The 144,179-nt window shown below is 42.8% G+C and overlaps 2 protein-coding genes and 1 long non-coding RNA gene across 4 annotated transcripts; 1 reads left to right on the top strand and 2 right to left on the bottom strand.

Annotated features, from left to right (window-relative positions):
- Positions 1–52,518: 52,518 nt before the first annotated feature.
- DPH3 (diphthamide biosynthesis 3) lies at positions 52,519–56,214 on the bottom strand. The gene is made up of 3 exons (XM_088454059.1): positions 55,967–56,214; positions 55,484–55,558; positions 52,519–53,098 (listed from the first exon to the last, which is right to left on the bottom strand). Exons 1-3 carry the CDS (start codon positions 56,072–56,074, stop codon positions 53,030–53,032), a joined length of 252 nt encoding a protein of 83 aa, XP_088310185.1. The 5' UTR covers positions 56,075–56,214; the 3' UTR covers positions 52,519–53,029.
- A 5,827-nt stretch (positions 56,215–62,041) lies between these two features.
- On the top strand, positions 62,042–72,899 carry LOC148480624 (uncharacterized). Its single transcript, XR_015871962.1, has 3 exons — positions 62,042–62,140; positions 71,661–71,760; positions 72,171–72,899. It is a non-coding gene; the product is annotated as an uncharacterized LOC148480624 (long non-coding RNA).
- Positions 67,804–138,552, bottom strand: LOC148480623 (septin-10-like). Of its 2 annotated transcripts, XM_088454156.1 has the most exons (12): positions 138,400–138,535; positions 125,539–125,627; positions 100,544–100,615; positions 99,817–99,931; positions 95,620–95,815; positions 95,069–95,255; positions 92,153–92,314; positions 91,609–91,705; positions 89,706–89,874; positions 71,574–71,706; positions 68,529–68,713; positions 67,804–68,136 (listed from the first exon to the last, which is right to left on the bottom strand). In XM_088454156.1, the coding sequence occupies exons 3-12, from the start codon at positions 100,592–100,594 to the stop codon at positions 68,127–68,129; spliced, it is 1,305 nt and encodes a 434-aa protein (XP_088310282.1). In that variant the 5' UTR covers positions 100,595–100,615; positions 125,539–125,627; positions 138,400–138,535; the 3' UTR covers positions 67,804–68,126. The 2 variants fall into 2 exon arrangements, with proteins under 2 accessions (XP_088310282.1, XP_088310281.1); XM_088454155.1 differs by lacking the exon at positions 125,539–125,627 and having other exon boundaries at positions 138,400–138,552.
- Positions 138,553–144,179: the final 5,627 nt, after the last annotated feature.

Here is a 144,179-nt window from a genome sequence, read left to right as displayed (position 1 = left end):
CTATAAATGCAAACTGTCCATTACTCGCTACGGCCACATTTGTAGTACAAAAACATTGTCCAACTGCGCAAACTTCGGCAGAGTAGAGTAGAGTTACAGGGCTACAACTAGCTAACACATTAGCTAATTACATTTTGGGCCTGATTCAGAGGTGCTATTGCAGCCGTAACAGCGTCTCTATCTTACTGAGATGCCCACGGGTCCAGCTAGCCCGTCTATGTGCAATTTAATTTATAAAGGATATGGACACTATACCTTAGGATAACATAGCAAAGCTCCAGAGTTGGGGCTAATCATTTCCAGTAAGTAGCTCCCACGGTATTCCACAGTGAGAGAATGGACGGAGGACTTGATAGGTTGATTGGCCATACCCGAAATTGTCACTTCTCATATCAGACCTCAGCCCGCAACCACTTATACTACTTGAGCATAGAAAGGTGTTAATAGCGAGAACACTCCATGTCACAGTGACATCTGTGGTGAAATGCTGATATTTACACTTCAGTAAAATCTATTTTTAGCCGCACAGGCCCTAATGTTCGCATGTTAGGATACTACCTATTTAGGACGAAGAACACATTCATCACTATCGTTGCTGCTTAGTTGGCATCAAATTCTGTTTATGCTTTTTTTTTTTAACACATAAATATTTAACAGTACATGTATGAGTAATGTGCATGCTAACCTCCAAACCATGCATGTATAATGTGCATGCTAGCCTCCAAACCATGCATGTATAATGTGCATGCTAACCTCCAAACCATGCATGTATAATATGCATGCTACATTCCAAACCATGCATGTATAATGTGCACGCTAACCAACAAACTACATCTGTATAATGTGCACGCTAACCACCAAACCACGTCTGTATAATGTGCATGCTAGCCTCCAAACCATGCATGTATAATGTGCATGCTAACCTCCAAACCACGTCTGTATAATGTGCATGCTAACCTCCAAACCATGCATGTATAATGTGCATGCTAACCACCAAACTACGTCTGTATAATGTGCATGCTAACCTCCAAACCATGCATGTATAATGTGCATGCCAGCCTCCAAACCACACCTGTATAATGTGCATGCTAACCACCAAACTACATCTGTATAATGTGCACGCTAACCACCAAACTACATCTGTATAATGTGCATGCTAACCTCCAAACTACATCTGTATAATGTGCATGCTAACCTCCAAACCACGTCTGTATAATGTGCATGCTAGCCTCCAAACCACACCTGTATAATGTACATTCTAACCACCAAACTATGGGGGTCATTCAGACCCGCACGCGAGCGGCAGTACGCTTGCAAGCGGGTCGATGTTCCCCACTGCGCATGCGCGAGACCCGGGGAGCGACGGGCTTTCCATCACTCCAGGTCTCGCACCAAAGGGGGCGTGCTGTCGATGTTGATTGACAGCACGCCCCCTTCGGTGGGCGTGCCTGCCAGACGGAGGCGTTCTCATGGGGACGCCTACCGTCTCAAGCTGGCCCCACTGACATCACTAGTGATGTCAGTGGGAGTGATTTTGGCTCTGATAGAGCCAAAATCACTCCAGGGCTTGCGGCAGCGAGACAATACCGCAGGGTCTCCGTCGCAAACCCGATGGTCGCGATGGTCAAGACCATCACGACCATCATCATGGACGCTCGCTATAGCTGTGGGTGGTAACCCACAGCTATGCGAGCGTCCATGAGGACGCTCCAAAAAAAAGGTAGGAGGGCCCTGAATCAGAGCGAGCGCTCTGGTCAGAGCGTTCAGCTCTGAATCAGGCCCTATGTCTGTATAATGTGCATGATAATCACCAAACTACGTCTGTATAATGTGCATGCTAACCACCAAACTACGTCTGTATAATGTGCATGCTAACCTCCAAACAACGTCTGTAGAATGTGCATGCTAACCTCCAAACTATGCATGTATAATGTGCATGCTAACCTAAAACCATGCATGTATAATGTGCATGCTAACCTCCAAACCATGCATGTAAAATGTGCATGCTAACCTCCAAACCACATCTGTATAATGTGCATGCTAACCTCCAAACCATACATGTATAATGTGCATGCTAACCTCCAAACCATGCATGTATAATGTGCATGCTAAACCAAACTACGTCTGCATACCTCCCAACATGACCCTCTCCAGGAGGGACACAATGCTCTGGTCCTGGACTTCCCCGGTAATTTATGATTGGTGGCGGCTCCAGAGGTGGGGCTGCAGCACAGTCCAAAATTCAAATAGGGGAGTCGCACCAGCTGCCAGTGTGTCCCAGCCAGTGATGTTTGGCAGCGTGTGACATGACAGCTGATGTGGCTCCACTATTTGAATTTTGAACTGCGCTGCAGCCCCACCTCTTATCAGGGATGTCCAGGACCAGAGCATTGTGTCCCTCCTGGAGAGGGTCATGTTGGGAGGTATGCGTCTGTATAATGTGCATGCTAACCTCCAAAACATGCATGTATAATGTGCATGCTAACCTCCAAACTATGCATATATAATGTAAATGCTAACCTCCAAACCATGCATGTAAAATGTGCATGCTAACCTCCAAACCACGTATGTATAATCCATACCTCCCAACTGTCCCGCATTCAGTGGGACAGTCCCGTTTTAAAGGACTGTCCCGCTGTCCCACCTGCTGGCAGCGGTGTCCCGCGGTGGGGGGGGGGCAGTTGGGGAAAGCATACACCGCTGCTCTGCATATTCTAGCTCTGCAGAGCAGCGTGTATGCAGAGCTAGAAAAGATGCTGTGCGCATGCGCACACCATCTATTCAGAGTACAGGGGGGAAGCCCGGGCTCGATATGCTGGGCTCGCCCCATAGTGATGTAAACGGGGCGTGCCACTAGGCCATGCCCCCTTCACGTGTAGGCTGCACCCCTTTTCGGGAGCGCGCGTGCCTTAGGCGCGCACATGTCCCGACTACACATTGACAAATGTTGGGAGGTATGATAATGTGCATGCTAACCTCCAAACCACGTCTGTATAATGTACATCCTAACCTTCACACCATGCATGTATAATGTGCATGCTAACCTCCAAACCATCTCTGTATAATGTGCATGCTAACCTCCAAACCACGCATGTATAATGTGCATGCTAACCTCCAAACCATGCATGTATAATGTGCATGCTAACCTCCAAACCACGCATGTATAATGTGCATGCTAACCTCCAAACCATGCATGTATAATGTGCATGCTAACCTCCAATCCACGTCTGTATAATGTGCATGCTAACCTCCAAACCACACCGGTGTAATGTGCATGCTAACCTCCAAACCTCACCTGTATAACTTGCATGCTAACCCCCAAACCATGCATGTATAATATGCATGCTAACCACCAAACTACGTCTGTATAATGTGCATGCTAACCTCCAAACCATGCATGTATAATGTGCATGCTAATCTCCAAACCATGCATGTATAATGTGCATGCTAACCTCCAAACCATGCATGTATAATGTGCATGCTAATCTCCAAACCATCCATGTATAATGTGCATGCTAGCCTCCAAACCAAGTCAGTATAATGTGCATGCTAAGCTCCAAACCACACTTGTAGCTTGTGCATGCTAACCTCCAAACTATGCATGTATAATGTGCATGCTAACCTCCAAACCACGTTTGTATAACGTGCATGCTAACCTCCAAACCATGCATTTAAAATATGCATGCTAACTCCAAACCACAACTGTTTAATGTGCAGGCTAACCTCCAAACCACATCTGTATAATATGTATGCTAATCTCCAAATCATGCATGTATAATGTGCATGCTAACCTCCAAACCACGTTTGTATAACGTGCATGCTAACCTCCAAACCATGCATTTAAAATATGCATGCTAACTCCAAACCACAACTGTTTAATGTGCAGGCTAACCTCCAAACCACATCTGTATAATATGTATGCTAATCTCCAAATCATGCATGTATAATGTGCATGCTAACCTCCAAACCACTTCTGTATAATGTGCATGCTAACCTCCAAACCACACCTGTATAATGTGCATGCTAACCTCCAAACCACACCTGTATAATGTGCATGCTAACCTCCAAACCACACCTGTATAATGTGCATGCTAACCTCCAAACCATGCATGTATAATGTGCATGCTAACCTCCAAACCACATCAGTATAATGTGCATGCTAACCTCCAAACCACACCTGTATAAAGTGCATGCTAACCACCAAACTATGCATGTATAATGTGCATGCTAACCTCCAAACCATGCATGTATAATGTGCATGCTAATCTCCAAACCATGCATGTATAATGTGCATGCTAAACCAAACTACGTCTGCATACCTCCCAACATGACCCTCTCCAGGAGGGACACAATGCTCTGGTCCTGGACTTCCCTGGTAATTTATGATTGGTGGCGGCTCCAGAGGTGGGGCTGCAGCACAGTCCAAAATTCAAATAGGGGAGTCACACCAACTGCCAGTGTGTCCCAGCCAGTGATGTTTGGCAGAGTGTGACATGACAGTTGATGTGGCTCCACTATTTGAATTTTGAACTGCGCTGCAGCCCCACCTCTTACCAGGGATGTCCAGGACCAGAGCATTGTGTCCCTCCTGGAGAGGGTCATGTTGGGAGGTATGCGTCTGTATAATGTGCATGCTAACCTCCAAACCATGCATGTATAATGTGCATGCTAACCTCCAAACTATGCATGTATAATGTGCATGCTAACCTCCAAACTATGCATGTATAATGTAAATGCTAACCTCCAAACCATGCATGTAAATTGTGCATGCTAACCTCCAAACCACGTATGTATAATCCATACCTCCCAACTGTCCCGCATTCAGTGGGACAGTCCCGTTTTAAAGGACTGTCCCGCTGTCCCACCTGCGGGCAGTGGTGTCCCGCGGTGGGGGGGGGGGGCAGTTGGGGAAAGCATACACCGCTGCTCTGCATATTCTAGCTCTGCAGAGCAGCGTGTATGCAGAGCTAAAATAGATGCTGTGCGCATGCGCACACCATCTATTCAGAGTACAGGGGGAAGCCCGGGGGCATCCCTGCATCTCGGAGATGCTGGGCTCGCCCCATAGTGATGTAGACGGGGCGTGCCGCTAGGCCATGCCCCCTTTACGTGTAGGCCGCACACCTTTTCGGGAGCGCGCGTGCCTTAGGCGCGCGCATGTCCCGACTACACATTGACAAATGTTGGGAGGTATGATAATGTGCATGCTAACCTCCAAACCACGTCTGTATAATGTGCATACTAACCTTCACACCATGCATGTATAATGTGCATGCTAACCTCCAAACCATGTCTGTATAATGTGCATGCTAACCTCCAAACAATGCGTGTATAATGTGCATGCTAACCTCCAAACCATGCATGTATAATGTGCATGCTAACCTCCAAACCATGCAAGTATAATTTGCATGCTAACCTCCAAACCACGCATGTAAAATGTGCATGCTAACCTCCAAACCTCACCTGTATAACTTGCATGCTAACCCCCAAACCATGCATGTATAATGTGCATGCTAACCACCAAACTACGTCTGTATAATGTGCATGCTAACCTCCAAACCATGCATGTATAATGTGCATGCTAGCCTCCAAACCAAGTCAGTATAATGTGCATGCTAAGCTCCAAACCACACTTGTAGCTTGTGCATGCTAACCTCCAAACTATGCATGTATAATGTGCATGCTAACCTCCAAACCACGTTTGTATAACGTGCATGCTAACCTCCAAACCATGCATTTAAAATATGCATGCTAACTCCAAACCACAACTGTTTAATGTGCAGGCTAACCTCCAAACCACATCTGTATAATATGTATGCTAATCTCCAAATCATGCATGTATAATGTGCATGCTAACCTCCAAACCACGTTTGTATAACGTGCATGCTAACCTCCAAACCATGCATTTAAAATATGCATGCTAACTCCAAACCACAACTGTTTAATGTGCAGGCTAACCTCCAAACCACATCTGTATAATATGTATGCTAATCTCCAAATCATGCATGTATAATGTGCATGCTAACCTCCAAACCACTTCTGTATAATGTGCATGCTAACCTCCAAACCACACCTGTATAATGTGCATGCTAACCTCCAAACCACACCTGTATAATGTGCATGCTAACCTCCAAACCACACCTGTATAATGTGCATGCTAACCTCCAAACCATGCATGTATAATGTGCATGCTAACCTCCAAACCACATCAGTATAATGTGCATGCTAACCTCCAAACCACACCTGTATAAAGTGCATGCTAACCACCAAACTATGCATGTATAATGTGCATGCTAACCTCCAAACCATGCATGTATAATGTGCATGCTAATCTCCAAACCATGCATGTGTAATGTGCATGCTAAACCAAACTACGTCTGCATACCTCCCAACATGACCCTCTCCAGGAGGGACACAATGCTCTGGTCCTGGACTTCCCCGGTAATTTATGATTGGTGGCGGCTCCAGAGGTGGGGCTGCAGCACAGTCCAAAATTCAAATAGGGGAGTCACACCAACTGCCAGTGTGTCCCAGCCAGTGATGTTTGGCAGAGTGTGACATGACAGTTGATGTGGCTCCACTATTTGAATTTTGAACTGCGCTGCAGCCCCACCTCTTACCAGGGATGTCCAGGACCAGAGCATTGTGTCCCTCCTGGAGAGGGTCATGTTGGGAGGTATGCGTCCGTATAATGTGCATGCTAACCTCCAAACCATGCATGTATAATGTGCATGCTAACCTCCAAACTATGCATGTATAATGTGCATGCTAGCCTCCAAGCCACGTCAGTATATTGTGTATGCTAACCTCCAAACTACGTCTGTATAATGTGCATGCTAACCAACAAACTACTTCTGCATAATGTGCATGCTAACCTCCAAACTATGCATGTATACTGTGCATGCTAACCTCCAAACCATGCATGTATAATGTGGATGCTAACCTCCAAACCATGCATGTAAAATGTGCATGCTAACCTCCAAACCACGTCTGTATAATGTGCATGCTAACCTCCAAACCACGTCTGTATAATGTGCATGCTAACCTCCAAACCACATCTGTATAATGTGCATGCTAACCTCCAAACCATGCATGTATAATGTGCATGCTAACATCCAAACCAAACAAGTATAATGTGGTTTGGAGGTTAGCATGCACATTATACAGGCATGGTTTGAAGGTTAGCATGCACATTATACAGGCGTTAGTTAGCATGACCATTTTCAGGGAGTGTTTTTGCTTGCGTCTGCGATCTTGGATGCAGGAAACATAGCTCCGGTGTCTCACTTCAAACTGCAAATTCTGTGGGACTATAGACTTACTCAGGACTGCAACAATCGTACAATCTGCGGCTGTGTACGCAGATGCTGCAACATTTTATGCAGATGCGACATTTGCATATTTTTGTACACAGACGTAGCTGCAATGCCATTAGCGTACTTCTCTGAATCAGACCCAATGTGCACGCTAATCCCAGACCCAAATATGTATAGTGTGCACGCTAATCCCAAAAACAAATACTACCAGAAAAAAACAAACGCAGTGACAATGTTATTTATATAACTCATACAGTTCAAGGGCTCTATGCATTGTTAATAAATGAGGTCCGAAAGGACCCCGATAATTAACATACTAACTCGACGCGAGCAGTGGAGCAATTCATCATTGCTCCGGCACGGAGACAGATGATCCGAAAATCTGCTGTCTCCCCGAAGAGCTGCACTGCTCCTTTCGGAGCAGTGACACTAGTGCACCTGCGTGACCTACAGGTCACACATGCACACCAAAGCCCTGGCTTCCGGCGGAAGGAGCCAGACAGGGACAGAGGAATCCAATAGGATCCCTCTTCGCAACCCGGGACTCCTGTAAGGGGCGAGTGCGGGAGCAAACGCCATCAGAAGATACTGTATTTTCGAAGCTTGATTAATTCTGTCCCCATACTAGTGTATGGGGGCAGCGGGCCATTCTGGGAAAGTAATGTAAGTAGGAGATATCTGTGATATCGCCTGCATTACTTTTCGGATGAATGGCCCAAAAACGTAATTTCTACAAAAGAAGGTGAAAATGTCTATTTTCACCTACTTTTGTAGAAATTAAGTGATGATGAATGAATCACTATGGGCTCTATTTATTTCACACCCTTTTCACATTATTTTAGTTTCACCTGTATTTATTACAGGGCAATTGGAGTAGAATTAGTGAAATTCTACTCCAACCCCCAGTATCACTTATTTTTAGTAAAGCAGATCGCATTTCCCATAATTGTAATGGGAAATGTGATCTGTGTGCAAGTTACTAAAAATAAATTGTAAAAAAATACCGGGGGAAGCCCTGTGATAATAACGCCACCTGGAGGTGGCGTTATCCAGGGTCTCCCCCGGTTACCGGGCTCCCACTCTGCTCTAACGGGGAGAGCAGAGGCGGGAGCCGGTACCAGTAATCAGCTATGTGGTCTAAAGAGATCGCAAGCTGATTGCTGTAAAAAAAAGAAAAAGAAAATTAAACATTTTTTTTTTCACTTACCTGAATCCAGGGACCGGTGATCGGGCCTCCGGTGATGGCTCCTCTCCGGTCAGCTGGTCTCCCACAGTGCACTGGGGCCCGGTCATCAGGTGATCGGGCCCCAGTGCAGTATGGGAGATCACCTGATCGGGAAGCCGGGAGAAGACCACCGGAGGCCAGGAGGATGCAGGTAAGTGTAATGAAGGGAGGGGGGGTCGCGGGGGGGGAGGGGGGGTCGCGGGGGTCCGCGATCGCGGGGGGCGGGCTTAGCGCCGGGGGGCGGGGCTTAGCATCGGTGGGGGGTAGTAGCGGTGGTCGGTCGGCGCATGCGCGTGCTCTTAGTCGCGGTATTTTTTCCGAAAATACCGCGACTAGATTGCGGATGGGATCCGCAGGGACAGAGCTTTATCGCAAGCTCTGACCCTGCAAGGGATTTATAGTAAATCCCTGTGATATTACCTGAATTCGCAATGCGAATTCACTCGGTAATATCACACTACAATCCGCATTCAATATGCGGATTGTAGTAAATAGAGCCCTAAGTCACTTTCTTTTCAAAGCATATCACTGAATTTGGCTGATTTTTCTGCCTACTTCTAGCCATTCTTAAACTGGACATACACCAGACCAACTTCCTCCAACCATCCAACTATTTGGTTGGTTGGAATGAAAATCCGATTCAGAGTTGGGATTAGAGTAAGATAGAGCAAATAACTGTGCACCTTGGTAACACCATGCTGCACTGCAGGTGGGGCATCTGTAAAATGTGCAGAGAGATTTAGATTTAGAAGGGTGTGTTTAAAAGTGAAATGTAATGTAAAAATAAAGCTGTCCAGCATTTGTAGGCAACATGCAGAAGCAGCCGGGATCGCTACATGGTTTGTCCAGGTACATAGTTACTTGCTATATCTTAATTACTTACTTTCAAGCCTGAATCAGGCCCCTGGTGCAGTTATTTATGTTTATTCTCTTTAACAGGCATATTTATCACAATTCGCAATTATATTGCAGTTGTGATGCGAAATTATTAAATATATTAACAATGCAATATTTTATATATTCGCAGAAATGTACTAAAAATTACATCATGGGACAGAGGAGCTCATTCAGACCAGGACGCTAAGCTACGCTCACTCGCTGCTGTCAGGGGCCGGGTTGGCAAATTCCAGGATCGCACTATGTCTTAGAGAGTGACGGCAGAGCGAATGCACGCCTGTATAAAGACGCCCACTTTTCTCTCATAGCACACTTCATCTCCAGGAAGTGTGTGATTAATCGGTGACATCGAGAGCCATTGGAGAGCCGCAGGGTAACTAAAGTTTATACTGCGGTTCCCATCATTGAGTTCAATGAAGGGAGCCATTCATTGGCTGAGAGGCGGGGGCTGACCTCTCTCAGCCAATGAACGCTCAGACACAGACCTTCAAAGGAGGAAGCCGCGTCTGAGCGCTTCATTCAGGAAGTAATAATCATCCCGGTTAGGATGGTTATTGCTTAGTGCGAGGGTCGCGTTTTTCGTTTTGTTATTTTAAGAAGACCATGGATGCCTACTGGACAAGGGGACCACTCGAGGTAATATAGGTGAGTATGTGTGAGCGTGTATGTATGTATGCGTGTATGTATGTATGTATGTATGTCTGGAGTTTGACTGGGGCGGTACACCTGTCAAACTGTAACGCAGGTATCCGAAGGCGAGCTCAGGGAGGACAGAAACCTCTCGTGGAGCAGAAGAGAAAACTTATACTGTGTGTGTGTTAATTTCAATATTTCTTTACAGGTGGACTACAGGTCCCAGTGGGCCCTTAATGCCCCGCATGCTGGTACTTGTGGTTCGCCAAGTACCAGCATGCAGGGAAGGCTTGCTGAGACCTGCAGTTCTACTGTAAAGACAATGTTTAACATATACATTTTTTACACTACATTTACGCAATCAACCCGCCACCCACCACCCAGGGGTGGTGGGGATAGCCCCGGGCTAAGCCTAGGCTAGGGGTGCCCTGGAGAGGGAGACCCCTTTATTGGAGGGGTCTCCAACTCCCCAGGGATCCCTGGCCTGGGCTGACTAGCGGTCAGGCCTGATGCTGCGGCTGGGGGGCCCGGTGATAGGGCTCCCCTGGCTGTAGCATCAGTCCCCTGCTTGAAAGGGTCCAGGGCTGGGTCTGTGAATTACAGGGAGACCATACACAAATTTTTCCCTGTAATTCCAGAGCCAGGACTGGTTTCCATAGCCCAGTGCTGGTTGAACTAAGGGCCTCATTCAGAGCCGGACGCAAATAGCGCTCGCTCGTCCAGAAAATAGGGGTGGCTATTCAAATCAACCGTTCGCTCTTTGCGGTCTGTTCACGCCTCTAGGTCTGAACGAGTGAACAAAACTTGCTGTAGTTTTTTTAAAAAATACGCCCCCTGGCCGCTCGCATCCTACGTCATGTCCGCTATTTATTAGATTAATCGAGTACATCGACCAGGGTATGAACTGCTCGCTATTCTTGGGGTTGGTTTTTGCTACCACAATTTTGCAAGCAGTTCTGGCTATAAAATAACCCAGTGACGTGGTCAATGACGCTGCTGTTTTAATTATGCACACCCATAAAACGCCCGTTTTGACCTTTAAGCACGCCTGCGTTCGGATCTCCACTCCCCGTTTTCAAGCACCTTCCCCCGTTACCACCCACATACGCCTACTCCTGTCACTCAAATTATCAGGCATTCGCTATTTTGCGAGCACATGAATTTCGACCGCACTGACTGGTTCGCGCATGCGTATAACGATCCATACGCATGCGCAGTTGGGCAAACATCGCTCGGAGCGAACGAGCGGCCGCTTACGAGCGGCTCTGAATCAGGCCCTAAGTATAGGAAGACCCTACGCAATTTTTTCCCTGTACTTAGTCAACCAGGACTGGGTTTGAACAGTTCGGGGCTGGTTGTGTTTTGGGGGTGGACCTCACGTCATTTTTTTTTTAACATTTAACTCTTTATTTGCATTTTACAGTTAGATACATACTGATGTCTGCCTGTATCTGTGTCAATCCGACCTGCTCATGCTGAAATCGAAAGCATGAAGCAGGTCTATTCATTTGGTGATTTGAAGTTCGATTTGAAGTCCGATTTTGAGGTCGATTTCAAATCGAATGATAGTAAATAAGGGTTTGTGTGTTGGGCTGTGCAAAAGTACCAATGTTTTCCCGATGTTAGATTTGAGGTTGATTTGACTAAAATTCGATTTGAAAGTCGATTTTACATTCCATTTGGCCTTTAGTAAATACCCAAATGAAAATCTACCTTTAGTAAATTTACCCCTATGCGTTAGAGGAAAGTGTAACTTTGTTATTCTTGAACACAGTAATGTATATTGGTATATACGCAAGTTCCCTAATGTATGCTGAAAACTATAATGTGTTGTTAATGTGTTTGCTCTCATTCTTTCACATCTGTTAACATAAAATAACAAAAGTCTATACTAATCTGTGTTTACTTACCTGGAATTGCATTAAGAAGGTCCCATTTCATCTGTACCTACAGGATAACAAAAGGGAGAAAGAAGTAGGTGATTTATTGTGATAATTATTGTTTGCACCACATTGCAAAATACACTTAAGTTTAATCAGGCTTACCCAAGCGAGCCTAGGTGTTATACACGCATATAACTAAGCTTGGGTGGAGGCACATTTTATTTACCCAGTAAGAAAAAGGGTTACAATGACGCATCTTTGCTAATTATGCACACCCATAAAACGCTGCCCAGACACGCCTGTGTTCGCATATACACTCCCCCGTTCACAAGGACCTTCCCCTGTTACCACCCACAAACAGCGCTATCTTGCACTCAAATTACTGTCCAGTATTTGTGTTAAGAGCGCACTATTCCTGAATGCAATGACTGATTCGTTCACGCACACTGCGATGCGTACGCATGCGCACCAGGGCGAAAATCGCCCATAGCGTGCTTCTGCGGCTTAACGACCGGGTCTGAATCAGGCCCAGAGTTTGCGAGAAAGCTCCGTCTAGGCGAATCCCCTCCTGGCCTCAAAGCTTCTGCACCCAGAGCCGGCTTCTGTAATAAGTCTGTGCAGCTCTGCATTTAGGAACAGAGCCTCATTTACTGATGCAACCGTATCACTCCCACAGCATACCCTGGCCACCTCCCAGGAGTGCCCATGCCATCCATTGCCAGCTCAAATGAGGACGATCGCGTATGCAACAGCAGTCTCTGTGTATACTCAATGGTGCGCATGCGATATAGGGGTTTCCAGGACTTTTCGCACATGTCAGTAGCAATTAATTGTTCAACTGCGAAAACATCATCACTATGTCACCTACTGTCTTTCAACCATCTCCTCCTGGTGGCAGAACAATTACTGAAACTCAATAGGGCTTATCCAAAGGTGGGAGCACTGCCAATGTCAGACATAGTGAACCAAGTTTTTGCTATTGTGCATGCACTGTCCATGTGTCCTGATTGTGTCTGTGCAGAATCACGGTTCTAATTTCAGGCACATGCAGGGAGAATTGTATTGTAGATGTAGCGGGCGCTCCTAGATGGTGACAGGAATCGCTCACATAGGAGACCATACACACACAGTTGGAGACACTGACCTGCCATAGTTCTGGTGCAAGTTTCGATGGTTCGACCAATGTTGGTATTTAAGGACGAACCAATCGGTATTCCTGCGTGTACTGATGCTGAAAGTGGGCTTCTCAGTCCTTACACTTTCGGACAAATGGATGTACACAAGGGAAGGACTTTGCATAAAGCCGCAGATTGGCGGCCAGCGATCAATGCAGCTGCTGTGTCCACCTCTGAATCAGGCTTCAAAAAGGATTTCATTGTCTTTCCCTCTCCCACCCTTTCCTTCTCTTTGACAATGTCTAACTCTCTGCCGTTTCCCAAGTACGATGTCTATGTGTCACCCTTGTCTCTGCCCTTTCCTTCTCCCCCCATATACTATAATGTCACTTTCACAATACTGCCATTTCCATCTCTGCAATATTTCCCGAATCAGGCCCCTCCTCTTCCTGGATGCTACTGAAACTCTCATTCATGCAGCTAGGGCCGTTTCTAGAGAGGAGGGGGCCCGTGTGCAGTCTCCGACACGGACCCCCTCCTCTCTGTCCGGCGGCCGGCAGCGCACTGAGCTGTGCGCGGCCAGCGCCGGAGTTATAGAATCTGAGCACTAGAGTGTGCGCCTAGAGTCTATAGAGTATGCGCTGTCACCGGGAAAATGGTGGCGGCGGCCATTTTCCCAGTACTGTGCATGCGCAAACGACAAGAAAATGGCTGCGGCGGCCATTTTCCAGTCGTTTTTACAGTGCCGGACCCCCACACTGATGTGGGACTCTGGAGAGGTAAGTATACTATGGGTGCAGGGTGTGCGGTGCGGGGCCCCCCTTGACCCATTATAGATACGCCCCTGTGTGCACCATAATGAAACATTGTAGGGCTGGAACTAGGGATGTGCGACCTCTGCTACTGACAAAAGTGCAGGGCTCTGTGGGCGGCACCTTCGCCTCCACATGGCTTATGCTTCTGACTAGCAGGGTGCCTGGAACGCCACCATGCAGCCAGAATCACTGCTGCTGCGCCGGAGTGCCCTTTAGACACTCCAGAAGGCACCCTGCAGTGTGTGCAGCTGATCTGGAGCATCCTCAGGACACTCCAAGTCAGTGATGCACTCACTGGTGCTGCCGGCCCCACACCCCATGACACTCAATGACGTCATGCAACCAACGCCCTATTACGGCTCTGATTGTTTCTTTTATTTTTAACTTGATACATCAAGGAATTAACTGAAACAACATATTTTGCTTTGGAACTTTATATTTAGTTTCAACTAAATAATTAACTTCCATTATTTAACCTCGTAGTGCTTTAGGATATCTATGCTATTCTTGTGGTTCAATTTCTGATCATTTATGTCTTAATGCTATGTATTTTTTTTAAATATATATTTAGAATTGAAATTTTTTTTAATAACTAATGTGGTTCAAGTTGATTTTTTTTACGCGACTACACCAGCGTGCACTTTTCTGGGTTAGGTTTCTTTCTTTTGGGAAGTTACATTAGCACTTTCCTCTCTGTTGAGGTAACTGTGTAATTCACAGGTAGCAATTACATGCGTGTCAGCGCCAAACATTTCTCTTTTATTTACGTTAATATAAATGCATTAACAGAGTGGATACTGGGCCTGATTCAGACCTGCTCGCGAGCGCATAGCGCTCGCAAGCGAGTTGATGGTGGGATACTGCGCACGTGCGGCACGCACATGTGCAAGCCCTGGAGCGAGAGAGAAATTCTCTCGCTCCGGGACTCACTACAAAAGGGGCGGCTTTCGATGTTGATCGACAGCTCGCCCCGTTTTGTAGGCGGGGAGGGGGGGGGTGGCTACACAAACAGAGGCGTTCCCGAAGGAATGCCTGCCATTTGTGGGCGGCACCAGTGATGTCAGTGAAGAGCTTCCTGCTCTGTTAGAGCAGGAAGCTCTCTGGGGCTTGCGACGGACGAGCCCTACCACAAGGATCTCGTCGCAAGCCCCGATGGTCGCGACCATCACCTGGCTGCTCGCAAAAGCTGTGGGTGGTCACCCACAGCATAGCGAGTGGCCAGGAGGCTGCGACAGAAAAAAAAAAAACGCATTGATTCAGAGAGAGCGCTCTTAAAGAGCTTCCGGCTCTGAATCAGGCCCTCTGTATCATGTATAGTTACTAGACATGATTGGAGGCCAGTGCAAAATGTGTTTAGAACGTTTATTTCACTATTTAATATAAATAATACATTATGATAAAACAAATAAAAAAGACATGCATGTTTGTTATTCTCCTTGATTAAAACTAGGATAGAGCCATTAATGTGTGATGCCTCATTCAAATGTAGTGAGCAACTTTGTTGTACTTATTCTTAATTCAACTTTAGTTTAACGGTGTTATGTCTTCTGTATGTCTATGTAGATTTAACCCAAAACTGAAGTCAGCAGTGTGTGGCTAATATTATGCATGTTCCTGCTCTGCAATCAGTCACCACACACTTCAAAGACATCACGCTGGCGTTGAAGTGACGCTGAAGAATTCCCTGAACAGTCGCACTACCATCTTCCACGTACTTCATAAAATATCACTCGATGATAATAATGTGTTCAGTGCTGATACCATACAAAAAATAACTTTTAAGGTTACAATTTAAGAGAATATCAATCATAGATGCGCTTGTCTAAAACTGTCAGCAGTGACCTTTTATGCTCTTTCTATGCTGATGGGATTTACAAGCAGACACTAAATAACCTTGCTTACAAGGGCAAACAGCTGCAAAGATACTTTATAATCCTCAATAACAAAAAGCATTTTCCTAAACTGCAGTGACTATTTTCAGGGTATGCAGTTGCTGGTCATCATTCAAAGAAAAAGGTGTACAGAGCAAACATGTTTTCTATAAAGGGGTGTGGGGAGGGGTCTGAATATTTGATTTTGGAAAAAAGCTAAAATTCTGCAATAAGCCTGTAAAATATATATACACAAATATGTTTGCATTGCTCAAGATGTTATCTTATAACAAGATTTTTAATAACACATATCAAACTATTTAAAAATAATTTGGTAAAGTAAAAGCAAGGTTCACTGAAGCAATGTCTGTAATTATATCCTATCCATACTTGTCATGATCAGTAGTATGACAGATTTTCAGTGAACCTTTATTTTACTATCACAATACAACTTTATTTTCTTGTTCACAGTACTTTATCTATTTAAAAAAAAAATAAACATGTCACTGTTATTCATTGGTTAATTGACACTTAGGGGTATATTTACTAAGGTGGTTTTGTTGCCCATAGCAACCAATCAGATTCTAGCTATTACCTTCTAGAAGGTGCTAGATAAATGTTAAGTAGAATCTGATTGGTTGCTATGGGCAACAAAACCACTTCTAAAAACCCGCACCTTATTAAATATACCCCTTAGTTTGCAATGAGTAAAACTTAATAAAAGCTATGTTTTAAAATAGCGGGCATTCTTTCCATTGCTGCTACACAACCTACAGTATACAGATTACTACTAAAAGGAATATAACTGATCCTATAAGCATACCTGGCTTTATAGGAAAGGCGGCTGTTATAGATGAAATATATGGTTCTGTTCTAAAGGCATTTCACAAGCTAATTAATGTGATTCATAACAGTGACAAGCAAAGACCTGATAGGCCTGATTCACTGTTGTTTGCAAACCCAAGAGTACATTTATATGAGAATTGTATGAAGGCAGGGACGGACTGGAGCTCCAGATCAGCCATGGCAGTACCCCTGTGCTCACGCCATAAATGCATGTACTTGCAAAGGGGCGTGGCCTGCCCACAAAAGGGGTGTGGTTATGTCTCATGGGAGCGTGTCGTGAGTCACGGGGGCTTGGCCTCGCAGCACGCCCCCCTCTTTTAGTATCCCGGCCAAGCAGAGCGCCGGGAGGCAGAGATGCTCGCCCAGGTTTTAAGTGCCAGATGGCCAGTCCAGCCCTGTATGAAGGATTGGGGTTATTGAGGGATTTGTTCATATAAATAAGTAAGAATTGGAGCAATGGAAGAGAACTCTTCTGTGCAGGGCCGGCCCTAGCCCAAATTTTATGGTAAGCGAATATATTTTTTGGTGCCCCCAGGCATATTGTTGCCCGCGCCAGAAAAAATTAAGGGGCTGTGGTCTCATGGAAAAAGCCATACCCATGAGCCAAACCCCATTTTGTCACACTGGATGCATGCCCAGCACTCCGGGAGCTACTGGGCATGCCCCCAGACCCCCTCTCCAGTGTATAGATACGGCGAGCATGCGCACGGCAATTATTACAAAAAGCAGCTACCCCCCTTTTGTTTGTTTTTTTACTGAGGATAGATATGGCTACTATGAAGGTGTATAGAATTCACCCATTGTCACACACACCAGTCATCCATTGTCTCATATGCACACCAAAACACACAGTCACCCATTCTCTCTCTCTCTCTCTCTCTCTCTCTCTCTGTCTCTCTATCTCTCACACACACACACACACACACACACACAGTCACCCATTCTCTCTCAATGTAGTGTAGCATTGAGCAATACTAGACTATACATTACTGTGCATTACGCTATACACATACAATGTACAACATGCAGAGATCACATATACACAGCACTGTGCATTACACTACATACTATACACATACAGTGCAAATTACCCACCAATCCACAGCCACAGTAGACTGTGCCAGAAGAATATAATAGTAGGACTACATGAATCTTGTGCATGGGGGTATATATATATATGTATATATATATATATATAATGCTACATGATATATTTAAACATTTTAGACACAGGCAATAATAAGTTATGAGATCTGTCGAAACTGGATTATTGGCTGAGACAAGATCAGTTTAAAATTGAATCGCAGCGACAACATCTTGCGACTGGCTGCAAGACGCCATTTTGCGAAATGGCCGCCTAAGCGCCATTTTAGATAAACTCACACTTTAGTACATGTGGCGATAATACTATTAGCATCATGCGAATGCATCTGTGACCATCGCCATAAGTTACGGCGGTTCACCAGAAGCCTATTTCATGACTTTACGTATTATAAAGGATATATTTCAGAAATGGCTACGTGACAACTAGCTTGTGTAGATAAGCTTCCTGGACAGTGTCTGCCCTCACTAAAGGTGGTCTGGCTCGAATACACACCTATATTAGCAGGCTTCCTGCAAGGACATGATTTCAAAGACAAGAGTGTCATCTTAGGTCTGTCTCTTGTAGCTGGGCTATTTGCATTTCACACAAGAGACTGGGAGAATAAAGAGTTTTTCTTCTGAAGCCTGGGACAGGTGGGGGGACTGCTGACAGAGTGGGCATGGGGAACTATCTGGCTCAGCATGTCACACTGCTAAGATGTTCACTTAGTGAGAGTTAAGTGCACCCTTCCTCATACACGCATTAATACGTCTTTATATCAAACCCCGAATACTCACACATTACATATTCACACATAAGGTTTAATAAGCTTTAAAGTATATGATTTAAGTTGGTTCAGTTAGTTTAAATGCTGAGAAATAAAGATATTTGATAACTAAGGTTCTATACATGTTAAGACAGCCATGTTTGGTTTCGAACTGATGCGTACTCTTTCAAGAGAATTCCGGTACTATCGGTGTGGAGATCGCATCATGCATTCCCAACTTATGGACCGCAGAGACTACAAACAACAAAATTTATATTTTAGGAACAACTGTTAGCATGCAGCATGGGGAGGCGGGAGGGAAAAGACCCTCAGTTGTTAGAGGCTGGGGGAGTCTATTTGAACCAGCCTGTTAAATGCACTGTAACATATGCTTCTCCCCTTGGAACCAATGGCATAAGCAAGAAACTTCTCTATTGTCCTGTCTATTCTGGGGGGGTATAAACATGTGTGCTCAAACACTGGGTCTTTAGTCTTCTTGCTGAATGCTGATTGACGGAGGTTTTCTTTCTGAAGGCCGGGATCTGGTCCAGAGGCGCTGCGTATGTATACTGTACTTGGGTCTGTATAATTCCTTTGCGCTATATTGTACACAGATCATAGTGTGTAACTGACTGTACTTTTACTTGAATAATACTTTGTGCTTCGGAACCACATGTTCTGAGTCTGGAGTCTCTATTTATTGTATGACTGCGTACGCAAATTAGCGTCATCCTTAGAGGTTTATAGGAAGGATTTTAGAAGGTACGTCATGTCGCCGCATAAAAGCCAACTGACGGCCGCCCTTTAGAACCGCGGTGCAGCTGTGTCACAGTGACACAGTCTGCCCGCGGTCAGCCTGTCCGCTGCTGGGTGCTGGCTAGTGGTAAATTAATGAATCGCATGGTCGCGGCCACGGCGCCCTTCATTATGTGGCGCCATACGCAGCCGCGTACCTTGCGTAACCATAGAACCGGCCCTGCTTCTGTGAGTAATGGTGGCAGTCATAGTGGGAGATGTATCAAACCTTGGAGAGAGATAAAGTGGAGAAAGATAAACCAATCAATCAGCTCCTGTCTTTTAACAAACACAGACTGTAAACTGACAGACGCTGATTGGTTGGTACTTTATCTCCCCCACAGTCTGTAAATTGACAGATAGAAGCCGATTAGTTGGTACTTTATCTCTCTCCTCTTTAACTCTCACCAAGCTTTGATTAATCTCCCCCATAGACTGCACAATTGTGCAGATGATCTGATAGAATGTACAAGGGATGGAGCGATGAGCTGATACTCGCAATGCCTCAAACACTGCACAATGTATTGGCATGACCTGCACTTCACAGCATGGAATTGGTTGAACAATGGACATTTTTGATAATCAAATCACATGTCCCAGACCATTTCTCAGCCACTCTCAGCTGTTTTCATGTTGCAAATGTTTATTGTTTATGACCATACGCTGAACGATAATCATTTACTGTAGTATGGTAGTTCCATCGCCTGGTCTTAATGATTATCGTGTATGGACAGCTCTAGAGTAGAAATTGGTTGAATGATTTTAATTTTTAATGCAATTGTTATAGTAATTGGTGAGCTATAAAAGCCTTCAGGTCTTTAGACTCAAAGCAGCTTTCAATAGCTTCAGTGTTTACAGGGTCCATTTCATTGCTCTAACTTAATGATATGTGCCACAGAAACTCTGTAGCTTCTGCTTTAAAAATCCATTTTCCTGGGTTAGGTTCTAAGGTGCTTCAAATCTGCCCACACATGGCATCTATGTCCTGACAAGATTTGTCCAAAATATCCCTACCACTGAAGAAACGTGGCTGGAGTAATTAGCTTAGTATCCATAGCAGGGTTGTCTTAACTGCAGTGTGGGCACTGGGCAAAGCAGTGCACTGGGGCCCCTACCCACCAATTCATGGGAAAAAAATGCAAATGGTTAATAAAATTATCCCTCCTGCATGCCCATCAGACCTCCCACACATGCAGAGAGACTCTGTCTGACTGGTCTGAAGCCGGCGGATGAAGTGAAACTGGGACCGAGGTGAGTACTCGTCACCCCGGAGGATAGATCAGAATACAATGCACCAGCAGCCGGCATATAAAAATATCACAAATTTACCAAATGGCCGCAGCTGCGGGGAGGGGGGGGGGGGCGGCTTGGCGGGCCCCTACAAGCTTTGGGTCCTTGCCCAACAAGCCCAATGGAAGAGATGGCCCTGATCCATAGGTGCATCCTTTGTTGAGGTAGAAGATGTAATGAAACCTCTTTGGAGATTACACGTTGAGGCACAGCCTAGATATACACAAAGGAAATCAAAGCCACAGTTACAAGCACTGTTGGGCAATCAGAAGGATGATGGGATGGCAAAATCTCTGCATGTCTCTTGTTATACGACACAGGATTTCAAGTGGACACTTGTCCCAATCTGCCCTGACTAGGGGGCCCATTTATTAATGATCGAATTTTACAATGCGATCAGGGCATGCAGTACCGTCCCTGATCGCATTGCAAAATGCGATCCTATCTGCCGGATGTATTATCCGGGACATGCAGGGAGAAGGGCTCCGAAAAGAGCCCGTCCCTGCGATGTCTCCGGAGGGCAGTCGGGGCTTCTGCGCATGCGCAGTCCCGCGGACTGCACATGAGCGGCGCCCATTGCCGGCGGAGGGATCTGGCAGATCCCTCCGCCGGCTGATATGCGGTAAATCCCCATAGACGACAGCGGCTAACGCTATCTTTAGTTAGCGTTAGCTGCTGGGGCCAATATCGTGAATGCTTCGCATTCCCGATATTGATACATTTTGCAGCATCGCTTCCCCCATAGAAACCTATGGGGGAGGCGGCTGCGGGGAGGCAATGGAGGGATCGCAGCAGGTATCGGAGATAGCTGCTGCGGTCCCTCCTTCATACATCCGGGGGATACTTAGTATTTGAGGTAAACCCCCGAAAACAGTTGTTTTCGGGGAATTTACCTCAAATTCACTTTGATAAATGGGACCCTAGAACTGCTAGTTTGGAAGAGCAGAGTCTAATAATCTCCCTGGTGTTCACCAAGAATGGCTGCAAGGTGGGATGGTCTTTTTCATAGGAGATCCTGCAGGTCCTGGCTGCCCAGACTAGCCGAGGATGAGATTGGTGAGAGAAATAGAACACTTGTACTCTTGTGAGAGCCACTGAAGGTATACTAGTGTTGGAGAGGCACAGTAGAGCAGAGTGAGGGTTACAGCCCCTACATATCTGCAGGAGCAATGAGAGACTGTGCACTGTATATGTGAGGGTTAAAGCACAGATGTACAGGTAGCTGCTGGACAACAGGCGCAGTGAAAGAAGCTGTATACTGTGGATGCTGCTGCAGCACTGTGAGGGTTAATGGCTGGACTGCAGGAGCAGTGAGAGAGAGTGTGCACTGTGACTGCTGCTAGAACAGACACTGGAAGATTAAGAAGGAGATTCTCAGGAGACACAATGAATCTTGAAACACAGGGAACCAGGAATAGAATACTGCTTCTAAACTCTGAGAATTTTCCAGAGGGATCCACAAGAAAAGACAGGAACCTTTACCCAAAACAGAGAAGTGTTGTAGTTTGTGGGAGTGCAGAGGACAGTGACAGTGAGACAGCTTTACTGGCCTCGGCAGCGGAGATAAGTCGGCCATTCTGTGTAGCCTTAGGCTCCCTCAATTGGCCGATGCTGCAATTTATGGTCGCAATGTAGATCCAATGCTGCATCTTCGGATATAGCCCCTGGATCTGAGATGCTGGCAGTAGGTGTCTTTTTATACTGGACACCTTCTGTGGCATTAACAAAATTTTCTACAGTCGCTGGGTTCAAAGATGGAGCTACTGTGCTATCTGCACCCATCTCTGAATCCAAACACTATTACACTTTCATACAGCACAGCACTGATTTGTTCACTAATTCCATATACCATGGTCATTTTTGACATGGGCAAAATTCAGGTTATGCAATGCCTTCCGGGAATTAACCACTTAACAGATTTTTTTATTTTTTTTCAAACAGGTCATCAAAAATTTAAAATATTTAGTGAATATGTAAATATGCCTAGGGGTGCCTTGCGACCTCCGTTTTTTATATGTCCCCATTGTAACATTACACCCAAGAGGAAATGGATCACCCAATTTCAAATGATCTCCTATGATATTATCCTCTTCCTCGAGTGGAAATAATTTCCAGTGGCATAACCTATCACCCACCAGTGTCCGTAGGTCCCCCCTTGTATTGTACCTCAATCCTCCAGTGGCAATGCACCTCTATGGAGTATTAGCCACCGACTGCTTTCAGTGTCAATAGATCCCTCCAAGTAGCATTACCCCCCCTTTAACAGGCATAACCACACCAGCCCCTATCATGCAGAGGGCAGCACATGGTGTCTCAGGTAGCCTGGTCATCAGTCCCTCTGTTACAGCCAATCTCTGTATCACAAAGATCAGAATAATAGTGCTCTGAGGCAGGGCCCATCTGATAAGGAGAGATGTGCATGGCCACACTCCCTCCTGCACTGCACGCTGATGTATGTTGCGCTATACTCTGCTGATTAAAGTGGTTGTGTCCAGACTCACAAGTGGCTGTGCTGTTAAGTGACTGTGTATAGGTGAGCACACTGCACATCATGCTGATGTATACTGCGCTACTCTGCTGATTAAAGTGATTGTGTCCAGACTCACAAGTGGCTGTGTTTATAAGGCATGCTGATGTATGCTGCGCTGTACGCATGCCCATCTGCTCCATTGTAAAAACATTAAAAAAAATAAAAAGTATAAATAAAAGTTAAAAAAAAAATTATTTTGTGCTGTATACAAGCACTGTGACTCCTTGGGCCTTAGCCCTCTGTGTATACCGTATACAAGCACTGTGACTCCTTGGGCCTCAGCCCTTTGCGTATACAAGCACTGTGACTCCTTGCGCCGTACCCCTCTATGCATATTTGCCTACTTTTGAAAATGCATTTCAGGGAGATTGTGAAAGCAGCACCTATGAGCGTGGCGGTAAAGTAGGCGTGTACTGCTACATCTGAGAGGTGTGCTATAAAATTGATTTAAATCCAAATTTAAATGAGCCCCAAAGCAGTTAGTAAGATCTACTTGTTGATGAAACACACTGATACTTTTCAGAAAATGCATGTAGCCATAGGGATCATTGTGCCTTATAGCCAATGCAGGGAAATTATACTAATTATTCCATTTGAATAAATAATAACAGATACATAATGAGAGTATGGTGCAATCAGGGAGATTGCTACTATTTCAGGGAGTCTCCCTGACAATCAGGGAGAGTTGTCAAGTATGCCTCTGTATACAAGCACAGTGAATCCTTGGGCTGGAGCCCTCTGTGTATACAAGCACTGTGACTCCTTGGGCGGTAGCCCACTGTGTATACAAGTACTGTGACTGTGTATACAAGTACTGTGAATCTGCTGGCCATACCACACTTCCCAAGGAAAATTCCATCTTGCACCAGCTTTCATTTCTACCACTGCTGTGTGGCAATGTTTCATAGATGTGCTTTAAACTGCGGTGTCTGTGCCACTGCTCTGTCGCTTAGTAACCAGCCAGCTCACTACAGCCTTTGGCCAATAATGGTGAAAACAATATTGTGAGCTGTGAGGTGGTCTAAATTGACTGTAAATGACTGGAAATTAATGTTATTGAGGTTAATAATACTCTAAGAACAAAACAAAGCCCAAATTATGTGATCTTAACTTTTTTTGCCAATTTTTGTAAAAAATCCAAATCCAGTCACAGTGGTTTGGCAAATCTAAATCCAAAGCCGGACATCAAATCAGAGCCAAATCCAAATAAAATGATCTAGCGGGGCGATATAGCAGGCAATCCGACTGATTGGTGCAATTTGCCTGCTATATCGCACCGTGTATGGCCCTGATATTGGTCCGAGCGCGCTCCCGCGAGGTCATAGATGACACCCCTGATCTCTCTGCAGGACCATATGATCAGGGGATGCGATGTGCGATCCCATTCATTGCTATGCAGGTGCAACAGGGGGGAACCGGCATATCGGGCGGTGGCCACCTGATCGCACTGTGGACCTCATTCGGAGTCGGTCGTTGCGGCCGCACGGTCGTACGCCACCGATGTTCGCTATACTGCGCATGCGTAAAGTTCACAATGCGCGTGCGCAAACTAGCCGCTACGATCAGAAATTTCTCTCTCCTTGAACACAGCCAGGTCGGTAGTTTGAGTGACAGAATGAGGCGTTTGTGGGTGGTAACAGGGGAAGGTGCTTGAAAACGGGGGAGTGGAGATCCGAACGCAGGCGTGCCTAATTATGCGAACGCCGTTTTATGGGAGTGCATACGGTTTATGGAAGTGCATAATTAACAAAGTAGCGTCATGGCACATGTGACATGGGAGGTTTTTACACTGACATGATCGTAGAGCTTAAGAGAGGGTATGGTCAACCTTAAGCTCTACGACCAGTTTCGATGGTTCCCGATGGTCTCGATTAATCCTTATATGCCCGGAGATGACGTGCAATGCGTACGAGAAGGGGGCATATTTTTTTGAATTCCGACCGCTTCCTCCCCTTGGTCGGCCAGCTACCGATCCGAACTTAGGGACGCAACTTGCGAGGGAATCATTTGAATATCCGTCCCCTTTTCCCGTACGACCGCTTCGACCGACTCTGAATGAGGTCCTGTGTGTGCGGACCGCCCAATATGTCGGACGACGGATCCCCTGTCGCCTCGCATTGTGCCACCGCACAGTGTATGGAGACCTTAAGAGCTACATTATACTGTATGTACTTGGATTTCCTTTCACATGGATCTATGTTCACTATTCAATTTTAAAGTCTTTACTAAAAACGCTATAAAATATTGTCATACAAGCTTTTACAGGTGAATTTGAACAACATGAGCAAATTTGAGCTTGAGGTTTGAACACCAGCTATGAAATGCAAACATAAGTTTTGAGGTTCAGGGTTATGAGGCAGCCAAACTAGACCAAACTGGCAGATTGTATTGCAAACAAATTGAAGTATCTGTAACTATGGGGCAGCACAAATATGGCCCTGAGGAGTGGAAAATTAAATTCTAATGCTAAATTCTAAGTAGATTTTCTTTTAGTAACTGACAGGGAAAAGAGTTGTAAGGAGATGGGCAATACATTAACCAGATATGACACTGGTATAACTAATGATCCCCGGACCCTGGTGTAGATTCATACAGCTGCACCATATTACCACTCACTAGCAGATTATACAGACACAGCATGTGATATAATTATAATTTGGTCATGGTAGATTTAATTAAATGAAATAAGTAAATTGAATTCCAGACACTTATTGAGCATGACAAATAGCTGGATCCAGCTCACACTGAACTGAAGAGCGCAGGGTGATTGGAGGTGAATGACAAGACCTCTCCCACTGTTCCACCCAGAGAGGAGCTCATATATTGTGGCCCATACACTGTGAGTTATATCACAGTGTATGGCCATGACATCAGGCTGTCAGATAGAATGCCTGTTGGATTGACAGGCATTTTATCTGTATGTGTATGCTCAGCATTACAAATTTGCAGTTGAGTGCTATGATAATTGGAAATCTGCAGGCTCAGATTAGGTTGGATTTTCCCGCCAAATTCAGATTTTCCCACCAAATTTTGGGTCTCAGAAAGAGGCAAAACACCATCTTTCATGGTCAAACATTATCTTTCATTGCCTCTTTATGAGACCTGAAATTCGGCGGGAAAAATCTGAATTTGTTGGGAAAGTCCAAAACTAATTCGAGCCTGAACATCTCTAATGATAATGCTCTTTTGGGAGATGTATCAAGCCTTGAAGAGATAAACTGGAGGGAGATGAAGTGACAACCAATCAGCTTCTAACTGTCATTTAGCACAGCCTGTAATATGAAAGTTAGCTGATTGGTTTGTACTTTGGGGAAGATAAATTAAGCTTTGGAGAGAGATAAAGGTCCAATCAATCGGCTCTTGTCATTTTACAGGCGGTGTTTGAAATTATTAGGAGCTGATTGGTTGGTACTTTTTCTCTCTCCAACAGGCATATTTATCAATATAATTTTTCCTAAAATAATGTGAAAACGGGTGTTTTCACACCCTTTTCACATTATTTTAGTTTTACTTAAATGTATTAAAGGACTTTTGGATCAGTTTTTGTAAAATACTACTTCAGGCCCTTAAATTCGCATTCCTTTAGTAAACAGATCGAATTTCCCATACTTGTAATTACAACTGCGATCTGTATCAGATTTACTAAAAGAACTTGTGAAAAAATACTGATTCCCCTACTCCAGCTCAGCCTTCCCTGCCTGCTGACAGAGAAAGCAGAGCCCGGAGCAGGCTTCTGTAATCAGCCATGTGTATCTCATAGACCATGGCTACAAATAAATAAATATATAATAAAAAATTAATAATAATGACACTTACCTGCACCAGGGCCTGGTGATTGGTGAGCTCCTCCGTGACTCCGATCAGCTGTTCACTGGGCTCCTGCTCCATGATCCCTGGTCAGCTGCTCTGTGCTGTAAACCGAGATAAAAGTTTACAGCAGAGAGCAACTGACTGGGGTCATGCAGCAGGAGCCTGGCGTTCAGTTGACCGGACCCATGGAGAAGATGACTGCATCACCGATCATCGTGCATGTGTTAGCTAAAGGGAAGGGGGAACTTGGTGGTGTTACTGTACGCCATCCTCAGATGGCGTACAGCCCCCGATAATCTTCACAGGCTGACGTTTTCACAGCAACCTGTGAAGATTTACATGGCAGGCAGCAGAGGGATCAATTCAGACCCCTCTCTGCTGTAACTGCACTGCAGAGTTCCGGGGTACCGCAGCCCTGAGTACAGCCCACTGTTTCTGCTTGGACTCACCGGCAGAAGACAGTCAGAAGGCTCCCGTCCAGGCTCCTGGTGGTGGAGACAGGTGAGAGGAAGCGTGGGGGGAGGGTTGAGAGAGAGAATGCAGGGATGGGGCTTTGGTAGGTGCCGGGTGGATGGGAGACAGCAGCAGGGGGTAGGAGAGAGGGGGGACAGAGTGGACACCAGGGAAAGGATGGGGGGATAAACACAGCAGCAGGGTAATCCATAGGAACACTCTGAGGGGTAAGGGGAAATGGATCACTTATTCGAAAAGCTGATACTATTGTTAATGAGGCATGATGAAAGTCTACAAATTTTTTTTAAAACTGGCAGCAAGTTTAAAACATAATTATCACAAGTGATTATTATGTAATGATAAATAGACCCCTATGACACTGTAATTCTTTTATTTATTAATTGTTTTTATTGAAGCATTAGCAACAAAAAACAATGCAGTAATAGAAGACCATACATTAACATCAAAAGGTATACAGTATAGGTGTCGAACAAATAAACAATCAAAAAAGCAAAAACATTTTCAGGCAGAATTTTGTATAGTGTATCAAATCATAATACAGAAATACAAATACAAGAGAAATTCTCGCCATTCATCTCCTCTCCCGCCCACCCCAGGGAAATCCCCCCGCCATGTAATAACCAGCCACATTCCTACAACAGAATAGGAGAATCACCAGCCGCTTCACGGTGTAGTTACCATGAAGTATAATGCAAACTGCAAATGTAAAGTGTCAATATAGAGCTACAACATATAAAAAAATGTGCTGTTTTGGACTCTTTATCAAGAAACACTTCCTCCCAGTTCATGTGAAAAAGACAAAAAAGTTTGACCTTAAAAAGCAGTAGGGCAGAGAAGGTAGGATGGTTCCACATTTGGAGAATGGCCTTGCGAGCTATGGTGCCATCAGCCATAATCAAGCGTCTGCTTCCAGGGGTGATACGGGGATGAGTAAGAAGGATACCAAAGGTGGCCCACTTGGGCCCATAGCCAGAAATTCCTAAAACACTGCAAATTTATTTGGGGTAATACGCTTGTTCCTATGAATGTGAGTCATCTAAGAGAATTGTGACTGTGACACTATGACACTCAAAAGGACAAATAGCTTACGAAGCTTTACCCACAGGACATAAATATTAAGCTCCCAAAAAGAGGGAGCCATAGAGAGGGCAGGAAGGTAGTGATTCCAGTAATCACATTGCCTTCCCTTTTACCAACCGAATTGGAAAAAAAACAATGAAATAAGTGACAAAAACGCTCCAATCACAAAGACTACTAAGCATCCATTCAATAACCACAGCACTGAGTAAATCACCAACATCTTCCCAAGGTGATAAACGCCATTACTATTAAGATCCTGCTTATTCCAGTGCCCCTGCATATCTGTGTTCTTGCACCCAACAGATTAAAGGACACACTTGAATCCATCTTCCAGCTGTCCTCCATTGAGCCCAGCATTCCTGGATCAGCACTTCAGCAGTTTCCTTAATCAATCCTGATCCATAGTAACTGACCAATAAGTCTTAGCCAGTGCAGCAAACATACTGTAGAAGTTTTGAACCAGGTATGTATTGTCCAAGAATGAGCAGTTCCTGGTGCCAGTGAAGGAGCCTGTTAGTGGTAGCGATTACCTTCCTACAAACAGGGGATGTCGCTAAGTGTCTCACTTGGCTAAGTGGCGGCATTAGGAACAGCATATGGGAGCAGCACTATTGCCACTCCACTGTTACCTTTCTGCATGTCAGTTCTTCTCTTACTAAGAAGTGGAGAGACTCAACCACTCAACTAGCATACTATCAAGTTGAAGGGACAGAGGGCCTGATTCAGAGCCGGACGCTCTGACCAGAGCGCTCGCTCTGAATCAGGGCCCTCCTACATGAAAATGGAGCGGCCTCTTGGACGTTCGCATAGCTGTGGGTGGTCACAGCGAGGGTGGCGAGCTGTGGGTGGTCTTATAGCGAGCGTCTATGATGATGGTCGCAATGGTCAAGACCATCGTGACCATCGGGCTTGCGACGGAGACCCTGCGGTAGGGTCTCGCTGCCGCAAGCCCTGGAGTGATTTTGGCACTATCAGAGCCAAAATCACTCCCACTGACATCACTACTGATGTCAGTGGGGCCGGCTTCAGACGGTAGGCGTTCCCATGGGAACGCCTCCGTCTGGCAGCCACGCTTCCGGCATGCCCACCAAAGGGGGCGTGCTGGCAATCAACTTCGACAGCACGCCCCCTTTGGTGCTTGGCCATCGTTATTCGGGTCTCGCGCATGCGCACGATGGAGCTCCCTCCGTCGTGCGCATACGCAATTCGGCACCATTGGCCCGCTTGCGAGCGTCCTGCGCTCGCGAGCGGGTCTGAATGACCCCCAGAGTCATGTCTTTCGAACCTCATCCTCACTACTGTACAGTATATAGGCTCCTAGTAGCTTTACTATAGTGAATACACGCATAGGCTGTTAGTGCTGGTTGATAAATTTAAGACGGGTCACAATTATATGCTTTTAAACAGTAATTTATTTTTTAAAAGATTGGCCTGGTGGTCTGGCAGGTGCCCTCTCGTCATGCAGTGCAAACCACGCACTAAAACTGGAAGTTTCATTCACACACAGTTTGACGATGGGTTTGTGGTTCAGCAGAGTTATACTCAACCCCCCACCCCCTTCCCCTGAAAACAGCAGCAGCTCCAGGAGGGTAAGCACTATAAATACTGTAGAAGAAAGAATATTTAGGAAGTGGATATAGGTAGGATAGGGGTGACAGGTTTATTACTGTACTATAAACAGCATAAAATCATGCTTAAACTGTTGCCAAAGGGGTAAAGGAATACAATAATTGTTCCTGATGGTTTGAAAGTCACTGTTACAGATTGTAAACATTTCATACATTTTGGTCTCCTGGTATATGACTCATAATGCTATCCTTCCCGGCCTTGCTTAACTATTTATCCTCTGTACCCACTATTCTCACCACATTTCCTTACCGCTGACTTTTAGCCCCCTCCTTCTGGTTCCTATTCCGCTTTCTCCCCCGTCCCTTCCATCCTCTCCCTAACCCCGCTAACCTCCTTCTTTTCCTCCTCTCCAGCCCTAAGGATTGTAGAACATATGCGTATAAGACTTTTTGGCTCCAATATCTGAATTCTTATCAGCATTCCTTTTCATACCCCTTAATTTCTACCGTACCCATTTAGGGACCTCGTCCTCCTCGTTCAGTCTTCCCCCTTTCTTTTTTACTGTTTGCCCCTATATTGGGCTTTCTCCCACTTTCTCATTTTCCCATAATATACGAGATGAATCTCTTGAACTCCCCTCTCGCTACTTATTATCTCCCTCACTATGTTTTTTGTATCTCACCCATGTTTCTATTGTATTGAATATTTTTATTCTCATGTTATCATTCCCATTTGACTTTCTGTACCCTTCTTTGTAATATCAATAACATTTTATGATTCATAAAAATTTATTTTATACATATAATATTGCTGTCCAGACGTTGGAGAAGATCCATTTGTGTATTTTCAGTGTACAATTAGGCTATTTATTTATGCTAATAAAATAATGTCACTAAATCTTCATGAGAATAATACTACATTTCAGTTACACTGCAACATCCCATTAATCAGCATATTCAGGGAATTATTCATCATTAATACTTATTTCCCCTTCAGTTACTGTAACAAGAATATATAACATTTCAAGTATAAAATACTATTATCACGGCATATATGGCTCTTTATCATACACACATTAAATTACCTTAGGAACCTGGCAAACTCCCAGGGAAACTTCTGCTTGTGGATCCTTTGAGGAGGTTTTCCATATTAAATATTTATAGGCAGCTCAGAAACACACATCATGGTAATATACTGATTAATGTGTGTTACTTTGGGGCCTATTTAACAAGCCAACCTGCCACTTAAATCATGCGGAAACTAAACGTTTTGCATGTTTTAAGTATCACAGCCATGTAGGAAAGCGTTAATGGAGAAGATAACACAATTATTTTCTCTGTTAATGCCCAACTCCTACAACATCGCATTGTAAAGAGCAAGCCCTTGCTCTCTACAGTGCTTAACGATTTCTACTATGCAGCAAGCATAATAGAAGCAAATACTTAAATACTTACCTTATATAACGCCATCTGAAAGTGGTGCTATATGAGGAAAATCCTAATCAAAAACTGCAGGTACAGATGGCTCTCGTCCTATCAGTCCCAGCAGGCGGCTGCTGCTACTCCCGCTCTCCTCCCCTCATTCAGCAGTAGGTGCAGTGTCAATTTCAGAATTAATTGTTCATTCTCAATTGTTATTAAAAGGCTGTGTGTGTGTGTGTGTGTGTGTGTGTGTGTGTGTGTGTGTGTGTGTGTGTGTGTATGTGATTATAATATATATATATATATATATATATTATAAACAATTCACTCTAGCAGCACTCCTCTCCAATCCTATTGAAAGCGCAGGTGCCTTCCTCACATAAGCCTACAAATAGGTGGATTACGATGTACAGCAAAAAGATCAGGGGGCACTCATTGCAATAATATTACAGGAGACCAGGTTATATCGGTGTTTCAATGTTTTATATAAACATTTTCCTGAGGAGAAATGATTATATAAAAACATTGAAACGTTGGTACAACCTGGTCTCCTGTAATATTATTGCATTGAGTGCCGCCTGATCATATATATATTAGGGATGTGCAGGCTCGGATAGGTTCGGGTTTGCACGTGGAGTTCGGATTTTTCCCTCCAAAAAAACGGAACTCAGAAAGAGGCAAAACGTCATCTTACATGGACGAACATCATCATTCCTGGACAAGCAGGAATGATGATGTTCGTCCATGTAAGATGACGTTTTGCCTCTTTCTGAGTTCCGTTTTTTTGGAGGGAAAAGTCCGAACTCCACGTGCAAACTCGAACCTATCCGAGCCTGCACATCCCTAATATATATATATATATATATATATATATATATATATATATATAACACTCACCACTCACCATTGTTAAATCACTCACAATAATATATAAATAATGGGGTTTTGGTTCATGGATTGATCAGTGCATTTAAGCCTGCAGCCCACATCACAGGGCCCCACTTCTCTGCAGGTCCTGCACTATCTGTCACATACCTATGGAGACCTGGTAGCTGCTATCACAGAGTTTAAACTGAAAAAATGTTAACTGGTTTAAAGCTCACCTGCCAACTGATTGCTATTGATAATACAATATGAGTGTCACCTACTGAAGGTTATATAGAATGTGAAGTATTCTGCCACTTAATGAGTATAATATTCTCCTATAGAGGGTCCTCTAATCAGGATTCAATCAATCTCGAGTGGCAGTGAATATTGTGACACTATTATCTATTTCCTAATGTAATCATTCATTATTTTATCCATGACTGACAGTATCGTGACATCTGATTTTTGACTGAACTACATCGGTGTCACTTAAATGTTGTTATCCTTATAGTGTGTAATAATGTCTTATAACGTTTGTTAGATAACACGTGATCGTAAGGATTACATCACTATAGTGTTGTATGACATAAGTTTCATTCTTTTATATCCAGCCCTAATATGGAAAAATACACATTTGTACCAAGTTGGTATTATTCGGCATAAAAAAAGGAATTTAGGATATCTAGTTTATGTAGTAAAGGTTAGTGCATTAGATAAAGAACAGAAATTAATTTAATTACTCAGAGACACACTTGTCTCATACAGATAATATTGTGAATGTAACGATTACAATATATCTACAATGTTGCGCTACTGCTAAGTTGTACTAAGTGACTTTGACTACTCAATATGCAGCCCTAATATACAGTGTATCCTTGTGCCAATTGGTGGTGTTTAACATAATATAATGGGCTTTAAATACTACGTTGCAATAGCGGTTGATACATGTAGTCTAAAGTAAAAGTTCATTCTGTTAGTAACAACACTTATTCAATAACTCTTGAATCTCTCATGCAACTACTGACAGTATTGTTAATGTAACGATCACAATATTCTGTCTAAACTATTATCATGCATACATGTCAGTCATGTCCATTCACTCTTTTTAATAATGGGCAGTCATTATCGGCATAATGCCACAATTTGTCATTATGATGTTAATACATATATAGAAAATCTTGAGTATTCGTATTAAAAAGTACACGCTGATTACATGTACAGCGTGCAACTAGGCAGCAAGTTCTGCGTGTCTCCCGACGCGTGTTTCGCTTGGTCAGCTTTATCAAAGGATCTACTGTCAGTAGTTGCATGAGAGATTCAAGAGTTATTGAATAAGTGTTGTTACTAACAGAATGAACTTATTTTAGACTACATGTATCAATCGCTATTGCAACATAGTATTTAAAGCCCATTATATTATGTTAAACACCGCCAATTGGCACAAGGATACACTGTATATTAGGGCTGCATATTGAGTAGTCAAAGTCACTTAGTACAACTTAGCAGTAGCGCAACATTGTAGCTATATTGTGATCGTTACATTCACAATATTATCTGTATGAGACAAGTGTGTCTCTGAGTAACTAAATTAATTTCTGCTCTTTATCTAATGCACTAATCTTTACTACATAAACTAGATATCCTAAATTCCTCCATTTATGCCGAGTAATACCAACTTGGTACAAATGTGTATTTTTCCATATTAGGGCTGGATATAAAAGAATGAAACTTATGTCATACAACACTATAGTGGTGTAATCCTTACGATCACGTGTTATCTAACTAAAGTTATAAGACATTATTACACACTATAAGGATAACAACATTTAAGTGACACCTGTGTAGTTCAGTCAAAAATCAGACGTCACGATACTGTCAGTCATGGATAAAATAATGAATGATTACATTAGGAAATAGATACTAGTGTCACAATATTCACTGCCATTCTTTGAGGTCCAATGAGTGCCCCATAGAGGAATACTTTGTCTTTTTTGTCTTCATGTTAAACTTTATTCCTGGGTTCACCTCCCACCACAGTAATTTTGATACAATATTTAAACAAATCAATATGGTAGGGATGGACCGGTGAGATTTTGCGAGTGTTTTTGTTTATTTATAGTGTACATACACAGCCAATCAGAGCAACTAATATATTATTGGGATCAGCATTTAGTATGACTCAATTGCATTTATTTTGTTTTAAATACACTGCAAATAAATCAAGTTGTTCATATATGAAAGGGAACTTGGTGCAGCTGTGCATTTGTATAAATCCAATCCATACTGACTTCAAGTCATTTATTAGACATATATTGGAAAATACTTTCTCCATGAAACCACGGTTATTTCATGTAGCTTCAGTTATGCCAAGCCATGAAACTATTACACATATCTTTGTAAAATGTATAGAAAGCTTTTTGGTATATTCTAATATTGTGTGATATGTAACAATGTATGTTGTTATGACTAATAAAAGTCAAATACAAAATATATCAATAAATTGCAACCAGCAAATGTATTTTCATTATTTTACATATTTGAACACCTATTAAGTTGAATGGGGCCGTTATACTGTACATGCAGAAACACTTTTAATTGTAAGCACTCGGAGTTGGACTGCGGTAACTAATGCCATCTTCAGATGAGGTTGGTCCACTAAGCCCCACTTGTTCCTCTGGCCCTTGCTGTGCACATGTGTGAACTAAGGTAACACTGCCCAGTAGTGTAAACGGGATGTAACAAGTGTCGGTATGTTAACCCTGTTGGGATCCTGGCGTCGGGATTCTGATCGTCGAGATCCCGACTGCCGGCAACAGATACCCAACCCGTGTAAACTTCTAAACTAATAACTCGTAGCGAGGAAATTAGGAGTGGTAGGGCTTGTGGGACAACTGCTGTCAGGGAGCAGTATCCCGGCACCTATGCAGTACTGAATTGCTTTGGTGCATTGGTGTCCACAGCAGGGGCGGAACTAGCGGCGGTGCAGCCAGTTCATTGCACCGGGGCACGCTGTGGTGCAGGGGCCCACAGCCACTCCTGCACAGCCGCTAGTCCCCCGGGCCCCACAAGTGTAGGGCAGACTGCAGTGAGAGCGGTCTGCCCTACACAGTTTACAACACACAGCTCCCAGCGGCGGCTGTGTGTTTGTAATAGCAGCCGACGAGAGTAAGACAGACTCTCATTGGCTGCTACGTCGTTCACGGAGGGAGCCGGCTGGAGGTCTTCCAGCTCCCTCTGCAGCGGGTGATGGGAGAGACGTCACTTCATGACGTCTCTCTCATCCCATGGTGCAGAGCGAGAGTGGGCCGGGAGGATTGTCCGGACACCGGCGGTCATCGGCAGGAGCGGGGATTCAGGTAAGTTGTGTGTTTTTTTTGTTTGTTTGTGTAAGGGGGCACTTGCACAGCATAAGGGAAGGGGGTGCTACTATGGGGGCATTGGCACAGCATATGAGCTACTGGGGGCACTTTAAAGGGTGGGGGGCACTACTATGGCCACTGCATAGGGGGGCTGCTATTGGGGGCATTGTATGGGGGGGCTTGCCACTACTGGGGTCACTGTATAGGGCGGACTACTACTGGGACCACTGCATAGGGGGCTACTACTGGAGGCACTGCATAGGAGGCTACTACTGGGGGCACTGCATAGGGCGGACTACAACTAGGGATAATGCATAGGGGGGACTACAACTGGGGGAACTGTATAGGGGATTACTACTGGGGGAGCTGCATAGGGGGATTACTACTGGGGGAGCTGCATAGGGGGGATTACAACTGGGTGAACTGCATAGGGGGGCTACTACTGGGGGCATTGCATAGGGGGGGTTACAAATGGGGGGACTACTACTGGGGGAACTGCATAGGAGGGACCACTACTGGGGGCACTGCATAAGGGGGACCACTTCTGGGGGCACTGCATAAGGGGGCCACTACTGGGGGCACTGCATGGGTGGGCCCAAAGCATGTACTTGCACTTGGGCCCACCACTCTCTAGGTCCACCACTGGTCCACAGCCACAACTCACAGTGAGTTGGATACATAAGTTACATGGGGCCATTGGGCCCTAATAATAAATAGGCCTCTGTATACATTCTAATGCCCACTCATGTAGCACCCTTCCAATGTGACACCCATTGTTAAATAACAGGCTTTCAGATCTATGACATTTGCCTTGGAGAACATTCAAAACATTCCATGTGTAGGGCTGAGGAACTAATGTATAAAGATCCCTTCACAACCAGTGTAACGCCACAATAATTGATGCATTAGCTGCCACTTGTATCAGTGTCAGAAAGAACATTTTAGGGATGGCCATCAACCATCAATGATTACAAACCATTGATGGTTAACGTCCGATGGTCTATGGTTTTGCATAATGGTTCTCCGCCATTGATGGCACAGAGCCCTGCAATTTATTCTTTCACTACCTGGCGCTGGAACACTTAGCTACGCCCCCGGCACTACCCCCGAAGCCCCACCCCCAAATATTATTGGCTCGCTGTCCAATAGAACAGGGGTAACCATAGGTGGGGGAAACCATTGATGGTTTCATATCAATGGTTATACACCATTGATGTTAACCACTGATGGCACCATCAATGGTTAACCCAGTGATGGCCATCCCGAGAACATTTACTTATTAGAGTGCTTTGGGCTCGATGGTGGCCCAGAGCGCATGCGCACGACGGAGCCGGCTCCGTCGTGCGCATGCGCGAGACCCGGATAGCGACAGGCAATCCGTCGCTTCGGGTCTCGCACCAAAGGGGGCATGCTGTCGATGTTGAGTGACAGCACTCCCCCTTTGGTGGGCGGGTCGGGGGGGTGGCTGCCCAGACGGAGGCGTTCCCATGGGAACGCCTACCGTTTGGGGGCGGCCTCACTGACATCACAAGTGATGTCAGTGGGAGAGCTTTCGGCTATGTTTGAGCCGAAAGCTCTCTGGGGCTTGCGGCCACGAGACCCTACCACAAGGTAAAAAAAAAAACGCCCTGATTCTGAGCGAGCGCTCTGTCAGAGCGTCCGGCTCTGAATCAGGGCCTCTGTACACAATGCTTGTAAGGACCTGGCAACAACTCTTAAAACGCCAACAGTTCAACAGTAAGTACCACATTTATTGACTGAGGGGCTGATTCAGTAGAGGATGCAATGCCGATATTTTCGCAGAACAAGCAACTGTTTGCTACAGCGCATGCGAGAACCCCGCACGCACAACAATTGCCTTGCGATTACTCTCATAGTTAGGCAAACGCAGGTGTGTATGACTGTTTATACGCAGTTTCAGGTGCGTACATAAATTAGCATGATATAAGAAGGCAGCAGTGTGGATCCCTATGCTCGGTTAAGCTTTGGAAGGCATTAGTATACTATAGCAACTGCGATCTGTAAGAGATCGCAGTTACGAATGCATTAGTGTCCACTGCTGAATCAGGGAGAGGGAGAGAGAGAGACTAGTACGTAGCTTATATATATGGGACCTGCATTGTAAATATACAAGAGTTTGGTATCTGCAGAGATTGGAGTATGCATTGTACTGTACAATGGTTACTAGAATAGACTTTGCATTGTATATAAATCTATTTGATACAGAAATTATTTATACATTTATTGCAATATCATGCCCATATTAGACAATCCATGATACAGGGTTTGCTTGTCAGCACAGAATTATTGCTATGAAATGCTTTGTACACTGTAAGATATCTACATTGAAATTTGTCACTATCAGTTGACATACGAAAATTTGAATATTGGCTGCAGGTTCCTGATTTTACAATACCCTTGTTCATAGAGTGGCAGTCTTATTTTCCTTCTTCTGTTATTGGCAGTGGATACATGTAGTTGTCTGGCTAACTGCATTATGTAAAAGAGAAAAATATAAAATATGAAATACACTTTGCTGCCACCTTGTGGTCAACTTGGTATCTGCATTTTTTGTTAGCTGTAACTATCATCGAAAATTTAATAAAAAAAGCTAAATTTTTGACGGTTCGTCGAGTTTGACTTAAGAGGAATTCAACTAGTTATATCATTATTAATAAAAAGGTGTATAAAAAAGCCATCACTTTTCAAGTCTTTATACAATGCCTGCACAACACTATAACGGGCTAAACATTCTAGGGTTAACGGGTGGAACAGAGATCACAGGCTTCTGTAACTCTGGACTCTAACGATAATGTCTTTGTGACCTTTAGTCTGTATATATGATGGTATCCCAGCAATGCCAGAACATTTTGCGCTTCAGATCAACATACCATAGTAAATGTAAACAGCAGAGAAAGCTGTAGCAACTCCAGTGCCCCTCTGACTGCATATATAGTAACATTGCAGAATAAGTAAAGGTATATACACCTAGCTACACATCATTTTCACCAAAAAGAGATGTATTTGTTAAAGTACATCATAAAAGATGTCATGGGGTTCCTGGCACATTGTAGCCTGGAGTGCAAATACACCACTGGCCCATAAGTAGCCCGCCCCTTAATAGGTAGTTGTAGATATAGAACAGAGGAGCTGATATAACAAATACCAAAAACAAATAAACTTTAAGTTCCATGCACTAAAAATCCACTTACCGTCAATTTTTTTTTTTTTTTTTTTTAGACAGGTCTAGGCCAAAATCAAACACCTTAAGATTGCCATTAAATACACAAGCAGTGCTGCGTGAACTACTGTTAAGTACACACCACTCTACTTTACTAGCATAGTAATGTGAAGCAGCACATACCTAACTATCCCAAAGGGTATGCGGTCAAAATGCCGACGGCCGGGAAGCCGTCTGACTAAATCTTGGTGTCTAAATCCCGACACGGGGCTAAAGATAGGTGCCGAAATCCAAACGCTGGTCTAGATCCCGACGCCGGAATCTAGACAGACGTCTTCCCGAACTAAGGTAAGCCGGGCACTGCACCCCGGGGGGGCTTAGGCAACTCCCTGGGAGGGCTAGGTTTAGGGTGTGGGGAGGGGGGGTTAAGCACCACCAGGGGGGGGAGGCTAGGGTTAGGCACCACCTCGGGAGGATTAGGATGCAGGGGTTAGGTTTAGGCACCACCAGGGGTGGGTTAGGGTTAGGCACCACTAAGGGAGGGTTAGGGGGGAGGGGAGGTTAGGGTACTTACTAGCCCCAGTTGGGATCTTTAGCATTCGGGCTTGCGGCGTTAGTATTTAGTTAGATGGCTTCCTGGTCATCGGTATTTCATACCCAACCCACCCCAAAGTTATGACTGAGTGGGACAGTCAACTTAAATCTGCCCCACCAGAATTAGGACAGTTGGAAAACCTGCTCTCTCTTACCTGTTATTGTTGCCTTCACTACTGTGCCTGATGCTGCTTTAGTCTTAAATTCAGTTGTTGCTTGTATGCATCCTGCAATGTTGCTGCCTTGTTTGGTAAAAAAGGTAAGTGCATGAAATATGGAAAGCCAAGCAATGAGTGATTCCCTTAGGCTTATCTCCCACTAACTAGCCCAACATTAATTCAATAGCACTCATATTTAATGTAGCCTTTCTCCCTGCAAACAACATTAAATTAATATCATTCACATTTAAAAGACCAATTTCTCTTCAACTGGCCCCAACCTGAAATGACTAGCATACACATTCAATAAGAAAAACCTTTTTCTATCCTAAACAGCCCTGACATTATATAATTAGTATTTATGTTAATAAAAAGCCCTCCTTCTTCCCAAACTACGCCCCACATTCAAATAATAGGCCTCAAATCACCCTTTTTGCATTTATAGTTCCATTACTGTGCCTTAAATGAACAGGCATAAACGAGATGATACTATTATAGTAAACAGCCCAGACCAATAAATAGTTCACACCCACAGTTAAATGACTAAAGCCCCACCACACCAATAAATAAATTGCTAATCCCAGACCCCCATCACAGCAATAAATAGCCTAGTCCTCACCCATGACGTATAATGTTTAACCCCCACCACACCAATAAATTAATAACCCAGAACTTATCACCATTACATGAAATTAATAACCAACACAACAATAAAATAATAGCACAGATCGCCACCCCAATTACATTAAATGATTAACCACCACCATACTAAAATTAATAGCACAGCTCTTAGACCCTATTACATTAAGAGGCTCCCTCTCCATCTCCCCTCTGCACTTACCTTCTCTCATCCAGCATTACAGAAGTTGCAGGGGTTCCTGAGTGGTCTATCAGGCCACAATTTAGTTCCTGTGGTGGTCTGTGTGTCTTTGAAGGGTGCCACGTCCAGTGTCAGACAGGAGCATGAAGGGCCCTCCAGGGGGAATGTAGTAGTAGAAGCCCATGCTTTAGGGATGTGGTCAGCCACTAGAGGGGATGTGGCCAGCCACCACAAAGGCTTGGCTAACCATTAGTGAGTGCCCTGGTCTGCTGCCCTTTATGGTAAATACTGCTAGTGCAAACATGATAATGTACCAGATTGATAAGAGCAATGCATTGTAGTTAATACATTACAGTCATGGGAATGCAGTACAATGCAATATATGTATAATAATTAAGTACATGTTGGGGGTTCTGTCTATACATGTCACATTAATGCACTTTACATGTGATATTCCCGCTACTGACTCACACAGAACTGCATTAGGTCTTGTAAAAGGTGACATTGTAAAAATACAAAAATCAACTTTCTAAGCCAGAGGTTCCCAAATGCGGTCCTCAAGGCTCCCCAACAGTTCAGGTATTAGAGATATCCATAGTTGAACACAGGTGACTTAATTAGTACCTCAGTCAGTTTGATGAAACCAGCTGTGCTGAACCATGGATATCTCTGAAACCCGAGCTGTTGGGGAGTCTTGAGGACCGCGTTTTGAACCTCTGATCTAAGCTTTTACCACTAGGATGACATAATTGTAGGTTAGTGAATGATTGCAGAGCTATAATTCTATTCCAGTCACTGGTAGGTACGGTGTTCATTATGCTAAAGCCCACAGCCAAACAGAGGAAGGGACGGGGGTGACCACCTACTTTAACAGTGAATCTTGGTGTACCTTCTATAGAAGCAAAACCAAACGCACATGTTCATCTGATCCTCTAATACAGTGGTTCTCAACCTCGGTCCTCAGGACAGGTGCAGGTGTGCAGTTTGACTGGTGCGGTACACCTGTCAAACCGTAACGCAGGTGTCCTAAGGCGAGCTCAGGGAGGAAAAAACCTCCCGTGGAGCAGAAGGGCACGTTTTCCAGGTCACCCAGCAGGTACAAGGTGTATTCATTACTCACTGACACATTTTAAAAGATCCACAGGTGGAGCTAATTATTTCACTCGTGATTCTTCAGGAGAACTGAAAAACATGCACTATTTGGGGTTCCGAGGACCAAGTTTGAGAACCTGTGCTCTAATAGAATAACAATGTATAAATCAAGTTCACAGACTGGAACCTGACTCTTAGAGGAGGGTTCGGCCCTCAGGCAGCAGGGCTTAATAGGGATTTCACCACTACCTATGTGGGCCATACGACCATAGCCATGTCCTACTGCTAGATGAAAGCTCAGGACAGCTAGTTAACTTTTAAGCTGTGCTGCAAGGTGGCTTTTGAAGTTACTGTTTCCAAAGTCTGCAGCCACCACCATAATTAAATATGATAAAGTTTTATTTATACTGTGCCTGGCATTGTAAGTGAGTGATGCAGCTGCACAGACACACGAAATCTACACAGCTAGCTCAATACACTCAATAAGGTTGGTCTGGAGGGTACAAGCCGCCCAGCCCAGCCCGGTTCTGCATGTTATCATGTTCTGCAACCTGAATTAGAAAAATGGAAAAATTAATCCCAGATGGAATTTAAAAGGACATATATGGAGAAAATGTAAATGGGGAATTGCTATAAACATCTGGAACATATAAAAAAAAATTTAGAAAAGAAAGGAGAGGAGATCTTGTCTGTGCATACCAGACTTTGGTCCAGATGTTTAAAGCTCTCTTATTTAAGGTGACCTTTAACAGGTTGTTTATACCATTAGGGCTATTTCTCACACAACGGATTTGTCCGTCCGGCAAAAAAAAAAACTTATTTTTTTCCGTTGTTTAATTTCAGTGGAAGTTACAAATACATTAGTGCTGTCACACTGCACGAACCCGGCACGGTCGCCATGTCAGGGCCGAAACTAGGATATCTGTCACCCGGTGCAAGGCAGTAATTTTGCGCCCCCTCCCTTCCCGTACCTGGATTTTGTCCTTGCTCCTCCATAAGGCAGTGCACTAGTCAGACGTATTTACAGTGTATATACAAGGCGCTAAAAGAGTCACTCTGGATGTCTCTCACCAATCACATAAAAGAACCGTAATTTATATTAAATACGTTTAACATTCAAAAATAAATAATATCACACTTAATAATTGCTGCCGTAAGCCAGAGTAGTCTCCCTGGGAGAAAAAAAACGAAACCAAGAATATATATAGATATATAAACACTACGGCGCACGTGTGAATGATGTATATAATAAATATCAGATAATTAAATTGTGCATATATATAAAAATGCAATTGTATAAAAACAGAGTCGTGTGGAAATCTTCAGAAGTTACACATTTAATTGACACATTAAGTCTAAAACAATAACTGAAATAATCTGAAATGTATATACACAAATGGGTATCAATGCATATATATAAACAAATGGAGTATGGTATAAGTTCTTAGTCTGAGGTATATCTCCCACATAGGTTAATACTCGTAATGCTGAAGACATTAGGATCCCATATATAGTTACCGATGCCGCTCTCAACTGCAAACACTGCAAGTAGTGTCCCAAAGGTATGTGATGTCCTGCAATACCTGCAGACCTTTTAAATGGTTATCCTGTAACACAAGGGTTCCGGATGGTACAGTTGCTCTCTAGTGCAGACAGTGTGGATATGTCCAAGGTGGGTTAAGAATATCCTGCAGCCCGTGCAGTCCCTGTTATCTTGGTCTCCAATATCCTGCACAGACAGGGAGATGTCCAAATGGCACTGTCCGTGATCTGTATTATTCCATACCTCGTGGATGCAGATGGCATAAACTTCTTTAATCCGGTAACAATGTGGATGTTCAGCAGAAAGAGATTCAATATATCCAATGTGTAGTGTGGGGAAACCTCTGCTCTCAGCCTAACGCGTTTCTCTGTACCTGACAGCTTTATCAAAGGCAATAAAAAGTCCACACTCAGCTTGTGTTAATAAATACCCTTTTCAATTATATAAAAGTGTTTCCACCTGAAGTGGTAATTCAATACAATATTATAAAATTCAAAATAAGGTAAGAAAGAAGAAGGTCCACACGACTCTAATATATCCTATTTTAATCGAAGGCAAAATTATATCAATATAAATCTGTTATTATGTTGTTTTAATAATTTTTAAACATTCTCATTTCCTTATCGGAGGTCACGTGAACGGGGATCCTAAGCGTCATCCCCTCACGTGATGTTACCTCAATGCAAGACCACGTTAGTAGAGATCCCAGTATCGCCGGGCGTCATATTCTCACATGACTTTCTCTCTGATAGAAACCACGTGATCGGAGGTCTCAATGAGTCTAGACGTCACAAACCCACGTGATCTCTTCTAAGAAAAAAGTAGCAGTCTCCCCCAAGGGGTCACGTGAACGGACTTTCCGGACTTCATTCTTTCACGTGATATTATCTCAATGTGGGGCTACGTAGATGGAAATCCCAAGGTATCTTAACGTCATACTCCCACGTGGTAATCCCTCCGAGAGGGACCACATAAATGAAGTTACAATCAAATTGCAATACTTCAAAAAGACATAATAGTATAACATATTTATATATATCTCGTTAAGGATCTTATTCAAAGGTACTGTTTATTATAAAAAAATCATAATAATAAGTAATAGTTAATAAATAAATGCAAAATAATTAATAAATAATAAATACTAAACATGAAATCTATACTCTTATACTTAAACTCAAATTTGTAAACTTGGCATCTGTTGCAACATTATTTAATAAAAATAGTATAATTGATTAGCGATCTACATATCTTATATAGATTTATTATAAACTATTTGACAGAACCTATATCCACCGGACATATATCTTAAAACCAAAAACTGGTTTACATTAATCTGCATCTATTCTCATTATATGAGGTCTTTTTTTGAGACACTTAAACAGATATTATTGTGTTGTATGTATAGCTTTTCTTTCATATAAAATAAATTTCCCTTCTATATCATCAACCATTCTCTTACTACTAGTATCTTATATATATAATGAGTCAAAAAACCATTTAAATGACTAATATTTTACCATCCTTTTTTAAAAATAATTACATCCCAATGTATGGTATTTACTTTTGGGTGTGGTATCATAGAAACCTATTGAGGAAAATGTGACCGTAAAGTCACTAAAATTCCTACTTAGGAAAAAACATACCATACCCCATATATAGTTCAAAGAATGCAATTTAATTCAATTGCCTCATTAAGGCCCTCTGGGATTATTGTATTACATTTGTAGATCCAAAAAAGCTCCTGCTGACATAATTTCTGATACCTATCTCCTCCTCTAAATGTAGTGGGGATATGTTCTATCCCAACTAATTTTAAATCATCCTTTTTCCCCTCATGGCATTCCCAGAAAGGTCTAGGTACACTGTGATTTAGTAGTTTATTTATTATGTTTCTCCTGTGTTCTAAAAACCTTTTCTTCAAAGGACGTGTAGTTCTGCCCACATAGTACTGGGGGCAAAAACATATAAGAACGTATACCACGTATCTTGTGTCACAATTAATGAACTGTTTAATATCTATCTTTAATTGTGTTTTTTCAATTGTCAGAGATTTAGTTCTATTCAACGCATGTTCACAAGTAATACATTTCCCTTTTCCACATTTAAAGAAGCCCACTGGTTTCTGTGGTAACCATTCTTTCTTAGTGCGTTCTTCTCGTGATATAGGTCTAAGGTAACTGGGTGCCAAGATGTTTTTAAGATTTGTATTCTTTTTAAACACCACTTTTGGTTTAAAGGGGATCAGATCTCTAAGTTGAGAATCATATGTAAGCATACGATAATTTTGATCAATGATCTTTTTGATTTGTTTTGAACATTTATTATATTTAGAGATAAATGTTATGGAATCATCTTGTATGGGATCCTGTATCATTTTAGTATTTTTGCTAGAACCCTTGAGGAGCTCTATCTGATTGAGTTTCCTTGTATCTTCTAGAGCTTTCCTTAGAATCGTCTCGGGATATTGTTTATCTCTAAAATTAGACAGCATATTTTCTGCTTGTTTGTTAAATAGCTCAATAGAGGAACAATTCCTTCTTATCTTACAAAGTTGGCCTTTTGGAATGTTTACCTTCCATGGTTTATAATGGCCACTATGGAAGTGTAAATAGTTATTTGAATCAACCAATTTACAAAAATTTGTAGTAGTTATTTTATCTTCATATACACATAGGGTCACATCCAAAAAATCAATAGTGGATTTATGAAATGTGTGAGTGAAAGGCAGGTGATACGAGTTTGTGTTAAGATAATTAACAAATGCAAGTGCTGATTCGTGATCCCCATCCCAAATAATAAAATCATCAATATAGCGTCCATAGAGCACCAGGTTCACTGCAAAGGGCCCCCCCTCCACATGGCGTGACTCAAAGTCACCCATGTAGAGGTTGGCATAACTCGGGGCGAACCTGGTGCCCATCGCTGTGCCCGTGGTTTGTAAATAATGTGTCTTCAAATAAAAAATAATTATGTGTCAAAATAAATTTAGTGCAATCCAAAATAAATTCTTGATGGATCATCTTCAGATCTCCATCTTTTTCTAATTTAGATTTAATAACAGACAACCCTAAAGTGTGTGGAATATTGGTATATAAAGCAGAAACATCTAAAGTGAGGAACGCATAAGAATCTTTCCAATTTATACCATGAATTTTATTTAAAAAGTGAGTGGTATCCTTAATATGTGAAGTTAATCCCAACACCCGTGTTTGCAAAAAGTGATCTACATAAAAGGAAATATTATAGGATAGTGAATTAATGCCCGAAATAATAGGTCGACCAGGGGGTGTGCTAAGTGATTTGTGTAATTTAGGCAAATAATAAAATATAGGAGTGACAGGATAAGGGTTAAACAAAAATCTCCTCTCTTCTTTGTATATGACCCCACGTTCAAAAGCTATATTCAAGACACCCAGCAGTTCATCAAGATACTCTCTAGTAGGGTCACCCTTCAATTCCATATAGAAGTTTTTGTCTTTTAATTGTCTCAGACTCCTTTATATAGTCCGTTCTATCTAGCAGCACAAGGCCCCCTCCCTTGTCTGCCTCTTTTATAATGATGGAGGTATCTTTTGTGAGATCCTTCAAAGCTTTCTTTTCCCTTTTAGTTAAATTTGATCTGTGATCTTCCCCTTTAGAACTGCAAAGTGTTCAGAAATCTTCCATCGTGGCTTTATAAAACTGGTTGATACTTTGTGTTCTAACAGACATAGGAAACAATTCAGATTTGTTTCTGAATCTTTCTTTATTTGCTATATTGTAAATAGGGATAGATTTTATATCAACTTGTAATTTGTCTGGCTCTGTATGTTCAGATTCTTTTATGAGACTCTCCAAGATCTCCAAAATTTGAGAATCTTGTTGGTCTAACACTATCGGTATTACTACTTCTTTGGTTTTCTTTATATCTTTAGTAGCGAAGTACTTTTTACGGCATAAGGTCCGCACAAAACGATTAAGCTCTACGAATAGATCAAATAGATTTGGGTCAGCCGTAGGTGAAATTTTTAAACCTTTATTAAGTAATGATATCTCCTGGCATTGTAAGTGAGTGATGCAGCTGCACAGACACATGAAATACTACACAGCTAGCTCAATAAGGTTGGTCTGGAGGGTACAAGCCGCCTAGCCCCAGCCCGGTTCTGCATGTTATCGTGTTCTGCAACCTGAATTAGAAAAATGGAAAAATTAATCCCAGATGGAAATTAAAAGGACATGTATGGATAAAATGTAAATGGGGAATTGCTATAAACATCTGGAACATATAAAAAAAAATTTAGAATAGAAAGGAGAGGAGATCTTGTCTGTGCATACCAGACTTTGGTCCAGATGTTTAAAGCTCTCTTATTTAAGGTGACCTTTAACAGGTTGTTTATACCATTAGGGCTATTTCTCACACAGCGGATTTGTCCGTCCGGCAAAAAAAAAAAAAAACATATTTTTTTCCGTTTTTTAATTTCAGTGGAAGTTACAAATACATTAGTGCTGTCACACTGCACGAACCCGGCACGGTCACCATGTCAGGGCCGAAACTAGGATATCTGTCACCCGGTGCAAGGCAGTAATTTTGCGCCCCCTCCCTTCCCGTACCTGGATTTTGTCCTTGCTTGTCCATATGGCAGTGCACTAGTCAGACGTCCCTTGTATAGTGACTTACATTATTCCACACACCATAATGCCCATTACACATTATGCCACACACTGTAATGCCTATTACCAAAGTGCCACTTACATATTTGCCCGACACCATTTTATGCCCCACAGTAAGGCTTCTAATTACTTTAAAATTACCTGCTCGTTGTCAGGGGTTTTATGCTCATTACCAGGGGTTCCATGCTCATTGTCTGGGATTTCATGGTCGTTGCCAGAGGGTTTCATGCTCGTTGCCAGGGGGTTTATGCTCCTTGCCATGGAGTTTATGCTCATTGCCAGGGGGTTTATGCTCCTTGCCATGGGGATTTCATGGGAGAAGATGCAGCTTTCTGCATCTTCTCCCGGCAGCGCCAGCGTTCCCAGCACTTCCGGGAACGCTATGTGCATTGCGCTGGCCTAACAAACACTAGAGGTCTAGTAGGACATCTAGCATCTGTTTCCTCCTTGGCAACGGCCAATTTTTGGATGGCCACTTTCAGCAGAGCCCATGTGGACTACCTGCCTGCATGGAATCTGCAGCCCCCTATACATCCCTCACTACAAGACTGTGCGGAGTGTGCAGGGGCTGAGTCAGCCCTTTTTCACTCCCTGCATTCTGGCACCCGGTGCACGTGCACCTCTAGCCCCCCCTAGTTGCGGCCCTGGCCATGTTACAGCCATGATAACCACTGACTAGGACAGCTGCCGTCCACGGTTTTCAGCTCGACAGATTGAAGAGAGATTCAAAACACACGGCAATAACATTACACATGGCACAAAACCATTGCTTGTGAAAGGGATGGATCCACAGGAAAAAAAAAAGGACTTTTTACCTTAAGGTTTTTAACTTAAAAGGACTTTAACTAGCCTGAAAGTTTCCTTAGCACCTAACAAATGTAATTCTAAAATAAGTAAGGTCCCCTTAACTGCTGTTTAGGTAGCTCTTCAGTGTTGCTTAAAACTTGAGACCTTAAGAATTAAGGGCTCTATTTACTACAATCTACATATTGAATGCAGATTGTAGTGCGATATTAACGACTGAATTCGCATTGCGAATTCAGGCAATATCACAGAGATTTATTATAAATCCCTTGCAGGGACAGAGCTTGCGATAAAGCATGTCCCTGCGAATCCCCTTCAGAGCCTTATCACGGTATTTTCGCAAAAAATACTGTGACAAGTGCTCCGCGCATGCGCTGCCCGACCTCCGCTGCTACCCCCCCGGCGCTAAGCCCCCCTCCCTTAATTACACTTACCTGCATGATCCGGGCCTCCGGTGAAGTTCTCCATGCCTCCGGTCAGGTGGTCTCCCATACTGCACTGGGATCCGATCACCTGATGACCGGGCAGCAGTGCACTATGGGAGACCAGCTGAGTCATCACCGGAGGCCCGATCACCGGTCCCTGGAGTCAGGTAAGCAAAATTTTTTTTTTTACAGTAATCAGCTTGCGGTCTGTTTAGACCACACAGCTGATTACTGGGACCGACTCCCGCCTCTGCTCTCCCCGTTAGAGCAGGGCAGGAGTCCGGTAACCGGAGGAGACCCTGGATAACGCCACCTCCAGGTGGCGTTATTATCACAGGGCTTTCCCTGATATTTTTTTACAATTTATTTTTAGTAACTTTGGCCAGATCACATTTCCCATTACATCATGGGAAATGCGATCTGCTTACTTGATACTTAGGGGTTGGAGTAGAATTTTACGAATTCTACTCCAATTGCCCTGTAATAACTATAGGTGATACTAAAATAATGTGAAAAGGGTGTGAAAACACCCTTTTTCACTTTATTTTAGTCAAAATAATGTTAATAGAGCCCTAAGAATGTAGCTATTCTATAAACTCACTTACACAAGATCACAAAGATCATAACTGTAAGTAACCTAAACCAATCATTAATGCTCATTAAATTCTTAGTAACACAGTAATGGGTCTAGTTTTTGTCAGAGATTTGGCTTATTTCTGTTCTCTCGATTAGGAAGAGAGAAGCGCCCTTTACCGAGTGTCTATGGCAGGGGTGGGGAACCTTTTTTCTGCCGAGGGCCATTTTGGCATATATAACAAAATTTGCGGGCCCGGTGCAGACCACGCCCCTCCGTGTGATGTCACATGGGACGGGGCCACAATCGCTAGCAATTACAGGATGCTGCGGGGAGCTGTAAGGGCAGTGGTGTGACCATCAGATGCGTCCTAAGGACCCATCAGGCGTCACTGCTGCATAGATTCTGGCTGCAGGGTGACATTCTAGGCAGCCTGATAGCCAGATGAGGCCAGCAGAAAAAAGCTCAGAGGGCCAGACCAAATGATTCTGCAGGCCTTATACGGCCCCTGGGTGTAGGTAACCCATCCCTGGTCTAAAGGGGTGGTGGCCACAGTCAATGTAACAATAGGAGTGGCAGGACGTTATTATCTATTCAAAGCAATGCTGACAGCAAAGCCAGCTTTATTTCTGCTGGGTCACATAATATTACTGTTACCCTTCACCGACAACATTAGGCTACCATCCACCTGGAGGAAACCCTTCCAGATAAGCTATGGAATGTTAAATAGAGGTGAAGCAGCATTACTTCTGTGACATGCAGCAATACATAATACAGCCAATGACCTACCTATGATACAAGACCTTTTAAAAACTTATATCACATAAACACTAAGAAAAAGTTAAGTAGTTTCGAAGGTGCATAGGCGACCAAATAATAGAATTTAAAAGATATAAACTTTATTGGTATGTATTAAATGTATTAATCTTATCAATTGAAATAGGTGAAATATAAAACAAAAGAATGTGAATAAAGGAATAAAAATAGTAGAGAGTATTAAAATATATGTTCAACAAAACAACCGTTGTCTGTGTCGTTACGTTTCCGTATATCACAGCTATTTGCTTAGTGGTGTCACACACTGTTATGTCTTCGCGTCATATGTTATAGCCAGAGAGTTTAAAAGAACATAATTCCCTCACACAGGGAGAGATAGGTGTTGTGTAGTCTCAGCCATTTTTCCAGACAACCAGTCAGTGCTGCCAAAGATACTCTATTTCATTATTACACATTCTCTAATCATCAGTAATGGGCTGATCATAATGGTCCTGCTATAATTCTATATATAGCCTCTCTCTGCTAATACAGTATTATATTCCCACTGATAACAGCTGTACTTTATGCGTCACTTTTATCTCCCGATTAAATGTATCCAATCAGATCACCCTTGGTAACTGTATAAATGGGCACTATGGTCTTAGTGATTATGTCATTCGTATAATATTCTTTATTAACCACACAGATTTTTACTGTGCTAATAAAATGTATTTATGTCCTACTACTGAGGATTCACATCATATCCCGCACAGGTACAACTCAGTATGGATTCATTTTTATTTTTAAAATCTATTCACATTAATCACCAATAAAGTTATGGCAGGTTAGGGCTCATCTGCGGTATCAATTAGCTGCTGCTGCTGCTCAATCCTAGAATATTTGTAATCAGTGCTTCTATGACAGGCTGCTCCTTCTGTGGATCCCTTGCCGCTATCGGCACTATTAATCCCCCCGTAAGCCTCTTATATCATCACCAATAATATCTACTAGCGGCTGCTGCAGTGTAAGCACCGGCGTAACTTGTATGCTCTTATATTACCCTGCCCTCTGCCTAGGCTGTCAGTGCCTCCTCACCGCTCTGTAAGGTGGTGGTTAAAAAGTCACCAGGAATAGTGGGACACAATTCAATCTCACTTTAACAGCATTAACAATAACAGTGTGTTTCAATATATTCAGAACATAGACAACGGCTGCAGAGAGCCTATGGCCGTTCACCATTCAGGCTGACAAGGCATTCCTTTTATAAACCTGGATGCCCCTACTTTAGAGAATTTTTACGGTTAGTAATAATGGGATACATATGATATGTCAGCAGTAATGTTACTGTCGGCAGTAGTATGTTGGCACAACAATGCAAACAAGGTTAAAATGCTACTTAAAGCATTTTAACAGTGTCGGCAGTATAACACGAAACATGCCATTAAAGCAGAATGTTTAAAGTTATACTGCAAATGACCAGAATTCCTTACACTTGCACTGAATAACTTTTTTAACCAAGTTATCTGCAAACTTCTAATGATTTCACTGTCGCCATACAATTCTTTGGTGACAGAAAATCATTCAGATGTTATTAAAAACTAAAAGCCCACTTTGTGGTATATCATTTTTTTACATATCGGCAGGATTACCTGCCGGTACAGTATGTGTATTAACCTGCGGCAGCCACAGACTGCACAGTGGGGTCATCCAGGAGGTAAGACACAGCACATCAGCGCTAGGCTGATGCACTGGGGGTGTTTTATCTCCCCCACTCCAGCGGCCGAGATGTTGACACATCTAGGTGTCATTGCTTCCTGCTTCGTTGCTATAGTACATCTGCCCCTAATTGCCTAAACTGCCTATGCAGATCCAGATGGACTGCGATATGTGTGCACACTCCATATGGTTGGACAAACATAATTTTTGCATGCATTAGTTTATTAAACTACTGTAAGCCTATGGAAGCTCCTGGAACAGGACAGAGATATTTCAATCTCTCTCTTGCAATCTCCATCTGGTTCTGGAAGCTGACGCTGTGCGCATATGAAATGTCAGTTTCCCCCGGATAAGTATTTTACGTCTGTGAAGGACCTCCAATTAGCCGGGGATATAACTCGCAGGGGCAGCTGCGAGTTCCCCTTTGTACATAGCAGGGATATTTTCTTAAAAAATTTAAATATCCCTGAGTAGAAGGATAGTTAATTCCACAATTATTAGTACACAGTCCCCTAAGTGTTTTATTAAGAAGAACATTAAATTACAAAAGAGCACTGAAAACATAAAAGCATGTTTTTATTAAAATACATATATACACTATTCATTAAATATTTTTGTTTGGCATAGCTTCTACCGTGTTGCTGCCCACAAATATTTGTGTAAAGCACAAGCACCACAAAACTGATATCAAGCCTTTGTAAAGAAAATAATACAACCACCTGATTTTGGCTATAGCTCTTCCCACGTCCTGCACAAGAGTATAAGCTATCCTCAGCCAAGTTAAAACGTATTAATGTGGTGCACAACTACCCAAATTGAAAGCATTTCAATGCATGGAGACGAGAAGAAATGTGCTAGTTATTTCTGAAACTTCAACTCAAGTGTTAAGTAAGTCTGATTGTAATGCTCCAGCCTTAAGAAACAAACCAGGTATTTAATAAGATCCGTAAAAGTATCTCTCTGAAGTTCTTTGCAATTGTTGTCCGATATAAATTTGCATGTTTCTTATTGACAGTCTAATAGCCATAATGGAAGATTCAACCACTGATCTTTTTCCCACTAAATGATCATCAGCATTTTAACATTTCACTTTTGTTGGAGACTGGTTCAGGGATAACTTCACCTGTCATGAATTCATCCTACAAATAAAAAAACAAAGCTAATTATTTAAAGGTCCATCATGTGTTTTAAGCAAGCTCTGCAATACTATGGACTATTTCACACATACGCCGATTTTCACCATTTTTGCCGTGTAGTAAATTTAATTTACTATGTAAACGGATGGGTCCTTTCAGACAGCACGGTCACCCTGTTACAGCCAGGAATATCCATTGACAAGGATGTCCACACTAACCGTCCACAATCTACTCAAGTTGGCATACGATATGGTACAGTGTATATATTTCTAGTTACTGACACATTTTGGACTGTCAAAAATAAAACCAAAAGGTCCAAGTAATACCCCTTTTACACCTAAATTCCGGGTCTGATCCGGAGTTGGAACAAAGTTCCTATCCGGATCAGACCCGGAATTTTGCCGGCGCTGACTCGGGATATTCCCGAGTCAGCGCCGCATAGACCCGGCTTTTGCGGAGTGAAAGTGGACGCTTGGAGATTACGTCATCTCCAAGCGCCACTGAAGCCGGACCAATCGGCCGGCTAGCAGCTCACTCCAGGTCTTCGTGACCCGGAGTGCGCTGTTCCCATAGCAGGGTTTCACGGGCTACGCCCGTGTTAAACCCTGCTAGTTACCTGGGTTGGTTTGCCGGGTCACTCGACCCGACGATCCAACCCTCTCCCCTTTTACACCAGGGAGCTGCCCGGGTTAACCCTTCAAAAACCCGGGTTTTAGCTCCGGTGTAAAAGGGGTATAAGTGGCACCCCTAAGCACATGCCTAATGGGAAATGCACCACTGGATCTACCGAAGATACTCAGATGTTCAAAAAAATGAGTAATATAAAAAAAACACAGTGGGTGTATCGCTTCACACATTTAAATATATGAAGGGTTACTTAACAAATATTAATAAACCTTTTGGAATACCTGGAATAAGGCATAATACTCTTCATAAAAGCTCAATCACAGGACTAGCATTGCACAGGCAACATTTATAAAATTTGCTGTAGATTTGATACACAATATATGGGAAGACATTAATGAAAACTCTTATACAGGCAACTATGCAAACAAAAATAAAAAACCTGCTAATCCTAAACAACCAATCTAATTCTGACTTTTGCTTGCTATAGGTTACTGACCTATTGTCTGTGCACCAGTTTTCAAAAATAGGCAGCATAGCTCATAAATGCCATATTTTGATCTAGTTTACATTTATTCAAAGGCCTATACAGACAATAAAATCTACACGTGAAGTAAAGTTCTTTTTTTTTTCTCGGACCCCAGTATACATTTCAACTAGGTGTGGATTAACAGATAGACAGTAAAAAGGTCAACAGTGTCTAGATTTGACACCAGATGTTAGACAGTCAATAGATCGACTGGGACAAAAGGTCAACATGTAAGAAAGTTGAGTTATAAATGGTCGACAGGGTCAAAAGGTCAACATGAAAATGGTTGACATGATTTTTTTTTTTAGCCCTAATCTTCACCCTGACCCTAACCCTCCCCTTGGTGCCTAACCCTAACCGTCAGGGTAGGTGGCTAACCCAGGGCCGCAACTAGGGGGGGGCTAGAGGTGCATGTGCACCGGGTGCCGGAATGCAGGGGGTGAAAAAGGGCTGACTCACGGTGGCTTGGGGGCTGCAGATTCAGACAACGGCCATCCAAAAATGTCCTTACTGGACCTCTAGTGTCTGTCTCCTCCTTGGCGGCGGCCATTTTTGGTTGCCCATTTTCAGCAGACTGCTGAAAACGGTCATCCAAAAATGTCTGCCGCCAAGGAGGAGACAGAAACTATAGTGGCCGTTAGGCCAGCGCAAGTGCCGGGAGAAGATGGTGAAAGCTGCATCTTCTCCCGTGAAACCCCCTGGCAACGAGCATGTAACCCCATAGCAACGAGCATGTAACCCCCATAGCAACGAGCATGTAACCCCCATAGCAACGAGCATGTAACCCCCATAGCAACGAGCATGAAACCCCCATAGCAACGAGCATGAAACCCCCTGGCAACGAGCAGGTAATTTTAAAGTAATTAGAAGCCTTACTGTGGGGCAAATATGTAAGTGGCAGTTTTGTAATAGGCATTACAGTGTGTGGAATAATGTAAGTCGCTATACCTGCGACATCTGACTAGTGCAATGCCTAATGGAGGAGCAAGGACAAAATCCAGGTACGGGAAGGGAGGGGGCGCAAAATTGCTGCCTTGCACCGAGTGACAGATATCCTAGTTTCGGCCCTGCCTAACCCTAACCCTCCGGTAAGTGCTTAGCACTAAAAACACTTCTTTCATGTCGACCTATTGACTGTCTAACATCTGGTGTCTATCTAGACATAGACAGTAAACGTTGACAATCTATAGTCCGGAACCCATTTCAACTAACTGGGGTGTCTGAGAAGTACCCACCTTATCATAGATAACTTTCACAAGTAATGAGCAACTGGGACAAGTTGCAACTTCTTCTCCATTTTCCAAATCTTCCTAAAATGCACATTGCAGATGAAATAAACATTAATGTGTTGTCTTAAAATGTGGTAGTTAACATTTAGATTCAGTAGAAAACACAGCAATTATTTTGAAGACAGGTTAACTAGTTTCCAGGTACATGGTGGTACAGATCTGGTCCTTAAGCCCTGTCCAGGAAACATGTAACAGTAATGTGACAGCTGGGGCCAGTAACATGGTACAATGGTGTGGCAGAACAATGTTGTTCACGTATGATCACTGCCCGAGCCCTGTTTAAGGATCATGGTGCAATGATGTGACGACAGGTGTGGTCCCTGAACCCTGTCCCATAACATGATGAGTGATCCCGTACACTGATGTGGCACATAAATCACGTCCCGAGTGCATTAGGCAGGGCAGTGCCGGTGTCACACAAACTAGTACCTTGGTGATGGCGAACCTGTCCCCACACGGGCAGGGATAGTAATAGGTCTCTGTGTCCTCGTCATACTCGAAGTCCTCGATCTCCACCTCATCGTGATAGACTGCCATCCCGGTGCCCGCCCAGGCAGCAGCGGTCACAGACTAACAAGCAGTACCGGCAGCGTGCCCACCTTGTCCCCCGCACATCCCTGCAGTGTCTCTCGCTGATTGCGTCATTCCTCATCTATCAACGTAAGGAGCCAGCGACAGCCATCTTTGATTCTGGCACTATTATGCATAACACTACTGAAGGGGATCTATACACTACTACCGTACTACTAGGCTCTGTTACAAATAGCTGCCCATCTGACAGCGTTTAGGTGGCATTGGAATATGGGGATCTTTGTGGTATTAGATGAAATATACCATCAAAGTATTTTTTGTTAACCTCACTATTGTAAATACAACTATTTCCTTCTAAAATGAGTACATGCACTGCCTTGCTTTAATGGGGATACTTGTTGCCAGCTTTGCTATACTGTATGTGACAATGGGGTCTATTCAGCAATGATTTTCTTACATAAAAAATGCGGAAATCATCATTTCCGCAGTTTTTTGTGTGTAAATCCCCTATTCAGCAATGGGATAATGGAGAAGATAACGCAATCATCTTCTCCATTAATTCCCATCTCGCACTGTAGGGATCAGCCATTGATCTCCACAGTGCTTTAACGCTCTTTTCTATTCAGCATAGCAAAAAGTGTTAAATTGCACGAAAAATCACTACTTTATATAATACCATCTCAGAATAGCATTATATGAAGAAAATGACTTAAATTGCCCGAAAACTGCAGGGACAGAGGGAAATTTTCCCATAAGTCCCTGCAGCAACCTGTAACTCCGCCCAGTCTCCGTGCCTGGTTTGTGGTAACCGCCGGCAGGTAAGTCCAATTAGAGCATGTTAAACCTGCCGAAAGTGATTGACATGTGTACATTGGCTTTATACTAGCCTGTATACATGTATATTTATGCATACCTCCCAACTGTCCTGCTTCCAGCGAAACATTCCCATTTTTCAGGGACTGTTCTGTTGTCCCACCCGCGGGCCGCAGTGTCCCGCGGTGGGGGGAGGAGTTGGGGAGAGCACAAACCGCAGAGCAGCGGGTGTGCAGGAGAACAGATGCCGTGAGCATGCGGAGACTGCTGGGCACGCCCCAAAGTGACGAAAACGGGGGAAGCCGCAAGGCTCCGCCCCATTTTTGATAGACCCAGCCCCTTTTTACTCAAGCCATGTCCCCTTTTCGGGCGTGCGACCTGTCCCTCCTTAATAAGTTTAAATGTTGTGAGGTATGATTTATGTGCTATTATATTTAAAATGTATATATACATTTTAAATATAAAAGCACATAAATATACATGTATACAGGCTAATATAAAGCCTGTATACACGTCAATCACTTTGGAAAGGCTGTAATTGAACTTAACCCTCCGCGGTCACCTCAAAGCCGGGACGGAGACTGTTCGGAAGCGCATTACTGAGCATGTGCAGTAGCAGAAAGAGAGGGTATTGTTTTCGGAAACCGATAACAATACCTCCTGTAACATCGCAGGGACAGCATGTTACCGCAACCGCTGTCCCTACACAAAATATTGCTGAATAGCTTACTTAATAATTCATAAAAAATTGTGACGATGTTGCCCGATAAAATTCTGGGCAACATCGTCACTTTGCTAAATAGACCCCTAATGTCACAATCAAACTACCTAAACTACAAACTACAGCTAGTGTCCTAAATAATACAGAACTAAACATTTCTGTACCTCCTACCATATCTAACAAATTTTAGTTTTCCATTATCGCTGCTTTGTGGTTATGTGCACAGGAGGTCATTTGTGCACACCTTCAGTACCCCACACACCCTGCTACTGGTTGGTACATGCAGCCTGGAAATGGCCTACGTCTGCCAACAGTTCAGAACAAAAGTCCGCCCATCTCAAATTGTGGTCAGTGGCTGCTGCTATCTCCATAGAATGTGTCACTAACCACGACGCAGGGAGAGACCAGACCAATGTTTCTAATTTCAAATTTTCAGATTTCCGGGTAAAGATTACATGCAAATTCCCTGTCAAAATTTGCACTTAAAACGCTGTGTACATAACATGAAGTCTAACAAAACTAAGGGCCCGATTCAGCAAGGGACGCAAGTGAGATCGCACGGAGCCAGCCGATGTTGCGTCTCTGCGCGTGCGCTACAATGCTCGTGCGCGAACCAGTCACTGCGGCCGGGTAAAGGTTTGCACAGCTTACGCAGACCCTTCTGACAATGATTGACAGGAAGTGCCGTTTGTGGTGGTGACGGAGGGTGGTAGGGCGAACGCAGGCGTGCATGTGCTTTGAGACACCGTTATAGGGGCGTGCATAATTAAAGCACTGTGACGGCATAGGCAGCCAGATGGCTCAATGTACACAGGGAGTGGCCAAAGTCCTGCGCCAGGTCAGGTCATTCTCTATTGTGGGTCTGGGTGCGATTGTTCTCGATGTTTGCGATATCCTGCGTACTGATTGCGTATTGAGTAAAGGGAGATGGGCAGCATTATGTATTGCTTGGCATCTGCATCCTTGTGCTGCAGATGCCGTGCGTATGCATTGATTAGCATATACTCGCAGCGGCCGGTCCATGTGTTCTCTCCCTTGCTGAATCAGGCCCTAAGTACAGGGGAAAAAACAAAGCTGAAAGGACAAAATTTACCATGAATCTGGTAAAATGGCCCTGATCACTATCAAATTTCCCTTTAATCAGAAAAAAAATCCAGTAAGAGAAAATAGTCCTGATCATGGTACAAATGGGAATAATACCTGTAAGTGGATAAACTGGACAAGACCGCAACCAGAAGATGACCCCAGACATACAGGACACACTTGAAGAATTACTTTTATTAAATGGTTAAAGGGAGAGAAGTTTGGAAGGGAAAATGTTGGGAAAGGTGCACAGCAATGTAATATAAAGCTTAAATATAATAAATTATTAGATTCAATACTTGAACATTAATTCTGTTCTAAAGCTGGCCACACACTAGACCACAGGTTCTCAAACTTGGACCTCAGGACCCCAAACAGTGCATGTTTACTAGGTCTCCCCACATTATCACAAGTGAGATAACTGGCTCCACCTGTCGATCTTTTAAAATGTGTCAGCGAGTAATGAATAGACCTGTGCTCCTGCTGGGTGGCTTGGAAAACGTGATCTGTGTGGGGTCCTGAGGACTGAGTTTGAGAACCACTCCACTCCACTCCACTAGACCAACTTACATCCAACTAGTTGATTGGTTGGAATGAAAACCTGGTAAGGTATGAAAGCAAATGACAATCAGCAATTTGCTCCCAAATGCCAGAAAATGGACAAAAACTGTTTGAACAATGTTTAGATCAGAGGTTCTCAAACTCGGTCCTCAGGACCCCATACAGTTCACGTTTTCCAGGTCACCCAGCAGGGGCACAGGTGTACCCACTGTCACATTTTAAAAGTTCCACTGGTGGAACTAATTATTTCACTTGTGATAATGTGGGGAGACCTAGAAAACACTGTTTGGGATCCTGAGGACCGAGTTTGAGAACATGTGTAAAGTTTAGATCAAACATTTAACAAACTTGTCTGAACAACCATTTTCATCTGTTTTCTGACATTTAGGAGCAAATTGCTGATCATCACTTACTCCCATATGTTACCAGATTTTCATTCCAACCAATCAACTAGTTAGATGAAAGTTGGTCTAGAGTGAGGCCATCTTAAATCTCTACAGGTGCATACACACGTAACGATTTTGTAACCAACGATTATCGGTCAGATTATCTTTCAGTTTTCCCTTGAAAAGTGAACTATTTTTTGTAGTGTAATGAACGATTTTTACAACGATGAACGAAAATAGTCCCTTCCCTTAAGGAAAATAGTTATGTTGGTCAGTCTGAAATGAACTACAAACTACAAATGGGAGCACCCTTGAACGATTTTTGTTCATTGTTATAACTCATGAACCGAACGATTTTTTGAACGATAACGACATCGTTAAAGTTAAATCGTTCAAAAAATCATTACGTGTGTACGCACCTTTAGAATTATCTTCAAATGACAATAAATACACATTGTTATACAATTTACATAATGTAAATGTTTTGTTTAAATTGATTTTTAATGTATTTTCTTTTTTGCAGAACTAGTTCCGATTGTTATCATTTTTGTTTAGTCTCCTCTCCTTTAACTAGTACCTAAAAGTCTATAGACAGTTGTGTTCATAAATATTCAACCTGGCCGAAATGTGTTATGATTTTCATAGTTGTGTATAGTTGCTACTTCCCTGTTTTGTTGAATTCAGAACTAATAGGATGACGTTGCACTCTGGTATCCTCCTTATCCTAGTGGAAACATTTCCTATGCTGGGTACAGCAGAAGAACGATAAGCAATATATTGCGAGTGCTTTGGTGGTTGTGTACACCCGCCATGTCTGTGAGTGGCGTTGTTCACAGATACATCAGATCGATCCTGCAACACAGCCAATGCCGATATATTTGAAAAATATACCGATGCATCTGCATGTGTGTACGAACGACCTGCCGGCCACCCAAACACTGGCTGCAGTGTTTGGGTAGCAAAATTAAATGCCCACCCAGTTGTGATGTCGACCCAGACATATCGAGCAGATTATTGGTAAGTGTGCATATCTTACCAATCGGTTCTTCTGAAGGCGGATCAGTCTGCTGACCGATCCAATCTTTACAAAAGTGAAAAAGCATGTAGGGCTAGTCCAGACAAGCATTTTGGTAGAAATTGTGCAGAAATGCAGCAGTAGAAAACTGATTTAAGGGTTATTCAGCATGGCAATTTTGCAGAAGTTCTTCATGTTGTAGTCCATGCATTGGAAGCAAACTGCTCTATAAATGGTGCAGACATCAGGATTTGTGATCCAGTTGACAGCATGTCTACTGCTCACAATGTAAATCATTTGTTAGAGAAGTATCCGAAAAGCGTTTATGCGATGCATGGTATGTGCTGCCATAGTATACTCTTAGATAAAAGAATTGTAGGCTTCTCTCTATTCCACAGGTTCTTAAACTCGGTCCTCAGGACCCCCAACAGTGCATGTTTTCCAGGTCTCTTCACAGAATCACAAGTGAGATAATTGCATCCACCTGTGGATCTTTTAAAATCAGTGAGTAATGAATGCACCTGCTGGGTGCCCTGGAAAACGTGAGCTGTGTGGGGTCCTGAGGACAGAGTTTGAGAACTACTGTTCTATTCCTTGAACTTAAGCATATGTGAATGTGATGAAGCTATGTGTATTTCTTAAAACAATTTTGTTAAAGGGTCCACCTTTGTTTTAAACAACCTAACCCCCCCCCCTTTCACTAGCCTAACTCTATGTCCCCCAGGGAGTCCTGAAACCTAATCCTCCCCCACCCCACAGGATTTTGACGCCTGTCATTAGTACCCTGCCGGGATTTCACAGTCGGGAAGCCGTCGGTCAGCATTTCGACCGTTGGCTTCCTGACTGCATCCCGTTTTACCCTGTAGTGTATTGGTGTTGTGTGACCTCCCTGCTTTGTGCAGAGACTGTTACATGATGAAGAAGTTGGGTGCTCTGTGCGTAGAATAAGACCAAGTTCACCCAATTTTCTGCTTTATGACCCACTGAGATTCACCCAATTCTCTGCTTTATGACCCACTGAGATTCACCCAATTCTCTGCTTTATGACCCACTGAGATTCACCCAATTCTCTGCTTTATGACCCACTGAGATTCACCCATGGCTTCTTCCAGAACACTCTCCGTTCATTATAGACTGTTAACTGCACTGGCCTATGCTTACAGTTTCATCAGCTGCTGCTGTCCTCACAAACTTCAGAAATGTGACGTGTGAACCCTTGTAATGAGTCTACTGCGCAGCCAAATTCAAATTATACAGCAAGCATCATCTAGTACACAGGTTCTCAAACGTGGTCCTCAGGACCCCAAACAGTTCATGTTTTCCAGGTCTCCTCACAGAATCACAAGTGAAATAATTAGCTCCACCTGTAGATCTTTTAAAATGTGTCAGTGGAAAACTGTTTAAGGTCCTGAGGACAGAGTTTGAGAACCACTGGTCTAGTACTATGGAACATGGAGACACAGGACAATGGTGCATTTCAGGGACCTGATGCAGTAAGCACATGTAGAGTATATCTATTATATTATACAAACAAAACTGTTGGAATTGTATTTTAAAATGTACCATAATTTAGGAACTGTACTCTGACATTTAGGGGCCTATGTATCAAGCTGTTTTTTACCTAAAATTATGTAGAAACTGCAGTTTCTGCATAATTGTATGTAGTGTACTGTACCTATGTACTAATGGCACAATGCAGGATATTTCACAGAAATCTCCAGCAAGGTGCTAATTAGATAGTAGTCCCCATTGATGATAATGGGGACTACTATCTGTACGAAGACCTGGTAGTTTACTCCATCTTCAGATGGTGTAAACTACCGTAAGCCTATGTAGACTCCAGGTGCAGGAGAGAGATCTTTCGCTCTCGCAAGTGGACACTGAGCATGCGCAGTGTCAGCTTCCCCAAAAACAGTCTTTCACTTCTGTGAAAGACTTCTACAATTTGCCGGGGATATAACTCACAGGGACATCGGTTACCATAACCGTAGTGCCCCTGCAAGTTCCCCTTTGTACATAGCAGGAAAAAACGAAAATATCCAGGACAATATGGATAGATAATAATCGTGGACCAGCAGCGATTATTAGTACATAGACCCCTTAGTTCAGAAATAAGATAAGTCCACTTTACAAAAATTTGCCTCCTCTTATCCTGGGACACACTTCCTCCACAGATACCTGATTACAGTACATTTGGCCTCCACAAAGAAGCACCTAATTTGCTGATTACACCTTTGTGGAGAACAATGTCAGGACCGTCACCCACTACAATATTATCATTACTAATAGTTTTCTGCCTGGGAACCTGTAATATAATTATACAGGTGCAGCTGCTCTTGAGAATACACAACTACCAGATCAGTGCTTGAATCAGTTTTCTGAGGTATTTAGCACATACATGGTAAATGAAGGTAGGTTTAAAGCCTGTCATGTAGCAGAGACACCAGTCATCATCAGGAAAAATACCAATAAGGTGATTTACAGGCGATTGAAATGATCTGTTAAACCAACAGCTACTAAAATAGGGGTAACCAAGCCCTTTTAATTATAAACACATAAAACAGGTGATTTGCCTCCTACCTCCACAAGTCTTTCATTTTGGATCATTTCTAAAGACGCCTGGATCAACTTACCGGATATACTAACAAGCATTTCCACCACTTTGGAATTATCTCCATTCCGGGACTGAGCATTACGCATACACCGTGAATATGTGAGGACTCCTAACCCTATGTGTGGGATCTATTTATCAAACAGGATTATTTATCTATCGGTGAGAAGCTTGGTAATTCTACCCAAAGGGCAGTCCTATTCTCCCATGGTTGAGATTGAAACACTGTTTCTATTGCTTGATCTATACCGTAAGTGTTTATAGGAACAGGCTCCATATACTGTGGATAAATATAGGGGTGAGGCAATCTGCTCATGTATTTTATTATATATGCTTAATAGATTATCTTTTCTCATTAAAGTGACAATACATTTTAATCAGTAATTTACTGCATTTGTTTACTGTTTTATGCAATGTTTACACGTTTGATTATAGCACTACTACCTTTTATTTTTATATCATCACATCATCAAACTGATGGTGATAACTGGCGTTTTAATGTGGAAATAAAAAAAAATGCAAACAAAAGACCCAACCATCCCCTTATCCCTAATAATGCTCCCAGCACAATTGTAGGATATCCTTTCCTTAATTGGATACCAACATAAGGCTGTAACTAAATGAGCTGATGACTCTATAAAAGGAAAAACTGCCTCATTCTTTAGATCAGTGGTTCTCAAACTCTGTCCTCACGACCACACAGGTCATGTTTTCCATGTCACCCAGCAGGTGCACAGGTGTAGTCATTACTCACTGACACATTTTAAAAGATCCACAGGTGGAGCTAATTATTTCCCTTGCAATTCTGCAAGGAGACCTGGAAAACATGCACTTTGTGAGGTGCTGAGGACAGAGTTTGAGAACCTGTGCTCTAGATCAGTGGTTCTCAAACTCTGTCCTCAGGACTTCACAATGTGCATGTTTTCCAGGTCCCCTCACAGAATCACAAGTGAGATAATTAGCTCCACCTGTGGATCTTTTAAAATCAGTGAGTAATGAATGCACCTGCTGGGTGCCCTGGAAAACGTGAACTGTGTGGGGTCCTGAGGACAGAGTTTGAGAGACCCCTGGACCCTGCAAGGTCTTCAATTTTTTTGCGGGCAAAATCTCGCACCCAATTGAATATACCCCACAGAGTTCCAAATATCATGTTCTGTATGAGGATCTTTACATATATATTTGTAAAAAATTATTTTTTTTTCTTTTGTAAAGTATAATATTAAAGTTATTTAGATAGCATTTTTCCCCAGTAGGACTTACATCAGTGTTGGCTAACCTTGACACTCCAGCTGTTGTGGAACTATATATCCCAGCATGCCCTGCCACAGTTTTAGCATTCCCTAATAGCAAAACTGTAGCAGTGCATGCTGGGTTATGAAGTTCCATAACAGCTGGAGTGTCAAGGTTAGCCAACACTGACTTACATCTTCATTTGAAAAACTGTTTTTGAAGTATTCTAGAGAGGCGGCCTCTGGAACTGTGCGATGAAGCGAGTCGTTACTGCTAAATCTTACTGTGTGATTTTTAAAAAAAATTTACTTAAAGGGGGTAAGTCAATGAGTTGCAAATTGCCATCTCATATAACTTTGTCATGTGAAATTTGGTAGAGTGCAATTCAATTTAAAGTACTGCAGTTGATTGCGTCTGAAAGTTATAGATTTAGGCAGTAATTTTTGCTCAGGAGATGGGGGAGAGGTGTACAGCGAGAGTGGATTAAACCATATTTTCATGCATACAATTATATCGCTTTCACGCATACATCAAAATTTCAGGGTTTTGCATGTGAACGTGCATTGACCTAGAATATTGGTATGTCCACAACCCTGCGCTAATTACCAGGGTCGGGCTGAGACTCGGGAATTTGCCTGGTTGATAGACCTGTCAATTTCCCGGCTCTTAATTCTGAAAGGGGTAGTAAACATACCACCCCAGGAGGGAAAATATGCTGTTCCTGGACTTCCTCCTTAATTTATGATTGCCGTCACCTGTGATGAACTAGTTAATTGATAAGGTGTTTCACCAAAGGTGATGGCAATCAGAAATTAAGAGGGAAGTCCAGGAAAATAGCATTTGGTCCATCCTGGAATGGGTCATTTTGGGAGGTATGGTTTGGACACACCCCTCCCAAATCTAAATCTCTCTCTGCACCTTTTAAATCTGCCCCCACCTGCAGCCAAGCATGATTTAGCCAAATTGCAAAGTTACTTGCTTTTTTTTTTTCCTTTGCCCCCAGCACAAAATCAGCCCCATAGTGATCACAGGTCAATATCTGGGACAACTCTGCATACTTAAAAGTGTGTTTTTAGAACCATTGCCAGTTCTCACCTACCTAGTGGAATACACAAAGCAGGTAATGTCAGTATAGGCCCCAATACAGCAGCGACTGACTGCCGCAATGTTGCGATCCCCAGATGTCTGATCAGAGGATTGGTGAAATCCAACATGTTGGATTTCAGAGATTTTCTGGTCACAATCAAAATATGATCGTGATTTGCAAATCTGTTAAATTTAACATTGAGAATTTCACCTATCCTACGACGGATCGGAGAACATCGATGGCTGCTGGCAGATCGGCGTTTCTAATCCTATTGCAAGATCGGACAATACGTCGCCTGGTGTGCCCCTGCCTTATGATACCTATATGGAATCTCTTAATTCCTGGGGAAACAGATGCAGTGCAGGTGTAAATCTCCTGAAATCTTGAATGTTTAAAGGGAAACTTCATTTGACTTTCAAAAATACTTGAAACTGTTATACATTCCTTCAGTGTGGCATTACCCAGATCTGACAGGTCCCCTGAAGACATCGAGATCCAGTTCACAGGAAAGGGCCCAGAACATTCCTGCCTCTATGGGCCCAATTCAGAATTGGGAATACAGTAAGAAAGATTAAGTTATACCACTAACCTCAAAATCCCGGGTTATTGCATGTGAGCGCGCATCAACCCGAGAATTCAGTGAGTGGAAACGGCTCCACCTAGGTCATGTCACCCGGGAAGCTAGCGAGCAGTGTTATTCCCGGGACGGACCTGGATAACGTTCAGTGTAAACTGGTAACCTGGGTCATATGACCCGGGACCCGTTTACAGCACTGCGAGAGCCGCATTCTGGCAGAAGACGATGTCAGCACTGCAGTGTGAACAGCACCAATCCGGGAACAACCTGGATCGGCGCCGCAGTGGAAAAGGAGTCTCACCTGGTTTGGAGCTATGTTCCAAATCTCGGGTCAGACCCGGGACTTAAGTAGAAAAGAGGTATATCTGTGCATCTTGGTAAAGCCATGTTGCACTGCAGGTGGGGCAGATGTAAAATTAAGAGATTCAGATTCGGGAGGGCTGTCCAAACTGAAATCTAAATTGCAGTGTAAAAATAAAGCTGTCCAGCATTTGTAGACTACATGCAAAAGCAGCCAGTATTTACCCTGCATGCAAAAATAATGTATGTATTTACACCCCTTGCATTGCACATGGTTTGTCCAGGTACACAGTTACTTGTTCTGTCTTACTCTATTCCATACTTAACTACCCTCCGGATTCGGCCAGGATCCTCCCGAAAATCGGGTGCCGCTCCCGCCCCCCCGGAAAGGCAGGCAAGCCTCCCGGCACTGTCGACCCGTCTGTATAAACCCCGGCAGTGGAGGCCAGTGACGCAATTTGCGTCATTGTGGCCCCGCCCCCTGCTCAACAATGCCATTAATCCTGGCATTGTGAAGAGGGGGTGGGGCCACAATTGCGTTGTCACGCCCCATATGTGACATTTGCCTGGCCACGCCCCTTTTTCACGCATCACGCCCCGTGTGGAAGCCAGACAGCTCCCTCCCGGAAGGAGGGAGCTAAATGTCGGCAACCTTGCTCTATTCCCAAATCTGAATAAGGCCCTCTGATCAGCAAAGTGGAGGTAGGCGAAAGAGAAGAGCAGAGTGTGGGAACCTTCTTGATGAGACGGCAAGTATACCAGTACCCTCTTAATAGACTTTTCAAAATGTTTGCATTTTCAGTGGAGTTCTCGATTGGTATTATTTGCATAAATGGCACCTAAGGACAAAAAAGCTGTAAGTTGCATACTCAAGCAACATTGAGCATGAAGGAAAATATGCTAATAAAGATGATAAAACTAATCTTAAAAATTAAGTGTGCAGTATCCTGATAAAACAAATGTTTTCTTCCTACAGGTAAGCTTCCCATGGAAATGAACATTAAAAGTAAACATGAGGAAATTATGTTTATACATGTCTGCAGATGACATAACATATCAAATGTTAAAATAATAAAATCCAAAATGTATAAATTCATACAAAACAGATCAAATTATCACCAGCAAATATTGCAACAATGAATGAATATGAAATACTCATGTGACAAAAAATATATATTTACTGTAAAATCTGTCATTGCAGGTTAAACAGTAACATGTGCACTCTCTCTGTGGGCAATAAAGCCACAAAGCAGAGTAGATGGAGACAATAATTGTTAGAAGGGCACATTTAGATTTTTGCATTTTGTACTTTTTCCTTCTCACATCCAACAAAAGTAATGTTATACACATGTAACAGAATAGATTCCTTTTATTAAGAATAAAGAATCCCTTAAAATACTTTGACACCACTGCAAACCTCTTCCCTTGTATTTGTCACGGTCCTAGGAGCCCTACAAACAAGTATAAAGTCTACACAGCATGTAGCCAGATGGCAAGGTTACCAGTAATCATGGAGAGCGACACATGAATGGCATGAAGTCTTTTTGTCCTTGGCAGAGTTTCATTGCTTCCTGTTCTTTGTGGTTGTTGGCATCAAAAACACATTTTATCTTATACAAAAGTAAAAAAACAAACAAATGTTCCTTGATGTAATATAATCGCAGAGTCGTCCAATCACATGAAACTGTAAAGCACAAAGCAAAGAAGAAAGCTGTAACAATGAAGATGGACATAACATTTATCATGCTTCATTCCTAGTGAACGTCTCTATGTTCTCAGGACACTGATATACCATAGATATCCTGGAATCAGCATATTAGCTTGTATTTATGTACAATACTGCTAGGCATATGACACAGAGAGGGAAATTCAATTCCATGCAATGGCAGGAGAGGGGCCTCCTGAATAGCTAGGTGAAGGCACCGTATGACCAGTATGTTAGCTAATTTATAATTGCACCCCATAGAGGTGCAAAGATTTTGTTGTGTACTATAATTATTATTAGCATTTTTTTATATAGTGCCACCATATTCCACAGTACTATTATTTATTCAGCACATAGGATCAGGCACTTACGTTTTGCGATCCTTTTTTAAGCTGGTGTTGGCGACACTTCCAAAAGCCTGCCCTTGTAGGAGCTCTGCAGCAGCCTTCCGCTTACTGAACGCATTCACCTCCTCCATCAGGTCTTTCCGTTTCTCATCCAGGCTAACTCTCTCATCCTGATGAAGCCTCTTCAGTTGCTCAAATCTATTCTGAAGCTGTATATACAGTATAGGCATTTCTGGTCAGTTAGGAAACATTTCACACTCCAATACGGGGTCTCAGCAAAATGAAATAGTCTTTTACGATACAATTCTGCTTATTAGTAATTAACACATGATCTGTAGAATGGTAATATATATTTACAGCTTTGTGACTTCATATTATTATAATAACACAAGAAAGTAATATACATGTGCTACATGGTAGCTGGATGGAATAAGGCCAGAACAGGAATTGCTAGGAAACAAAACAGGGTATGATATTTATAGAAGGAATATATCAGCAATTATGTAAGGAAGAAAATGCATTCAAATGTCGTGTCTCAGGAGTCTGCAGTATTTTACATGCATCCCATTATGGAATACTAGGCCATACTGGGCTCGCTAGATCTGCGGCTGCGGTATGTTAAGTAGTAGAACATTCACAGATAACGGGTTAGCCATCTACAAAATATATTATAAATGCAAAACGTAAAGGGCCTGATTCTGGGTCAAATTCATTGCCGATATTTGCGCAAATGGTTCATATTTTTCAACTGCACATGCGACTAAGTAGCTAAAAAGTCGTACAGCATGCGCCCCACGGTGTGTACGCACAGAGGCGCAGCAGCGACTGAGATGCACGGTCTCAGAAATGTACTTGGAGTTCCTGGTTGGCAAATGGGCGATGGCTATTCAGATACACAGAGAAGTACCGTCTTATGGGCATGTCGCATAACTGATTGTAAACTCAGGCCCCCACTAATCAATGAAGCATATGCCCTTTAGCGCTCACTAAAGGGGTTATGCCACCCTTTCTGGATTTAACAGACAGCGGTAGTCTAAGATTACCGATGTTTGTCAAGCATCGCTCTCGCCATCTTTTACATGGCAAGAGTGATGCGGTCCCCATTGCCGGCAATGGAGACCCGGCGGTGCCTTTCCGGCTTCAGCGAAGCCTTCAAGGCACTGCCAAGACCCCGTATCATGCACATACATGCGCATAACACAGGAGCCCCGTTGCTGGCAGCGTTAGGCTGCCAGCAGCCCAGCGGAGGACTTTGCAAGACCTCGCCGGAGGTACATTTTTCGTTTGTATCACAGTGCTACTAAACGAAAAATTGCGCTGGTGTTTACCATCGTTGATAAATGGGGGCCTCTTAAATGCTTACTTTGGAGGCCATACTCTGATGGAAAATCTGCACCTAGCCAGGGGAAGGTGCACGTTTTGATGGCAGTGTCTACAGAGACACAGTCAGACACACCACTTGTACACCTGGGGAAGCGCTGATACTAGCATTAGCATAAAGTCACAGATGCAACTATGGCAACAGACACTGAATCAGCTCTGAATCAGCCCAAAATTTCAGTGATTACTTGATACTTCTGTGTTATTTGAATTATTTGTCTACCAGCGGCTCAAATATTTTTTAATAACTCAGTTGGGTTCAAGTCAGAGCATGGTTGAATGAAGGTGTTATTGAGTCAAATGTACATGTGTTCAGAGTTGGATTGATGAGAAGTCAATATAGAAATATATTTAAATTTATTGATGCAGATGTGTGCAAATAATAAATACAGATATATAGGATTATGGAGTGTTGGTACAAGAAGCCATGAACTGTTCATGACTGTCACTCTTACTGGGTTTCCTCATTAGCATTAGAGAACAGTTCGTTAAAAAAAATGTAGAGTGCAGGTGCTAAATTCTGATAGCTGACCTGACAAAATGTAGTTAGTATACTATGGTTACTATCCATTACATAATACTGGCTTAGATAACAGAAGTAAAGAACTCGTTGGACAGCTTCAATATCTGAGTAGGGTAAATCAGCCACTAAAATTAACATTATCAGGTTTAATATTGTAATCTTAAATTTGAGTGCATATAATCTTCGATTCGATCTGTTAACTGTTTTATTGATGCAAGTCATATTATGCATTACTGGACTTGTCAGTTCATTTGCTAGCATTGTGCATTCATTCACTGGTCATTTCTACATCTCTCCTATTTTCTGGGTGTAAAATTCTAACTAATCCTTCAGTCTAAATCAAAAATGTATTTTAAAAGTATACATAGTAATAATGATGCCACATGTCTGAAAATAGTTTTCATGTTGTAACTTCTACATACACCATCCCCTTATATATGAGAATTCCCTTAACCGTTAATCACTGGACGATTCACCCTACTACAGATGGGTCCACATACATCTAGCCTCCTGGCGTGTTCAACATCCCTTCTAATCACCCCATGCCGTGGCATGACTCAGAAGAGCAGAGCGTCTTTTCGTGCATTTTTTTTACCTTCAAATGAGTCTTATTCGCACAATGATGCGAATACATAGCATAAGCTTCAGCTGATTAAAATATGCAGCATTGCCTATGTTCTGTGAGCGAGTGTGGGTTGTAACACTAACGTAGTGTTTAGCATGCGGATACACCCGCAGTCACACACAGAACATAGACATGCTGCATATCATTTTAATCAGCTGAAGCTGCTTGAGCTATGTATTCACATCATTGAATCTCAGCTCTACCGAGTCACACTGAGCTTCCGCATTGTGTGGCACGACTTGTAGCGCACGGAGGATAGATGTATGTGGGCACGTGTATCATGACTTTACATAACACCTTTATATAACACTTGAACAAGCATAAAAATGTGTATTTAACGTGGGAGAAGTCCATAGTTGCAGTTCTGTCACCGTACTCTCATCTTTACACCCAAGCATCTAGGTAAATTGCTTGTACAGCACTATTACAGCAAACGAAGGGTAGAATGTAAAGCAACATACACGTTCACATAATAATTTCCGGGTGTACACAGTCTAATTTCGGAAGGATTAATAGGAGCAAAATTAAATGGACATAGTACCTCTCGTTCTGCTTCTTTCAAAACGGTCTCTTTCTCCCTCACTCTCTGCACAAAGGTCTGTCTCATCTCTTCCTCCTTCCTCTGCAGCTCCTCGAAGAACTCCTGCCGCTTTGCTTCATAGGTTTCCTGCAGACTGGAGTACAAGCAGAACACTGTGAGCCAACAATGTGAACACTATTAAACCTGAGTAAGTAGATGTAGATGGCATATACTGTATATGAAGAGGCTCACACCACCCATTTCTCATTTTAAAGTCTTGCAATATCTAAATTAGTCTAGGCACGCAATGTCAGAACATATTTTATGTAGAGCTTGTGGATACTGAATGATAGTAAATATAATATTCCCAAATATCCCCATTCCTCCCCTTCCTTCAGGAGTAGGACCCTCCTTCCTCTGTCGTTATCCCTCCCCTTAGGTCCACTATCTCAGACAATTCATATATGATATTATTATGCCTATTTGTAATTTATAACTTAATCTGTTTCATTTCTTTACCCAGTTTTGTATTTTGACCTGTACAGCACTGCAGAGATTTGTGGTGTCTCATGAAAAATGTGTTAATAATAATATATCTGGGTATGTTTTCTTTGGAAGGTATTGCTGGTAGGAAGCATTTCACCACTGCTGTTCTATTGGTGCATCAATGAAGTGGCCAAGCAATAAGTGCTAGTGATGCACATGTGAAGAAACAGAAGGCTCTCGTGCTCAGTGTAATGCATGCCCGCATGTTTACTCAACAATTATCTATGTATAAAATCGTTTGTATGTATGTTTCGGATAAACTCGAGAACTGCTGAACCAGTTATGATTGGGTTTTCACTGAAATTAGATCCTCTGAGTAACATAGGCTACAAATCATCTCGCTATCATGTTAATTGGCAACACACACCACACCACACATATGCAGCTTCCGGTTAGTTTTGGTGGAGATTTCACAATGCCTAGTAGAAAATCTTCACTCGGTCGTGACAGTGCTGCGGAGAAAAAGGCATACCCGACTTCCGTGATCACCGACATCCACCCAAGCGGAGTCGGGTGCAGGACTTTTGCTTTATGGGTGTATGTACAGGTTTATATAAATATATAAAATTGTTTGTATGTATGTTTGCAATAAACTCAAGGATTAATGAATCGGCAAGAAAATAAATGTATAATATTATGAATAGTTGGCTTCAAGAGTCAGTGCTACAAGGCAAACACTAGGTGGCAGCAGATATGCACGCAGCAGAATTACATCTTGGCAACAAAGCAGTAATCATTCTATAGACATACACTAACTAAATAAAAAAAAAATATTGTACATTTCAAACAAGGCTAAGTCAACTGGTAGTGTTCAATTAAATAACTTTTGCCAACAATTATTTTTCCCTTTAACAGAAACCAAGATTTTACACGTCTAGAGCTCATGCTATAGCCAAATAAAATATTCCAAGTATATTAGAACAGAAAGTGTGAATCTGCCCATACTAACTTGCCATATAAACGCACCTTAGCATTTCCAAATGCTAAACTTCACTGTGTATAAAGCCACAAAATCACCATTGAACATCACAGAGAGATGTTTTATTTTAACGTAATTGTTTTCTAGTGAAGTGATGGTGGCCCAGAGCGCATGTTCACGACAGAGTGCGCGTCCGGCGCTGTAAAACGACTGGAAAATGGCCGCGGCGGCCATTTTCCCATCATTTGCGCATGCGCAGTACAGGGAAAATGGCCGCCGCGGCCATTTTTCCGGTGACCTGTGCAGAAACTATAGACTCTGGGCACACTCTAGTGCCCAAAGTCTATAACTCCAGCGCTGGCCTCGCACAGCTCAGTGCGCTGCCGGGTGGAGAGGAGGGGCCCCCTCCTCTCTAGAAACACCCGTGGCCTGCATGCACAGGCGATGGTCGATATCGTTATTGTCCATACGTGCCCGCACATCGCTGGTCGTTTGAGGGTTGGCAGGCACTTAAAAATAAACAATTTTGTTCATATCGTGCATTTTTATCCTACCATTTGTACGCACCATTTCCCTATTCTTAGTGGACATTCTGTGTGTGTTTGGCATTCTATGTGCTAATTTAATCCAGCAGCTCTAGAAATATTTGCATGTCTCCATGTAAAAATCCTTAAATAGGAATTAAATCCCTAATTTAGTTTTTGGGCTATATGAGGCAATACAATTTTATATTAGAGATATGCAAATACCATAGCAAAAGGCCAATAGATGGGGACTGTGCATCCATGTTCTACAGCTTTTAGTTTGTATTACTGAATAACATTAGCATGTTGGGCACTGTAAAATACATTTATTTGTACAATGTAATAAACTATACAATTACAACTTCCCCATTAATATTTCAGGTGTAGTTTGAATTGCCAATGGCAGAGATTGAGCTCCCTATATTCTTTTATAACCCGCTTTACTGATATGTAGCAGAAATAGAATATTATGTATCTTTACAGAGTAAATGTAAATCTCTCTCTGCCAGCTGGAAACAGTGACCAGCACACAGAGCTCTCATAGCTACAGTATTACATAAATATGCTAACGGTGGTGCTGGCCACCAATGCAGCCGGAGGAAGACTGCATACACTGCTTCATTTGTATTGTACAGAAAAGACACGCTACATCTTATGAGCTGCTCAACACAGCATTCATCCTATACATCCATTGTTTTGTTGGTGGAGATGGGAAAAACTGACTATTCCTTAACCCTACAGTACTGGATGTCTCCAAGAGGCATGTGCCAGTTTTCTATCTCAGGTAGCCAAATTTAAAAAAAATAATAATAATAACTGCACAATTTTTACGGAGAATAACTTTTTTAGTTTAGTCATTACCTAAGTGATTTTACTACAAGCTAATGTGGGAATCCGTAGGGCTATTGCAGGGCTTTGTTCACCGGGGAAGGGTTAGGCTGCGGGAAGAGGGGGTTAGGGTTAGGCACCACCAAGGGGGGGGGGGGGGGAGGTTACTGTTAGGTACCCACCGGGGAGGGTTAAGTTTAGGGTTGCGGGAAGGGGAGGGGGGGGGGGGTTAGGCTACACTGGGTGCAGGTTAGGTTTAGGCTCCACCAGGAGAGGGTTAGGGTACTTACGCCTGTCAGGATACTGCATCACAGCGTCGGGATTTGAACTGCCGTCAATTCGTCCGCCGGCATATCGTACCCATTCTGAGGGAATTTATTACAGTATGGTTTTACTGGTAAGTTCAAACCTGCTGCATAATTACACTACAAACTGCCTCACTTATTTTCCAGATATACGGAGCATTAAATTGCAATGGCAGTAATGTGTGTGGGCAATTAATAATAAAATAATATTCCAATTAAGAAGAATCGAATATTTAAATATTATCTGATATTTCTGGCAGGTTTGTTGGTGGTTTCTGAAGTTGTAACTTAAATGTTGATGATTTGTATTCAGAACAGATCAGTATGACGAGTTACAGCGAGTCATGCTTTAAAATAGAGTTTTCCTGAGTTTGACTATCATAAATCTGGGGCTTTGTAAGCCAAAAAATCCTTGAAAAACATACTCTCACTTTAATAAATTCCCTGTGGTAATGAGGGAAGAAAGATTTGATAAATATATAGTAAGGGGCCTATTTATTGAGCCAATTTTCATATAATTACGCATAAATTATGAAGAAACTGAAGGTTCTGAATAATTTTATTTAACACCACTATGTAACAACAGCTTAATGCAGGAAATTTCAAAGAAATCTCCTAATACCGCTGCAGACCACTGTCCCCATTATCCCAGTGTCAGTTTCCAAAGAGAAATATTTAAAAAATGTGAAAGACTCCTTCCAGGATGTAACTAGCAGGGACAGCGGTTATCACTACCGCTCAGTTGCGTAACTAGGGCATTTGGAGCCCAGGGCAAGCCCCACAGTAGTGCCCCTTATATAGTGCTCCCAGTAGTGCCCTGTGCCCCTTATGCAGTCCCTCCAGTAGTGCTCCTTATACAGTCCTCCCAGTAATGCCCAATATATAGTGCCCCCAGTAATGCCCCCTATACAGTGCCTTTTACACATAAAACAGACAAATACACTTACCTGAATCCCCGCTCCTCCCGCTGTCTGCTGCGCTGCTCCCGTCCCACTCGGCAGCAAGCACTATGGGAGAGACGTCATGACGTCTCTCCCTTCACCCAGTGTGGGAGCTAGAAGGTGGAGCTCATGAGTGAGCTCCTGCCCTGCTCCATCACTGGGTGCAGCAGTGAATAAGAGAGTCTTTCTCTTATTGGCTGCAGTGCTAAAACAAAAACACCACCGTGACGGTGTGTTTGTTTCAGTCTGGAGTTATATATTCCTGCAATTTTTCTATTCTAATTCTACTTGACCTTTGCACTGCTGTCAACAATGTTATTCACTATACTTAAAATACTTCACACTGTTAGTTCACTAAAAGGTTCCTGTATGGCAAACCTAACCCCTTTCACACATACATGAAAATCCTGGGTTTTTGCACGTGAATGCGCATCGACCCGAGATATTGGTATGTGTAAAAAGAAAGAACCCGGGACAAAGTCCCAATTCCACAACCTTGCTCTTTACCAGGGTCAGAGTGAGATCTGGGAATTTGCCAGGTTGATAGACCTGGGAATTTCCAGATCTCAAGTCTGAAAGGGGTATGAGAGAGATCTATACTGGTTGGCCCATGCGGTGTGTAAATAAAAATACAGAGGTGCTTAGTAAATATGTTATGACTACCAAGTCCTAATATAAGGAACACATTTTCTATTAGCATATGTGCTCATGAAGGTTTTGGGTAAGGTCATAGAAAGAAATAACTTTGCATTCACGTAAAACCTCTGTAAGGCCAGGATACTGTGGCTGGGAATTCTTGCTGTGTTTGTGGTCTCCCAGTACAAAACAGTTTGGTTTGAGACCTTTTTTAGTTAGTCAATCATTTATTATCACAGACAGTTGTGTTGCTGAATTCTCCCATGCATCATTGGTGGGACTTGTCTTGGATATTAGATACATGCTTAAACATGCAACATATGTTATTCAATATCATTATATATTGTTGATGTATTCACTTTAAAAAAATGGGCATGGTGAAGAGTACATACCAGGGTGCAATGCAGCTGTTTGGTGGTTAATGGGCTAACACAGAACTATGTCAGGAATGCTGCCAGAGTCCAGTAGCTGCAAAGGTCATAACTGTTCATCATTCCAGTCAATGAAACAAGCAATCAGGAATATCAGTTGTTTAAACCAATGTTCTAGATACTATGTGCATAAACTGATCCTTGTATAATTACAGCTGAAGTCAAATTCACTTTTGGAACAACTTTATGGCAACGTTTATCATGTAAAATACACATAATAAATTGCATTATAGTCAGCAGCTTTTCAAGATACAAAACTAAAATTGCTCCTGTCTAGACACGTAATTTGCACCTGGTGCTACACAGTGCTGGATAAATGATGGAGGTATGGACTGTGACGTTTTCAAGGTAGCACAAGGTCAGCTAGTTGTGAGCAGCTGCTTTCCTTTGGAGTAGAAGGTGTTATAATGTATAGAGAGGAAGCTATTAAAGAGATACATATCATAGAACAATAAACAACTACAGAATTTTGCCTCACAGCTCTGGGGTCATGGGTTTAATTCCAATCAGAGCTCTACGTATCTAGTTTGCTTCCCCTGCATTTGCTGGGTTTCCTCCATGTAATCAAAATTCCTCTCCAAAGACATATTGGGACAGGGATGATGTGAATGATACAATATTCTCTGTAATATGTAGGTACTATATAAAGAACAGTTAATAATAATGTGCCACACAACGCTGCCCAGATAGAATACAGTAACCAGCGCTGTGCAAGGCTGCAGTGTCTATTCAGGCTGAAGAAGAGTAAACAGGATGTAAGACCCATAAATGCATCCTGAGAATTTCATTTCACTGCTTAGTAAAACTGCTTGGGAAGCAGATTGCTTTTAAAATAAAGCTGTAACCTATTTCCTAATGTAACCTTTAACAATTTAATGTACTTCCTGAAATAAAAAATAGCACTGGTCTTTTTCCACTCATTTAAAAGATGAATAATTTCATATGTAATGAAAACAAAAGATGCAATAACTATATTAAAATGAGAATTTGGAATCTTATAATTCTGTTACCTTATTTTCTAATCTTATGAAAGCCAATAACACAAACGTCCAAACTTGTTTTCATTGTACAAAAGTATTAAAAGAATATGGCTCAATATAAATAACTTTCTGACTCAGATGTATTGTACATGTACTTACTTTCGTTCATAATTCTCACCACTTTGTCCTTTGTTCATGTCATCAAGAGACATTCTGGAATATTTTACATTACTTTCTATCATGCAATATAATTATAGCAAACTCTGTTAAAGTCACAAATCTTGGTTATTAATTGTAAATCTGTGATAGTCTACACCCCTCTCCCCATTTGTTTATCTTGGACTATATTGCATCCTAATCTAGTGTGTGTTGAGTACTGGGGGTGGGGTCTCAGTTAGTGGGCACACAGACACATGTTTGTAGCTATACTTATTAATGATCAGGTACAGGTAGGCTGTCAGTGTTATGCAGGGTACACATTAAACAGATATATCTGCAGATGATGGTTGTTCGTACACGCTGAAATACCATCATCTGTGTTCAGTGTGTAGGAGGGGCGGGTCCCGCTGGCCGGGGGGCGGAGGCATGTCCCCCTCCCTCCCCGCAGTTGCCACTGTACACACACGCCGATGGACAGATATGTCTGTAGATATATCTGTCCATTGGCTGTGCAGCACAGCCGACGCGATATGTCTGAACGACATCGTTCACAGACATATCGCGGGTACACACTGGCCAACAGGCAGCAGATATATTGGCCGATCAATTGATCGGCCAATATATCTGTCAGTATGTACCCAGCTTTAGATTCAAAGTATTAAGATTATAGGTGTAATTAGAATTTGATAACTAAGATGGAGTTACACAGCAGTTAAGCTGAAGGAAAACTTCCTAAAAGCCAGAACTCCTTTTGAAGGACAGTGTACAATATACTTATGTGAGTTAGCTGATTCGCCATCACTACCACCTGCTGTATGCATATCCAGGAAACTCCTTACTGCACTCTCTGCTTGCTGCTCTTATTGATTGCTTTTGTTCTTCAAAACACCTCTGACTACATTGGTTCTGTACAATGTAATTTTTGCCTTCATAATACTGAAAATCCTGTTTGTATTGCCTTTTTCCATTGCTTCACATCTATCCACCTTTAAACATTCTTTATTTTTTTTTTAACTAATTCCTGCACGCACTACTTCTCACACACTTCTCTTTAGCTGTGCTCATACACTTAGCAGTACTGTTCTTTTACCTGTATCCAGCCTCCACTCCAGTTTCCATCCCCCCTTATTCCCTCATCCACACCATAAACACCTTTACTTCAACCACCACCCTTATTCAGTGTCCACATAATCCTTTACTCTACCTACTTTTTCCATCCCTATCCTCCCCCTCTAGTCTCCTCCGCTAGCTGTTCCCCCTTTCTTCCCATCATACGTCTCCCATCCAACCCTCTACTTTCCCCACCTTTCCTGTTCCTCCACTCTCATCCACCTCCCTCCCTCCATGGCCTTGCTGCCTCACCACTCAGTCCCACTCCCTCCTGTCTCTGCCTGTCACCTCCAGGGCTGCCAGGATAAATCATGGGCCCATGTACAGCAACTTCCCAGAGGCCCCCCTAGAGGGGGTGTGGCCACAGCATGTTGGGCATGGCAGCACCTCTATGTGAGTGTGTCTCACATGTGAGAAGCATCCAATCACAGGAGCATGGCACAGCTCTCAGCACCTGGGACAAAAGTATTCACTATAAGGATGGCTGGACAGTCCCATAACAGCTGTATTTTTAGCGGTAGATGAAGGAAGAAATTCATTTTGACATAATATAAGGTCATTTTAAAACACAAACATTCCGCAGCATATATCCTAACCCACTGCTCCATGCTCCTTCCTCTCTGTTTACCCCATCTGTGTCACCCGTCTGTCTGCCCCTCCCCTTTAGTATATAAGCTCTCACGAGCAGGGCCCTCTTCCCTCATGTGCTTCTCCTTCAAATACTTATACTATCATTTACTCCTAACTTCCCAAACGGCACCTAACACTTGGTTGCTGATGCCATGCTGCTTATTTCAGTGTCATGCAGCAATGTTTATAAACCATGTCCTTGTCCTGCATTCTTTTGTACTGCTAAACAAATGAGCACACAAGAAAAACAGTTATTATGTACTTTGTAAGGCGCTGCAAAACCTTTGTGGCGCCAAATAAATAAGGGTTAATAATAAGATCACTGGGAAATGAAAGTGGTGAATGATTTGATAATGCCCTAGCATTAGATGTATACATACATACTGTACATAGATACACACACACACACTCACACAGTGCATCTGAAAAGTATTCACAGCGCTTCACTTTTTCCACATTTTGTTATGTTACACCCTTATTCTAAAATGGAATAAATTAATTTTTGTCCTCAAAATTCGACATACAATATCGCATAATGACAACGTGTAAAAAGTTTTTTTTGAGATTTTTGCAAATGTAATAAAAAAAAAAAAAGCACTAAGGAATCAGGTGTATCCTGTTCCCACTGATCATCCTTGAGATGTTCTTACAGCTTAATTGGAGTCTACCTGTGGTAAATTCAGTTGTTTGGACATGATTTTGAAAGGCATACACCTGTCTATATAAGGTCCCTCACTTGACAGTGCATGTCAGAGCACAAACCAAGCATGAAGTCCAAGGAATTGTCTGTAGACCTCTGAGACAGGATTGTCTTGAGACACAAGTCTGGGGAAGGGTACAGAAAAAAAAATCTGCTGCTTTGAAGGTCCCAATGAGCACAGTGGCCTCCATCATCCGTAAATGGCAGTAGTTCAAAACCACCAGGACTCTTCCTAGAGTTGGCCGGCCGTCTAAACTGAGCGATCGTGGGAGAAGGGCCCTAGCCAGGGAGGTGACCAAGAACCCGATGGTCACTGTCAGAGCTACAGCATTCCTCTGTGGAGAGAGGAGAACCTTCCAGAAGGACAACCATCTCTGCAGAAATCCACCAATCAGGCCGGTATGGTAGAGTGGTCAGACAGAAGCCACTCCTTAGTAAAAAGCACATGGCAGCCCGCCTGGAGTTTGCCAAAATGCACCTGAAGGACTCTCAGACCATGAGAAACAAAATTCTCTGGCCTGATGAAACAAAGATTGAACTCTTTGGCGTGAATGCCAGGCGTTATGTTTGGAGGAAACCAGGTACCGCTCATCGCCAGGCCAATACCATCCCTACAGTGAAGCATGGTGGTGGCAGCATCATGCTATGGGGATGTTTTTCAGCGGCAGGAACTGGGAGACTAGTCAGGATAGAGGGAAAGATGAATGCAGCAATGTACAGAGACATCCTGGATGAAAACCTGCTCCAGAGCACTCTTGACCTCAGACTGGGGCGGCGGTTCATCTTCCAGCAGGACAACGACCCTAAGCACACAGCCAAGATATCAAAAGGAGTGGCTTCAGGACAACTCTGTGAATGTCCTTGAGTGGCCCAGCCAGAGCCCAGACTTGAATTCGATTGAACATCGCTGGAGATCTGAAAATGGCTGTGCACCGACGCTTCCCATCCAACCTGATGGTGCTTGAGAGGTGCTGCAAAGAGGAATGGGCAAAACTGCCAAAAGATAGGTGTGCCAAGCTTGTGGCGTCATATTCAAAAAGACTTGAGGCTGTAAATGCTGCCAAAAGGTGCATCAACAAAGTAGTGAGCAAATGCTGTGAATACTTATGTACATGTGATTTCTTAAACTTGCAAAAATCTCAAAAAAACTTTACACGTTGTCATTATGGGGTATTGTGTAGAATTTTGAAGACAAAAATTAATTTATTCCATTTTGTAATAAGGCTGTAACATAAAATGAGGAAAAAATGAAGCGTTTACGGATGCACTGTATGTATGCATGCATGTGTGTGTATATATATATATATATATATATATATATACACATATACATACATACATATATACATACATACATACGCAACACAGTATATATACATATACACACACACACACGCAACACAGTATATATACATACACACACACACACACACATTTAGGGCCTGATTCAGACCCACTCGCGAGCGGCTGTCCGCTCGCAAGTGGGTCGATGTTATGGACTGAGCATGCGCACGACGGAGGGAGCTCCGTCGTGCGCATGCGCCAGACGCGACGAGCGAAGGAAAGTCCTTCGCTCGTTGTGTCTGATCAAAGGGGGCGTGCTGTCGATGTTGATTGACAGCACGCCCCCTTTGGTAGGCGTGCCGGGGGCGTGCCTCCCTGACGGGGGCGTTCCCACGGGAACGCCTCCCGTCAGAAGCCGGCCCACTGACATCACTAGTGATGTCAGTGGGAGTGATTTTGGCTCTGATAGAGCCAAAATCACTCCGGAGCTTGCGGTTGAAAACCTCAACCGCAGGCTCCGGCTCGCAATTTCGATGGTCGCGATGGTCTCGACCATCGCGGCCATCAAAATGCACGCTCGTATAGCCTGTGGGTGGTGACCCACAGCTATACGAGCGTCCAGAAGGACGCTCCATTTTCATGGAGGCCGGCCCTCATTCAGAGCGTGCGCTCTGCTCAGAGCGTACGGCTCTGAATGAGGGCCTTACTTAGTAATAAGATCACTGGGAAATTAAAGGGGTGTATGATTTGAATCTAAAATTAAACAAACACTCTTATTACACATAATGGCAGGTACACTATAAAAGGCTATGCCGCAGAAAGTTAAACAGAGTACATATTAACTGTGAATGAATAATATGTTGATTTTTGACAATATACATTGTGATTTATACTAAAAAAGCAAATAACATTGTGATTTATACTAATAAAAAACAATAACATTTTAGCTTCTTGCACAAAGGAGACTGTTTGCAATATTAAGATAATGCCTCCTATATCATAAGATAAAAGATTGTATTCATGGGCAGATTTATTACGTGCATCTGACTAACACAGGATTTGCTCTTGTTCTCAGAATGGGACGGGTATAATCTCTAAACATTTACTATTTCGATACGAGAGCTTCGACATGGCCGTAATGTTGACATTGGCATTCAGCATTTCGTCATTGATTTTATGTTGAAATGTTGATATAGTCTTTTTAATGAAATTATGTTCTAACCCTAAAGGTAACTAACGCTAACCCTAACGGAAATGTTGACCTAATGACAATGTTGACACTTCCAAAGTTATCATTCTGTCAATATCGATATTTTTGCAGGTGTTGACATTTATGTTAACATTTAGCCATGTCGAGATTATTTAAGTCGACCTGCTGCCGACATTGTGAATGTTAACATCATGATAGGAAACACTGAGACAGCAAACTCTCCGAATAGGAATAATGTGTTCTTACAGTGTGCAGTTAGAGATGCATTTCTTAGATTTAGTTTTGATACCTTAGCAAACAGTATTATTTCTACCATCAAATCATTTAACAAGAAACTGGCAGGATTCCAGAGAGCTACAAGACTTTATTATGCTAGAACACACACTTTATGTCTAAGATGAATTGTAAAGCTTCAGTAAAATGATTCTAGCTTTACCAATTCAAACGGATGGCACATTCCTTAAAGAACCACTAAACCTCAAATACAAGTTTGACTATATAAAGGAGCTGCTAATATACAGTATATGTAAAAAATGCAGGAGGTAATCAGGAATGAAGACATTTGCAATAAAGTTTTCATTGTGAGGGGAGATAGTTTGTATGCACAGCAGATGTCCTGCCAGTAATTCCACTGAAGGACATGGCAGCCAGACTTGCAGAAATGTCACTCAACTACATAGCATAGAAAGATGGAATGTTAAACAAGTTCTGTCAATCTATATTATTGTTTACATATATACTAGTGAATTGAATGGCTCTTTTATAGTATTTTCAGAATTTCAATAGAGACATGTACTATTTTCAAAGCTGTTCTGTGGAATATTCGTCTCGTTCTATATATGACCATGGAACTTTGCACATTTCACCAGAAGGATTTGCTCTTAAGTCTTCAGTATGACATCCCCCCCTATCTTTCATGTTCCCACCTGGACTATTCCCTTATTGGGTCTCATGTTTTTTTGATCTTGCCACATTTCATGCTACAAAAGGCTCAATCACACTACCTGCTTCTGTCAGTCATAACTGTATATTCACCATTACTTGACAAGACTGAGTCGCACTAATATTTACTACCAGAAGTATAATGACCAATTTGAGCTCAGCTGATTTATCATTACTGGTGGTATGGGCAGGCAATGCCACAGCTGTAATATCATCACCACCACCACCACACATAACTGTATGGGGGGAGGGTTCAGCCTTGAAGATAATGACTAGGGAATTAATTGCACATTAATTGATCCATTATCATCATCATCATTATCCGCCCTGCTTTCAACATTTGTTTTTTCTATCTTTTCCAAAATGTAAATAAACGATCTGCCCCTCTTGCTCTGCCTCCCATTTAACATAATTATATTTACCTTCAGAACTAGAACACTGGTAAAAGGGAAATTATATATGTTCATCAAAATTTTGAAACAGAGTGTAACCAAGCAGACAAGAAGCTTGTATCTCATCAAGTCTGTGTTTTCTTTTATCCCGGATAACACTAGACCCTATTTGATCAGATTTAAAACATCATTATGTCTTTCCCATATATGCTTTCATTCTCCTACTATTGGTACGCTATTCTACTTGTTCACTAGCCTTTCAGATAAGTCATTTTTCCACAAATGTTCCTCAAATTTAGCCTAATACCCAGCAGTTTTAGTAGATGTCATCTTGTTCTTAAGGTGCGTACACGGTAAGATATCTATGAACGATAACAATCAACGATATATCATTCATTTTTATGCAGTGAACAACCAACGATGCACGTTCCCGCATGAACGATAAAGAGATCTATGATCGTTCGTACATGCAGGTCAATCTAGAAGATATCGTCAACCTTTGCACACACAGATGTGGCAGGATGACTTCACTGGAAGATATTTTTCAAGTCGTTGGTGGTACAGATAGTACCGTGTGTACCCAGCATAATACTTCTCTCCCTCTATAGAATGCTGCCTCTTGTACTTTATTTGGGTTAAAAAAAAAAATAAGATGAAGGTATGATGGGAACTTCAAATATATCAAGTGACTTGATATATCAGAAGTTTTTCATTATACAGGTTGAGTCTCCCATATCCAAAATGCTTGGGACCAGGGGTATTTTGGATAACGGAGTATTCCGTATTTTGGATTAATTGCATATCATAATGACATATCTTGGGAATGGGACCCCAATATACACACAGAATGCATTTATGTGTTATATACACCTTATACACACAGCCTGCAGATCATTTTATACAAGATTATCAATAATTTTGTGGCTCAAGCAAAGATTGTGTACATACATGAAATTCTTTTATGTTTCATATACACCTTATACACACAGCCTAAATGTAATTTTATACAATATTGTTAAAAATTTGTGCCTTAGAAAAAAGTTTGTGTACATTGAACCATCAAAAATCAAAGGCTTCATTATCTGAGTCGTGCCAAAAAAATTCTGTATTTTGGAATATTTGGATATGGGAGACTCAACCTGTACCCTCATCTTTCTTTTTTACTCCAGGCTACACAAGTTTAGATCCATTAGTCTTTCCTGGTAAGTTAGACCATGCGCCATTGTAGTTGCTCTACTCAGCACAATCTCCAATTTATTTATGTCCTTCGGAGACATGGACTCCAGAACCGAACGCAGTGTTCCAGATGATGCCGCACATGTGACCTGAGTAGCTTTATTACTTCTGTTTTTCTGCAACTATTTCCTCTGCCTGTGCAACCTGGCCTTCCTTATTGCTTTCTTACATGCAAGTCTTCAGAAATAATAGTCGATATATAAGTATAATACTAAATTAAGCTTTTTGAGCTTTTAAAACAAAACTGTATGATCTAGCATTTTTTTTGGGCATTAAGATGTAGTCACCAGAGTCTACTTAAAACAGCAACCAGTTGGTCTGCCATTTGCATCTTTAATATAAAATAGTGCTTGCTCAGATCAATTTAAAAGTCTTTCAGAGGTTCATGAAAGGGAGGGGGGGGGGGGGGGGGGTTAACCTAGACTAGAAAAAAATAAATAAATGTCCCCCAGCATACTGCAGTAAGATATTAATGAGATCATTGTTGCATATATTTGCAAAGATATGTTTAAGCACTGGGCCACGTCAGAGCGTCTCTGTACCAGTGTCCCTAACACTACATGATAATAGCACACACTTTGGGTCATATAACTGCATACTGTTATGCCACATGATAGTAGTACATTCATCAATATATCTTAGTTGAGAGCCAACTCACCTGGAGGTACCCCAGAATGCAATTATATGACATCACAATGTCGACAGTTATGATGTCAACATTGTTAAAATGTCAATATTGAACACATCGGCGTGTGCAGAATGTTGACATGTGAAACGCCGACTTTCTGCAGTGACCAGCAGTGAAGAGTTAGGGTTAGGCTGCAGAAGGGAAGTTAGGCACTTGGGAGAATGTTAGGCTTAGGCAGCAGGAGAACAGGGTTAGCCACTAGTAGGGGGTTAGGCTATGAGAGAGGAGGTTAGGGTTAGGCACTAGGTCAGGGGTGGGCAATAAGCGGCTCTTCAGGTGTTGTTGAACTACAAATCCCAGCATGCCTTGCAAAAGCCTTGCCAAATAGCAAAACTGTTGCAGGGCATGCTGGGATTAGTAGTCCTATAACAGCTGGGGGGCCACTTATTGCCCACCCCTACACTAGTTGGAGAGTTACTAATTCTCACTAGAAGCACCACTGGATCCGTTGGAAATCCTCATCTGCTGACCGCTGAACCCGGAAGACATCGCTGGAGCCGCTTTAGCAGGTAAGTCACCACTAGACCACCAGGGGTGTTTTGTCAACATTCAAATGTCGACATTATGACCCTGTAGACATTCTCATTTCGACAAAATATACCACACCCGTGCTCCCATCCCTCAATGGAAATCACTACTGCATTTACTGTAGCTCTTTGTTATCTCTTTCAAAAAACATCTTATTCTTCCAATCAGTGTTCTTGGTACTTAGCTGTGGTCATTCCTTCTGCTATGAATACTGTGCAAAAACAAAGTATTAAAATGATTTGCTAAGTACATGTCTCCTTCAACAAGACCGTGTCGTTATTCTTATTATTCCTTTTCTTATTATTTTTACTGTATATACCCAGAAATATTTGTCCCCAGTTCCTACTGACTGTGCCTTATGTTCCTCAGGTTGGGCTTTTGCACATCTGACTCTTTTCTCAACCTCCCTGTGACTGGAAGCAATACTGTATATCTATTTTTCTTCATTTCTGAGTCTGCTTATATTTCTTAAAAGCCATCTTCTGTGATTTGACAATCCTTGCTACCTCTTTGGCATCCCTTTACTTGTGTATTTCCTAAGCTTTTTGATTTGAAAGCCCGTTGCTTTTACTATTGTGCTTGCTTGCCACTGTTCATTAACTAATTTTAAGTGCCTCCAGCAGCCAGAGAATCACAGATATTTCCCATATGTTTGATGTCTATCAAAGGGTCCACACCACTGACTGAACTGATGACCATAACATTGCAGGCAGCTCCTTGGAAATGGGGAACACAGGTGGAGCTATGCACACCAAATTGGAGGCGGGGCCAATCTCCATACCTCCTGTCTGCCAACTCCGCCACTTATTGATTGAAAAAAACCATCGACCATCAGTGGCAAGCTAACAATGGCTGATAGTCATCCCTAGCAGTGTCTACTCCATAGGTGGGGCTACAGCGCACTCTAAATTCAAATAGAGGAGCAAATAGAGTTGCATCATATGTTGCAGGCGTGTCGCCGATAGTGGTTGTGTACAAAGATGCTGAACCGCTCACAGAGGAGGACTAACTTAGATGGATAAACTGCACCTGCCATAGGCCTGGTGCAAGTTTCAATGGAGTCTAAAGATGCACCAAATAATATCTCAGCATATACGGACGCTGACAGTGGGCGTCTCAGTCCTTGCACAGTCAGATGCACAGACGTACACCAGGGAAGGGGTTCCTAGCAGTATTAGCATTAAAGTCGCAGATGCAAGACCGGCAAAAGCCGCAGAGACGCACTCTACAGTGTCCGACTCTGAATCAGGCCCTACATGTCTTATTCTCAGGGGTCACTCCTGCTAAGAGAAGATCGAGCTACAGTAACCCTTCAATCTTTTACCACCACCAAAAATAGTCACTGTGTAGCTCATTTCCGCATAGCTGCTAATTAACCTCCTGATTAACATCATCAAGCAGAGATGTATTTCCAATATAAGTGCCCAGAGTACCATTACATCAGCTGCCTGCATACCTGCAAGTATGATTTGATTGCTTACAGTTTGCTCCATAGCTTCTCTTAGTAGCCAAGCTTTGGGTCTGCATTTCATCAAACTGTTTAATTAATATTTTTAATAGTAGAGAAAGCAAAATGATTTATTGGAAGAAGGTGAAATAGTGAACAATGACTGTGCAATATCACATATCATTAATTACAATATGGTGATAAACTATGAAATGTGGCAGAATAAGGTCAGAGCAATATTAAATGAACGAGGCTATTTAGCAGGCACTAAAGTACAGTAACACATCAAATACACCAAATCAAGATCAAATAGTATTACTGCAGCCAGAGCTATGTTGTCCTGGTCTGGCAGTACTAGTACATCTCACACACAGGGCTTTATTTACGAAGTGGCAGCTTCCCGGCGGGTTGGAAGTAAAAATGTAAAAACACACAGTCAGTGTAAAGCGCGCTGAACTTTACACTGACTGCTCGTGCCCTTTTACATATTCACCCAAAACCCGCTGGGTAGCGTCGGCTTACAGAAGCCGCCCATTCATAAATAAAGCCACAGTCTGAGACTTTCCTGACCAGCAACTTGCATGTGTGATGGATTACAGACACCCTTTTAGAAGTTTGAGAAAGACAATTATTTGATATAACAGAATAAGCTGGGTATACATTAGGCGGAAGATTGCATAGTGTGTATGCTCTATATTACGTGTTCTGGGATGAAGGGACATTGGAACGACCATTGCGTCTTTTATACGCCAGACAGTAATGCAGCATCTATAGACGCTGCACGTGGGTGTCTCAGTCCCTCCACAAAATGGACGCGCGGATGCACACCAGGGAGGGGGCTCTGTAGTGGCATTAGCATAAAGTCGTAGACACAACTGTGGTAAAAGCAGCAAGGGCGGCCACGTCCAACTCAGAATCAGGCCCAATGTATCAAAAAATAAAATGAAACAAGAAAATGGCACACAGTGCCACCCAATTAGATGATATAGCAGTTTCCAGTCTGGATGGGGTTACAGCATGGGTTTTCATTAGTCCCAGAGAGCTGAAGCTGATAAAGCTGAAAATTCATTATTTGCATTTGTGAAACTCTTTAGTCAGCCATCAGCAGTTTGCTTCAGTTCCACATTAACATTCCAGATTCAGCTGAGCACTGCACCTAACAGCTGTGCAAGCAACAGGTGCTGGGTGAGGCCACTAAATATGGCTACATTGGGAAACACTGAGAGCTCAATGCATTCTGTAAGGGAATCTAAGTATTTTCCATTAAATGATAGCTATGTTACAGTTTAAAACCCAGGGGTATTTTTAGAAAGGAGGGGACCAGTGTGCAAATTTGCTTAACTGCAAAAGTTGAACCCAGCCTTTAATTCCCCTATTAGTAGGCTGCCATATCATCTCTTTAATTCGGGACACACATGAATTACACATATGGCTGGCTTCAAGTCTCTATTTCACCTGATTTTAATCAGCCATAGAACCTGTGTAATTCACATGTGGTCCGAATTAAAAGGGAGGATATGCCAAGCCTACATATTAGTAATTACAATACAAATATAGGACCAAAATAAAAATTTAGTAAAAAGGTTACATTTATAAAACAGTTTTGCAAAAATGAATATTTCTAACAATAAACAAATAATTGTATTATTTTTTTTTAAATGATCAAAACTGCATTGATGGTGCAGCGTAAAAGAGTCAAGAAGCAACCATCACCTACCTTACAGGCTTATCTCCAGGACCCATGTCCTGAAATCCCATTTCCTCCAACTTGCAGCGCCGATAAAGTTCATAATGCCTGGTGTGTGTCTGTTCCCTTAGATCCTCCATATTAGTGCCTATCAGCATTTCACGTAACTTTACAAAGTCGCAGTGGTTCTCATTTTCCACTAGTCAAAATAAAGGAGGACACAATGATCATCCACATAAATTTTATTAAAAAAAATAAAAATAAAAAATATACACTGAAATTTCCCAGAATCGCATGTTCCAGCATCTGTGCTTATAGTCCCCAGCAATTTAGTGCACAAATGTGGGATAACCTTGCCTTCTACTGATTAAAAATTACGCACACTACAATATCCTATTTATGTCTCTCTTGATAATTAAAGATGTGTCCTCATACACTATTGCTACAGTCGTGCCAAACAACCCTTCTCGGGGTGCCAGGTCTTGTGTGCGACTTGGCTTGGCCCGAGCATCTTTGGCGCCCGAAAATACATCTTAGTCGCAAACAGATGCAAAGAAACCGCTTCAGGAGACCTCACGGAATAATTTGATATGTGACGCTTGTATATCTGTGTGTGACTGAGTCTGAACCTGGTTATTACGGGCTATTACGCATCGGCCGCTGCATTTTTCCACATCAAGTTCTGTTGTGCTTCGTATACAGACTCAGTCACACACAGGTATAAAAGTGTTGCATATAAAATTAATCAGTGCCGTCTCGTGAAGCAGTTTATCACATCTGATTGTGACAGACAAAAAGATGTGCAAAAGAAGCTTGGCGCAAGCCAAGTCGCACAGGACCTGGTGGCTCACTCGCGCTGCATGGCGTATTGAGGCTAGGTATATGAGGACACATCAGTAAATATATTGTTTATCTGACAGAGGCACACTCTAGGTGCTGCAGAAGTGCCAAATCGCTTAGAAATAGAACTTGTTTGCAGTGCTCCATCTCCTATTTTAACAAAGAAGATCAAGTTATAAATTCCCTGGACCCTAGGCATTCACATCTTGAGTACTGAAGTTGGGACAAGTGAAATTCACAGATTACCCCAGTGATTCCCAAACTGGGCGCCGTGGCACCTTGGGGTGCCACAGGGCACTTGCAGGGGTGCCTCGGGTTAGTGGTCAAGTACCAAATAAAATGATTTTTAGTCAGTGTGATAGGTAAAACCAGTGCTGATGGCTGCCAACCATATAATATGTGGACAAAAAGAAGCACAGTCCTGTCATCCACCACATAACTGAATCTAAGAGTGACAGATAAGCAATTTAGAAACTTTTGGCCCAGGGGTGCAGTGGAAAAAATGCAGATACTCTAGGGCGCCTTGATTCGAAAAAGTTTGGGAACCACTGGATTACCCAATAAAGTGTAACATCTCCTATACAAGAAATTTGAAGTAGGAATGTATTACAAGTCTGTAGATAGACTGTAGATAGTAGATTTATGCCAGGAAAAAAAGTTACCTGCATGCATAAATTAAAGCCATAATAATACGAAAAGCCGTGGCAGCTGCATTGTAGCACTTCGTATACAGATTCAGACTCATTCGCACACAGATGTACAACTATCACACATCCAATTGATCAATGTAATCTAGTAGTTAGTAGCAGATTTTTCACTTCCAGTTGTTTTATTTATGCAATTAATATGCAAATGCTGAGTGGGAAAGATGCTCGGTGAGGCAGGGTCGCACAGAGAGGGGCTGTTCGGTGTGATTGAAGCCATAGTGAGGACTTAGCCCCTTGGCTTATGATTCCAATTTAGAACAAGCGCCTCAAACAAATATTTAACCTGCAACAATTATTTACTAAATTGATCCATGAATAAATATAGTTATTTCAAGGAAAACACACAGAGTTCTACCTTCTCCAATCAAAAGAGAGAAAGGTTTTACCTTGTACGATGCCCCACGGATACTGCCGAGCCTTCACCATCTTGTTACCAATCTTGACTTCCTCCATACTTCCGACCACTGCGAAAGGGAGCTGTGCCTGAAGTAATACCAGGTGTTAATGAAAGGCCCCTTGTCAAACATGACTAAAAATGTCAAGTTTTCATAATACAGAATTAGCATTTCTAAAAAGAAAAATAAATACATTTCTGGTGTTTTGCTCTGAGATAGAATCTCTATATCACAGAACCATAGTTCAAGATTTGCTTATCAATGTTGTGAAAAAGACAACAAAAACTTTCATTCTAATAAAGGATTCTCTCATCTCATACAAGCTCTGTTGTTTCACAACTCCTGAAACTGTAGGACCAAACCTGCCCTGCCATATGCTGGGACTTAGAATTCTACACCAACTGGACAGCCATTGTTCAGCAACCTGTAACTTATAGGCATGTGACATAATAATAATAATATTATTATTATTCTTAACAACAACAACAATAATAGCAGAAAGCATAATGATGCAAGCATTTTATAGAAGTCTTACATTCATTGAGGCATTAAGCTTACTGATGCTCTCGTCATCTGTTGGGAACTGGTAGATTTGCACGCCATTACTGACTAGTTCACTTATGAGTTTTGTTTTGAACTTATGCAATTCAGACTTTGAGATCACATCTGCTTTAGCAATGACAGGAATTATGTTCACCTAGGAAGAAACAAATTCCGCAAGTAAGATAAAAAAAGTAATTTACAAGCAACACCTGGAAGAGAGATTCAGTGTCAAGAATGCAGCACTAAAACACCTAATTATCCAATGCGGCATAAATATAGCTACGCTAACACAACATGTTTTCAGCTCACTACCGAACCAGGATATTGCTAGGTTTGTCAAATTTCTATTAACTTTTAAAACTGTTTTTACTGACAATGACAGTTACTCTGTATTGTTTCACTGTGAGATTTACATTGGGAGCGCCATAGAATACCAGTCTGAAGCTCAACACGCTCTGAATGTCGACAGTAAAAAAAGTCAACCTGGTTCTTAGGTCAATCATCATTCTGTAAACATGTATTTATGTCGACATGGTTATATGGGCGACAGTCAAAAAGTTGACATTTAACATGTCAACACTAAAATGTAGACACTATTTTCAGGTTTCTTAGTGTTATGCTTAGGTTCAACATCAGAAGATCGACAAGTTATGAATGTCGACAGTAAAAAGGTCAACATGGTCGACCATCATTCTGTAGAAATGTATTTAAGTTGAAAGGGTTAAGTGGTTGATAGTGTCGATATGTGAAATGTCCACATTAGGACTAAGGAGCAGATTCAATTAGGTGTGAGAACAGCAAAAATACCGGGAACAAGATTTCTGCTATTCAGTTAGGTGCTGGGTTTTTCAGTTATTGAGCGGCGGGAGGTTTTTTTCCTTGCAGCCCCAGAGCACGACCAATTTTTCCTAAAATCCATATGTTTAAGAAAAATGGTTGGGAATTGCTCTGGGACCCCTGCAAACCCCCCCCCCCCCCAATGACTAATTAAGCTGTCGTCTTTGCCCCAGCTGTCTGGGACCAGTCTTCTGCAGCAGTGTGTGTGGTTAGTATGTGTGAGTGTGTGTAAGTAGGTGTGAGTATCTGTCTGACCCCCCCTCCCATGTCTATGAGGTGGCAACAGCATGGAGAACTACATGCCCCAGCAGCCCCCTGCCCAGTTCAGAGATGGGGAAATGACCGGGAGCCACGGAGACCACTTGACCAGTAAGCTTCCTTTGGGTTTTTTTGCTCCGCAGGATCATCCATGCAGAAATCCCTGCATTTTTTAAAATTGGATACCGCGGGTTTCGGATATGCGCATATCCGTGGCCCTAACTGTGTAGAGTTTGTATAGTCTCCCTGTGCTTGCGTGGGTTTCCTCCGGGTACTCCAATTTCCTCCCACACTCCAAAAATATACTGGTAGGTTTATTGTCTCTAAACAGAAAATTAATCCTAATGTGTGTGTGTGTGAGTATGTGGTAGGGAATATAGAGTGTAAGCTCCACTGGGACAGGGACTGATGTGAATGGCTGAATATTCTCTCTGTAAAGCACTGCGGAATATGTGTGTGCTATATAAATAACTGGTAATAATAATAATCCAGAAATGGGCACGAGGTCCGCAAGGTTTTTTTGCGGTTACAACCTTTCTGACAATTGAACATGCCCCTAAAATGCCTAAACCTAAGCCTAACCCTCAAAATGATGAAACAGTGTCGACCTTTTAGTGACAAAAATTGAGTGTCAACCTTTTGACTGTGTTGACCATCTAACCCTGTCGACCTAAATACATGTCTACAGAATGATGGATGACCCAACGACCATGTCAACCTTTTTACTTGCGGCATTCAGAACCAGTCAACCTTCTGATGTTGACCTTTTATACCACACCCCGTGCATAGCAGTACTATTTAACATGACATAACTAAATAAATAACAAGTTGTTTCAAATAAGTGCATGGAGAATAAAATGTTTTCAAGCAAGATCAGTGGTTCCTAAACCCTGGGGTACCGCGGATCACTTGCAGGGGTGCCACAGGTTGGTGGTCCAGCACCAAATCAAATTAATTATGGTCCATGTGATAGACAAAACCTGTGCTGGTGGCTGCCAATAATAAAATATGTGGACAAACAGAATTGCAGCCCTGTCCGCCATCACATAACTGGCCCAAGGATAAAATAAATAAATAATAAATTCACAGAATTTCTTAATAAGAAACTCTTGGGGTGCTGTGAAAAATATGCTGATACTCTAGGGCGCCGTGATTCAAGAATGTTTAGGAACCACTGAGCTAGACCTTTATGCTGTAGTTAGAGACCTCTAAACCATTAGAATGAAATTATTATATATTAAGTGAATTATATTCTGCAGTGCTTTACAGAGAATACATTAGTCCACTCCCAAAAGGACTGATGTGACAAGCTCAGGACATGCCATAGGCAATTTGTACAGTATGTAGATACCCAATGTTCCAATGTTTAGGATATTAGTCTGGGTTGTGAGGGTTTTTTCAAAATTAAATCCAGATTTCCAAAAGTGGAAACCCCCTATCTAAAATATTACAGTTCCAAAAATAATAATAATCACTTTTTTTTCTATAGTACTACCGTTTACACTATGCTGTAGAGAGAATTATGCATTTACTTTGTTAATTAAGATTTATATAGTGTTTGCATATGTGTTTTACAATTTACTTGTCATTCACATCAGTCCCTGTCCCACTGGAACTTACAGTTTAAATTCCCTAACACAGCTGAGCATACACACACCCAGGACATACAAACTCCACACAGATGGGGCCCTGGTCAGGAATTGAACTCATGACCCCAGTGCCATTGAGTTACCCACAGATGGAAAAGTGAAAGAGATATCACTATCAACGTCTCTTATGAACTCACAGAGATACAGTAAACAGGAAATATTACCTTGCTATCCAACTTTTTCATAGTTATCAGATCAAGGGATTTGAGGGCATGTCCAGTGGGAGCGATGAAGTAAAGGCATGCGTGAATGCGGGTGTCATGGTATTTGAACAATAAACGTTTTATCTTTAACTCTTCTTGTAAATAGGCTTCAAACTGTGTGTCAATGTAGTCCACGATGGGCATGTAGCTGAAATCATATGAAACATTTACTGGGACACTTTAGTGAACTCTTACTGGTTTTAAGTAGCATATAGTTTAAAAAGTCACACATTGCTAATCCCCACACTTGAAGCTAATCACGTGCCTCTAAAACTGACCGCTCATTACCAAAATATCAGTACTGTCTATTACAACACAAAATCCACCTAATGAAATAGCGCAGATGGCATTGCATCAGACTCATATACATTCTGCTTGTGATGTGCTTCTTGTGTGGAGAGTAGTCCTTGGCATTTCTGTCTGCATACTCCATGTGCCCTTGATATGTGAAACAGATGAAGACAGAATAAGAGCAAAAACAGATGACAAAACCCTGGTAACGTGAAACAAACCTGTCCTCTTTGTTTATCTGGTCTCCAAAACCTACTGTATTCACAATAGTCAGTTTCAAGTGTACATTGCCTTCATTGAGGTCATAAGTCTGTGATTTCAACTTCACCGAGGGCTCAAAGTGAGTGGATTCATGTTCTTCAAAATTAGTATTAAAAAGTGTATTAATCAATGTTGATTTTCCGATTCCAGTCTCTCCTGCAACAAAAGAAAAATATAAAAATAAAAGGATATAAAAGCAGTTTTCTGTTGCAGAAACACACAGTACTCATATAGAAGGAGAGTCTCTGAGGTGTGCTAATCTATATTTGTATGAGATTACAGCAGGAATTGGTATGAAATACCGTTGGCCGCATGATTCCCGTCAGCGGCAGCCCGACAGAAGCAGAGTGCGACGCAGCGGACGCCCGGCAGTGCTGGAAATCCTTGATCGTGGATAGGTAAGTATCCACTAACCTAACCCTCCTTAGGGGTGCCTAACCCTAACTCCCCCCCCCCCCCCAAGTGCCTAACCCTAATCCCCCCTCTAAGTGCCTAACCCTAACCACCCCCTTCCCCGCTGTCTAAATCTAAGTCCCCCGGGGGGTGCCTAACCCTAAGTCCCCCCCGGGGATGCCTAACCCTAACCCTCCCTCCCCCTAGCCTAACCCTAACCCTCCCGGGGGGGGGGTGCCTAACCCTAAGTCCCCCCCGGGAGCCCTAAACCTAACCCTCCCCCCCGCGGCGACCGGCATCACTACGATCGTGATGCCGGGCGCCGGTCTCCCGGCGTCGGGGAAATGCGGGCGTCTATATCTAGACGCCTGGCATTTCACCCATGCCGGCATAAGACAATCGGGAAGCCGGCTGCCGGTATTTAGGCAGTCGGCTTCCCGATTGCCTCCCTTACAGCATGCAATCTCTTTGTTACAGTGGTCATAAAAGTAGTGCAACAACACAAATACACAAAAATAATATTAGTCCTATTGTGTGGATCTCTTACCTCATATCCCAAGCAAGGTGGTAAGTGGTAGGGTGCCTGACCCACCATGCAACTGTAATCAAATTGTGGAGCTTGGCTAATTCATTTTGAATTTGGCATTGTAGTAACTATGACAATGGGCACCTTTTCATGTTTCCTATAACTCCACATTTTAAGCAGTTACACACAGAGGGCCTGATTCAGACCCAGTCGCAAGCACTGAGCGCTTGCAACCAGGTCGATGGTGGCCCAGAGCGCATGCACACGATGGAGCCGGCTCCGTTGTGCGCATGCGCGAGACCCGGATAACGATGGGCAATCCGTCGCTCCGGGTCTCGCACCAAAGGGGGCGTGCTGTCGATGTTGAGTGACAGCACGCCCCCGTTGGTGGGCGGGCCGAGGGGGTGGCTGCCCAGATGGAGGCGTTCCCATGATAACGCCTACCATCTGGGGGCGGCCCCACTGACATCACAAGTGATGTCAGTGGGAGAGCTTTCGGCTCTGTTAGAGCCGAAAGCTCTCTGGGGCTTGCGGCCATGAGACCCTACCACAAGGGTCTCGTCGCAAACCCGATGGTCGCGATGGTCTTGACCATCGCGACCATCATCCTGGCCGCTCGCATTAGCTGTGGGTGGCAACCCACAGCAATGCGAGCGCCCAGGAGACAGCTCCTTAAATAAAATAAAAAAAGACGCCCTGATTCAGAGCGAGCGCTCTGTCAGAGTGTCTGGCTCTGAATCAGGGCCAGAGTACAAACACCAAAGGAAGGGGTGCAGATTTCACCACGTGGCTTAGCTGGCAAACTGTAGCAGGGGATGAATGTCAGGCTCCCATAGCTGGCAATGTTAGTGTGTACATAGTAGGGAAGTCTGATAGATTGTTTCAGGAGGTACACTATATTGCCAAAAGTATGTGGGCACTCCTAAGTATTGTATTTGGCCATTTCAGATATACCTATGGCCAAACTTATATGACCATGAGCAATGCCCAATGTTAGCTGGAGTGGTTAAAATCACACCGCCATGGGACTCTGGAGAAGTGGAAACATTCTCTACACTTCGTCTGGCAATTTAACAAAACTAACCTGGATTTGGTGGATGCCACTAGAACACTTCCTGCCCAGATGTGTAATGCCAACTGTAAAGTTGGTGGAGGAGGGATTATGTTTATAATATGGCCTGGGCCACTAGGTCTAGCAATGGGACATCTTAATTCTACAGCATATAATGATATTCTAAAGAACTGTGTGCTCCCAAAGCATGGTTTGCTGATTTGTGAGTGGAGGAACTTCACTGGACACCACAGAGTCCTCATCACACCTCCATTGAACTGGAATGCCAACAACATCTTGCAGAGTAATGGAAGTGAATCCACGCAGCCATGTTTCAAAATCTAGTGGAAAGCCTTCCCAGAAGGGTGGTGGCTAAGTCATCAGCAACGTGGGGACAAAATTTCATATGATTGCCAATGGCTTTGAAATGAGATGTCCATCTAGCACATATGTGACGTTCAGGTGTCTACATACCATGTAGTGTGTCTTGATGCCTGTCTGCACACAGGGCTCTAACAGCATGAAAACATGCTTGCTTGTCATAAAATAGAATGCTAACTCCCTTTTAAAACAGCTATTTATCCCCTGCTGCATAACACAAATGTCCTATTAACATGAATATCATCGCTGAGCATCTTGCAGAGAATCTCAAACAATCTCACACAGAGCCATGGCCCACAGAGTGTGCAGAACTAAAAAGAGATGAAGTGCAGCATGTGTAAAGGGGCAGGAAAAGTGTTGGGTAGTCAAATTATGTGTTACAGGATGTCAGCCAAAGCTGACTGGCAGACGGCCAACCTAACCTTCAGCAACTTGTTGGTGCGAGTGACATCAGAATATAAAATCAACCAAGAGGCCGAAGCACTACATGCAGATAATGTTTACACCCACATTCTGTCTCCCTTGTGTTGTTCATACAGGGCGTACAGTAATGCTCTAAGCTAGGACTGTGGTAGAACTACATAATCCACAGCCCCACTGTGTAATCAGATGGGAGTACTGAGACAGAAAATCTATTTATAGGCAACAAAGAAAACAGCTAAAGAATTGGCTGCATAAAAAAAATGGTTATAACAAAGAAGATACATAGGACATTTATTAATCTACACACAACTAAAAATAATGGTTTGCACACTGCAACTTTTGTATGCACTTGGACTAATTAGTGAGGTTTGGTAATATTAGAGACATTTGTAACACAAAGTGCATTACTATATTGTAGATCCCCTCAAAGAGTAGATTATAGTGTAACATTAGTCAGTTGATATTGCAGTTCTTAGATGTCTTTTAATGTTCCTAGACCTTATTTATCCTTATCAATCGCTTACTGAATTACCAAGTGCTGCTTAAAACTTACAATTGCTTAGTCCTCATCTGTAAATATTTAGCATGCACATCTCACAGAAATAAAACTACAACACACAGAACTTATTATGAGAATAAGCTGGAAAATCTGCACATATTGCACTGTCCATGATTAGCAATCTTGCTGAGGAACCGCTTAGCCAAACACTTTTGCATTTGGAAACCAGGTGTTTGAGGCTTTGAAGAGGGGAGGTGGTTCCTCCGTAAAAGATGCCCATGGCCACAGGAAGTGGCACTTCACAAAAAGAAAGAGATAAACAGAGTGCCAGAAAAATTGTAACCGAGCCAAAGAAAGGCAGCACTCCCGATTGAAGTACAGGTTGAGTCTCCCATATCCAAATATTCCGATATACGGAATATTCTGAAATACAGAATATTTTTAGCATGACTGAGATAATGAAATCTTTGATCTTTGATGGTTCAATGCACACACACTTTGTTTAAGGCACAAAATTATTAAAAATAAAGTATAAAACGACTTATAGGCTGTGTGTATAAGGTATATATGAAACAAATGAGTTTCATGTATGTACACAAACTTTGTTTGAGCAACAAAATTATTGAAAGCATTGTATAAAATTACCTTCAGGCTGTGTGTATAAAGTGTATATAATACATAAATGCTTTCTGTGTTTAGATTTGGGCCCTATTCCTGACATTTCAATATAGTATACAAATATTCCAAAATACGGCATATTCTGATATCCAAAATAGAAGTGGTCCCAAGCATTTTGGATATGGAAGACTCAACCTGTACAATGTATACACAGCACAGGGAGACAGAATATAACTTTGCAAGTGTTATGAATTACTACAACTTACCAATGCACAGGATATTGAAGCAAAATCCTTGATGAACTGACTTATTGACTAGTTGGTCCGGTAAACTGTCAAACCCCACATGACCAGAAAGAGGTAAGTTTCGGACATTTTCATTCTGCTCAGGAAATAAATATTTTATGAATAATTGTAACTATATATAGCTCTAGAAAATATATATATTTTTTTATATTTTTATTAAAGCAATGAGTGTTACATGAAGAATCATATAGGTAAAACACACAATAACCATCAATAAATAAACTTCTTAATGGTTGAAAATAGAACAAAATATCTTTGAATACAAAACATCAGTACAGTATATTGTTGAGGTGTTCGTATTATAAAAGAAATTTGCTAGCTCGCCCCGACCCCTCCCCGATCCAAAGCAATCCCCCACGTCTGCATAAAGAGGGATCTTTGTAATATAATATTACACAGCAATGGGAGGATCATTATCCACCATGCGAAGCATATACAACCATGTGGTATTTGAATAAGAGCTGTGAATTTGGGATTTAACAGCTGCAGTAAATGTCGCTATACAGCTCTCCCATACTGCAAAGAATTATACTATATCTTAAAGATTAATTTAGGTATACAACTATTAAATTGTATCTTCACAATAATTAAATTTAACAAAAAAAAAAAAAATCTTCTCTTTATAATCAGCAGAAAAATAGAAGTACTTTAACTCAAGTTATAAACAGGTTATTAGTTGGCAACTCACTTTTCTTCCATCTCGAGGGTAGTCACTAGAGGGGCTCTGAGGGGATCTCATTCCAAAATTTGACTGGTAAGCCTACGTGGAAAACACAACAAAAGTTATTCAAGCTGAGATAGTTTTCCAAATTACAGTCACAAATAGGGAAAACCGGAAGAGAAGCATTCAACGGTAAAGCAGCTAACACAGTGATGCAATTTTGACAGTAGAAGAGGAGATCAAACAATGCGGATGATGGGTGACATGTGTTCCTTACGGAGAGGGGGTAAATTATATTCTATGGGGATTCGTAAGTGCATATGAATGTACACTAGAATGTAAACTTTTGTAAGCAAGGCCTAAGAACATATACACACACTTACCCCATCCACCCAGACAAAGTAAAGACCAGCACTCACATTTACCATAAAGAGGTGTTTATTGAGGAGTAAACATAAAGCAGCACATCACAGTAGGTACCAGACAGACTTTTCAACTGCTCTCTGGTAGTTTTCCACAGACCCCTGAGGAAAAGGGCCAGAACGCAGTTGAGAAAGCTGTGGGGCATCTGCTATGATGTGCTGCTTTATGTTTACTCCTCAATAAACACCTTCATGCTGGGGGAATATTTATCAATAATCACAAACTCAATGCAATTTAGGGCGATATTAGTGCCTTAAATCACGTGTCATAAAACCAACCGAATGTGTTTAATAGCAGATGCAGGGGCTCCTAAAGGTGCCCGTCTCTGCAATGTGGCCGTCTCTGCAATGTGCTCGTAGTGTATTGACCTAATCAGCGGTCTCTTCACTCTTATCAGGTCTCCTGCGCAGTCTAATGACCATGCATGTGCAGCGGCAGATAACATTTGGGAATTAAATATTATTCCTCATTTCTGTATATATAAAGTGCTACACTCCAAGGGCTCCACTCAATTCAACACAAATTGAATAGCACCGGGAAGGAACTCCAGGAGCTATTCAAATAAGTGCGCCGTTAACCCCGACTAAGGACTTCTTCTCGCATCCCTCCTGGTTGTGCGAGCCGAAATCCGACAAAACTACAGGCGTGATGCGGTTTTCTGCCCTTAGCGTGGCAGAAACAGCATAGCGCCGGGAAGTTTAATCAGAGAATGCCCGTTCTCGCAACTAAACACCCTGTTTAAGGCGCGAGGGGCGGGAGAACAGGCATTCCCCTAACCTAACAGCGTGCAGAATTGAATAGCTCTGGGTGCTCCCTCCCGGCGCTATTTAATTTGCGTTCCATTGAATCGAGCCCCAAGAGTTAAGTATTGCCAAGTGTGCTGAATAAATAGGTGACACAATCGTGCTGCTTTATCCGAGTGATAACGGTAGAATACTCGCTGAGCTTTTTAAATCCGTAACTTTGACAAAGTATTTCTCATAATCACACAAAGAGCCATAAACACAAAAGCAGCAATCAGAAAATTCTCAATTTAAAAGTTCTTTTTCCTCTCTGTTAATTCACATATACTTAACCCAGTTAATGTCACAATCTTAGAAATGAACAGTTTAGCAGAAGTCATTTTTTTAGCTTCAAATGTACTATTATTCTATCTAAATATGCCTTCAGCTTTGGCTACAAAAATAAACCTACCTAGAATTGTGTATTTCATAAATCAAAGAATATAATGTAATGACGCAAAAGTGGCAAAAAAAAGTTAGTCTCAGTCTTAGTGCCATATTAAACCAGGGCTCAAAAAAGGCATTTTTTTTTTTTTTTTTTAAAGCCTTTATTTGTAAGGGCTATTTCACACCTGCTGGTTTTTGCCGGGTATTAAATTTAGTTATACATGGAAGCAGGAGGGTCCTTTCACACGGCACGGTCACAGTGTTACAGCCGGTAATATCAACTGAGAGGGCTATTTCACACTTGTTTTTTTTCAGGCACTCAGTGCCTTCCACGTGGAACGGCTTTGCGCCGTTTTTAATGTGTTTTTTTCCCTTCTTCCACTGGGCATGCGCAGCACCAGCTGCTGCAGTACAAGCCGTCCGGTGTGTGTGTAAGGAAACATTGTTTCCTATACTCCACTGCCTTGCTTGGGATGGCACGGCACCCGTCCTGCTCAGTAGATACTCCCGGCTGTTACACGGCAACCGTGCCGTGCCATGTGAAAGGACCCACCAGGTTCCCTGTTTAAATACATTTTACACCCGGCAAGAAAGCAGGAGTGAAATAGTCCAGAAGGACGGCTGCTGTGCCGTGCCCGTGCCATCCCTGCAAGCCAGTGGTGTATAGGAAACAAGGTTTCCTTTCACACACACCGGCCGGCTTGTACAGCTGCTGCGCATGCCCAGAATATGAAGTAAAAAAATTAAATAAAAAAACAACATTAAAAACGACTCAAAGCCGTTCCATGTGAAAGGCACTGAGGGCCTGATTCAGAGCCGAACGCTCTGACCAGAGCGCTCACTCTGAATCAGTGCCCTCCTCCATGAAAATGGAGCAGCCTCCTGGCCGCTCGCATAGCTGTCGGTGACCACCCACAGCATATGCGAGCAGCCAAAAAGATCGTCGCGATGGTCTTGACCATCGCGACCATCGGACTTGCGATGGAGACCCTGCGGTAGGGTCTCCCTGCCGCAAGCCCTGGAGTGATTTTGGCTCTATCAGAGCCAAAATCACTCCCACTGACATCACTAGTGATGTCAGTGGGGCCGGCTTCAGACGGTAGGCGTTCCCATGGGAACGCCTCCGTCTGGCAGGCATGTCCCTGGCACGCCCACCAAAGGGGGCGTACTGTCAATCAACATCGACAGCATGCCCCCTTTGGTGCGAGACCCGGAGCGATGGTGAGCCTGTCGCTCGCCGGGTCTCGCGCATGTGCACGACGGAGCTCCCTCCGTCGTGCGCATGCGCAGTGGGGAACATCGACCCTCCGCCTAACTGGGATCCCCATTACTTTTTCCCCACTTCAGTTGTGTTCAGGAAACTTATCTAAAGTTACTATGTCGACAGTGACTCTGCAGCGTTATGCTAATGCCGCAACAGACCTGTTCCTACTGAGATACCCACAAGTAGTGGTGCTGATACATCATCGGTTACAACATTGAAGCTGGCTCTAGCCCTATGGCAGGTGCAATATTTCCATCTGAACATGGCTACCTGTGCCAGCACTACTGCATCTGAAAGCAGTTGCGTACACACTCAACCGTTCACCACACAGGAGGCCATACAGGACAGAGTAACTACACCTGCGATAGGGCTGACAGTGGGCATCTCAGACAGACACAGGAATGTACCCTAGGGAAGGGCTTTGTAGCAGACGGCTGACCACCAATAGCCGCAGACAGAGATGCTGTGTCCGACTCAGAATCAGCCCCAGTAAGTGAAAGAATCTCTTAACATCTGAAACCCACAGCTCTGCTATTTAGCAGTGTGTCCCAGCAGGGAGTGAGGACACTGCCATAGCCGTGTAAATACAAAAACTCAGTGATATCTAGTATAGGAAAAATCATAGCAATTGTCCTGTTCAAAATACTTTGGGGCACCCGTTTGCACACCCTTTTCACATTATTTTAGTATCACATAAATTTATTAAAAGGGCAATTGAAGTAGCTTTCGTGAAAAACTGCTCCAAAAATATATTGTGAAAAAATACCATGGTAAGTCCTGTGATAATAAAACCACCTTAAGATGGAGTTATTGAGGTTTTTTTCTCCTGGGTCCCAGACGCCTGCATTGCTCTGACAGGCAGAGCAGTGCTGGGAGCCGACCACTGTAATCTGCTGTGTGGATTGAATAGACCACAAACTATCACTGCAAAAATAAAATAGTTTAAAAAAAACAAAACACTTATCTGCATCCAGGGACCGGAGATCAGTTCTCCGGTGAGGTCCTGCACCGTGACCCCGTTCAGCAGCTCTATGCCGGCATCTCATTTTGCAGCATAGAGCCGCTGACCGGGAACCCCAGAGAGAGGACCTCAAGGAGCACCAATCAAAGAGGTAAGTGTAAGCTGAGCATTGGAGCGGTCGCGAGTATGGTGAGCTGGCAGCGCAATCAGGATTTTGGTACTTACAGATAAATCCCTTTCTCCGATTCCACAGGGGACACTGGAGTCTCAGTACAGTGGGGTATAAATGTGGGTTAACCGGGAGCTGGCACTTTAAAAATTTGATTGGTAGCTAGCTCCTGCCCCTCTATACCCCCCTACAGGTCAGTCTAAATAAACCGTGCCCGAGGGAAGCTGGAACATAAGGAGAACGGAAATAGAAAAGCTACAGCATTCATGAACAAAGAAATAATATTATAAAAGAAACAACAACATTCCAAGCAAACCCTGAATACAAAATACCATCTGAACCTGGAAAACAATAACTTATGCAGGTGTAACAGCGCAGGGTGGGCGTCCAGTGTCCCCTGTGGAATCGGAGAAAGGGATTTATTGGTAAGTACCAAAATCCTGATTTCTCCTTCATCCACTAGGAGACACTGGAGTCTCAGTACAGTGGGGACGTCCCAGAGCTCACATCCTGGGCGGGAGAGAGCTGAGAACCCTGCAAAACTGCTCGGCCAAACTCTGAAGCAGAGCCCGCAAATGTATCAAAACGATAAAACTTTATAAAAGTATGCCTGCCTGACCAAGTGGCCACTCGACAAAGATGGTTCAATGAAACCCCACGAGCAGCCGCCCATAAAAGACCTACAGAGCGCGTTGAATGCGCCGTAATAGAAACAGGTGGTTGTCTTGAAACCACCAGATAAGCCTGTATGATAGTCAGAAGAATCCATCTAGAAATTGTTTGTTTTGAAGCCGGCCAACCTGGTCGCGCCAGTTCAAACTGAACGAAAAGTGCATCAGACTTTCGGAGAGATACTGTTCTCTCGACATATATCCGAAGCGCTCTAACAACATCTAAGGATTTAAAGGCCGGAGAATCCTCTCTAAACACTGGAACTACAATTGGTTAGTTTATGTGAAACGCAGACCCCATCTTAGGAAGAAAAGACATCTGCGTACGCAGCTCTGCCCTATCCTCGTGGAAAATGAGATAAGGCGGACGACGAGATAGCACCAAGCTCAGACACACGCTTAGTTGAGGCGAGCACCAAAAGTAGAACAACCTTCCAGGTTAAAAATAATCTCCACCCTCTGTAACGGCTCAAAGATATCAGACTGGAGAAAAGACAGGACCAAATCCAAGTCCCATGGTGCCGTTGGAGGCACAAATGGAGGCTGAATTCTAACTACTCCTTGTAGAAAGGTCTGGATATCCGGCAATAAGGCTATTTTTTTTCTGAAAAAAAAATGGACAGCGCCGATACCTGCACCTTTAAGGAACCAAGACGAAGGCCTGCTGTTAAACCGGCCTGTAGAAAAAGGAGATGGGATACCTTGAATTCTGACGGAGGTGAACTGCGGCGTTCACACCAAGCTACGTACGTCTTCCATATACGGTAATAATGTTTAGACGTAACCTCCTTCCGAGCTCGGATCATGGTAGGAATCACACTGGAAGGAATACCCTTTTTCCTGAGGATGGCCCTTTCAATAGCCACGCCATCAAACTAAGCCGCTTTAAGTCATGATAAATAAACGGACCCTGAAGAAGGAGGTCGTCTTGTAGAGGTAGTGGCCACGGGTCGTCTATCAACAGACTCAATAGGTGGGAGTACCACGCTCGTCTGGGCCAATCTGGAGCTACCAGGAGCACCTTGACTCTTTCTCTCGATTCTTTGAAGAAGCCGAGGAAGAAGCGAAATTGGAGGGAACAGGTATACGTACTGAAACTGCCAAGGTGTTGTCAGTGCATCCATTGCGACTGCCTGTAGGTCCCTCGATCGGGAGCAATAAACTGGTAATTGATGGTTCAACCTCGACACTATGGGATCGGCCTGAGGTCGACCCGAACGCTGAGTCAGCTGGTGAAATACCTGTGGATTGAGCGACCATTCCCCCGAATGAATATCCTGCCGACTGAGGTAGTCGGCCTCACAATTTTTTACTCCTGGGATGAAGATTGCTGAAATCACCACTGCAAATTCCTCTGCCCAAAGCAGAATTCGGCCTACCTCCCTCATGGCAGTCCGACTTTTGGTGCCGCCTTGCCTGTTCATCCGACTATTGCCTGACCCTGCAACAGAGGATGTGCTAGCTAGAGCGCATAGAACACTGCCCTTAATTCTAGGATGTTTATGGGCAGTCTTGCCTCCCGCTGAGACTAGTGGCCCTGAAAATGTCTTCCCAGAGCCACTGCCCCCCACCTTCTCAGACTTGCGTCTGCGGTGAGGAGAATCCAATCCCACACTGCAAACAGTCTTCCTGCCAACAGGTGAGAGGGATTCATCCACCAAATAAGTGATGTTCGAGTCTTGGGGACAGTAGAACTTGCTGGTGGAGAAAGAGATGGGACCCTGACCACTGGGAGAGAAGGTCCAATTGAAATGGACGGGCATGAAATCTCGCGTATTGAATAGCCTCAAAGGCCTCATCTTCCCCAGAAGGCAAATACACAGATGTACTGACACTCTGCGATGGTGCAGTATCAGACGCACCATGTGCTGAATGAAGGAGACCTTGTCTTGTGGGAGGAACACCTTCTGTTCTACCATGGCCAAGATCATTCCCAGGAATAACAGGCGTTGTGTCGGTATTAGAGAGGATTTTTGGAAATTGAGGATCCAACCATGCTGTAAGAGCAGACTCTGAGTTATTTAAATATCCTGTAACAAACAAGCTACTGACGGGACCTTGATCAGGAGGTTGTCCAAATACTGGACAATTATAACCCCCTGAAGCCGTAGCAGGGCCATCATCATGGCCATGACCTTCGTGAACACTCTTGGTGCCGAGGAAAGACCGAAAGGTATGGCCGGAAATTGAAAATGAGAGTCTAGCACTGCAAACCAAAGAAATGCCTGATGAGGAGGCCAGATGGGGATGTGGAAATAGGCATCCTTTATGCCTAAAGACACAAGAAACTCATCCTTCTCAAGTCCTGCTATGACAGACTGGAGGGACTCCATTTTGAACATGAAAACTCGTAGATAGGGATTGAGATCCCTGAGGTTGAGAATGGGTCTCATTGATCCGTCTGGCTTGGGTACCACAAACAAGCTGGAATAAAAACCTTGACCCCGCTGATGGGTCTCAACATTCACTACCACTTGAGACAATAGCAGTTTGTGTATTGCTCCCTGAATTACCACCACTTTTTCTGTTGACAGTGGTAAACCGGTCGTGAAAACACGAGAAGGGAAGCTGGATTTTGAAGTCCAACTTCAGCCCTTGAGTAATGATGTCCCGAACCCAGGCATCCGGACAAGATCTGATCCACACTTGTCTGAAGTTCTGAAGACGAGCTCCCACTCTGGAGTCCCCCAAGTGAGAAGGGAGAACATCATGCAGTGTGTTTAGCTGCGGCCTTGTCCTGCTGGGACGAGGATGCAGTAGCTCTACCACGGCCTCTGGAACCACGGGAGCCGGAGCTCCTCTGGAACGACCTCTAAATTTTCCTGGAATACGAAAGGACCGAAAAGACGGTCCTGCAGCAGGTTTCCTAGGAGGGGGAGCAGCAGATGATAGATAAGTGGATTTACCACCTGTGGCCTGTGAAATCCACTTAACTAATTCCGTTCCAAATAGAACGTTCCTTGTGAAAGGAGGAGCCTCTACTGGTGTTTTAGATTCCACATCTGCTTGCCATTGTCGCAGCCAAAAAGCTCTTCTAGCTGAGATAGCTAAAGCCGAGGATCTAGCAGAAAGACTAAATATGTCCTTTGAAGCTTCCTCAAGGAAAGTGGCTGATTCAGCAATTTGTTCTGCCAGCTGAATGAGCTTCTCGGCTTATACTCCAGTTTTAAGACCCTCTGAAAGCTGCGTAGACCATGATTCTACAGCCTTGTTCACCCAGCAGCTAACTAGCGCGGGACGGAGGGATACACCATAAACTGTATATATAGCCTTTAAGGTGTTTTCCAACTTCCTGTCAGAAGATTCTTTAAGAGAAACTGCCCCTGGTACAGGGAGTACAATCTTTTTAGAAAGACGGGACACTGAGGGATCCACTGCCGAAGGAGTCTCACATAATTTTCTGCTTTCTGAGGGAAAGGGGTAATAAGATAAAAGCTTCCGTGATATTTGGAACTTATCATCTGGGTGTTTCCACGCCGAGGTTAGGATCTCATCTAATTCCTCCGACGCTGGAAAAGTGGCAGCCTGTCTTTTACTAAAGATAGACGGTCTAGTAGCCACTTCTAAGTCCTCCACATGTAATACTTGGCGTACTGCGGTGATTAATGCCTCTACGCCCTGAGTTGCAGGTTCTGATTCCTCTGGAGCCTGTATTTCCTCTGGTTCTTGAACCTCGCCTTCCTCTGGCTCCTGCATATCGCCCTCATCTGATTCATCCCACCTGAAGGGAATCTGAATCAGTCTCTTATTAGGGACATTAGAAGACGAGGCTGCAGGAGGCACTTGGGACATAACCTTTGTGACCCCCTCTACAGATCTGGCTAATGAACGAGCCCAATCTGGTTCTGAGACAGTAGATGTCTGTGTTCTGATCACCTCTCTATCTCTGCGAGCTGCTTCCAGCTCTGCAGACAGATGAGACACAACTGATGTCAATTGATCAGTCCATATAGGCTGTATTGGTGAGACAGCAGTCTGAGACTGTTAAACACACATCACACAGCAGGGAAGTAGTAGACTGCCCCTGTGTGAATTTCTCTGCACAATTCTTGCTGGAGAATGATTTTTGTGCAGCCTTAGATCCCTTGGAAGACCTGGTCAGCAGTTCACTGTCAACACACACACACACACACACACACACACACACACACACGTGAAAGGACAGTGAGATCCACACAGAGACTGTATAAAGAAAAAGATAAGAGCATAGAGGGAGATATGCTGTGACCTCAGCAGCGCTGATGCAATGAACAGCGCTGTCTGTATGTGTAATAAATGCTGTGAAAACAGCTACACTAGCCTGACTCGTGAGTCACCGAGCCGGGATGCAGACAGTCTCAGCGTGCAGCAGTAGCTAAAATGGCCGCTGGCCTCCTACTGGAAGCGCTGGGGCTGCTGGGATGCAGGAGCAGAATTAGACATTAGCCCCCCCCACGGCGCCTGTTTTCAGCGCTAGTGGACCGCTATAATGTATGTCCACCTAATGTCCTGGCTCCCCTGCTATTCAGGGTGCCAAGACACACTAACCTGACCTCTGTCTTACGCTGCCGGCGGCAGGCTATGCTGTGGGAGACCGCGACGTGCGCCGCATGCAGCGCGTCTTGGTACTCCCCAGAGACTGAGGTCTCTGTAGCAGGAGACCCCAGCGCACACCGCAAGCAACTGCGGTGAGGTCTCCCCAGCAGCTCCAACGTAGCAGACGGCAGGGGCAGTGAGCTGCCTGTCTGTGTCCTCACTTGCTTGTGTTAAGGAATTTTTCTTAGAGAGCCCGAAGGAGTTGTACCAGCTCCCAGGGCACAAATTTTAGCCTGACCTGTAGGGAGGTATAGCGGGGGAGGAGCTATCTACCATTCAAATTTTTAAAGTGTCAGCTCCCGGTTAACCCATATCTATACCCCACTGTACAGATACTCCAGTGTCCCCTAGTAGATTAAGGAGAAAAAAAATAAATACAGTGAAACGTGTGCGGAGGGGACTCACAGGAACTGAGCTTAATCGCAAGATCCTTGCCTCTTCTCTCACCCAGTTTGGGAACACGGATGCCATCGCCCCCCCCCCCCGCCCCCCAAACTGCAGCAGCATTTTAGTCACTGACAGTCTGATGCAGCTCTGCGTACAATCACGCAGGATCCGTTCTGCACATGCAGATTCCAGAATTGCTGAATGAGGGCCTCAGTTTTTAACATAGAGAACAGCCAGATGAAACGATATCTGCAAGATAGAACGTCATCAGCTGTGCTGCAGGGCCAATCAGATCGGTCTGTATACCAGGATTGAAAAAAAAAAAAAAAAAACAGGTTATAAAAAAAAGTGCAGTGTAAAAGATATAGTTAAGAGCAGCCACAGCTGCATATAAAGAATGAAAATAAAAAAAGAGAAGTACATGTATAATAAACAAACAGTGAAGGGTTAAAATGTGTTATAAAAGAGAAATGTTTATTATACATGTACTGACTTTATTTTCATTCTTTATATGCAGCTGTGGCTGCTCTTAGATATCTCTTTTACGCTGCACTTTTCTTACTATGGCGTTGCCTCTACTGATTGCAAAATGTTATTACATTTATATATTATCAATAATTTGGAGTTGTGCACCTGAGATATGTCTGTTTCAGTGCCTGCAATTAGTCTCATCAGTTAGCACCTCCCATTATATATATTTAGGGTGTGCAGTCCAGGAATCTTTCCTATATATTCCATTTAATGTGCTTTATTGCACACCTGAGGGAAAGGAGACACCTTCAGTCTGGACTAGCACCCCTTCCTTATTGGTTTAAAAGCATGGAGTCTGGTAATGTATATGTACACTAGTATTAGGCACAATTATAGGCAAGTCCTACAAGTTATATACTGTAGTGCAACTTTGGTTCATTTTTGGGGCGTGGGTCCCCCTGAATTGCTTTTGTTGATCTGTTTCAGGGCACCGCATTATAACACAATTTCCTTTTATAACACATTTTAACCCTTCACTGTTTGTTTATTATGCATGTACTTCACTTTTTTATTTTCCTTCTTTATATGCAGCTGTAGCTGCTCTTAACTATCTCTTTTACACTGCACTTTTCTTACTATGGCGGTGCCCTGGGGCGGCTTGGCTGGGCCAGTTTGGGGGTGTCCTGCGCTCTGGATTTGAACTCTAGTATGTTAGGGACCTACCCTAAAGAGGTTACCTGGATATGGTGGGTAGGCCCATAACCTTGGCCAGGATTATGCTAAAAACCTCTATTGATTGCAAACTTTTATTGCATTTATATATTATCAGTAATTTGCAGTTGTGCACCTGAGATTTGTCTGTTTCTGTGCCTAAAAAAAAAAAAACACAGCTTTTTTTTGGTTTAAACCAGTTTTTTTGCATTAATGTTTAAATGGAAAAAAAAAATTATATAGCTATGTATTAGAAACCTTGATCAATTACGTTTTAATACTTTCTAACATTAACAAACCAAAGTTATTAGGGTTTGATATGATTTGACATCTTTCAATAAAACCAATTTTAGACTAAAAACATAATTAAAGCATACAAAAGCACTTTTCAGAGAAACACGCAAACACAAAAACAGGAGAAAAGCATTAGAACTGGAAATGTCACTGGCATTAAACATTTTTAATAAAAACACTAGTTTAAGGACCTTTTCAGTTCCCAGTCTGTTTCGAATGAACTAAACTGTAAGAACACTAGCTGAAGATGCTTAAGCAGTCAGAAGTTGTTAAATAATGGGAAATACATTGGGGTTTTTTTTTTTTTTCAATTGCGCTTTTTTTTGCTCATCCATCATGTGACACCACAGAAGTCTTTCTTTCTAACACTCATCTCAATAGGACTGAAGGTTTTGAATTGAAATACATAGGTAAACATGGAGGTTGAACCATGAGGTGTTTCTCGGTGTATTGCCTGTTTTATGTGTTGGTGTTTACTCTTTAAGATTGGGAATGTTAGCTGTGGGTTTTTTCCTGCCCTATGGGATTGATGGGGGTGAGTCTTAAGGTGCCTATCCACTAACAGACATAGAAACGACAGCACGATTATGACATTGTAATCGTGCTATTGTTTCTATGTCTGTGATGTTCCTACACTGAACGTTTAGTCGTTCAGTGTAGGCACATCCATCATCCCCGTATATGCTGAACCTGACGTGATAGTCAGGTTGACCAGCATGCACAGGTGAAGATAGATGTCAAAAACGACACGGGGACACGCGCATCTCTGGTCGTTTTGGACTTTTAAATGCCCTATTTGCTGACTATTTGCGGGCGATTAACAAGCGATTGAACGATAAAGATGTCGTTATCGTTCAATCGTCCTGTTTAATCGCCTAGTGGATACACACCTTTAGCTTGATGCAAGGCAGATTTAGCACCCCTCTTAATCTGGTTCATCCTCTCTAGATCTTTGTAGTGTGTGTGTGATTTATTGCATTGGTTCAGCTTACTCAGATAAAGACCACAAGCAAAAAGAATGTGGAATAATACCAGTCACAGCGTTGTGCCTCTAGTCACAGCATAATAACAAAAACCAGAATAGTTTTTTTTTTTTGTAAAAAACCATTTGGCTTAAACCATGGTTCAAACCAAGGTGGTTTAAAGCAGCCAACCCTGCTGTAAACAATGCTGTTCATAGACATATCTGGTATACACACCCACCGATGTGAAAAAGATATATTGTTCTTCGCTAGATCGAACTATATATTGTTTAAGTGTGTACCCAGTATTAGAAAAATAGATATTTAAGTAACTCTTCTAATACCCCTTTACCATCAGGTCAGTCTTGTTCACACTGCACACAGGTGCAATGCGGTGCTTGGAGATTAGGTCATCACCAAGAGCCGGAAACTCCAGCTCTCCCTGGAACTCTAGACCGGAGCGGCCCGGCTAAATGGATATCCCCCTATATGTAGCAGCACAAAGGGGGGTATCCAATTAGCTCCAATGCCGGCACTTATCAGGGATTTAGTTGTTTGGCGAAACCAAATCCCTGATAAGAAGCTGTTTTTCTCCTGATCGCGGCAGTGAAAATAAATAGGTCCTCAACTTTTCGCAGATCCTCTGTCTTTTCATGAGGAAAACAGAACATTTTCAGGCGTAAAAAGCAGGATTTAATTGGATAGCACGAAAAATAAAAATTCGTCGAAAAAGACCCGAACATCGGTGACATTTTTTCGACCCCACCAAAGATTATTTCCAAACAGATCTCCAAACTGTATGTTTGTGGCATTAACAATTTTGTAAATATCCAATGACCGTATCTTTGGCTTGATAAGTTTACATAGGGCCTGATTCAGAGATTGACGCAATGCTGATGTTTACGCAGTTGAGCGATTATCGGTGATCTGCACATGGGTCTCAGCTGCACTGCGCATGCATCAAGTTCCATTACAGTCGTCGCTCGCAATGAAGAATTATTTGCTAAGTGGGCGGCAAGGAGGTGAGGCGATGCAAATGCAGGCGTGTTGCGACCGTTTTCAGGGCATGTCTCCGTCTGCAACCGAGATTCCATACGCTGTAAAAATGGCTCCGGTGTAATTTCCCGTGACCATTCTGTGCAACCATAGGGTTACTCTGAAGTCCGATCATCAACTGATCTGCGACGGATGATGCGTCTTTGTGCACAGACGCTTTGATTTGAGAAGCTACTGGTGGTCTCAATACAAATCCAGACGGCTGCAACTTTTGCATATTTTCGCACAACCGCTGCATACAAATTCCCAGCTGTGACGCCATTAGCGTACATCTATGAATCAGGCCCACTGACATTGTGCCAGACAGACCAAACAAAAATCACTAAGAAAATCAGCGCTCAGACAGGTGTTCTCAGTTACTCATACCCAGAAAACAAGATGCTAAGAAAGTATAGTACATAACAGCATAAAGGGTTCACATATTAGGGACATCTATAAAACAGGACAGTGGCTCCTAGACAACTATACTGTATTACACACCTAGAATATTCAGTCACACAATGAGGCCTGTTTGTTCTCACCCAATAATGCTTCCAGCAACCCTACATTCCAACAGTGATTGAATACAGTGAGGTCTTTGGTGAGCCTGACAGGAAATACATTCATGTGAATGACCTCCTTCTTAACTTATTCACAGCTCTGAGAACAAACATATATCCCACATGCTGAATTCAATGACAATCTGAAATATGACCTCCGTTCTCTCCATTTCTATTTGTTCACCAATCTTGACAAGACCAGACATTGACGCCAAAACCAGCATTTTTATAGAGACCGTATCAGATATAATGCAGTACACTGACTGCCCAATGCTCACAGGAACACCCAGGCCATCATCTCTATTCAGGATCTCATTTCTAGCAGCATCATTTATCAGATTCCCAGCAAAAACCAAATACAAAAATGCAAATGGTTTCCGTTCTATATGTATTTTCACATGCTGATATCACATTCTACATACATGTTTAATGAAATGTGAATGCCTGAAATGTGCTCTCTAATGTACTGTGGAATATGTGCGCACTATATAAATAACTGTAAATACATAAATAATGCAGGCCAGTATGGAATTAAATAGCAAATGACTGTAATCCTGCATTTGTTCGGTTTCTGGTTATTGTTTTAGTTTTCTAATAAGAATATTATGGACTGAATGTATAATATTGTTATAGAATTCTATAATGCCAGGTCAGAATCCCAGCAGCGTAATCCCAGCTTTGAAAATCCGGATGCATGCAGGTAAGTATTCTAACACTTCCCCTAGGTTACCCGCAGTATAACCCTAACCCTGCCCTCCGGCAGACTAACCCTAAACCTCCCCCAACCTAACCCTAACCCTCCCCCTAGTGCTTAACCCTAAACCTAATACCAGCCACCGGGATTCTCTCTGCTGTCGGAATTCCGGCACGAGAATGTGACAGCCGGCATTGTGTGCGCCGGGATGCCGACTACATCCCCATTTTACATGGTACCAATGTGTCTGTTCACCATTCAGTACAGTAGATATTAGGTTAGGAATGGCCAAGCATCAACATTGATTAACAACCATCAATTGTTTTGCCATTGATGGCAGAGATCTGATGTATCCCTCCCCCCTAGGCACCAGGGGCAAGGAACTTAGCCCTGCCTCCTTTAATGTTTGGCCCGCAGCAGTTAAACCCTCCCCTTCCCTGATTGGACTGATGCTCCCCCACAGCAGGGATGGTGATTGATGGGTGCAAAACATGGATGGTTCCCTCCCTTTTCATGTAATTGATGGTAACCCACCTATGGAAATTCCTATATATTAGCTACTTTCTCTTCCCCACAATCCTTTCTTCTCTCACCTAATCGTCCTGTCAATCTCACTGGTGTCCACGTTACGTTAACACAGGTCTCAATGGGAGTTAAAGCAAATTTTAGTTTGCAGCTCCAAACTAGGTGAAAAGTAAGGAAAAAATCCCCCGTTTTAAAAGGTAGAAATGTTAGGACACATCATTTTTAAAGGTTGCAAAAATTCAACCATTTGGCAACATTCGACTGCCTCCAATATATTGCCTATGGCCACCAAAAAGCCTGCTATCTTATTTGCCACTATGTGGGCAATCAGGATCAGGTATATTTGACAAATAGGCTATTAAATGAGTTTGGGGGCTATTGCCTTCAGTAAAACAGGAAATGCAGTAGGCATTCAAGTCTGTGGGAACTGTGCTTCATGCAGTGGATCAGAAAGATTTAAATTGGATGAGATTCTTAAGGGCGGTATACATATCGTCTAGTGTGTGCCTGGCTTTAAATCACTGAAAGGTGCGCGCAATTATCCTATTATGTTCTTACTGGCTGTGTATAATATATATTTTTATTTTTCCTGAACATGTGCTTTGATCAAGATTTGGATACTTCAAACATATCAATTTACCACATAACGATTTCCTCACCTAGATCAGGTACGTAATTGTACTTATAAACTGTATTACACTATTATCCACAGAAAGCATTATGGTTTATTTTTAAGTTTTATTGGAATTCCTCACACCTTCTAAAAACTACACAGAAGTTTTCACCATGGCATCATATTGCATAATTGCACTTTATACTTTGGTGCATTACTCCTACCCAATTAAGATTTTATTCGGACTAATTATATATAGTTGGGAGTAAAGCAAAAACAAGGGGCAACCTTGCACCAGGAGAAACCATATTGCAATGCAAGGGGTGCAAATACATTTATATTTTGTGCATGCAAGTTTGGCTGCATTTTGCATAGTCCACATATACCGGACAGCTTAATTTTTACACTGCTATTTAGGGCCCGATTCTTAAGCTGGCCACACACTAGACCAACTTTCATCCAACTAGTTGATTGGTTGGAATGAAAATCTGGTAAGGAATGACAGTAAATGATGATCAACAATTTGCTCCTAAATACCAGGAAACAGATGAAAATGGTCATTCAGACAAGTTTGTTAAATGTTTGATCTAAACAATTCGTTCAATCAACAGTTTTGTCCATTTTCCGACATTTGGAAGCAAATTGCTGATTGTCATTTGCTTTCATACTTTACCAGATTTTCATTCCAACCAGTCAACTAGTTGGCGGGTTAGATGTAAGTTGGTCTAGTGCAGGGGTTCCCAACCACGGTCCTCAAGGCACACTAACAGTCCAGGTTTTAAGGATAGCCATAGTTGAGCACAGGTGACTTAATTAGTACCTTAGTTATTTTGAGTTAACCATCTGTGCTTAAGCATGGATATCATTAAAACCAGGACTGTTGGTGTGCCTTGAGGACCGAGGTTGGGAATCACTGGTCTAGTGTGTGCCCAGCTTTAGTCACACGCAATGCTGATATTCACAAAAATGGACAATGTTTTTCAACTGAGCATACGTCTAAAGCTGGCCACACATCTAAAGATTATCTGTCCAACCAGCCAACTAGTTGATTGGTTGGAATGAAAATCTGGTATCGTATGGGAGTAAATAATGATCAGCAATTTGCTCCTAAATGCCATAAAACAGATGAAAATGGACGTCAGACAAGTTTGTTAAATGTTTGATCTAATCAATTTGTTCAAACAACAGTTTTTGTCCATTTCCCGGCATTTGCTGATTGTCATTTGCTTTCATCACTTACCAGATTTTCATTCCAACCAATCAACTAGTTGGCTGGTTGGACAGATAATCTTTAGATGTGTGGCCAGCTTAAGTCACTAAAAGGTCCTGTCATGCATGCGTCACACTGTGTATGTGTACAGATTCGCAGTAGTGATTGAGACACATGGTTTCAGAAATGTGTTAGGCGTTCCTGAAAGGTGTCAGACGAACAACCAATGCACAAAGAAATGGACAATGCAGTTGGCTGGGAAAGAAGCATACCATCTTCCAATGGGATCCCCTATTTTTAGGATGACTTCATTTATAAGATTCATGGAAAATATTTTTTATTCTGTTTTTCTGTGCTGTATATAGGAATATTACTATTTTTATTTCACTGTTGGTTACACCATGCACTAGTGAATTGCCTGGACGGGAGAACGCGGATGGCACGTGGGTGCTGCACCGCTCACTTCCGCCCCCTAGATTCCGCATTCAAGTGGCGATCGTCACTTTTACTGGCCAGAGGTTCCCCTTCCGGTAGGGAGAATGCGGGCAGCACGTGGGTGCCGTACAGCAAACTTCCGCCCTGGAGTTTGGCGACACACGAGCACCACAACCGGGGATACAGTCACCATGGAGTGATCCACGGATGGCGACTAGGCACTTCACAGGTAAGGAGATACCATGTTCACTGTCACCTGGGTGGACAGAACATCAAACACCTGGTGGGTGTGTTTTGTGTCATCGGCCCCACCTACGTTACACATTATTTGGAGACTAGGGGTATAAATTTGACTTTAGGTCACAAGCCGAAACGCGCAAGGAATTGTGACTGTTTGCTCCCCCAGTTTTGAGATATGTTTGCTTGAACATAACCGATTTTGTCTTGAAAGAAAAGTTTTCCAACTACCTCAAAGGGTTTTTGTTATCTTTATGGTGCATTGATATTTTTACCGCACCTTACTATCTGTTTTTATATGGATGTGTTGTATACCTGTGTCACCCGCTTCTTTGATGTGGACTGAAGCCATTATATTTGTAACTCTTTTTTTATCTAATTTTTGGGATTGTGTTAATCCAAATAAACTTTTATTTTAACTATTCCATCAATGTAGTGAGAAATATATTACTTTGTGTGGACTGCATGCGAATCACAGTTGAACAGCCTTGCGGGGTCAAAGAAACCTTAATTTCTTTCAGTGTGAGTTTGGGTACGCCTTTTTCATAAAAAAAGATACCTCTATGAGTGTATGTCTTCGTTTTATTAGAAGTGCGTTATGGTACGCAGAATACAGATCTGATCCATTAAAAAACACATAGGATGAAATGGAATTTTAAAAAGATAACTTTCAAGGAATTGATATCCATTTCCTTTTGTGAGTGGGGTACGCTCTTTCAGCACGTGGGGATGTTACATGGTGACACACACTCTCTCCTTTTTATATGTAGAGTTATAGGTTATTGACACACCGATAATCCTCTTTTCACATGTCATATATATGATGAGGAAAGAACATATGATCGAATCCACAGAATAACCAAAGAAAGAAACTTCACATGAGGGACAACAATTTTATGGAATGTATCCTCATTGCTGATTTGTGATATTTCTTTGGGCTTAAGCGCCTATCCTAACGCAGTTGGCTGGTTGGAAAGATAATCTTTGAATGTGTGGCCAGCTTTACACTTGCACAAATGTGACCAAAAGGTATTGTAGAACGTGGGACTTCCATCAACATATTAAGGGACCTCACTTTCTTATTGCTTTTTTTTGCCACTTTACAATTTCTGAACCAGATTAGCGCAGGGGGGGCTGAGTCTGCGTCGGACGTATCTATGTGTGGATGTAAATGGCGAGCTTTAGCATACAGCGCATGCACAGACCCAATTTTATTCTTATGTTCTTCCTAGTCAGATGGAACTTGGCCGGATCAGTTTTTCCATAAGATGGGCGTTTCGGGATGGGAACTTCGCAGCGTCAATGCTATCACACAGACCTGTTCCGACTTATGGGAGTGTCTTGGCCGTGTACCTTGAGCTCTGTGCGATGCGGAGTTATGCATACAGGGATGGGAAGGCTATTACAGATGGCTCTCTAGCATCTAGTATGTGGCTGGTGTAAGTACTGACACTAATGATGACGGTTGCGGCAGCTGAGGTAAAAGCAGTGGGAAGCCCGGATTCTTGTCTCACACACATGGATTCTCATATTACCTGTATGGAGTTTAACATTAGCATAAGGTTTGTAAATCAGACTTCCGTGACTCCCCGCATACACAGTCACTTTGCATATTACTCAGAATCAGTCCCAGAGGGGGGGAATTCAATTGTGTTGGGCTCACTTAGCTCCCATCTAAAGTGATGGGAGCTACACAATTGATTGCGCCACCATCCCCGCACTGGTCGCAACGGAAGCACTCTCGCACCTAACACGCATGGGATTAGCCGCGTATATCGACTTTTCCTGTACAAAGTGCCCAAAAGCCCCACTTTGGGTGGATTTCTGCTCACACATCAGGAGGCTGCGAGTAGAAATCTGGGCACACAAAACAATTGAATTCCCCCCAGAGAGTGTGCAATCTAACCAGGACTGCATCCCTCTATGGATTTTGGAGAGTGGAGGAAAAACTCACGTATTCCCAGGCAAACATAAACAATGTAGTTTTCACTGTGCTGTATTGCTGCATAGAGGAGACATTGTTTCGCTACAGAGACGGGCAACGCTGTACTTGGTACACGGAAATATATTAACTAGCCTAGTTGCATGTTTTCTAGCGTTACCGCTAGGCTGTTTCAGCAGGGCGCTGCGCCCTGCCCTATTTCTAAAGGGCAGAAAGTGCATGTGCCTGGCATCCATTCACAGTGACCGCAGCACTTGGTTGCTGCCCGGCACGCCCCCAAGGAGTGACGAAAAGGGGACGAGTCATAAGACATGCCCCCTTTTAATTGGTCACGCCCCCTTTTCGGACGCACGCAGAAGTGCCTTTTCTCTAGGTCCGGCGCCACCTAGGGCCATATTCAATTAGTTTCGCACTTTGCCGACTTTGCGTGTTTTAACCACGGAAACTTATCGTGCGCGCCTCCGCTATTCGCCGTATTAAATTCCAAAGGACGTGAAAGCACGTCCCAGCGAAACTCTGCGCAGCCTGACACCCCCAAAAGATGCACTAACAATGGGGATCAATGCAGATGTCCCCGATTAGTCCTACTGAAGCTATTTGGGTTATTGAAGTGCTGTCAATTGCTCCAAAATAGCGGCTTTGCACAAGTGGTGAAGAATAGTATTAAGCAGGTTTTTTTGGTGAAAATAAAGTAGTCTTGTCAAATTTGGGGTACTTGAAAATGGGTACAAGCATAGTTAAAAATCGATAAGATGACAAGTTTTAATGCTGCAAAAAAAACCAAACAGAAATTCAGCAAGCACCTGCAATAAGAAAAAACCTCCCCCATACTTTCAGACCCCCAAAAGTCTATTTTGCAAGTTTTTGCGTTTGTACCCCCACTTTGTACTTTTTCACCCCCATTTTCAAAGTGCTTTTTTGGGGGGAGTTCCTCTTTTTTTTATGCAGTTATCCTTTGGGGGGCTGCCCAAAGGGTGCAGAGTGGTTTCCGCACCTTTGCACCCCCAAAACCGCAATTCCGCACTTTTTTACGCCGGGTATTCATAGGTAAAACTTTTTCGCCTATTACATTGCATTGACTTTCTGCGTACACGAAAAGTCTTTACAATTGAATACGGCGAATAGTATCCGCCTGGCGAAAAGCCTCAATCGGCGATACTTTTGCGCCGATCATGGCTTTTCGCACCCAATTGAATGCGGCCCCAACAGTGAACACTAGTTTTCTTTGTAGGTACCGTGTTTATGTCTGCCAAATAAATCTGAAAATAAATTACGCGTTTTAAAATAAATATGTATATTAACGGCATCTTTAAAATATGTGTATTAGCTGTGTTGTTAATTTATTGTTTTTGTTATCTGCAAATGTTACTAAATATGGGAATAGTAGTCAGAAATACTTTTATTATATTGTCTGGTAAGAGTGTTGTGAGGATGTATTTAATAATTAAAATATATTAGTAGATGTATTTGTTTTGGGGTGATGGTCCATATCATACATGCTCCAAAAAAAAAAGTAATTTGTTTTTATTTAGATTTATATTGAATGTATTCTAAATATATCGGTGTCTGTCTTAACCAAAAATCAGTGTTGTGTGTTCTTTTAGGAGATTGATGGGGTCAGCGTATCTTACTGGGTAAAAAGAGGTAGTGGATCATATAATACAGTGAGTGAGAAAAACCTGGTCACAGGTCATGCTCCAGTCACCCTGCTATTTATATAGAAACCTTTATAGGTTTGTAAATAAGGCACCACTTATTGGGGGGTATTCAACTAGCCGTGGGGTCTACCCCGCGGCTAATTGGCGCTCCAGAGCTATTCAATTAGTGGGGATTACTCCGCGAGAGAGTCCCCGCAGTCGGACTGAACCTCGCAGCTCATGGAGGTGCGAGGTAAAGTCCGTGGAAATAAAAACACCAAAATCGACCTCTCACGCGGGGAGTCCCAATTTTTCGTCGCAGGAAAAAGGCTATTTCATTGAGTAGCCTTTCTCCGCGCTGCGGGGATTTTGGCTGGCAATTAGTGGCGGGGTAAACCCTGAGGCTAATTGAATACCCCCATTAATACTCTGAAAACATTAAATCAATGTTTTACTTTCTAAGGTCAAAGCATACCTAACATGCTGGTTAGAAAAATCTAACATTATGAGTAAAGCCTGAGTAACCCTTAATTGCAGTTTACACTATACAGTAGCAAAGAAAGACAGCTGCAAACTCCCAGTCTATTGACTGTGTAGGTAATAAGTCTGCTGAAAGCTGCAGCTGCATCCCTTGGTATTGTGTATGGCTCTTATAAAGGAAGCAGTGTACTGCATAAAACTGGGAAGGAAGCCGGGTTGTGTGGAACAGCCCACATTCTTATGTCACCAAGTTCAGGAGAGGAGGACGGGAATGGCACATATGGAAAGCATTACTGTAAGAAAGGAATTTAACATATAAGGAGTGGCTCTAGAACGAACAAGCACCAGCCTAAACTTCCCTTGTTCTGAGCTGTTGCAGACACTGCAGTTTCTACAATGATACAGATCCTGTTTACTAAACTATGCAATGTGATATTAACCAAGCTCTCCTGTAAAACATATTCCACATGTATTTACATTTCAGTAGTGTGAACATTGGACATTTCGGTGACATACCAGCGATCAGTTGGGCATAATGTAATGAACAAACCAGTTTTTAGTATTATAAGTAGAGCTTACATTCTATATCACCAACTCACCTACCATCATGCTGTTGTACTGTGGGAGGAACCCAGAATTTATTGCCTGATTCAGACCCGCTTGCTAGGCTACTTGCCGATGTTTGCAATCGGCGCATGTGTACAAGACGCAGTGTGCGTGCTAGTCCATGCGATCAGGAAGCGTTCGCACCCTGCACATAGACCCCTCGCTAGAATGAGTGACAGGACAAGCAGTTTGTGGGTGGTGACATGGGTTGGTCGATGGAATCGGGGGAGTGATGGTGCGAACGCAGGCGTGTGAGCAGATTAACGCCGTTTCAGAGGCGTGCATAATTAAGACGCAGAGTCATAATACAAGTCACATGGCTGAATTACACACAGCAGCACTCGCAGTGCTTGCAGTAGGGTATGGTCAGCCACAAGTGCTGCGTATGGTTCCAATGTTACCGATTATTGCATACGCTTCCTGGAGATCACTAAGGGAAGGTGGGTGTCTTAAGACAGGCTGGGGGCGTCTAAATACACACCGTGATCGCACGCCAAGACATAGTGGGCGTGCTAATGCCTTGCCGTGCGATAGTGGGATTTGCATACTCTGGCTGCGTGCGAATGCATCTAGCGAGCAGGTCTGAATCAGGCTCTTAGAGCAAACACAGGGAGCACATGCAAGCTCCACACAGATAGTGCCACTCATGACCCAGTGCTATATTCAAATAACTGATACCACTTTAAAAAAAAAAATTTACCTCGATTAAACTGTTAAATACACAGTATTTTTATTTGTTGGAGGTGGAGTTGGGGGTATACTGGGCTGTATATGTTTATTAATACCACTTTTATACCGAAGTCCCGAGCCTGACCCAGGATTTGGAACAAGTTTCCAACCCAGACCAGACCCCTTTTACACTGCGACACTGTTCACACCGGACCTGGGTCTGCAGTGACCCGGCTCTTCAGGTGCAGGTAAGCAGCGCTCTTTCCCTCCCTCTTACCTCACTCTCTACAGTGGTCCAGAGGCAGGGAGGGCAGGGGGGGGGGGGGGTTTGAGATGTGCTGGTCGGGCCAGCCCTGATTGCAGTGGACGCTTGGAGATTATGTCATCTCCAAACACCACTGAAGCCATCCAATCAGGCAGCATGTGGCACGATCCGGGTCACGCCGTTTACATTGCAGGATGACATGGGAACAACCCAAGGTAAACCCTGCAAGCTACCAAAGTCCCTGGACCCGGGTAGATCCATTTACACTGACAAAATCCCGGGTTGATGCGCGTTCACGTTCATCAAGCCAGGATTTTTAAGTCAGTGTAAAAGGGGTATAAATTATATTCAACATACAGTACAATATTTTATTTATTCTTACAGCAGAACTGGATGTTTTGCCACTTTTATTTATAGTTAGGTATGTTTATGAAAACATATCACACACAATTCAAGATCAAAACTTTTATTACTTATTGTACGCTATATAAAATAAACAAGTGCAGCTTTTACTAGCATGAGGCCATTAGAATCCATCGCCAGTTATTCTGTGCCCATATAGTAACACCAGTAAAATGGACTAGAAAGAAAAACCTTTCCTTTTGTAATACTGTATTAACATTTTAGGTCACACTTAGACCTAGTTAAAAAAAAATAAAAAAAACCCAGTAGGGCTTATTCCTTAAAGCTGGGTACACACTGATAGAAATATCGGCCGTTCCACAGAATGGCCGATATATCTATGATACATCTGTGGACGTGTACACCTGGTATGTTTGTGAATGACGTCGTTCACAGACATATTAGATCAGCCCTGCAACACAGCAGATGGGACCCGCCAATGAGTGACAGCTCAGCTGGGCGGGCAAATTTAAATGCCCAGTTGTAACGTCAAGCCCGGCACATCAGGCAGACAAATGGTAAGTGTGTATGCACTTACCAATCATCACACAGATCGACGGGTCGGCCGTTCGACCTAGAGAGTGTACCCAGCTTACCCATAAAACCAATTGGCAACTAGTTTTATCTTTTACTGATCATTAACAAAATGAAAGCATCTTTGATTGTTTTTTTTGTATACTAAATCATAGCAACCAGTGTTTTCTCTTTTGCGCAAAATCCAAGAGCAGCAACAGTCACAATAGTATCACCAAATACTAAAAACGAATATTATAAACAGAAAAGGACATGTGCTCCTTATTGGGAAAACATGAACAAAGAAATAGGTAAATGAATAATTAATTTCTAGGGGTGAGCGGGTTCTGTTTTACTCGGATTTACTCAGATCTTTAAACGGCATTTTATTGGCTATCGCCTATCATGTGTTTTGGATAGGGTAGAAGGTAAAACATCACCTTGAAAAAGACCACTATGGTCAAAACACGTCGGTGGTGGATAGGAGCTACACTGTTATCGAACAAGGGTGACCTGAAGGACATTCCAAGTATATGTATTCATGCCTAGGCTGAACATCAGAGAATACCATTAATCTTGTGATATGCTTGGTTATTACTCTTTTCTGGTAAGCAGTACGGCTCACCATTTTTACTGTACATGTGCTGTTTATGTGTATGGTGATTAAAGGATTTTATACGATGAGAACTTTTTTTGTTCTTTTTGAGGTTCAAGATTTACTACATTGGCTCAGAAAAACCCTGGATGACGAATACTTCGCTAATACTGGATTTTTTTTTTTTATTTATGAAATTGAGACTTCGGGAAATTAATTATTCCTGTTTGGTACTATTCCTTTACCTATTTATCTTTGTTCATGTTTTCACAATAAAGAGCGCATGTCCTTTTCGGTTTAATAATATGCTATTATTTAGTACTAATTTTGCACCTTAATCCAATATTAGCAAATGAGTACTAGTGTATTATGAGAAAGTAGAAATAACAATGTTATATAAACTGTACTTTAAAATAAAACTCCATCATTGGTGATTGTCATTAATATATTAAAAAGTACTCCTGACCTCATGTAGGAAGTGTCTCATAGGAGCTCCTTGATCTGGGTTCATCTTAACATGTAACAAGTTACAAACATTATTATTAACCTTTATTTATATGGTGCCACAAGGGTTCCACAGCGCCTTAAAAAGGAAGATTATCACTGAGATAATATCCATATGAAGTCATCGTAATGCTGAAAGACAGATGTGAACGGCAGCATTATACCCACTGATTGTGGAAGAAAAACAATAAACCAATAAATAGCAAAAGTACTGTCAAATACAGCTACAGAACTAAAACTAGTACAGAAAACCATGCTGAAATAAACTGAATTCTCTTTGATACATGGGTTATTAAAGGTTGAATTCAGATTTACAAAGTTGGACCACATTTATTACCAAACCTCAAGGAATTGTGTGCATTGCAATGCTGAAAAATAGGCCAGGTCATTACTGAAACCAGGTAACCAATGTGCCTCAAAATTATTTCTGGGGCTATATTTATGAAGCTTCTCGGTGGGTCGGGGCTGCAAATTTTTAGCTCCAAAACACTAAGAAGCGATGGCACAAAAGCAGAAGCTCCGTAAGTATAGCCTCAGATGTCTAACTTTTAGGAATCAGTCATATTGATGACTGATTCAAATGTATGCACATTTACTCTAGCTCCTAAAAGATCCTGCCAGCTCCTGAATTATGCACCATTTGTCAGTCATGGGCTATGTATTTATACATACAGTATTGTAATTTAGAAGCACACTTTTTATTAAAACTTGCTCCATAAGACTGGGTCCATAATGTAGTCAACAGTTTATGTATAAATATATAAACTCTTTAACAATAAATAAATAAAGTAAACATTAATAAATACATACCCAGTGTATAATAGTGGTGCAGTGGTCAAAGTGAAAGCCAGCATGATTATGCTACCATTACTCTGGTCTAAGTCTGGGCAGTGTGGGTGGCAGTACTGGAAAACACCTCACTGTATAATCTAGTTGGGGCAGGTACAGCGACCAAGGAAGAACCCAGCATTATTGGCCGGGCACTCTTAAGGTCCTGGCAGTGCTTGAGGACCTCCTAGCAGACATGGAAGGTTTCTAATTAACAAAACCTTGGCAGACTGTGTCCCAAACATCTGTTTCTAATATTCGTGGAAGTATAGCTACAGTGCCTTGCAAAAGTATTCACACCTCTTGACTTTTTACTTTTTTTTGTTACATTACAACCTGTAATTATTTTTTTTAAGATGAATTTTATGTGATGGATCTGCACAAAATAGTCTAATTTGGTGAAGAAAAAAGCCATTACTTAGTGATAAAAATAAGACACAATTTGTGTTTGCCAAAAGGCATGTGGGTGACTCCCCAAATGTATGGAAGAAGGTGCTCTGGTCAGATGAGACTAAAATTTAACTTTTCGGCCACCAAGGAAAACTATGTCTGGCGCAAATCCAACACATCCCACCACCCCAAGAACACCATCCCCACAGTGAAACATGGTGGTGGCAGCATCATGCTGTGGGGGTGTTTTTCACCAGCAGGGACTGTTAAACTGATTCGAGTCGAGGGAAAGATGGATGGTGCTAAATACAGGGATATTCTTGAGCAAAATCTGTTTCAGTCTGCCTGTGATTTAAGACTGGGGCGGAGGTTCACCTTCCAGCAGTACAATGACCCGAAGCATACTGCTAAAGCAACACTCGAGTGGTTTAAGGGGAAACATTTCAATGTGTTGGAATGGCCTAGTCAAAGCCCAGATCTCAATCCAATTGAGAATCTGTGGTCAGACTTGAAGATTGCTTTTCACAAGCGGAAACCATCCAACGTGAAGGAGCTGGAGCAGTTTTGCTTTGAGGAATGGGCAAAAATCCCAGGGGAAAGATGTGGCAAGCTCAGAGACTTATCGAAAGTGACTTGCAGCTGTACTTGCAGCAAATGGTGGCTCAACAAAGTACTGACTTTAGGGGGGTGAATAGTTATGCACGCTGAAGTTTTCGGTTATGTTGCCCTAAATGTTTGATTCACAATATAAAAAAAACAAAACACAACTTCACAGTTGTAGGCATGTTCTGTGCATGAAATGATGCACACCTTCAAACAATCCATTTTAATTCCAGGTTCTGTGGCAACAAAACATGAAAAAGGCAAAGGGGGGTGAATACTTTTGCAAGGCACTGTAGTCCCAGAGACAAAGCCCTGTAAGGAAGTCTTGGCAGAAATCTAAAAATTAGATTCCCAGCCCAAACTAAAAGGCGTAAATGCTGGAAGGAGGTTTGTTAGGGCACACCTTCCACCCACTATAGTAAACGTAAACTTTAAATATTGACCCTTCTATGCAGATAAGGCAGTTACCCTGGGTTGGTTACAGGGAGGTTGACCCTTTTGGGCAGATAGGACTGTTAACTTGGTTTGGTTAAGGTTCTGGACTACCCACCCATCCTGTTTCAAAAGACTGGCATTAAAAACTGTACACAGAGGAGGGCTAGCAGCCCATGTAACATTGCTATATTGTTGTGGTATGCGTGTAAACTGATATAACAACATCATTACAATTAAGATCCTGTTTGTCCCTGTGATAATTCCTGTCCCTGCACTGTTCTGTTTCTATAACCAACAGAACAGTGCATTGCTCTGCTGTCCCCTATTCATTTCAGTCTTCCTTATTCAGTGCTCTGCCCGCTACCCAGCAGTCCTGATCCACAGTAGGTTTAAATTTACCGCACCAGTTGTGATGTCATAGTCGGCAGTTCTTGCAGCAAGCATACAATAACGTGTTGGTCACCTGTACACACCGACAGAAGTGCACAATATATCCGATAGATATACCTCATCTACCGTGCTGCACGGCTAACACAATATATATGTGAACAATGTCGTTCATAGATATATTATGTGTACACACCCACAGATACACTGAACATTATATTATTAATTGGCTGTATAAACAATATAACATACTGTGTGCACCAAACATTTGTTTAATACAGTTGTTACCACAACTTCAGGATTGCTGCGTTTTGCTGTGGTGCAGACTTAAATGGACCGTTCTGCAAAATTTCAATTGGGATATTTTATTAAAGTGAAGATAAAGTGTCCTTGATGGTAATAAACTCCATATTCTACAATCAAAGTTAGAGAATATCTCTGGGCAGTATTCAATTGTTTTAGAACGCCCGATCTCCCGTTTAAAAGTGACAGAAGATCGCGGGGCGCTATTCAATTGATGACTGTCATCGTGCTGATCGCGCCCATAGGGGTTGGGTTTAGCCACCTAAAACGGCTACCCCCGACCAAATAGTTGGGCGTGATCGCAAAAAGTGCCGTTTGGGTGCCCAAACAGGTCACTTTTTGCCCATTTCAGCTCGCACCTCACGGGGGAGCAATAATTGAATAGCTCCTGACGGGCGCGTAGGGGCGGGGCGAAACAATTGAATTCCGTCCGTACCTGTTATAGATCCAAACACTGGTAACATCAACATTCTTAACAACAGACATTGGGAATTTCTATATGCACCAGACAGAAAAGAAGGTAAACATTATTGTAAAATAATAAAAAAAAAAAAACCTCCATAAGCCAATGTTTGATTGGTGTGGCCCAAGCTGAGCCTTTCTGCTGCCCCTAGCACATTCCTTTATCAGACTTATACTGTATTCTTCTTTATGCATCGCCACTCACTGATCAATCTCTTATTGACATAGAGCTGGGGCTGTGTGTGAAGTTTGGCATGCCATAAAGAAGGGAATAAGGGGTCAATTCAATTACATGCGAGTTTGCAAAAGCAAACTAATAACAAAACTCACGCTAGCAGCTGCAAAATGCCAGATTCAATTAGAAATGGTGATTCACTTGACTTTTCTATAATAAGTGACCTGGCAGATGTGAATTAAACAGTGGGGAAATCATCCTGGACCCCAAAAAGTATCAACTAAGATAGCAGGGACATATAGACAGCTATTATTCATTTTATTTATTAACAGTTATGCTGGTCATACACTAGACCAGAGGTTCCCAAACTGGTCTTCAAGGCACCCTGACAGTCCAGGTTTTAAGGATATCCATGCTTGACCACAGGTGACTTAATTAGTACCTCAGTCAATTTGCTTTAAGCACCTGTGCTTAACCATGGATATCTCTAAAGCTGGGTACACCTTAGCCGATGTGTATTCAGCACTATATCGCCAGCGATGGGAGCCAACATCGGCAACTGCATATACACTTGTCGATGCAGGCAGCGATGGCTGGGGCCGTCATCACCCGCTGCTGGAGCGTGCATTGTCAGCGACATAGTTGGTACACACTAGACAATGTGCCAGATATGTCTATCCAACCCACTGTCGAAGCTGGATAATTGGCTGAGACAAGATCAGTTTAAAATTGAATCGCGGTGACGCCATCTTGCGACTGGCCGCAAGACGCCATCTTGGAAATGAAATCGCAAGATGCCATTTTGCGAATGGCCACCCAAGCGCCATTTTAGATAAACTCACAATTAAGTACATATGGCGAGATTACTATTAGCACCATGCGATTGCATCTTTCATCATTTCTCATACACACAGTAATACGCACAATTGCGCTGTTAACTAGTCGCATATTAGCGAATGCATAAGATAAAACACTGTTTAGTAGATAAATGCGCACGCATCTGCACCAAGTTAACTAGCATCCTTATATCAAACCCCGCATACTCACACATTACATATCTACATACAAGGTTTCGTAAGCTTTAAAAGGTATAAGATTTAAGTTTGTTAATTTAGTATAAATGCTATGAAATAAAGATTGTTTGGTAACTAAGGTTTTATACATAAGTAAGCCGTGTTTGGTTTTGTACTGATGTGTACTTTTTCCACAGTATTCCGGTATTATCGGTGGGGAGATCGCATCATGCATTCTCAACTTATGGACCGCAGAGACTTCAAGAAACAAAATGTATATGATATGAATAACTGTTAGGATGTTGCATGTGGCGGGAATCTAGGGACCCTCAGTTGTTGGAGGCTGGGTTGTGTCTATTTGAATCAGCCTGTTAAAAGCTCTGTAACAGATGTATCCCCCTTGGGAACCAATAGCATCAGCAACAAACTTCCCTATTGTGTTGTCTATTCCTGGGGGGGGGCATATAAATATGTGTGCTCCAACACTGGGTTTTTAGTCTTCGTGCTGATTGCTGATAGACGAGGGGTTTCATGCTGATGCCTAATATCTGGTCCGGAAGCGCTGCGTATGTATACTGTACTTAGGTCTTAATAATTCTTTTGCGCCGAATTGTGTCTGGATCAATAGCGTGTAACTAACTGTACTTTTACTTGAATAATATTTGTGCTTTGGAACCACAGATTCCAGGTCTTAAGTCTTTATTTACTGTATGACTGCGTACGTAAATTAGCGTCATCATTAGAAGGTATAGGAAGGAGTGTATAGAGGTTCTGATCCAGTATCGTTACCGCTGGATCAGATGACATCATCTAGCGTGTACCCAGCCTAAACCCTGAACTGTTGGGGTGCCGATTCCGTTAGGGAACCTCTGCTCTAGACCAACTTTCATCCAACTAGTTGGTTGGTTGGAATGAAAATCTGGTAATGTATGGGAGTAAATGGCAATCAGCAATCACAACCTAAACTCCGGAAAACAGACAGTAACAGTCATGCAGACATTTGTTAAATCTGTTTGATTTAAACAACTTGTATGAACGACCAGTTTTTGTCCGTTTTCAGTGTGTTGGATCAAATGGCTGATTGTCATTTCATCCCATACATTAACAGATTTTCATTCCAAACAACCAATCCCTTTCCCATCAATAGCCCAAACACCACCATCACAATCCAGGTTTTAAGGATGTCCATGCATGAGTCCAGATTGTTAAATCATAATGACTGAGTTACTAATTTAATCACCTGTGCACATGATATCCTTAAAACATGGACTGTAATGGCAGAGGGCCTGATTCAGCTTTGGAAATAGAGTGAGTGAGGTGCGTACACACGGGACGATTTTTTTAACAATTTGTCGTTATCGATAAATCGTTCAAAAAAAAATTCGGTTTCTGAGGTATAATGATGAACGAAAACTACAAATGCGCGCTCCCGTTTATAGTTTTCGTTCATCGGCCGAACTTCCAGTCCAACCTGACGATAATGTCAGGTTGAACATGTTCAGGGATGAGGCAGGGAGACCGGCACTGAACAAAATCGTTATTGACTTCGTTCAGTGTTGTTAACAACACTGAGCACACCTCTGCCGGGGGGACACAGGACGATTTTCGTTCGGGGAGAAAATAGTCCCATGTGTACACACCTTAACTGATCATCTTGGCGAAACAATGTTGCACTGCAGGTGGGGCAGATTTAAAATGTGCAGAGAGATTGAAGGTGCATACACACGTAAAGATTTTCTGTCCAACCATCCAACTGGTTGATTGCTTGGAATGAAAATCTGGTAAGGTATGAAAGCAAATGACAATCAGCAATTTGCTCCCAAATGCCGGAAAATGGACAAAAACTGTTTGTCCAAATTGTTTAGATCAAACATTTAACAAAACTTGTCTGACGGCCATTTTCATCTGTTTTCTGGCATTTAGGAGCAAATTGCTGATTATCATTTACTCCCATACGTTGCCAGATTTTCATTCCAACCAATCAACTAGTTAGATGGTTTAACAGAAAACCTTTACGTGTGTATGCACGATTAGATTTGGGAGGGAGGTGTCCAAACGGACATCTAAAGTGCAGTGTAATAATAAAGCTGTGCAGTATGTGTGCGCTACATACAAAAGCAGCCAGTATTTACCCTACATGCAAAAACATTTATGTATTTACCCCCCATGCATTGCAACATGGTTTGCCCAAGTACACAGTTAAGTGCTAAATCTCACTCTATTCCCAAAGCTCAATCAGGCCCAGAGTTTTGGAACCTCTGATTTAACATATTATTGAGCTTTTTAGAGAAATTCACATGAAAACTGACATGTATTTATTGACCTAATTATACTATATGAACCCCTCCAAGTGCATGATCATTCAACATTTGTACCTTGAAATAAAGATTTTCCCTACCTTTTCTACTGCTCAGTGAATGTGAATTTGCCGGGAAAATGCAATGCAAGTTTGGAATGTAACTGCAAATGCATTTCAGTTTGAAAACAGACCCAACTCACGCCTAATTGTATGGACCCTAAAGCTGGCTACACATTAGACAATGTGTACCCAGCACGACATTGAAGGCGACAGGACCCGGCAAGTGCTGGGTACACACTTGCCCATAATGGGTCCGACGGTGGGATGAAGTCTTACTGCATTCTGTAGCATGGCATCATTAGCAACATCCCCCGACGGTCCTGCAGCAGGGCCGACGGGCGATGTCGCTAGCAGCCAGTAGAAGTGCGCAGATAGTGCAGAGGTTCCCAAACACGTTCTTCAAGGCTCCCCAACAGTTCAGGTTTTAGAGATATCCATGGTTGAGCACAGGTGGTTAAATCAAATGACTGAGGTACTAATTAAGTCATCTGTGCTCAACCATGGATATCTGTAAAACCTGAACTGTTGGGGAGCCTTGCGTACCGCATTTGGGAACCTCTGACATAGTGTCTACCCAGTATATGATTGAATATCTTATTGTTTGACCAGCCAATGTCTGCATTAAGATCACATAACAACTGAGATCAGACAAGGAGAGAGATGCAGTCTGCACTAAGTAGTCTCCCTCCTTCCTCTGTTCCGATTCCTGATTAATTTATTAATTGTAAGCTAAGACATTTTTAAATTATTATATGCCCAGGGTGAATTGGTTTATATAGTAATTGTCTGTCACTGATACACCTAGTGCAGTGTTTCCCAATTCCAGTCCATGTTTTACATATCAGAGTATCACAATTAAAATAATTGACTCCATCTGTGGATCTTTTAAAATGTGTCAGCTAGTAATTAATACACAACTAGGAGATCTGTAAAACATGCAGTTAGAGGTCCCTGAGGATTGGAGTTGGGAAACACTAACCTAGTGAGTGGGGACATATGAAGTTAAGTGGAGGGTTTGAACAACATGTGGAGGAATCTGAAGGGAGTAAAGCTGGCCAGACATGGTGCGATATGCATCGTGCGACGCTATGGGGGATCCGACATCCGACATATCGGGCAGTCCCCACACACTGTGCGATCGGGTGGCCGACCGCCCGATATGCCGGCTCCCCCATCCGCTTAGCGCTGCATGGGTTCGCACATGGCATCCCCAGTGCCGACTAAACCTGCAGTAAGATCTGGAGGTGTGATGTACGACCCCACAGGTGCGCGCTCTGTCCAATATCATGCCCATACACGATACGATAGAGCAGCCAAATCGTACCAATCCGTCGGATCAGCTGCTTTATCGCACCGTGTATGGGCACCTTAAGATCTAACACGTGAGGCAGTCTGTGGAGCAATTTGTGGCGAGTGTCTAAGGCAGGGCTTCCCAACCACGGTCCTCAAAGCACACTAACAGTCCAGGTTTTAGGGATAGCCATACTTGAGCACAAGTGACTTAATTAGTACCTCAGTTATATTGATTTAACCATCTGTGCACAATCATGGCTATCACTAAAACCAGGACTGTTAGTGTGCCTTGAGGACCGAGGTTGGGAATCACTGGTCTAAGGGAATGATTAAATGTATTATTTTAACTTATTACTGATATTAATAAAAATGTGGGGACCATCTGAATTTTAGAGGGCAGAATGAGCTCTTAAAGCTTATTGTCCATTGATGTTATACAGTATGCCCCAGGGCCATAGCTGGTTAATAGGATGCCCTGTGCTGGTCTTGCCCCCCTAACATATGACGTCATAATTTCGCACTAAGAGTCGGGGCTGCTGGCACCAGGGGGGAAAAGCTGAACTACAGAGGAGCATACTTAGAATGCTCCGGCCAGCTCTGCAGCATCTTGCGATCTTGCGGCTGGGACTAGGGGAAAGCCAAATGCCCTGACATGCTAAACGACTGCTTTCTAGACTGCAGGGTGCATGCCAAATGCAGGTGCCACAGGGCAGTTATGGTGCCACCCCCTAGGCCCTGCATCGCTCGCTCATCTTTAGTTACAGCCCTGGTATGCCCTAATTAACCATTTAAAAATTAGGTGTTCACGTCTTCATGTTTAATTAGTGCATTGAAAGTTTTTAATCTGCAGTTTAAACCACTTTAATTTTTAAATTTACAAAAATGGTTTTACTGTAATAGCTTTTCTCTAAATCCCACTAAATAATAGAGAGACAACTATTCATCAGTAACAAAAGACATGATAGTGAGAGGAGTAATGTTAATAAATGCTTGTCTAACAGGCAAGGGTGCAGTCTCTCCTTCATTTCTTTCTGACCGTGTAAGTGCTTAGTTATGTACAGAATGAACTGCAACTCACAAAACACAATGCATGAAGAAGGAAAGGCCTTAGGCTAGGGAACAGAGTGGACTGTGTCTGTACAGAAGCTGCATACTGGGTTTGTCACTGGTGTTGGTTGTGACATTTTCCATATAACAGCAATTGACTGCTGGGGAACAGATAACAGTTGCAAATACTGTATGTAACAATGCTTCATCACAGAAGGTGCTTCCTGTCATATCTAAATATAGCAATATTCTGAAAAGTAAGGTTATCATTAAATGGAGCACTCTAAAGCTGGGTACACGTCATGTGTGCCCGGCCAACGGTAGATGCAACGAACGATATATTGTGCGGTCCGTACCCACCACACAATCTGGTGAATGACCACACGATAGTCGTTCCCCCACCGCATCCAAATGCATGGGGTCGTCAGTCAGATCGCCAGATTGAGCAGCATATACGGCAGATCTGAGAATGCGACGGACGACCCTACGAAAGCACGCATAGTGTGTACACACTGGACGATTTGAACAATTTCTCGTTCCGATCCGTCAGAAAATATGATATCGTTTAAAAAAAAAAATCTAGTAAGTATCCAGCTTTGGGACTCCATTTATCATTTGCTGATGGTACATTTCTTTTTGTATCACTGCTTCTTGCAGTGATATTTACTATTATACCGCCAGCATTCACTATTACTTAATTTGTAGAGCTCCTAGATTGTAAGCTCCTATGAGCAGGGTCCTCCACCCCACTGTCTCACAGACTTCTTCTCTAGCACTTCTATGACCGCCTTCATCTTCAGAGCTGTACTGTGTATGGAGAATTGTGTTACTAATTGTTACTTGTGTTCTGTTTATATTTTGGTTACTGTATTGTAATGTAATGTTCTGTGTACCCTTTACTGTATGTACGGCACTGCGGACCACTTGTGGCGCCCTATAAATAAAATTTAATAATAATAATTACTTGTTTGGAGAGGTCGAACATTGTGTCCCCCCTTGGCAGTGTTATCTCCTATATTGCCGATAGCCTAAAGCTGACCACACACTAGACCATCTTTCATCCAACCAGCCAGCTAGTTGATTGATTGGAATGAAAATCAGGTAATGTATGGGAGTAAATGATGATCAGCAATTTGTTCCTAAATGCCAGAAAACAGATGAAAATGGTCGTCAGACAAGTTTGTAAATGTTGAGCTAAACAATTTGTTCACACAACAGTTTTTGTCCATTTTCCAGTGTTTGGGAGCAAATTGCTGATCATCATTTACTCCCATACGTTACCAGATTTTCATTCCAACCAATCAACTAGTTGGATGGTTGGATGTAAGTTGGTCTAGTGTGTGGCCAGTTTAACGCTGCCGGTGATAAGTTAATAGGAAATACACATGTGTGGTTTCTATTACTGACGCATGCACATATCGATGATCACGCGTGTGCATTGAGAAATCCAGATTTGCTATTACTACTATTTCTTTGCAGGCACAGGATCTCTTGTTCCTGCAAGAGATTATTAACACATACTCCCAATAATTTCTTATTACCACAATAAGCAGTGATAAGAAATTATTGTCATTGTGGAAAAAAATATGAACCCTTAGGGCCATATCTAATTAGCTGCTCGCTAGGCCCCAGAGAGAGCACTTTTCCTCACAGTTTCAGGAGCTGCAAGGAAAGGTCAACGTTATAATGTACCCTCTTTGATTTAACGTTCAGGGAAACCCTGTAGATTCCAGCATTTTACTCAGAATATATGAGTTAATGCACGTTACCCCAAGGTTTACCGTACAGGGAAAAAGCAGAATAATTGAATATCTCCAGGTGTTAACTCCAGAGTTTAACACCGTGCCTTATTGAACTATTGTACACTTGTAAGAAGAACCGGCATATGCCGCACCTCCTCCCCACCCCCTCTTTGCTGTTCTGCCCCCCGCCGCACCCTCTTTGCTGCTCTGTCCCACCCCCCCTCTTTGTCACCTTATCTCCATTCCACTGCACTCCATATCCGTCACGCCCCCATACTTACAACCATTCCCAGCAGGTCTTTCTCTTCTCTGATGTTAGGTGTGTCATCTCCCTAGCAGTGGGAGCAGGTGAGCCGCGCGCCCTGGCACCCACTGCACACTCATGTTGGAAACAGGACAGACCTTACACAATTATATAGATATGCTGTGCAAGATAAGTGCAATACTATTATATATATATATATATATATATATATATATTGTAAGCTCTTATGAGCAGGGCCCTCTACCCTCTTGTGCTTCTCCCTACTTTATTTTCATCTACTTCTTACTCACAACTAGGGCACCTAAAGGTGCATACACACGTAAAGATTTTCCTGTCCAACCATCCAACTAGTTGACTGGTTGGAATGAAAATCTGGTAACGTATGGGAGTAACTGATGATCAGCAATTTGCTCCTAAATGCCAAAAAACAGATGAAAATGGTCGTCAGACAAGTTTAAACAAATTATTTAGATCAAACATTTAACAAACAACATTTTTGTCCATTTTCCGGCGTTTGGGAGTAAATTGCTGATTGTCATTTGCTTTCGTACCTTACCAGATTTTCATTCCAATCAATCAACTAGTTGGATGGTTGGACAGAAAATCTTTACGTGTGTATGCAGCTTTACACTTGGTTGCTTATCTGGGTGTTATGTTCGTTAATGTAGCAATATATATTATCCTTGTTCTGTAAGTCACTGGTCAACAATTTGTTTAAGTACTTTGTAAGGCACTGCAGAACACTTGTGGCGCATATATATATATATATATATATATATATATATATACACACACACAAAGTATACCAGAGCTGCAAACAGCACTTTATGTAAAGAGTAAGTGCAATTTGCACCCAGTGTTCAAATTAATTGCCTGAATAAACAGTCAGTCAGCTAAATCACCATCTGTTAGGGTATATGAAAAAATTTGTTTAGGTCTAGCTCCACTCTGAGGTCAGTGCTTTACCATGGGTCAAACAATTAGAATTAAAACTGCCTGTAAAATTGTCAAGGAAAATATAAACTTCAGGTTATTCTGATGAAAAGAGGTTGCTGCAAAATACCATTCAATAACATGTCTTTGGTATCAGTTGCCTGTAGAATACATTTGACTAAACTAATGTATATATATAATTCATCGCCTCACATTACAAGAGTACAGGGCTGCCATGTGTTTGTGGTTATATACTGTAATAACAAGCAATACGTCACCACTCTGCACAACTCATACGAAGTTTACATCAACTTAATATTAACACATTTCTTCATACATAACTCTGGAACAGTAATCTCCTATATCTACACAGCTCCTATATATACACATTTCCTATAGACACATCCCCTATATACACTCCTCTCCTACATACACTCCTCTCCTAAGCTTCTTCCAGAAGTCACCCTGGTCTCCCTGTAGTAAATTATAGGTACATCATTCCCTCTATTCTGCCAGTGGGTTCTGGGTGTGTCCCGCAGCCCCCTCTATGTACACTCATGTTGGGTGTGTGGAACAAGCACATGCTTACAGTATATTCCCCGTGTATGTGACTGTGATATATACTGATATAGGTCAACACAGCGGTGCAGAAACAAACTTCTGGCTTACCAGATGCCGGGAGAGATCAGGAGAAGCAGCGTCCATACCATGTACAGGGAGCGACACAAGTCTCCAGTCCTCACTATCCCGCCTCTAGCACGGCCCAGACACAGTCAGTGATGATCCCTCCCCGGCACCAGTGTCCAGACTGCAGGCACACTAACCCGCCCCACACACCGCCCCCCCCTGGCTCAGGCTGTCAGACAGCGTCGTGATCAGGAGAAGTCGGAGGCTGAAGTTAACTTCTTATTCAGACAGCGTCTTATTCACTTCTTAATTCATGTTCCAGCTGCTTATTCAACATTATTTTTTAAGGATTAAGGGGCATATTTATCAACTTGTTTCTTATAAAATTATGCAGAAACTCCATGATTTGATGCTTCCCCATTTAGGGGCGCCAAGAGGGGAAGGAGGGGGGCCCAGGTTTGCCAATTGCCATCCCCCCACACGCACACCCTTAACGGTCAGTGGCAGTAGCCTGCATCTCCCCGGCCCAGCACTGGTTCAAGTCAATAGATCTACACTACATTAATAAGGTCAACAATGTCAAGGTAGACACCACATGGTAAACAGGGACAAAATGTCGACATGGAAACACTTAGTTACAAATGTTGACACTGATATAGTCAACATATATATATATTTTGTTTGTTAAGGTTAGGCACTTACCGGATGGTTAGGGTTAGATACCAGAAGGGAGGGTTAGGCACTTACCGGAGGGTTTGGGTTAGGCACTTACCCCGATGGTTAGGGTTAGATATCAGAAGGCACCAAAGGTAGGGTTAGGGTGAAAATTAGGGTTAGAAAGCAAAAAAAACATGTGTCGACCATATTTGTGTCAATGTTTTGATCCTGTTGACCTTTTGTACCTGTCTAGTATCTTCATCCATGTCGACCTTTTGTCCCTGTCGACCTATTGACTGTTTACCATGTGGTTTCTATCTAGGCATTGTCTATCTTTTTCATGTAGATCTTTTATACCAAACCTGCCCAACACACACTGCTGTGTACTGGGCTGTGGTGAGTCCAGGGATGCTGCAGCAGCAGTCTCCTCTGGCTGTGCAGGGAGCGATCACCCTGTGGAGCGCGCTGCACCGCAAAATAGTAATTATTAAAAAATGTTTTTAAGGAAGCACAGCAACGCCTCCTCAGATAAGGCCACGCCCCTGGAAGTACCCAGCCCGAAACAGCTCTATATGGCCCTGTCCAGTGTGGGACTGGGTCGTGAAGGGCCCACCAGGGGAATGCAGTGGTAGGGCCTATGCTTAAAGGGTGTGGCCAGCCAAACATTTGAGAGAACATAGGATGTACCCTAAATTGTTGGTTAGCATACATCTCCGATGTTTAGGGGTCTGTGCAGGCTCCGTTCTGCACATGTGCAAAACGGGTCCTGCAATCTCACTCACAGCCCCCCTAGCCGCAGCATGATTGACATGCTGCAGTATTTGGGGGGCCGTGGCTGCCCACTGCTCCCGGAAACAGGAGCTCATCACCCCCGTTTTTCGGGATGGACAAGGCCAGGGTGTGCGACGGTGAACACATATTTCCTAGCCTAGCAAGTGATCAGACAGGCTTACGCAGCCTGGCCCATGGAGTAAGCATAGCATGTTGAAAACACACCCATTTTGCAAAATGATCAGGAATCATGATCAGTGAGTAACTAAGGGTTCCCATACATCTACGATTGATTTGGGCTATTTGGCAATCCCCAGACGTCAGGGTTGGTGTATCGGTGAAATCCAAAATGTTGGATTTCACTGATTTGCCGATCACATAAAAATATGATTGCCCTGTAGATGTATGGGACCCTTTAAATCACGGTGAAAGCACCTGCAAGTCAGACCGCTGCAGGTGGCTATGTTTGTGACATTTTGATAACCATTGTACTTGCAATTTGCAACTGCATGCCCACGTCGCACCCATACTGTACTTTTGCCATATCTACACACTCACTAGAAGCCTATTCCAGCCACGGACCTGGCTCCCAATCATACTCTTTTGCAGGCCCAGCATACAACTGAAAAAAGACGCACACTGTGAAAAGAAGTACACTAAAGAAGAGCGCCACATACAGCAAAAAGCAACAAATCACATTATGCCTGACTCAGTAAAACCCCTGGTGACTTGTGTTCAGCAGCCCTACTTATTTAGTTGGCTACTGGTAAGCAGACAAAGCAACCTTTAGGCTAATGTGTAGCAGCCCTTCACACTCTTCTAGTGTCACTGATTATTTCTTTTCTGAATGATAAATAGCTCGTCAGACTGGGAAGCTGTGACATGGAGAAAAGGACATATTTTTTTTTAAAAAGGGGGTGGAAATTACTCCCTCAAAAAAATAAGTATTGGTTGTCGTTCTGTATCTTATAAAACATAAAAAACAGCTGCAGATCCTGCAAACAAAAAATGTGAAAAGCAAAGAATATTATATTATTGTACACGTATAATAACTTAAGGCCCCCATACACAGTGCGATATGCACCTAGCGATGCGACGGCCAGCATAGCGGACGGTCCCCACACACAGCGATCTGGTGCCCAACCACCCGTCGATCCCCCAGATCAATTGAACAAGCACAAAAATCTGGAAGAGCAATGGACGACCCCACGGGAGTGCGCACTGGCCGATATCATACCCACACATGGAACGATACAGCGGCAATGTCGTTCCAATCTGTTGGATCGGCCGCTATATCACTCCGTGTGTGGGGGCCTTAAAATGTTGCTTCTAAGAACTACAAGAGACATTTTTGTCATGTAAACACATCTGCAAACGTTCCTGATTTAGGCAGGACAGTGCCGATTTAGGAGCTCTGGGCCTGATTCAGAGCCGCTCGTAAGCGGCCGCTCGTTCGTTCCGAGCGATGTTGCCCAACTGCGCATGCGTACGGATTTTAATACGCATGCGCGAACCAGTCAGTGCGGCCGAAAATTGTTTGTTCGCTAAATAGCGAATGCCTGCTATTTTGAGTGACAGGAGGAGGCATATGTGGGTGGTAACAGAGGAAGGTGCTTGAAAACGGGGAGTGGAGATCCGAACGCAGGCGTGCTTAAAGGTCAAAACGGGCGTTTTATGGGTGTGCATAATTACTACAGCAGCGTCATTGACCACGTCACTGGGTTATTTTATAGTCAGAACTGCTCGCAAGATTGTGGTAGGAAAAACCAACCACAAGAATAGCGAGCAGTTCATACGCTGGTCGATGTACTTGATTAATCTAATAAATAGCAGACATGACGTAGGATGCGAGCGGCCAGGGGGCGTAGTTATCCAAAAAACGACCGCAAGTTTTGTTCGCTCGTTCAGACATGGAGGCGTCAACAGACCGCAAAGAGCGAACGGTACATTTGAATAGCCACCCCCTTTTCTTGAACGACCGTCCGCAAATAGCGTCTGGCTCTGAATCAGGCCCTCTGTCCCATTGTCCTAAACTTTGTCCTGAATGGACAGAAGGTTAAGAGGTCCAACCTGTTCACCGTGTATGTGCACTCTGCATTCAAAAGGTGGATTTAAGAGATGGGAAGCCTAGGATATGCCCTCTTTATAAGTGTCCACTTACCTTTATCTTCTTTTAGGCTCCTAAACCTGTAAAGAATACTATGAGCTAATTAAGTATTTTTACAGATACCGGTTATGTCTATATAGCAGCTATGTACATTAGAGCTTTGAGAACAGTGTCATATTAATGTAACCACTAACATTGTTCCCATTGGGACCTGTTTACAAGTTAGTCTCACACATAATTACAGAAGAGCACAAACAAGAGCCCCTGAATTCAGTAGTAATAAGGGGATGGGTATGATATGTCGATAGCCATAATGTTGACATTCATTATGTAGATGAAATATTGGAATGTTAGAATGTCGCCAAATCATCCCTGGTGGCCCAGTGGTGACTTACCTGTTCCCAATGGCTGCAGCTGCTCCAGCAGAGTCTTCCAGGTCCTGGCGGTCATGTGACTTCAGTGTCAGACCTCCGGTCGTCCGGCGTTTCGGTATTTCTCCTCTAACCCTAGCCCCCCTCTATTGCCCAAGCAGGGCCGCCTCGAGGCACATTCTGTCCATGCGGCTGCACAAGGGCGCCAGGACCGCAACCTGGCTGGTTCCGGAAGAACCCCCGAGTTATTGGTATAAGCTCAGGGAGAGGGGGAGGGCAGTGGCAATAGTCTAACACATGATGGTGCTGGATGCCAAGAAACCTAGTACCGGCCCTGTGCCTAAGCATAACTACCCCCCGCAGCCTAACCCTCTCAACGTCTAACCCTAATGTTGACATTCTGTCGATGTCAACATTTCAGCTGAGGATGCTGACACGCTGCCTGACGACATTTTAACAATGTTGACCTTATAACTGTCAACATTGTGGTGTCTACATTGTGGTGTTGTATCGACATTATGAATGTCGAAATTGTAATTGTCGTCCTTTTGACCACATCCCATTATAAGAGAATTCCATTGTACAATGCCCAATGACATGGGCATAGTACTCCCACAAAGTTTACCGTTTAACAGTCCCCCTTTCCTCTCAATTGCTGAAGACACAGTGCTGGGCTACAGTATGCCAGCTGTCCCTGCAGTCTTTATAGCAGGCTAAACATGGATGTATTTTACAGTAGAAACACAAAGGCCAGGAGAAGCCAGTGTAGAAGGGACAATTGAGATACAAACCAGAGACATGGGGTTGCAGGAAAAGCAAGGAAGGCTTTGGTGAAGAAATTAAGTGGAAGCAATAATGGTGCATACACACGGACAGATATTCCTTCAGATCTGTACAATAACGATTTTAAAAAACGTTCAATCATTCATATCTGAAGGAAAATCTGACATGTTTGTCAGATAACCGATGAACGATGCGTGTTCCTGATTGTCAGATAACGATATTTGACATCTGATGTGTTTGCAGTCAGATTTGGACGATTCCATTCATTTTAATACAGGCAAAAATTGTTCAGTCGTTCAAATCGTTTAATCGTTCATCTGACATATCTGACCGTGTGTATGCACCTTTAGGAATGCATTACATGGGGGATAACAAACAAATATGGAAAAACAAAAATGACATACTTGAGGCAAGGGGCATAAATGAGGTAGAAAAAAAACCATGGTAAGGACATTAAGAATACAGGAACAATCAGAGACAACCTATATGGGGCACCAGGGCCGTAACTAGGGTAGTGCGACCAGTGCCATGGCACAGGGCACCGCAGGGCAGAGGATGCTGTTTGGGTCTGTCGATTTTCCTGTTTATAATCGTTCTCACTTGTAGTTTCCTCTTATCTAAAGCATCTCCTGGCCTCCCCCCTATCTCTTCCCTGGCCCTTCCCCATGAGGCCATGGCCCTTTTTCAGGTGCACTATCTTATGTCCCTATTTAAAAAATGTGTATGTGTGGGGGGGGAGCCAATGCCCTCTCTGGCACAGGGCACTAAAACATCTAGTTATGGCTCTGTAAGGCACAGACAAACAAGAGTTGTGGCAAACTGGACACAAGGGGGCAGATAATAATATGTAGACTAACCTAATAAGGGCACCCAACAGGTCAGATAATGACAAAGGGAAAGATAATGAAAAGGTGTCAGTACCACTTGTAAAACATATAGGTCCTCATTCAGGCTTGTACACAAACCCGATGGTTTGCATACAAGTCCATTGGCAGGGTGATCCGTTCTGCGCATGTGCTGAGGCTTACCCAGAAGGCCGAAAATCCTGGCACTAAAATTCACATGCATTGTGGCCTATTTTATAGGTAGAGTACCTTGTAACAGGTATTCTCTATACATTACCTAAGAGAGAA

This window comes from Taudactylus pleione, unplaced genomic scaffold (assembly GCF_031769625.1).
Source record: "Taudactylus pleione unplaced genomic scaffold, aTauple2 ptg000609l, whole genome shotgun sequence".
Taxonomy (NCBI): domain Eukaryota; kingdom Metazoa; phylum Chordata; class Amphibia; order Anura; family Myobatrachidae; genus Taudactylus; species Taudactylus pleione.
Note: the sequence above shows the minus strand (reverse complement) of the source record. Positions and strands in the feature narration are given on the sequence as shown.

Bases quoted from the DNA above. Each gene is read 5' to 3' on its own strand.
- DPH3 (XM_088454059.1), bottom strand. From the start codon at position 56,074: ATGGCAGTCTATCACGATGAGGTGGAGATCGAGGACTTCGAGTATGAC. The intron at 55,559-55,966 runs GTACTAGTTTGT...TGTGCATTTTAG, and splicing joins ACAGGTTCGCCATCACCAAG to GAAGATTTGGAAAATGGAGA. The intron at 53,099-55,483 runs GTGGGTACTTCT...TTTTATTTGTAG, and splicing joins TGAAAGTTATCTATGATAAG to GATGAATTCATGACAGGTGA.
- LOC148480623 (XM_088454155.1), bottom strand. From the start codon at position 138,435: ATGGACGCTGCTTCTCCTGATCTCTCCCGGCATCTG. The intron at 89,875-91,608 runs GTAAAACCTTTC...TATTTTGACTAG, and splicing joins TCCGTGGGGCATCGTACAAG to TGGAAAATGAGAACCACTGC. The intron at 71,707-89,705 runs GTAGGTGATGGT...CTTGTACTCCAG, and splicing joins CCTGGAGATAAGCCTGTAAG to TCTGCAGGAAACCTATGAAG.